The sequence below is a fragment of the Microtus oregoni genome, unplaced genomic scaffold (assembly GCF_018167655.1).
Source record: "Microtus oregoni isolate MIOR12 unplaced genomic scaffold, Mior012 000032F_ref0000030, whole genome shotgun sequence".
NCBI lineage: Eukaryota > Metazoa > Chordata > Mammalia > Rodentia > Cricetidae > Microtus > Microtus oregoni.
Genome location: NW_024543091.1, coordinates 7157700 through 7289282, shown reverse-complemented (window position 1 = coordinate 7289282; position 131583 = coordinate 7157700). Strand labels below are relative to the sequence as shown.

General features: G+C 39.3%; 1 protein-coding gene across 5 annotated transcripts; it reads left to right on the top strand.

The window, feature by feature from the left end:
- The first annotated feature begins 39974 nt into the window (after positions 1-39974).
- Senp6 (SUMO specific peptidase 6) lies at positions 39975-127011 on the top strand. Of its 5 annotated transcripts, XM_041679437.1 has the most exons (24): positions 39975-40661; positions 56134-56227; positions 58583-58640; positions 64893-65038; positions 66570-66674; positions 71322-71342; positions 76435-76505; positions 85356-85498; positions 90288-90675; positions 92200-92426; positions 99223-99390; positions 100504-100537; positions 101085-101279; positions 103029-103255; positions 104604-104713; positions 104796-104912; positions 107642-107761; positions 109724-109816; positions 114062-114486; positions 119075-119178; positions 122091-122179; positions 123629-123697; positions 123779-123929; positions 125186-127011. In XM_041679437.1, the coding sequence occupies exons 1-24, from the start codon at positions 40610-40612 to the stop codon at positions 125393-125395; spliced, it is 3417 nt and encodes a 1138-aa protein (XP_041535371.1). In that variant the 5' UTR covers positions 39975-40609; the 3' UTR covers positions 125396-127011. The 5 variants fall into 5 exon arrangements, with proteins under 5 accessions (XP_041535371.1, XP_041535372.1, XP_041535374.1 ...); XM_041679438.1 differs by lacking the exon at positions 71322-71342; XM_041679440.1 differs by lacking the exon at positions 56134-56227 and having other exon boundaries at positions 39977-40661.
- The last annotated feature ends 4572 nt before the right edge of the window (positions 127012-131583 follow it).

The following is a 131583-nucleotide window of genomic DNA, read 5'->3' as shown; positions in this document are numbered from 1 at the left end:
GTTTCTATTAATGAAAACATAAAAGAATCTTAGTAAAATATAGATATCATAAAATCAAATCAAAAGGATGTTTTGTGACTTTTTTTCATCAAGGTCTCACCTAGTAACCAGGTATTTTGAAATTTACTCTTTAGACCAGGCTGCCTCCAACACACACCACTTCTGCCATAACTGCCTAAGTGCTAGGGCTACAGGTATGAACTGCCATGCTTAGTTCAAAAACAAATTTCTGGAAAAAATTTTAAAAAGCAAATTTGAGCCAGGCATGCACTCCTTTAATGCCAGTATTTGGGAGGCAGAGGCAGGCGGATCTCTGGGAGTTCGAAGACAGCCTGGTCTACAGAGTAAGTTCTAGGACAGGCTCCAAAGTTCCAGAGAAACCCTGTCTCAAAATAAAAAAATAAATAAATAATAAAAATTTTAAAAAGCAAATTGAAAATAAAAAAACTTGAGACTTAACAGCAAATTAGCATGATTTAAAAGAACTTACACTTTAAATAGCAATCAAAACAAAATGAGAAGACAAACAGGAGGAATCACTAGAAATTATATGATCTAGTAAACAAGGTTTGTTTAGGATTTCAAAGCATCATTAAAGTGATAATAACAGAAGGTGTGAACGTAAATGCAGTTAGAGAGAAAGGAGAAAAAATATTTAAGATATGATAACAAAAAAAGTTTGAAATTTATTGGGATGTAATTATAGACATATACAGGATGTTTGACGATATATAAAAAGGAAGCTACCCTTGGATACAAAACACTTCAGCTGCTAAAAATAAGCTCTGGAAAACGGTCTGAGAAACAGGATTTATTGTATGTGTATTCAAATATAAACAGATTTCTCCCCTAACACTATGGTCATCACATGACACTGTGGCCTTCAGAAGCTTATGAACCATCTAAGACAGGCTGGAGAGATGGCTCAGCACTTAAGAACACTGGTTTTACAGAGGACCTGGATTTGGTTCCCAGCACCCACATGGGGTTCACAACCACCTGTAACTTCTGATACCCTCTTCTGGCCTCTTCAGGCTCCCGCACACATATGGATACATAGCAACCACTCTAGCATATACTCACAGACACATAAAACGTTAAAATGAATAAATACATAAGTATTATAAAGAAAAAGAAATTTACCTTTATTGTTCCTGGGAGAAAAAAAATGTCCACTCAGAATTTTACATTCAGTGAAAAGATTCTCTCATGAGCAGCGTGTTGATGGACGTTCCTGAATCCCAGCACTGGGAAGGGGGAGGAGGAGGAGAAGGATCAGGAGTTCAAGGTCATCTTTGACTATGTATTAAGTATTAAGTCCAAGGCCATTCTGGGCTGCATGAAATCACATCTCAAAACAAACAACAAAAAATTGAGTTTGTGACAAGGATGTGGAAAACAAAACCTAAGTGACAATCAAATGGTCTGAATCTATCTGCAGGTGGACAAGAATAGACTCTGCAACTCAGCAGTCCGCTGGCTCTTTCGTTAGTTGCCAGAAGCAAAGGCCTGTATTTTGAGATCTGCAGTTTGGTTACAGCCATCTTAAGCTCACAAGTTAAGAAAATATTTACCTCTCTATCCCCTCTGCAGGGTCTAGGAAATCAACCTGGTATCTTATCTCCTAGCAGAGACCTGCAGGCACCAGGCTCCGGAACCTATTGGCATTTTCCTTGGTTAGTCAACAATTACAGACCCTCAGTATTTACTTATCAGCTAGGGATATCTCCAGACGTGAGTTCCAGCAGATCTGAGCTTCCTGACACCCTTCCCTTCCCCCTGACACCTTTCCCTTCCCCCCCTTCTTTGCCCCTTTGCTAAATAACAGCTTCTGAGGAAATAATAAACGGAACGGCTTGATCAGAAATCCTGTCTTGCCATCATTTCTCGTGGCTCTTGTCTCCTTTCATTCCTCTCCACTATGTTTATCAGGGACCTCCGTTGGTATCTCGTGGGTCGGGAGAGAGTTAGTTATAAAGGAGTTCTGATCCCATAACTGTACATCTGAAGAGAAAGAGAGTCTTGCTTCCTATTTACCATCCAAATTCCTGTTCATTGGAAAGAGATTCCATGTCCTAATGGTTTTTTCTGTTGTTTTGTTGTAACAATAGAAAGATGAATTTCTGGTAAGAGAGGGTGGATGTTCAGCATGTTGGCTGGTGTACATAAATGAATCTTGGCTGGGTTTGTGCTAATATGACCTCTTCTCTCTCCATCTTTCAGCTCTTTTCTATTGGCTTTCGTCAAGAAGATCTGTTCCACAGGATAGCAAGGCAAAGCAAATATCAGTTTATATATTTAATTGCTTCTTTCCAGAAAATAGGAAAGCTTTCCTTTCTTTTTTCTCTTTCTTTCTTTCTCTCTTCCTTCCTTCTTTTCTTTCTTTCTTTATCCCTTCCTTCCTTTCTTTTTCTTTTTACACTTGAACAGAAGTACTGGTCATGATTCTAATCAGGGCCAATGAGATTATGTGGCTACTAAGTCAATTCCCTAGGAAATCTAATAGTCTGATTTTCCAGTGAAATCATAATCTCATCCTGGAGCAGAAAGTGAAATCAATACCATTTAGCTACAGAAACAGACTCTGGTCCCCTGTACTGCGTGCCCCCATGCCACCTCTGCCCAGTTGCTGCCATATGAGCCCATCCCACTCACCCACTCTGGGAATTTCAGAGTATTCGGCAACGTTCCAAACTGGTATCTCCAAAGTTTCATGCTCTTTCCATTTAGGTAGCCTCCTCTGCGAGGAAATACTTGCATTTAAGAAGGACTAGTCCCGGCCCTGAGGACTTGAAAGCAAGAGAACTGGCCCCACCCCTCGCTCATCACTGTAAGGGGTAAATTAGCCAAGGCAATGCAGGAGAGCTCACCCCAGCAGTGAGGACATGGGGGAGCTGGCAGACTGACCAACTCTGCAGCTACCAAGGCCCAGAACCAAGGTTATGAGTTGGCTCACCCCAACATCCACTCCATCTGTGATCTGCTGGAGCATGTAAAAAAACCGGTCCTGCAGACCCAAAGCTGCAGGATCTCCATGACACAGGGTAACAGCAGGATGACCAGGAGGAGTTCCAGGGAAGGCCCAGCATCGATAGTGTAGCAGAAACCAGAGGCCTCGAACCAGACTCTTTGCAATGAACACTTTGTAATAAACTTTTTGCAAGTAAAGATATATGGTTAAAAGAATTTACTGCATGACTCACTGTTCCATGACAAGATTAACTTTTCCTTCCCTTTTTTTTCCCCCTTCTTTTAAAATTTATTTTATTTTGAGGGAGAGGTTGCAAGGGCAGAAGGCAGATAAGAGGGGACAGGGAAATGAATGGGATGGAGATGCATGATGTGAAAGACACAAAGAATAAATAAAAGTTAAAATAAAAAATGAAAAGTTAGTCTTTCTTTTTAACAGCAACACCAAAGCAACCATTTCTGCTTCTTGTTTACACAGTTTTACATGTTATCTATATAATCTGGATCACAGCTAGTCCATCATATACATATGTAAATGCATAGAATGATATGCCCATGCTGGCCAGATACTAAATCAGCTCAAACTGTCCCCTCAAAAATACTTGAACTGCTGGTTTAAGAAGGCATCCAAAAGCCAGGTGGTGATGCTGCATGCCTTTAATTCCAGCACTCAGGAGGCAGAAACAGGCTGATCTTTGTGAGTTCCAAATATACCAATTCAATGCCAGTGTGATTATATCTTATGCCTCAAAACTTGTCATGGACCCAAGTCTCATGGCAGGTATAGAAGACACTAGTCTCTGGCAGCAGTGGGAGGTAATCCCCACTGAAGTCATTCTTTGAGCTGAATATCTACCAGCAAAGCATACAACTCCCAAATAAGCTTTCCCTGATAAAAGCATTACTCAATACAAAAACAAACAAACTGTCTTAGATAAGGTTTCTACTGCTATAAAGAGACACCACGACCACGGCAACTCTTATAAAGGAAAACTTTTCATGGGATGGCTTACTTACAGTTCAAAGGTTTAGTTCATTAATGTCATGGAAGGAAGCAAGACAGTATGCAGGTAGACACAGTGCTGGAGCTGAAAGAGCCCTTACATCTTGATCCAAAAGCAACAGGAAGTGAACTGAGCCACTGGGGGTGGCTTGAGCATACACAAGACCTCAAAGCCCACCCACACAGCAATGCATTTCCTCCAACAAGGCCACACCCACTCCAACAAAAGTTTTGTGTGTTAACTTGACACAAGCTAGAGTCCTCAAAGAGGAAGAAATGCCTCCATAAGATCTGACTGTAAGGCATTTTCTCAATTAGTGATTAATGGGGATGGGCCCAGCCTATGGTGAGTGATGCCATCCATGGGCTGGTGGTCCTGGGTTCTATAAGAAAGCAGACTGAGCAAGCCAGTAAACAGTACTCCTCCATGGCCTCTGCATCAGCTACTGCCTCTAGGATCCTACTCTGTTTGTGTCCCTGTCCTGACTTCCTTCAGTGATGAACAGTAATGTAGAAGTATAAGCCAAATGAATCCTTCTTCTCCCCAGTTGGCTTTTTAGTCATTGTGTTTTGTCACAGCAATAGAAATCTTAACTTAAAAAAATCTGATTTAGTGGGATACACTGGGTCAAAAAATAAATAAAAGAAAGAAAACCGTGACAACCAGTTTAGAAGAAAAGGAAAAACACAGGCACATATAATCAAACATAGAATACAATCAATCAACATAAAAGCAATGCTGGACAAGTTTACCAAGAGGTGCAAAGCTGGCTTCTAGTAGAGAGAGCTTATTAGAATTATTATGTTTTCTATCATTTCATAATTAAGAAGTAGCTCAATTACAGAAAAGGAAGGGCTGAAAGTGTACCTCAACAGCAGAGTTCTTGCTTACCATTGCAAGACACATGCACACTTAAATCTCTAAAAAGAGATAAAAAAGAAAGGAAAGAAAAATAAAGATCTTTTTGCCCATTTCCAAAGCTTTCACAGTTTTGTTTTATTTTTATAATCTCCCCACATGTTTTATGGGAACAATCCTCTCACAAATAATTTTAGTAGACATGAAAACAGGAATGTTCTTCCTTAGTTTGACCTGACTTTCTGCTTTGATGCAGCACATGTGAATTAACAAATTCATGTTCTAGAGAACTGTCTGCAAATCTAGAATTCTAGTTGTTAAGCAAATCCTAAGGTGAGGCACCATATTAACTTTTGTCTGGAAGTCATCCTAAGGAATCTTGGTCTGGACCTCTCAGATCTCATAGCTAACCCAGGATATGAACCAGGACGATAAATTATTTTCACAATGTGTCTGTAAAGTTGGGTGTCCCCCCCGCAAAAAAAAACTGAGTCTAGCCATATAGATAAGCTGGTGATCCTGCTATATCAGCTTTCCATTCAAATTTTCAATCATGTTCTAGTAAAGATAAAAAAGGAAAGGAAAAAAAGGAAAAGAAAATATAAGAAAGAGAGAGAAAGAGGGGGAAGGAAGGAAGGGAGGGAGGGAGGGAGGAAGGAAGGAAGGAAGGAAGGGCATATTTTCTAACTGAACATGTGCAAAAACTATGATGCCAGGAAGCATAAGGAGATTTCGTCCAGTACGGGTCTGTCACTCTCTGCTTTCTGTCTGTGGACAGGCATGCATCTGTTCCGACATGCCCTTCCACCAAGATGCTCTGCTTCACATAGACCCACAACGGAACCAGCAACTGCTGGCTGATACTGGAAGTCAAAAATAAATATTTTCTCCTGCAAACAGCACCTGAAGTATACTGTCCGAGGGAAGGCATTGACTAGAACACCAGGTAAGACTGAGTACCTCTTCTGGTTGAAAACATCTCCCACGGAATTACCATGCTCATAAAACATATACTATGCAGTGCTCTTCTATACACTAATTTAAAAAGCAGAAGCATCAGGCTGGAGAGGTGGTTTGGTGGCTAAGAGTGCATGCAGCTCTTGCAAAATGACCAGGGTTTGGTTCCCAGCAGGTGTTTGCTCACAATTGCCTATAACATCAGTGGCAGGGGATCCACCATCCTCTTCAGAACTCCACAGGCACTGCATTCATGTTCACAAACCCATCACAGACACACATATACACACACAATTACATAGACACACAATTGCAAATAAAAATCTTTTGAAAACAGTGTGGCACATGCCTTTAATCCTAGCATTTGGGAGGCAGATGCCAGTGGATTTTTTTGTTTGTTTGTTGTTTGTTTTGGGTCAGCTAGGTCATAATGAGATCCTGCCTCCAAAGGGGAAAAAAACACAAAAGAATAAAATCAATTAGTGATGTTTATCTTATTCGTCGATACTAAGAAATACTATATTGATGGAGGAAGATCATTGGTTAAATAAAAAGAAACCAGCCTGGTCTACAAGAGCTAGTTCCAGGACAGGCTCCAAAACCACAGAGAAACCCTGTCTCGAAAAACCAAAAAAAAAAAAAAAAAAAAGAAAAAGAAAAAAAAAAGAAAATAAAAAGAAACTGCTTGGCCCTCATTGCTTAGAAGATAGGTGGGAGGAGTAAACAGAATAGAACGCTGGGAGGAAGAGGAAGTGAGCTCAGACTCCACAGCTCTCCTCTCAGGAGCAGACGCCTCAGAGAGACGCCATGCTCCCAGCTCCCAGGCGATGAAGCTCCGACCCAGGATGGACATAGGCTAGAATCTTCCCGGTAAGCGCACCTAGGGGCGCTACACAGATGATTAGAAATGGGCTAAATTAATATGTGAGAATTAGCCTAGAAGAGGCTAGATAGAAATGGGCCAAGCAGTGATTAAATGAATACAGTTTGTGTGTTGTTATTTCGGGCATAAGCCAGCCAGGCAGCTGGGGTGCTGGGGATGCAGCCCCGCCGCTCCTATTACTACACTATATGAGAAAAATTAGCAGTTACACTAATTTTATTGATTTTACCAAGTTATCCCATCTTCTTCACACTTGGCACAAACAAAACATAACTCAAATAATAATAAAAAAAAAACCAATGTGTCTTTGGCATTGTTCACACTACAAAAAGCTTTGCTGTGCTTCCACAGGCCTGGGAGTGCTGTATAGTAGGCAGGACCATCATGGCCCAAGTGGGTCGGTCAATATGGACTCTGATCCATTCATACCTGGCAACCGCGCTAGCTCCATGGAAGCTGCAGTACCCCAAATCAGTCTGTGCTACGTCCAGATCTCTCTAAATAAGAAAAGACCATGAACAAATGTATAGCACATTTGATGAACCTACACACTGTATTTGTGAGATCAAAGGGGGCTCTTTCTTGAGTCTATAGATAAAGTGTTACAGTGGCAACAGCAACTGCCGGGTTTATACTGTGTTGGTAAAATAAAGACAAAGAATATATCAAAACCAGCATCAGATTAACAAGACTCCATGACTTGTGTCAGTTCTTCAAATTACAGAGCAAGCTGCTTTTTTAGGTTTGCCATTGGCTCCGTGTTGGCATTGCTGCTGTCTATGAAGCTTGCCACTGGTAGACATGATTTGACTGAGCCACTGGTAGAGGTTGCATTAACAGAGGCTTTTCCTATTTGTTAATTATTACATATGTAGCCTGAGATGTCCTTTAACTGTTTTTGCTATGATGCTAAAAACAGATTCAAACTTTGTTTTTCTTGTTTTTGACACAGGGTTTCTCTGTAGCTTTGGAGCCTGTCCTGGAACTAGCTCTTGTAGACCAGGCTGGCCTTGAACTCACAGAGATCCACCTGCCTCTGTCTCTGCTGGGATTAAAGGTGTGGACCATCACCGCCCGGCCAGATTTGAATTTCTAATCCTTCTGCCTTCACCCCGCCAAGTGCTGGAATTAGAACGATGAATCCCTGACCATACCTGATGCTTTTAATTTTGATAATCGAAGTTGGTGCCTGTCTTGGTTGGGTTTCTATTGCTGTGAAGAGACATCATAACCACAACTCCTACAAAGAAAACTTTTAACTAGGGTGGCTTGCATAAAGTTTCAGAGGTTTAGTCCATTATCATCATGGTGTGGAGCATGGCAGTGTCTAGGCACACATGGTGCTGGCTACGTCTTGATCAGAAATCAACAGGAAGTGGACTGAGACTCTGGGCAGCATCCTGAGCAAAGGAAAACTCGAAGCCCACCCTTACAATGACACACTTCCTCTAACAAGGTCACACCCACTCCAACAAAGCCACACCTCTTAATGGTGCCACTCCCTATAAGCTTATGGGGGCCATTACATTCAGACTACCATGACTCTCTTGATCTTCTATGAGGGCAAGAGATAGGAGACCAGGTATCACTGGCCACATTAACAAGGGCCCATCTCCGTCTCACATAGCAACAGCGTGCAGCCCTTCGACACTCAGATCAGATTGAGCTCACCCACTGCCATGAGCTCCTTTCTCTCACAGTGGCGGTCTCCATACCTGGGTTTCTTAACTGCCCAATATCTCCACCATACTTCACTAACAGCTTCCATGCCTACTCCTCTTCAAGAATGATTCCCCAATTCCCAACAGTCTCCATTCCAGGAAGCACTTGTCATAGCTTCTACCACTGGTGATTCAGAGCTTCTGGAGAGGCAGTGTCCAAATCTAATTCTCCCTGAAACCTTGAATTACTATGGGTGAAAGAAGAAACTTCACAACTTTTTCTGGTAACCTATTCTTTTTCAAGAATATTTTATAGCATCAAAGAGACCTTGACAATTTGTTTTATCTTTCTGTGTGATACATGTGTCCATGGACATTCACGCCTGTGACTGCAGGCACGTGAGGGCCACGGTGCGCATGGGGAGTTCAGAGGATAGGGTTTCCTTGTTCTTCTGCAGCAGCTCATTCTTAGCTAGCTGGCCTGTGAGCTTCCAGGGAGATCCATCTCTATCTCCCATCTTGTCATACAAGCACAGAGATTACAGAGGCATGCCATTACAGCTGGCTTTACATGGTTCTGGGGATTGGAACTCCTGTCTTAACGCTTGCTCATCAAGCACTTTACCAACTATGTTCTCTCCTTAGCCTGATAATCTTATTTGCTTTTCTTTTATTTAGGACAAAAATTTATGAAGGCAAAAATCAATAGATGTCAGAAGCAATTTGAGCCCTTGATTAAGACTGAATCACAACAGAGGGGGTGCTCAGAAAGCTGCAAATCAATGCTTAGTGAGATATTTAATCAATGACAATGAAGTATTTTAAAATAGATACAAAATAACATGACTGCGCAGAAACTTTGCCCTTTAGTAAATGAGGAATGTGGTTTTCTATTTTTAAAAGGACATATAAAATCAATATAAATTACATAAAAATTGAAAAAGATTCTGTAAAAACTTAGAAGCTGGGCATGGCGGCAGTCACATTTCTACAGTCCCAGCACTTGGAAGGAAGGTCAGTTCAAGGTCACCCTCTAATACGTAGTGAGTCTTCTCCAGGACAGGCCATGTCACCAGGACAGGCCACACGGCCCATCTGGGAGAGCTGACTTTTTTTAATTTTATTGCTTTTTATTGAGCTCTACATTTTTCTCTGCTCTCCTACCTACCTCTCCCCTCCACTACAACCCTCTCCCAAGGTCTCCATGCTCCCAGTTTACTCAGGAGATCTTGTCTTTTTCTACTTTCCATGTAGATTAGATCTATGTATATCTCTCTTAGTGTCCGCATTGTTGTCTAGGTTCTCTGGGATTGAGGTTTGTACATTGGTTTTCCTTGCTTTATGTTTAAAAACCTATGAGTGAGTACATGTGATAACTGTCTTTCTGGGTCTGGGTTACCTCACTCAAAATGTTCTCTAGCTCCATCCATTTGGCTGCAAAATCCAAGATGTCGTTATTTTTTTTCTGCTATGTAGTATTCCACTGTGTAAATGTACCATATTTTCCTTATCCATTCTTTAGTCAAGTTAGCTGGGCGAAGTAACATTTTTAGGGTATTCACGGCGACCTTTCAGGAGGCCTTCGTCCATGAAACCATGGAACTCCTACACCAGGAGTCATCCCTCCAGGAGCACTTTCAAAGTTCTCTACTGGGGAAAGATAGTACTCACCTGTACTCTGAACACATTGGGCATGTTTCTACCCCAGGCCCTTTGCACTGGTCATTTCCTCCTTTCTGAATGCCCTTACTCCCCCCCCCCCCCCGAAACTCATGGCTCACTTTCTTATCCCACCAATCGGTCCAGCCTTTGTTTTAATTTTAATACAAGGTCTCCCTAAATTATCCAAGCTACTCTTAAATTCATGGTATAGTACAAGCTGGCCCTGATCTCATGATCCTGCTCTCGGTCTCCCTAGTAGCTGGGTTATTGGTGTATACCACTAGGCTTTGCTCTGCTTGTTGCACACCACCAAAGAAACTGACAGCACCTACAGTCTTCAGTCAACTGTGTTAGTCACATTGGCCTCATGATGGTCTCTCTGCCCTGCTCTTACCTCCCTGTAGAAACCACCGTGATAATAAACACAGCTGGATAGCATTGCTGCTGTGTTCACACCCTCATGGCCCTCCATGGCTTCCTATGGAGATTTCTAAGGCATGTATAACAAGCAAGGAATGAGATAGCCCATATTCCTGTATTATGTCCACTCAGCTTCCTCCCTCACTTCCATCTTCCTCTTTATTGCTTCTGCTTCTGTCTTTGTGTGTGCTATTTCTATAGCTTAGAATGTTCTTTTCCAGGATGAGGGCTTGGCTCACTCCTCTTCCTCCTTAGCTCTTTCCCCAAGGATTCCTGTCTTCCCAAGACTTTCTCTGACCAGCAATGTAGAACTGCAGCCCTCACTACTTCCTCCATATAGCCATCTCCTGTAACAATGTTCCCTCTGTAACATTGTTGCATCTGGCATATTGGATAACCTGTTGCGTTCCAGTCCATCTCCTTCATTTGTATCCTGGAGGAAAAACTATTTATCTTTAATGGTCACTGTTGAGCCCTCAAGTCAGGAGTGGGTCTGATACATATTAGGCAATCATGAAATATTTCTACAAGGAATTAAGAATAATTCTAATAGTTAGGTGTTAACAATGATTTACAACTCTCAGAGTATACTTAGCACTGATCACATGCCCCAGGAGCTCAGTGAGGTAGATCTTACTTCTGCACTTTGTAGACAAGGAAGTTAAAGTGTGATATTGTGGTAGGTCTCAATGAAAGAAACATGTTTTAAATTAGCCTGACATCAGCCTTTTCTGTGTTCTGGGGTGGGTGGTGGAGTAGTAACTTCTGTCTGTTTTTATGAAGCCTGTGGCCTCTGGACCCCTTCAAACCCACTCTAAACAGATACACGAGTCCCCTTTTGTCTCCCTTCATCACCCAATCCCATACCAAATCTCATTCCACTCGCTGCCCTTGGAGCATGGTTGAGTGTCCATTAACTGTCTGCACATGAATGCCTGTGAATGAAGTCCATCAAGTAGTCTTACATTTTCTGGAGGTGAGCTTTATTATTGTTGACTTTTGAGAGCTTGCTGGTGGTGGGTGGAGGGTGTTGTGCCTCCTAAATTGCCACATTAGAGCCACACACAGGTATAACAAGCAAGTTAGCCACAGTTGCATGGAAGGTGGACAGAGATTGTCTCCAAGCCCTCATGCTTATGAGTGGAGAGGAAACAAACTATTGCTTTTCTCTCTTCTAGAACCCTCCAGTCTCCTTACTGTACACCAAAGACTCTTTTTCTTATCAAAGCAAGTATCTATGACTTAAACTACAGCTTCATCCCAATCGAAGAGAATACACCTTACTGTCACAGTAATCCATCAGATCTCAACCAGATTGAACCAGTCTCTACCAAAGCAGACCGGACCAGATCCATCTCAACTGGACCCGACCAGACCAGACCAGTCTCGACCAGATCAGACTAGTCCTGAGCAGAACAAGCCAGACCAGACCAGTCTCAACTAGACACGACCAGACCAAACTGGTCTCTACCAGAGCAAACCAAACCAAACTGAACCCCACTGGTCGAGATGGGACCAGACTAGACCAGACTGGTCTTGACCAGAGAAGACCGGACCAGACTAGTCTCACTAGACCAGACTGGACCAGACATGTCTTTACAGAACCAGACTGGTCTTGATCAGATTGGTATCAACCAGACCAGTCCAGACCAGACCAGTCTAGACCAAACCAGACTGGACCAGGTTGGTCTCAACCGGACCAGATTGGTCTCAATCAGACCAGACCAAACCAGACTGGTCTTGACTGGACCAGAGCTGTCACGACAAGATCAGACTGGACTAGACCCATCCCTTGAGACCCCAGTGTGGAATCATTTCCTTTTAGTTACCCAGATCCAGTGGTAGCCAGATTGGCTGGTCTACCTTGTTGGTATAAAAAGATAGCCCTCCCCTCAAAGAAAATATGATAGTTTATCCTGGAGCCAAATATGAGTAATCACAGCCCAAGAACATGGATTCAAATTGCCATAAAAACCACATTCTGACATGGAAACAGTTTCACAAGATTTTTATAGTTACAGAATCAAAGAAAGTCATAAATCAAGACATTTCTCAAATATATTTTTAGGGGGGTTGGGAGATAACTCAGTTGGTAAAAGTACTTGCCATGCAAGCATGAGGACCAGAGTTCGAGTCTCAGCATCCACGTAAAATACCAGTTGTGGTAACGCACACTTCTAGTCCCAGTGCTGGGAGGCAGAGATAGGTAGATTCCTGGAGCTCACTGGCCAGCTAGTCCAACCTAATTGGCCAGTTCCAGTGAAAGAGCCTGTGGACAGCTCCTGAGGAACAACACCTGAGACTGACCTCTGGCCTCCATAGGCTTGCACACACAAATGCACACATACCTGAATAGACACAAGTTCTCTCTCTCTCTCTCTCTCTCTCTCTCTCTCTCTCTCTTTCACACACACACACACACACACACACACACACACACATACACACATGGGCAGACTATATAAGACAAGGAACTCTCTGTTCTATGTTCCTGACAACATTCTTAGTTATGTGGGGGAAACCAAGCAGTCTATTCATACATTCCAAAAAGGAACATGGGTGAGTAATAAATGGCTACATCATCACCATCATTATTAATTATTTTATAATAATTAATAACAATAATAATAATAAATAAATAATACTTAGTATTTTGCTTTTCAAGACATGGTTTCTTTGTTTAGCCCTGGCTCTCCTGGAACTAGCTCTATAGACCAGGCTGGCCTCAAACTCATAGAGTTCCATCTGCCTCTCCCTCCAGAGTGTTGGGATTAAAGATGTGCACCACCACCACCGAACTCTCAAGGGGGCTAAAGATGACCCAAATAATTTGAATCCAGATCTGCAATATTCCAGCTCTCTGCAATCACTAAAGTTGAAATCAGGTAATTAGACTTGTAAAATCTTTCACTTGGATGCAGCTTTTTCTTTTTCTGAGACATTCAGTTCAGCCTTTACACAAAAGGGAATAAATATAAATGTTTTCATTAAAGGAACAAAGACATTTAATCTTAATGAGGGTGTAGGGCAAAGGGAACACTCATCCATTGCTGGTGGGAGTGCAAATTTGTACAAGCACTTTGGAAACCAGTATGGCAGTTTCTCAGAAAATTGGGAATCAACCTCCCTCAGGATCCAGCAATACCACTCTTGGGCATATGGTGTGGGAGGTCTTCTGTCTGTGTGTTGCTTTTATTGGTTAATGCTTTGAGCCTATGGCAGAGAAGAACAGAACGAGGCTAGGAAAGCTAAACTGTATGTTGGGAAAAGAAGGGTGGAGTTAGGGAGAAGCGATGGAGTCTCTGGAGACAGACGCTGGGAACTTTAACCAGTAAGCTATTGTCACGTGGTGATACACAGATTAATAGAAATGGGTTAAATTAATATGTAAGAGATTAGCTAATAAGAAGCTAGAGCTAATGGGCCAAGCAGTGATTTAATCAATACAGTTTCTGTGTGATTATTTTAGGTCTAAGCTAGCCGGGTGGCCTGGAACCAACAAGCAGCCTCCCTTCTCCAACAGGCATATACCCAAAAGATGTTCAATCATGCTACAAAAGCATTTGTTCAACTATGTTCATAGCAGCTTTAATTGTAATAGCCAAAACATGGAAACAACTTAGATGCCCCTCAATTGAAGAATGGATAAAGAAAATGTGGCACATTTACACATTAGAATACTACTCAATGGTAAAAAAAAAAATGACATCTTGAAATTTGCATGCTAATGGATGGAACTAGAAAACACCATCCTGAGTGAGGTAACCCAGACCCAAAATGATGAATATGGTATGTACTCACCCATATATATGTAAAGGATAGTGAACCTATAGTTTGTGACCCTAGAGAAGCTAAGTAACAAGGTGAACCCTAAGTAAAACATATATAGGTCCACCTGGAAATTTGAAATAGACAAGATTGCCTGACAAAATTGGGAACATAGGGGTGGGGGAAAAGGGGAGGGTGGAAGGGGAAGAGGAGGGGAGAAGGGGGTGAGGAGAAGTTGAAGGAACGGTATAGTTGAGAAGGAGGAAGGACAGAGAAGAGAGCAAGGAAAGAGATATCTTGATTGAAGGAGCCATTATGGGGCTAGCAAGAAACCTGGCTCTAGAGAAATTACCAGGAATCTGTGAGCATGATCCCAGCTAAGACCCTAAGCAATAGAGGAGAGGGTGTCCAAACTGGTCTTGCCCTGTAATCATACTGATGGATATCTTAAATATCACCAATGATGGAAACAGAGGCAGAGACTTGCATGGAAGCACTGGGCTGAGCTCCCAAAGTCCAGTTGAAGAGTGGAAGGAATGAAAATATGAGCAAAGAGGTCCAGACCGTGATAGGTACACCCACTGAAACCAGTCTACATGAGCTAATGGGAGCTCACCATTACATGTTCAGCCAGATTGGGAAGGAACAAGCATAGGACAAACTAGTCCCTCTGAATGTGGTTGACAGATGCATGGCTGGGGCAGAGTGGGAGGCCACTGATAGTGGCACCAGGATTTATCCCTACTGCTTTTACTGGCTTTTGGGGAACCTATTCTTTTTGGATGGATACCTTGCTCAGCCTAGATATAGTAGAGAGGGACTTGGACTTTCCCCAAAGCCTTACCCTCTCTGAGGAGTAGATGGAAGATGGGAAGGGGAGGGGGGTAAGTGGAAGGAATGGGAGGAGTGGAGGGAGTGGGAACTTGGATTGGTATGTGTAATGAAAAAAGATGTTTGTTTTCTTTTTTAAAAAAAATTTTTTAATTAAAAAAATAAAATATCCATGAGGGGGCAGCTTTGCTCTGCTATGTCCAGCAGACAAGTGTTGTTCTACACCCATTGTAAGAACATTCAGAGTGAATATAAAGCATAGAAAATTATTCTGGTGAGCTGAGAAAGTCTCAGATAAAGATAAAGTGGAAAAGGCTGTCCAGGCAGATTTCACAGAAGATAAGGATCAAAGGTTTTATTTATTTTTCAGTCCTGGGGTTGTGGCCGACGTGCCACACAAGCTAAACAAGCACATTATATCCCTTTCTTATTTGTTGTTGCTGCAGATAGGGTCTTGCTCAAGCTAGCCTTGAACTCAAAGTACAGCTCAGGTTTGTCTTACTTACGAATCTCTTGCCTCAGGCTCCTAAATTAAAGTTACAGGCGCATGCCTGGATATGAAACTTTGTATTGTATAGGTAAAGGCATCCATTTGCAAGTCAAAAAAATCAAGACCATGAAAATTGAGCAGTCTGCCAAAATGTTAAACTGTTGCATGCATTCTTTCCAGATTGATGTGTCAGAACCAAAATTCATTTCCAAAGTTTCACATCTTAGAATAAACACTTCAGAACTGACTGCCTTTTTGACTCTTGCCCTTTATAAGTGTGTAACAAAATTTTCAAGACCTATGTGGTATGTAATGTTACATATTAAATTCAGACAGTAATTTGATACTAAAGTTCTAGTTTTTTTAACCAAAATATGAGAAATTTATAAAACTTTAAAGTAATGCATAATGAGTCCCTGCCTCAAAATAAAAACTTTTAGGTGACAAAAAATGCTAAGTCTAAAAGTCTTGAGAATACCTCCAGTGCTAAAATTATTCTCTATCCTCAACAGATAATAGATAAATGATAGATAGATAGATAGATAGATAGATAGATAGATATCGATAGATAGAGAGAGATAGATGGATGGATAGATAGATGATAGAGAGATAGAAGATAGATAGATAGTTAGATGATAGATAGATAGATAGATAGATAGATAGATAGATAGATAGATAATAAATAGACAGGTAGGTAGATAGATAATAAATAGACAGGTAGGTAGATAGATGATAAATAGACAGGTAGATAGATGATAGATAGATAGATGATAAATAGACAGAGAGACAGACAGACAGATAGATAGATAGATGATAGACTGATAGGTAGATGGATGATAGATAGATAGATAGATAGATAGATAGATAGATAGATAATAGATGGATAGATAGAACACAATTCTATTTCATTCTATTTCTCTACCACCTATGCTCACAGTATAGTCTCAACCATCCATATTACTTTAGTCAAAGTAGTCAACATCTGCTTCCCATAAAAAAATGGTAGAGAAGAGAAAACTTGTTAATACAAAGCAGACTAGCTCAAGGATACATGTTTCATGATCTCTTACAGCTGTGCACACGCCTTTTACACCATGGCACAGCATAAGTGTAAGTATGCTAAAAAGAATCAAAACTACAGCCTTTCCATGGCACACACTAAAAATTAGAAAATCGCAGAAATAAAATACAATATTTAATTATCTAAATCTCAGAATTGTATCAGAATGTATTACTCATAAACTAAGTATTAGTTCAAGATCTTCATGTTATGGTTAATATTGTCAACTTAATAGGATGCTGGGAATTGAACCTTGGTCTTCTACAAGATCAGCAAGAGCTCTTAACCACTGAACCAGCAAGGTATGGAAACTTTTGCTAAAGGAAGTAGGTCACAATGGGCAGGGCTTTGGGATGGCATTATCCCGAGCCACTTCCTGTCTTGCGTTCTGGCTGCTGGCTGGCCGTGGAGTGAACAGCTCTCCAAGGCATGGCGTTCTGTCCAGGCACCTGGGACCAAGCACTTGTGGACAGAGTTTTCTGAGGCCAGGAAAAAACGATTCCCTCCTTTGATAGTTCTTGTTGATATTTATTTGGTCACAGTAAAAAGCTGATTCATCTTCCAGTCTGGTGGCAAATGCAGTCAACTTAGACACACCAGAGAAAAGAGAAACACTTCTTCGCATTGATTTCACCAAGACCTCAGTCATCTTCTTAAAGAGTCTTTAAATCAGGAACAGAATCCTTAAGACCCACAAATAAACTGTCCAAGCGTTTCTAAGTTAACTAAGGTACCAAAACAGCACAACCCTGACACCAAGTGGTAAAAAGCAGACCTGAGAATCACTGCCAACAGTTGTGGGGCCGGGATTGTTAGAGGACATCTGACAGACACTCAGAGCCTCAGTCCTGTGGTCTTAGCCTTAAGATTCATTGCCAAGGTCATTTCTCACATAATACTTTTTTTTTAAAGTACTTTAGATGAGGTGGTGGAATTTGCCTTTAAACCCAGCCTTCAGGAGGCAGAGAGGTGGATATTTGAGAGTTCAGGGGTAGCCTGGATTACAAAGCAAGTACCAGAGCCACATAGCGAAACCCTGTCTACAAGGCTACATAGTGAAACCCAGTAATCAAAATAAATAAGTGACTTTTTAAAAATCAAAGTAAATCACACTAGCAATGCTCTATACAGAGAACTGTTGTTTTTTGATTTTGGTTTGGTTTGGTTTGGCTTGGTTTTTCGAGACAGGGTTTCTTGGTGTAGCCTTGGCTGTCCTGGACCTCTACATAGACCAGGCTGGCCTTGAACTCACAGAGATCCACCTGCCTCTGCCTCCTGAGTACTGGGATTAAAGGTGTGTGCTACCAACGCCCAGTCAGAGAGCTGTTTTAATAATTAAATTAATGCCTTTTATGTGTTAAATAAATATTAGCTCTTAATAGCTCCTATTGCTAAAGACACCATGCACTTCATTGGCCTTGAGCATGAACCAACCTGACTGCCTCCTCCTGAGGACTAGCTTTCAAGGTACCAGAAGGTGTCATGCAACCTTCCAAAGGAGGGAATCAACCAATTGTCTCAGCCAGCTATGACACCTATAAGTCACATCAACAACCAGCATGGTGGGGATAATCCTAAGGATACAGTAGTGAGACACATACATTGTTGATAACATGGTAACAAGAGCTCTCTAATTAGACTTAAGTCTTGTTCAACAAGTAGGAACTCATACCAGAAAAAGGAACACACGCACACACAAACAAAACAAAAAACACAAAGTTTTTAAGGACGTTTTTGCTTGTTTTTAAGAGAAAGGACATGGTAAAACTGTGTGGGCAGAGAGATGGAGAGATTCTGGGAGATGTGAGGAAATGGGAAGAATATGATCAAAATATAGTGTGTAATTTTTTTTTTTTTTAGTTTTAAAAAAGAAAGAAATCATGCCTACTACTGAAAGCCTCACCAACTACCTAGGGCTAGTAAACTCATGGATCTTGAAGGAGAACAATTCCTAAAGCAGTAGAATCCCCAACTACATTCTAGACATTTGTCCTTACCCACAAATAAGTGTAGTCCTCAGTGCTCATCAAGGAAATTCCTCCTGCAGCAGGCAGAGAACATTTCAGAAAACCACAGCCAATCAGAACACATAGTTTTGGAGCCCAGTCCCAAATGATACACCTACAACACAACTCCCACACCTAAGGCTCAGGGATCACTGCGGAAGAGGGAGCAGAAAGGTTGCAAAATCATAGAGGGGGGTTTGTTGTGAGAGTGTGTCTTTTCCCAATGTCAGAAGCTACAGCATGAGAAATAATCTTACCTGGGGAAGAGCACAGCAGCTGGCTCTCCAATAGCAAATGGCCAGCCATGGCAACATACATACAGGTAACATTATACAGACTGAACGGGTTGTACTATTCACTAAATGGACACATAGAGATACACACATATATGTATGTAACAGTAATGAATAAGAGGTCATGGGTTTGAAGAAAAGCAAGAATGGGTTTACAGGAAGGCTTGGAGGGGGGAAATGTGCCTTAGTTACCTTTCCACTGCCATAATCAAGACAATTTATAAAAGAAAATCTTTAATTTGGGGCTAACAGTTATCGAAGGTTAGTGTCCAGAAAAACCTGGATCTAGAAACTTTTACTTGCTCCCACAGATGAAAAAGAAAAACAAAATAAATAAATGAATAAATAAAATAAAAACAAAAGAACAACAGCAAAAAGAAACCAGCCTTGAATTCATGCATGTGAAAGTACATTTCAAAAAAGGATGAAAAAGAAACGAATATTTAAAATAGGGCAAATCAGGGGCCTTTGATCTGGGAAAAGTGGAGTCTCTGAGAGTGATAGAGGCTTTCTCCCTCACCTCCAGGCCTAGAACCCCAGGCTAGTGGCTTCCAAACCCAGGAGAGTCTGTTTCAAAATCAGTTTTATCGTAAGATTGTAGGTAGGAGCTTAAGAAGAAAGGGGGGTGGTGGCAGAGCTCCTATAGAGGAGAAATAGGTCCCCAAACCGAAGTGCTGCCAAGCTCAGCCCAGAGACTTTTTATAGGACTTGTGGCAGAAGAATTAGGTAAGGAATAGGGGTGGGGCACGGTATTGGGCATAGAGACAGTTCTCTAAAGTAAGTACAGAGGGTTACTGTAAAGCTTCTCTGCCACCCTCATGCTCAGAACTCATGTGAAACAACTGAGCTCAGTACTCACTTGCAGTTGGCACAAGCAGAAAACTGATAAACTCTGCCTAGCAATCAGGGCGCATCACTTCTGGGGTGCAGTGTGATATGACCTCATGGAAGACACCTCAGCAGCTCACTGAGAATCTTCCGGCAATTTCACTGGTGCAATTTATTTTTCAGTAGGATTCACTGACTTTCAAAGTCACAGCGAGACAAGATTAATTCCAGTAGTATCTCTATAATATCAATAGCTTTGTTGTTTTTTGTTTACTTTTTTGAGACAGGATCTGATACACCTAAGACTGAATTCAAAATCTATGTAGTGGAAGATGACCTTGAAACCCTAATCCTCTTGCCTCTAGCTTCTAAATGGTGCGCTTACAGGTGAATAACACCCTACCTCGCTTACTATCAAGTTTTTGAAAATAATGCGAATGCCTCCCAGTAAGAGTGGTTAATAAACTATGGTGCATTCACATACTGTAAGGTGCAGCATCTGGAAAAGGGCAAGTTCCACCCCATGCATAGCAGAACATCTCACTTATATGTTCTAAATGAATACATTTCTAAGAGGAAAGAAGGAAAAGAAGGAGGGAGGAAAGGGGAAAGGGAAGGGATTAGTTCTGTGTACTCTATAAGATAAACATTGTTAAATGGAGAAAATACAGAGCCCTAGACCAGTATGCTGCTTAAACAGGAGTACGGCATAATTCTTTGTTCTGCATGCGACCTCTACAAAGTCACATACAAACTGACAGAAGTGCGTGCCTGGAGGAGAGAATTTAGGGACCCAGGAGTAGAAGAAAAACTGTTCACATTTTGAATGTTTAATCCATAGACATGTATATCATCAGAATAGCAAAATCAAAATTGTGAGACCTAAAAATTATTTTTAGCGTCAGTGAGATGACTCACTGGGTAAAGACTTAAAACCATGCCAGGCATGATGATCCATGCCTATAATCCGAACACTCGGGAGGTTGAGGGAAGTGGACTGCCCTAAGCTCAGGGTCAGTATGGTCTACCAAGAGAGTTTCAAGCTTGTATGGACTGACTACAGACTGAGATGCTCTGTCTAAAAAAAGTAAAGATGAAACCTGAGAGAACTGTAAATGTCCTAAACTGTCCTTGTCAAGTTCAAGATTCTTATCTTGGTATTCCAGATGCTGAAATTACAAGATGATTCTTCAGGATGAGAAAAACCTATCAAATGGAAACTGTGTGTGTGTGTGTGTGTGTGTGTGTGTGTGTGTGTGTGTTACGAACAAACCCATAGATGATGGCAATCTTTAGTTCAAATATGAATTACAATAGCATGTGAAAGATGTGCACTGCACATCCAGTGATCGCTATGAAGTCTGTGCGGCCTCTGAGCAGTCCTAGCTTTACAGTTACCACCCTGAGCAATGTTTAGAAGAGAAGAACTACACAGGAGTGACACCTTATACCCACAGTCAAAGAATAATGTTCCTACACTAAACTTTAAAAGTTGCTGTGAGTCGCAACATTATGCAGTAACTACTCAGTCATCTTTTCACAAGAGGCTCATCAGAGCCAGGGCCTATGGATGAAGGTTTTAAACTAAAAGGCAAGGCTTTCTGACATTATTGTTTTGTAAATATTTTTTTTTTTTTGCTGTAAATTTTTGCTGTAGCCGAGTCCCCTTTTGTTACATATTTGGGAATTAATTCCCACAGTTCAGAACTATTTCCTAGCGTGGTGGTGGCGCACTCCTTTAATCCCAGCACTTGGGAGGCAGAGGCACGCGGATCTCTGAGAGTTCAAGACCAGCCTGGTCTACTAGAACTAGTTCCAGGACAGGCTCCAAAGCTACATAGAAATCCTGTCTTGTAAAACAAACAAACAAAAACAGAACAAAACTATTTCCTATGCCTTTGAGGCTTGCTATCACATTCGCCTAGCTATGTGTGGAAACAGTTTCCCACTGCCAGGCCTTCTTTTCTCTCTCCTAGGTAAATGCAGAGACATGCCTTCCTGTAGTTATCCTTATTGACAGGCATTTGGTCAGTTTACAGGATCCAGGCAAACATTCCATTTAAGACATTCACAGATATCCAAGGACACAGAGTTACTACTTGCCCAAAGCTGTTGATTCATAGCTGCTCAGATAGAAGAATAAGCAAGCCCTGGTTTTACCCAACTTAAAAGATTCCTAACTCCTTACGCTCACCTTCACCTCAGTTTACTGAAAATTATAGTTCAGGAAACTTACTGCTTGTGTTTTACTCCCAAGGACAGCAGAGGAGATAATTAACCACAACCCAGAGAAAAGACTTCCTGTTGGCACCACAGACCCACAATGCCCATGATCAGAATGACTGATAACAGCATATCCCGGAACTGATCATTTGTCTTTGTTTCTCCTGCTTAGAGTAATCCGTGTAAACTCCAGACATAGAGCCATTGCAGCATCTGGTGAATATGCTATCAGATATAGGAACCATAAGCTCCCCCCGACTGTGTACATAGGTTGTCTGGTTACCCGATATTGTCAATACATGCTGAGAGAAAAAAAGTGGTGCACTGATTTAAAAAACAATCCGTGCCCTACTCATAATTTTACTGAAAATAAAACTTTTAGCTCTTTATCTAACAACCTAAAAATGTAGCATAGCAAACTAGCCTTCCCCTCTAGAATTCCCTGATGATTTATTTCCTTTCTTAACTAACTTTCTCCATTAAGGAGTTCACTGGACATGAACTAAGCCACTCCCACCTTTGAACTGACAGTCATGGATCTGCTGTGCATATGTGTGTGTGTGTGTGTGTGTGTATGTGTGTGCACGCATGCATGTGGGAGTACATGTGTGAAAATTCTTATCTGACTTTTTTTTTAATATTTATTTATTATGTATACAATATTCTGTCTGTATGCCTGAAGGCCAGAAGAGGGCACCAGACCTCTTTACAGATGGTTGTGAGCCACCATGTGGTTGCTGGGAATTGAACTCAGGACCTTTGGTAGAGCAGGCAATGCTCTTAACCACTGAGCCATCTCTCCAGCCCCCTCTTATCTGACTTTTTATGGGGCAAAAGAATTGCAGCCTAGGACTAGGGCTGGGGAAAATTTGTAGTCTGAGGTTTCTGTCCTGCCCAGTTCCCACAGTCATTAAGTCCCAAAGAAATCTCACAGAGTCCTACATTAGTTATAAACGGATTGGCCCATTAGCTCAGGCTTCTTATTAACTCTTATAACTTATATTAGCCCATTATTCTTGTCTATGTTAGCCACATGGCTCGGAACCTTTTTCAGCGAGGCAGTCACATCTAGTTTCTTCTGTGACTAGGCCACAACTGCAGAAAGAGCTTCCTTCTTCCCGAAGAATACTCCTGTTCTCATTGACCAGCCTCTACTTCCTGTCTGGTTGTCCCGCCTCTACTTCCTGTCTGGTTGTCCTGCCTATACTTCCTGCCTGGCTACTGGCCAATCAGTGTTTATTTAAAATATAATTGACAGAATATAGACATTTGTTCCACACCAAGGTATATATTACTGGAAACGTTTATAACAGGAGAAAGGAGGAATAATAATAAGAAGAAAGACACATGGATAGAAATATCTTGTTGTGAGTAGTTTTCTTAGCCTTCAGCTTTTAGCTCCCTTTGCTTATTGTGGTGTCATTAATTGTACCCTGAGAGGAAATCTTAAGAGCCTGACTCTTGAGGGTCCTATTAAAAGTTCAATAAAGCCGGGCGGTGGTGGTGCACGCCTTTAATCCCAGCACTTGGGAAACAGAGGCAAGCAGACCTCTGTGAGTTCGAGGCCAGCCTGGGCTACAAGAGCTAGTTCCAGGACAGGCTCCAAAACCACAGAGAAACCCTGTCTCGAAAAACCAAAAAAAAAAAAAAAAAAAAATCAATAAATAACTTAGAAGGTGCAGGAAATTATTCATAGTGTGGAAATAAAAAGAAAAAAACTATAGAATGTAGAAGAAAAGAATAAAATTAAAAGAACAGTGTAGAAGATTCAATTGTTTAGTAGAAATTGTTTCAGAAACAAAGGAGACAAAATTTCAAGGAACGCTGTCTCAGTCACCGTTCTATTGCTGTGAATAGACACCACAACCATAGACATTCTTCTAAAAGAAGGCATTTAACTAGGGTTTGCTGACAATATCAAAGGCTACGTCTGCTGTGGGAACTCCTTCAGCAAATAGCCTTTAAGATACTGGCCCACTTTGGGCATGCTCTCATGTACTATAAATCCAGACCATAAAAGCATGCATGGGCCCCTTGGCTGCTGGATTTGGTTCCAATTCCCAGAGCATGCAGAGGACTGTGGATCACTGCTCTTTCTGTGAGTTTACCCCCTAGTAAGTTAACTTATATTATACTCCATTCTTGGCTAGTGTGGAAATCTTTCATCCTGCAACATTAGTCCATTATCATCATGGCAGGGAGAATGGTGTCAGGAAGCATGGCAGCAGGCAGTGCAATGCTGGAGAAGTCACTGGGGACTACATCCTGACCTACAAGAAAAGGGAGGGGGAGAGAGAGAGGAGAGGGAGGGGGAGAGAGAGAGAGAGAGAGAGAGAGAGAGAGAGCACCTGGGTCTGGCATGGGCTTTTGAAACCTCAAAGCCATCCTAGTTACATGCTTCCTCCAACTAGGCCACACCTCCTAATCTTTGTAATCCTTCCAAAGAGTTTCACTCCTTAGTGACTAAGCATCCAAATTTATGAGCCTGTGGAGCCCATTTTTATTCGCACCACCACAGAAAGAATTAAATAAAATACTTAAGATTCTAAATTGAAAGAAACTGGCATAGCTCTAGTATAATGAGATAGGATGTTATCCTTCCCACACACACTTATTTTCAAATATCCCCCTTTGCTGTGTAGTGGAGAATGATCTTGAACTGATATTCCTGTTTCCACTTCTGGAGGGATGGATTTAGAGGCATGCAACAGCATACAAGGGCCTTGTACATATTAGATAAACACTCTACAAATTGAACTGTACCCCTAGTCACAGAGAAAATGATTTTGTTGTACTGTGCAGCTTATAGATTCTTTCTTTCCTTCTCTCCCTCCCTTCCTCCCTTCTTCCTTTCTTCCTTTCCTGAAATAGTCTCATGCATCCCAAGCTGGTCTCAAACTTACCATATAGTCTTAAAAGACCTTTAATTAAATGTAAAAAAACAAACAAACATAGTAACACATGGAAAAGTAACTTTTCCTAACCCTCTCCATTTTTTAATAGGGTCTTATTATGTAGTCCTGGCTGGCCTAGTACCTGCTATGTAGACCAGGCTGGCATCATACTTACTAAGATCTGACTGTCTTTGACTCCCAGGTGGTAGAATTTACCAGAGCTGGGAACATTATCTTAAGCTAAATTATATTGTTTGAAGTAAATTCCAAACACAGCATGATCGAAAGGTTTCTGGTTTGGAGTTCAAGGAGGATAATGAGGCCAATTATCCCTTAGAGGAGGAGATTTATTAGAAGAGTTGTTAATTCTGTCATGACTCAACCAAAATGGAGGAGCGTCACAAAACTCTACAGTCTTGACCCACATTCCTGACTTGTGTCTATTAGATGGTAGAGAAGGAGATGTGGTTATTAGTCTTACAGCTCTTTCCTATTGCACAAGGGTAACATCATTAAGAGAGGCTTGAGACAGTCTCTGGCAGAAATGTTGGAGGAGATATATCTTTTGGATATCCTGCTATGTAGACCAGGTTGGCAATTTTCCCTTTCAGAAATCTAGTTTATTTTTGTTGTTGTTTTATTTCATCATCAATTGTTTTAATCTTTGCTTGTGTGTTTAACACCATGTGATCAAATGGAAGAACTTTACAAAACCGTAGCATATACTCTTTAAAAGTGATTATTTTGATCGACTGGAGAGATGGCTCAGAGGACAAGAGTACTGCCAGCTCTTCAGATGACATGAATTCAGTTCCCAGCATACAAATCAGGCAGCTCACAATTCCATGTAACTCTAGCTTTAAGGGAACTGATATCCTTTTCTGGTCTTTGGGGGCACCTGCATCCCTCTTCTCTTCTCTTCTCTTCTCTTCTCTTCTCTTCTCTTCTCTTCTCTTCTCTTCCCTTCCCTTCCCTTCCCTTCCCCTCCCCTCCCCTCCCCTTCCCTCCCCTTCCCCTCCCCTCCACTCCTCTTCTCTTTCACACACATAGACACTTTATTATTTTTGTTTTAAATCTTTAAAAATATTTAATAATATGAACTCAGAAGATTCACTGAGTAGAATACAAAACAAGCTTTAAACTCTTTCCTAAGTAAATGCTCACTGAGGTAAAAAAAAAAATCCTCAAATATGTCTTCTCTCTGGTGTTTATCTGTTTTGTGGTGTTCAGTGCATCTGTTTTTTCTCAGATCTTGGCTGTCAAAGCTGGGGGGAAAGCCTACCTCTGCTTCTCTGCCAGTGTCATGACCAATGTATAAAAGGATCCGCTTCAGGGAGCTTTGACTACCACAGGCTTTCCTTTTCCCTGATCGTGTGTTCGACATCCTTTCACCTGTTTGTGAACAGAAGATCCCCACTCTACTGTTTCCAGGTCTGATGACAACATGCGCACCCTGGGCACTGCCCAGAACTTCCAGAGCCAGTGGTCAGAGCTGAGAACAGAAATAACTTTTTCCTTTTGTGAGTGACCAGGTTCTCAGTAGTCCTGGACTGCAGTGACACGCTTGAACACCAGTCTTCTTCCTTTTGAGTTGGGGGGGGGGCGTTGTTTGTTCGTTTTTTCAAGACAGGGTTTCTTTGTGTAGCAGCTCTGACTGTCCTGGAACTCACTTTGTAGACCAGGCTGGATCACTGAGATTTGCCTCCCGCTGCCACCACACCCAGTCCCTTGTTATAAAAGCTCAAATTTTATTGCTGATACTTTGACATAGCCACATTTTTAGCTCATCTACTTGGATGCAGTATGTAGGGGGACCTGATTAGAGTCAATGCATTGACCACTAGGGTTTTTTTTTTTATTTTTATTTTTTTTTTGGTTTTTCGAGACAGGGTTTCTCTGTGGTTTTTTTGGAGCCTGTCCTGGAACTAGCTCTTGTAGACCAGGCTGGTCTCGAACTCACAGAGATCCACCTACCTCTGCCTCCCAAGTGCTGGGATTAAAGGCATGCGCCACCACCGCCCGGCAACCACTAGGTTTATTTAGATGTTCTAGCTGGCTAAGCAAGTGACCCCTTCCTCCCTCACCTGCCCTTGATCAAAGAGGATGACCTTCCCATACAGATGGTGTGGGACAATTCTGTATTCTGTCAATTATGTTTTAAATAAATGCTCATTGGCCAGGCCAGGCAGGAAGTATAGGTGGGACAATCAGACAGGAAGTAGAGGCGGCTCAAGGAGAACAGGTAAATTCTGGGAAGCTCATTCCTCCCCAGTCCTCTCCAGACACCAAAGAAGCAGGATATGACCTGCCCCACTGAAAAAGGTACTGTATTGAGCCACGTGGCTAACATAGATAAGAATAATGGGTTAATATAAGTTATAAGAGTTAATAAGAAGCCTGCGCTAATGGGCCAATCAGTTTATAACTTATGGAGACCTCTGTGTGATTTTCTTTGGGACTTACCAGCTGTGGGAACTGGGCAGGACAAAAACCCCAACAAGCAGGCCCTCATGTTACATACAGAGGAAGGTCTCCAGGCTTGGTATACAAGTAGCCGTGTTTCCTATTGGAACTTCCAAACATGCTGTCATCTTCTCGGAGGTAACAGAATTTTCCGTTTATTTTATGTAAGAGTTTGAATAAGAAATGTCCCCTTAGGGAGCTCACACATTTGAAAACTTGCTGTCTTGTAGTTCGTAGCACTGTTTGAAAAAGGTTGTGGGACCTGAATATACTGAAGAAAGCATATTGGGGGGGAGGGATGCTGAGAGTCCATAACCTGGCAGGCAGCCAGGTACAGTGCTTGAACAATAGCTGTGAGCTCACTTCTGATTCACAAGTTCTAAGAAGCGGTAGAGCAAAGGTCTTGAGGTGGAGGGGCTGGGGAAGAGAGAAGGAGAAGGAAGGAGGCCACAGGCAGACAGACAGACAGACTGAATGGTTTGGCAAGGGCTTTTGAAACCTCAAAGCCCACCCCCAGTGACACACCTCCTCCAACAAGGTCATGTCTATTCCAAGGAGACCATACTACCTAATTCTTCCCAAACAGTTCCACTAACTGGGGACCAAGCATTCAAGCATATGACCAATGGGGGCCATTCTCATTCAAAACACTACAGACATATAGACTTTTCTCAAATAAAGTCTATATTGAGAGATGGGGGGAGGAAGAGGGAGGAAAAAAGAAGGAAAGAGGGACAGAGAGAGAGTGAGCCTGGTATAGGGGGATAGAGACACAAAAGAGAGGAAGAAGTGGGAAGAGAGTAAGGAGGGGTATATTTCAGAGACTAGACATGCAGGAGTGTAGGCCAGTTCGCTCCCAGACATAGCTGACCAGGCCTCTCTCCCAGTCTGCTTTAGCCTCACTCAGTAAATCAGAACTTGAGTAAAAACCACTAAGTAAGCACAAAAAGTCTGTATATTGCCCACACGTCTCACTGGGACAGTAGAGCACAGTCCCAGAAGCCACCAAATTTGAGGTTAAACTGCTAGGGAGTTTGAAGTCCTTGGGGCCTTGTTTAATAATCAAATTGTTCTGCCTATTGTTCAGCTGAAGACCTTGAGTACTTCTGTCTTCCTCCCCTTGTCCTTCCTTCCTGGCTCTCAGGTCATTGAGGGTGTGGAAGGAATGTAGGCCAGGGTACTGAAGAGCAGGCCAGCTCAGGAGAGGGAGTCTAGGAAGGAAGGGCCAGCACAGGTCTATCCGCCCTTTCACGGGAGGGGTACTGACGCGTGAGGTGATGAGAGTCAGGTTGCTGAGGTGGGAAAATAAGCCAGATGGCTGAAAGAAGGAGTAGTTCAATCGGAACTAGTGAGAAGCAGAGGTCTCCTTGTGGGAGAAGGCATTCCCGCATACAGAATGGGAAAGCCTTGATTGAAGTGCTGAATCCGTCGTCAGCGTCAGCGCAGAGACACTGTGTCATGATGTCCATCGAAAGGGCTGTCCTCGCGCTGCTCCCAGGGAGCAGTTGGTATTCAGGGCAATGTCAACAAATATCCTACAGCACAGGGGGGTAGCCCCCTTCCCTTTTCCTCTTAAAGATCACGAAGAGAATAAAAATTTTAAAGAAGGGGGATTTTAAGAAAAAAAAACACCTTAAAAAGAAACAAAAATCCAGAAATAGTACAATTTATTCAGTGCACATGTATTCACATGTAGTAATTTTGTGTCTGTGCAGTATGTAATCGTGTCTCAGTATTCCTCTCGGGCGATGGCAAATGCCATCCAAAATAGCCTAATTAATGCAGGAAAAAAAAACCACTCAGTGGAAGCCGAAAGCAATATTCTGGCTGGAAGCAAAATTGCGCAGCTGGTACCATTTGGGGAATAAAAAGGGAAAATATTTTTAAAGCCTAGTGATATTTTTAGAAGGCTTTAAAAATTCTTAAAAATATTTTTTGTTAACCTGAAGCTTTCCCCCACAGGTTGAATAATTTCAATTTTCTAAGGGGACTTTTACTTTAAACTTCAAAAAGTCAAATGCTGAAATTCTGTAGCACATGCAAATAAGAACAAATAGCAGGGGGTGGAAGAACAGCCCACAGCCAAATGTATTATTAAAAAACTATAATCTGGGGCTGGAGAGATGGTTCAGCAGCTAAGAGACTGGCTGCTGTTGCAGAGGACCTAGATTCGGGTTCTATTCTAAAACCCACAAGACAGCTGACACCCGTCTGTTATTGCAGTTCCTAAATAAAAAGAAATGAGTCTTTAAAAAGGAAAACCACAATAATCTTAACAGTATACTGGTAAGTTGAAATAAAAAGTCATTAATGGAATAAAATGTGGAGTATAAAAATCTTATAGTAGGATTAATGTAAGATAAAGAAAGAGTCAAAAGTCAGTGAGAACCTAGGTGGTGGTGGCACACGTCTTTAATCCCAGCACTAGGGAGGCAGAGACAGGTGGAGTTCTGCCAGCCTGGTCTAGAGAATGAGTTCCAGGACAGGCTCCAAAGCTACAGAGAAACCCTGTCTCAAAAAAAAAAAAAAAAAAAAAAAAAAAAAAGGAAGGAAGAAGAAGAAGGAAAAGAAGGAAAGAAAAGAGTTAATCCCAACTGCAAGAATAAGACCGTTACCACAATTGAAGCCAATTTTGAAGCAAGCTTGATTTTTATTGGGGTGTACCCAAGGCTGGTCAGCAACTGCCTCCTAGTTGGGTAAAAGAGAACAGCCCTCAATCCATCTCTTGGGCCCCCTTTTAAGGAATAAAATCATGAGTAGTTTTACAGAAGAGAGACATGGGACAACAAGGAAATAAAAAGAAAAGAATAATCATGTGATCACCCACCCTGTGATTAGGAGGAGTCAGGGAGGGTCAGGGTATTCTCAAAAATAAATCAAGGTCATGGGTTGGAGCAATTCGACTCTCACAGTAAATAGAAATTTATTTTTAATCATATCATATAATGGCTCCTGCCTTTAAAATGGAGTCAGGCAGGTTCCTCAAAAGAAATAATGACAATGAGCCAGGTATGTAACTCAGTGGGTAGAGTGCTGGCCCAGTATGCAAAACGTTAGCATCCAGGTATTACACTCCTCACCTGGCGGAAGCGCTTGTCAGTCCTCAGGCAAATACTTAGTCCAGGGTATTCACGTGCAAAAGTCCCCTTTTAGAGGCTAGCTCCACCCATTCTTTTTCTCTTTCCTGTTGCGGAAGAGGGAGGCAGGCCTTTTTACCGTCCCCCCCCCCCCTCTCTCTCTCTCTGTCTCTCTGTCTCTCTCTCTCTCTCTCTCTCTCCTCTCTCCTCTCTCTCTCTCTCTCTCTCTGCTTCTGGATCAGGACATAGCTCTCAGCTACATCTCCAGTATCACACTGCCTGCTGCTGCCACACTCTCTGCTACCATGCTCCCTGCCACGATGATAATGGACTAAGCCTCTGGAACAGTAAACAAGTGCCCATTTAATGCTTTTTTTAAAAAATAATTTATCTATTTTTATTTTATGTGTGTCAGCATTTTGCCTGCATCTATGTCTGTGTGACGGTGTCAGATCTTAGAGTTACAGACAGTTGTGAGCTGCCAGATGGGTGCTGGGAATTGAACCATGGTCCTCTGGAAGAGTAGTCAGTGCTCTTAACCACTGAGCCATCTCTCCAGCCCATAAATGCTTTCTTTTATAAGAGTTGCTTTGGTCATGGTGTCTCTTCGCAACAATAGAACAGTGACTATGACAATGACTTAAACCTGGGATGGTGGCTCATGCCTATAATACCAGCCTAAAAGACAGAGACAGGGGGAATCAGGAATTAAAGGTCATCTTCAACTACACAGTGAATCTGAGGTTAGCCTGGGAGACAAAAATAAAGGAAGAAAGGAAGGAAGGCAGCAATTGGGCTGCGGAAATACCTCAACTGATAAAATATTTGTTACATAATCCTGAGGACCTAACAAAATTTATGTGAAAATCTGGGTGTGGCAATGTGAGCCTGATGCTTGAAAGAGAGGCTGACGGATCCTTGAGGCTCACTCACCAGCCAGCTGCAGAGAGAATGCAGCACCCCCCCCACCCCAAAGTGGAAGAAAACACTCAAGATTGTTCTTTCGTGTGTGCGTGCACACTTGTCCAGTGGCAGTTCAGGAACTTTGAAAACAAGTCAATTTAAATGTTTAGCTCCCTCAAGAATATGGCTATTCTTGGTTGTCAACTTGACTACATTTGGAATTAACTAAAATCAGAAAATGAAGGGCACACCTGAGAGGGACTTTTGCATAATTTGATCTACTTCTAATCTGGACCTTTGAGGTAAAAAGACACCTTTAATCTGGGCTACACCTTCTGCTGGAAGCCTAAGAACAGGGAAGAAGAAGGAGGTTTTGCTCTTTGCCTGCTTGCCTTCAATTTGTTAGCACATCCTTTCCTTCACTGGCATCGGAGCCTGCTTCTTCAGAATTCTGGTATATACTGAAGACCGCTTGAGACACCCAGCCTTTGGACTGAGCAACCATTAGATTCTTGGAGTTTCTGTTCCCAGCCAGCCATTGTTGGATTAGCTGGACTGCAGCCTGTAAGTGATTCTAACAAATCCTTTTCTACATATATATAGAGATTCATTCTATAAATTCTGCTACTCTAGAGAACTCTAATATAAAAATAAAAATCAGACATCAAAGATTAAGGACCTTAAGGTATCGAAACCTAAGAAGAAATGAAAAGTGAGTGTCAAATGTGATGAAACTTATTGATTTATAGTATTGATGATAGAAAAATGTTATACATATACACCAGAAAGATCATGACACAGAGAAAAAGGAAAGGCAGAATTCTAAAGTAATACTATAGGTCACAGGAATGGAGCAAGTAGGGTATCTTTTTTTTTTTTTTTTTTTTTTTTTTTTTTTTTTTTTTAGTTTTTCCGAGACAGGGTTTCTCTGTAGCTTTGGAGCCTGTCCTGGCACTAGCTCTTGTAGACCAGGCTAGCCTCGAACTCACAGAGATCCACCTGCCTCTGCCTCCCGAGTGCTGGGATTAAAGGCGTGCGCCACCACCGCCCGGCGCAAGTAGGGTATCTTTAGTGTAAAATCAAGAGAACAATCTTGTTTGTGAGATTCCTCCAGAATACCAGAGAGAAAGGAGGTCCCATCCGAGGTCATATACAGACTTTATGACTGACATTTTCAGGCCTTATGACTAATTTAATGTTCTTTAACATTTTAACATTTTCATTTGAAAATACTTTTTTATAAAAGAAATGTCTCTGGTGCAATGGTGGTGCACACCTTTAATCCCAGTAGAGATAGGTGAATCTCTGTGAGTTCAAGGCCAGCCTGGTGTACAGAACGAGTTCCAGAACGAGCACCAAAGATACAGAGAAACCCTGTCTTAAAACAAAACAAAAATAAAAAAATAAATAAAGAGAGAGAGAGAGAGGAGAGAGAGAGAGGGGGGAGAGAGAGAGAGAGGAGAGAGAGAGGGAGGGAGAGAGAGAGGGAGAGAGAGAGGAGAGAGGGAGAGAGAGAGGGAGAGAGAGAGAGAGAGAGAGAGGAGAGAGATAGAGAGAGAGGGAGAGAGAGGAGAGAGAGAGAGAGAGAGAGAGAGAGAGGAGAGGGAGAGAGAGAGAGGGAGAGAGATGCTGTCTCTAGGTTGACAACCTTTGCAGTGATTTTAGTGGAATTCTTGACTCTCCAGTTGTTTCCCACGTCCCCATAAATTGTAATATCTTTCTAGTTTCCCTCAAATCCACTAACACAAGTCCTGATGCTTTTTATTATCATGAAGAAACAACTGAGGGCCGGGCGGTGGTGGCACACACCTTAAATTTCAGCACTCAGGAGGCAGAGGCAAGTGGATCTCTGTGAGTTTGAGGCCAGCCTGGTCTACAGAGTCAGTTCCAGGACAGACCCCAAAGCTACAAAGAAATCCTGTCTCAAAAAACAAACAAACAAAACAATTAACAAAAAAAATACAGTTTTTCATGTTGTGGTGACCATAAAATTATTCCATTGCTACTACGCAACTACAATTTTTCTATGTGATATAATTGTCTGATATGCAGGATATCTCATATGACCTTTGGGGGTTGAAATCCGCAGACTGTTAGTTCTATACGAACTAATGAGTGATTCCTGTAATAATAATGTGGCCAGTGGATACCTCTCTTGGGAATAGTAATGGCAGGTTTTCTAACCAGCAAAAGCTTCTCACAATTAGATTTTCTTTTTTTTTTTTTTAAAGATTTTATTTATTTATTATGTATACAACATTCTGCCTGCATGAAGAGGGCGCCAGATCTCATTACAGATGGTTGTGAGCCACCATGTGGTTGCTGGGAATTGAACTCAGGACCTCCGGAAGAGCAGCCAGTGCTCTTAACCACTGAGCCATTTCTCCAGCCCACAATTAGGTTTTCTTTTTTGAAATAAGCCATAAAAGGTTAGAAACCACGCAGCTGATGTCATGTGCCTTGGAGAGTTGTATCCTACCTCCGATAGCTCCAGTCTTCCTTCAGGAACTTAGCAGGAGCACAAACACCCTGGCTGGCCACTCCATATCACTTGCTCCTGCTGAGCTAATGAACAGAGGACTAGGAGCTTGTGCTGGCCCACATTGGGGTGCCTTCCCCATGTGGAGAGTCACAGAGGGTGCTCTGGTTGCGACAGAGGCAGCAACAATGGTGGTACCAGCTGGGGCCAGTTCTCTCCTGTTCCCTTTCTAATCATGACACATGGTGGTTCTCTATCAAGCTCCCAAGCCCTCCTCCCTTTAACCTCCTGAGGTCTAGGATTATAGGCTTCATTCACCAGTCCCATTTCTGGCTGCCCTTTCATTCAGTTTGTTTTCGTTGGTCTGTTTTGTTTGACTGACCTTTTGAAATAGGCCTTTAGCTGCACATGATGATTTAAGCCTGTAATCCTAGCTACTCTGGAGTTTGCGACTGGAAGATTCCAAATTCAATATCTGCTTGGGTTACAAGTGAGTTCAAGGCCAGTATGGGCAACTTAGTGAGATCCTAAATGTCAAAATAAAAGTCAAAGCCAGACCTGATGTGCAGAAGGATCAGGAGTTTGTGGGCAAACTAGGCTATATGAGACCTTGTCTCTGAACAAAAGAAAAGAGGAGATGACTAAAGAGATGGGTCAGTTGGTAAAGCACTTGCTTTACATGTGTGAAGACTTGTGAAGACCTTGCTAAGTCCCTGTTGTGTTGTTGTAGAGAGACTCCATGACCACTACACCTCTTGTAAAAGAAGGCATTAATTGCGGGCTTACTTATACTTCCAGAGGGTTAATGCCCCATCATCATGGCAGGAAGCAGACAGGAACAGCACTGAAACAGTGGCTGAGAGCTTTACAACCTATTCCCACAGGTGGTAGGCAGAGAACGTGAGAATGGACCTGGCTCAAAGCCCATTCCAGTGACATACCTCCAACAAGGCCACACCTCCTAACCCTTCCCAAACAGTTCCACTACCTGGGAACCAGATATTCAAACATCTGATTCTATGGGGGCCATTCTCATTAAAACTACCACAGATTCTCAGAATCAATGTTGAAAAAAAAAACCAAAACAACAAAAAACTCAAGCCTGGTGGCACGTGCCTTTAATACTAGGGATGGCAAATTGGGAAGCAGAAAGGCAATATGAGAGGCAGAGACAGGCAGATTCCTGGAAAGTCACTGGTAAAGCTCCAGGTCGATTATAGACCCTGTTTCAAATGGTAGAATGCACTTGATGGCCAAAATCTAGGTCCTCTGACCTCTACAGTGTGGAGACCAGGAACCACATATGCATTCTCCCACCCCAGACAGAAAAACTAAAAATACCTCAGAGTATTTGTCTGGCATACAGGAGGCACTGATTCCATCTCCAGAACTGGTGAGACTATCTCCCCAAATCTGGGCAGGAGGGAGCACAGGAGAAACTGCTAGAAATGATTAGGACAAACTGGTCCACATTAATAATAAAATAGCATCCTAGTTTCAGTACACTCTTTTTGAGAACACAATTATCAGTCTTGGCTTTTGGGCGCTTTTGTCTCTTTGGGACAGGCTTTCGCTGTTCGGTTAGCCTGGAATTCACCACGGAGACTAGGTTGGCCTGGAGCTCCTGGGTGGTTCTCCTGCCTCTATCTCCTAAGTGCTGGCACTATAGGAATGCAACACCAAACCCAACTTTTATCTGTGTGCTTAAACAACTTAAGTAGGCTTCAGCCCTGCTAGCCAATTGTCTGCCAAGCTCTGAAGTACCCGTGGTGACAAAGCATCCTAGGGTTACAAACAGTGGGGCCAAGGCTTTCTGATACATGGAAGATAAAACCTAATGGACTGTGAACAGGGAGTAGTCTCTGCTATAAATCAGAATATTAAAACTAGAACAGATATGTATACAGGCAAACGATTCTGGTAAACTAAAGGAATTTTCAGCTTGAGCAATGAGCAGTAAGGACCTCAGGTGGGAATGGTGGGAAAGGCTGAAGTGAGCATAGACGTTTCCTGTGGAAGGACTACAGCCAGGCAGGGCCTTACATGTACTAAACAAACAAATGCCAAGTGGGCTCCAGCCCTAACCCCCAAATTTCTTCAGTGAAATAATTAGAATAAGACATTATATTACTTATAATATATGTCAATTATATTATATTATATATGTCAATTGCCCACGCATATAAACCTAAAGTAACCTAACTTTTCTCCTTTATATTTTATGCCAAAATTAAAATTTCCTAAAGTAGGCTGATAGTTCAATGGCATTTGCTAAATTTAAGTGATAAAGACATAGTTATAAAAGGGTTAAAATAAATTTATTTTTATTCTAAACTTTATTATTATTGTGTGTGTATGTGAGTGTGTAGGGGCCAGTGGGGATGGTCCCCTCCTCCCCCCTTACCTGGGGACAATTCTTGTCTCACTGTATCTCATTTTGTAGCAGGAGTGATGGGATTGCAGATGTATACTACCAATTTTGGCTTTTAAAATATTTTATTTGCTATTATTTTCTCTCTGTGTATGTGTATATGAGTGTACATGTTGAGGTCAGTGAACAAACTTGTAGAGTCAGTCTCTCCTTCCACGTGGGATTTTAGGTTCGAACTCAGGTCATCAGGCTTGCAGAGCAAGTGTCTAACCATATTCTATCTTTGAGTCATATCAACAACCCTGCACTGGCTTTTTTTTTTTTTTTTTTTTTTGTTTTTTCGAGACAGGGTTTCTCTGTGGCTTTGGAGCCTGTCCTGGAACTAGCTCTGTAGACCAGGCTGGTCTCGAACTCACAGAGATCCGCCTGCCTCTGCCTCCCGAGTGCTGGGATTAAAGGCGTGCGCCACCACCGCCCGGCTTTTTTTTTTTTTTTTTTTTTTTTTTTTAATGAGATCTTCAGGGGCTGAAGGCTTGCTGAGCAAGTACCTTTTCCTGTTGAGCCAACTTGCTAGCCCGTGGCTGACTTTTAATCAAAACTGAATAACTACAATAACTGCTTTTGAATTAGTCATCAGTAATTGATTGTGGCAATGTCCATGGGCTTCAAAAAATGTATGCAACAAGAAGGGCTAATGTAGGCATAGTGGTACACACCCATATGCCATCCACCACTGAGGAGGCTGAGACAATAGGGGCTTGGGCTATCTAGGGAAACCCTTCTTCAGAAAAAGTGGGAGAAGCAGCAGGAGAAAGAAGGGGAGGGGAAGAAGGTCTACTAACTCAGTATTTTTGAGAATGTACTGAATATATAGTTACAGAGCATCTTCTAAATACAAAATTTCCTAGGCCCTGAATGTGGCATAAACACGAGACTACTGATGCTCAGGTGATCATACTCATTAGGAGTCATGGTGATTTTAAGGAATCTCCTTACAATATGCCTGAGTATGGAAAAGCTTTCTAGTTGTAGGTTCAGTATGAGAATGCCTGAACTAGAAAGGAATTTAAAAAACGGTTGAAATCTCATTCTAAAAGTATAGCCCCCAGTGGGCTGTAACTGTCTTGGGAACCTGTTAGGAATGCAGTTTCTCTAGTCTCACTCTCGATGGCTAAACTCTGGGGTTGGGGTAAAATGTGTTGTAACAAGCCTTCAGGTAGCGGGCATAACCCAAACTTCTGCTTTATGACTGGAAGGATGGGGCTCCACAAACACTAGCTAAAATGCTATCACCTAAAAGTAAAGCAGGGTGTGGTGGCGCATGCCTTTAATCCTAGGATTTGGGGGGTAGAGACAAGTGGATCTCTGTCTATTTGAGGCCAGCCTGGTCTACATTAGGGAGTTCTAGAATACACAGAGCTACATAGAGAAACTATATCTCAAAAGATCAAAATAAAGAAATGAAAAAAAAACAGTAGCCTTTGTCTGAAAAAGCCCAATTCAGTCATCTACCTATCTATCTATAGACAGCAGCTCACAACCTAGGCGAGGCTAGCCTTGAATTCAGAGACACGCCTGTAGGCAGATCCTCCCAAGTGCTAGGTAGGACTAAAGGCGTATACTACCACACCTAACTTACTTAAATTCTCTTAAAATGACGACGCTTCCTAGTTTTCCACTCTGTGTATTTTCTCTTTCTTTCTTCCTTCCTTTCTTTCTTTTCTTTCTTTCTTTCTTTCTTTCTTTCGTTTTTGTTGTTGTTTACTGTGTAGTCCTGGTTGGCCTGGAACTCCTGATATATATGAGGCTGGCCTCGACGTCACTGGGATCTGCCTTCTGCATACTAGGATTACAGGTATGAGCTACCATAGAAGAATAAATTAGTTTACCACTAAGTTGGCAACTTGCCACAAATCTATCATAGCACAGTTCTGTAGGTCAGAAGTGAACAATCTGTCTCACCGGGCAAAAATCAAGGCTCTTAGTTCTTCTCTGTCTGGGCTTCAGATCAATTTCTCCACCTTTGCCATCCCTGAGGGACTACCCATATCCCTTGATTCCTGGTACCTTCCTCTACAGAATACAGTATGCTTGTATTTTTAAAAAATTTAAAATGAGAGGCTTACTTTCTTCCTACTTTTAGGTAAGACTAGTCACCCCTCATCTTCCTGTTCATCTACATGTCTCAGTATTACACTGAAGCAATAGCACAGACTATCTCTTTCAAAGATTCCAATAGCATCATGTATTTCCTCAGACAATGAAAATACAAATTATACCATAGTACATTCCTTATGGTACTTTTATAAATCAGCATGGATTATTGGTGCCACTATAATAAAAGATGCTAAGTTATTGTGTTTTGTTTTTGTTTTGAGGCAAAGTTTCACTGTATACCCCTGGCTGGCCTACTCCCTACACTTACCAGGTTGGCCTTGAATTCACAAGAGATCTGCCTTCCTAGTACTAGGATTACAGGTATGAACCACCCTGTAGGGATAAGATAAAAAGTTATCAAAAAAGGTCTCCTCTGTGAGCCTTGGTTAATAAACAACCCAGGTAGAAGGTAAGTGCTCAAAGATTTCCTCAACAAATGTTTTTGAATCATTTCAACTGCTGTTGAGCTTTCACTGATATATATCATAGATTTTTGTGTTTTGAAGATGGTTACTGAGTTAAGGAACGTGGGGTGTGATGGCGCATGCCTGGAACCCTAGCACTTGGTATGTTGAGTCGGGAGGATCAGGTGTCACGACCCCTTTTAGCTCCAATTCAAATTCAGGGCCAGCCTGGGATACTCCAGACCTTGTCTCAGAAGCCCAAGGAGCTGGATATGCTGCCTCATTACTTTGGGAGGCAGAGGCAGGGGGTGGCAGATCTCTGTGAGTTTGAAGCCAGCCCGGTCTACACAGCGAGTTCCTTGCCAGCCAGGGCTATACAGTGAGACCCTACCTCTAAATTAGGGTGTAGAGGGCTGGAGAAAAGGACTCAGCAGTTTGGTACCTAGGGCCCACATGACAGTCACAACTGCCTACACTTGAAGGTCTGAGGTCCCCTCTTCTGGTCTCTGAAGGAACTGCAGACAGCAGGGTACAGACACTAAACACAGGCAAACACTCACCCATCAAATATCTTTTTTTTTTAAAGGAAAATTGCTTATTAGCCGACCACACACCTAAGGGACTTGTGACTTGTGTTTCAGTTGTGATACAACAGGGTAACATGTATCTCTTTCTGTCTCTTTTGAGAAAGGATCCATTGAGATCCACCAGCCTCTCACCAGGTGCTGGGATTAAAAACCACCACACCCAGCTTGCAAGAAAAGATAATGCAATTCCAAATTCTATCATTGTCTGAGCCATAGCCTGGTAAGGAGTTTGGTGTTTTCGGCACCGCACACATAAATGACAAAGGTCTTCTCTTTTTCACCCATCCAAGTGTACTGGCTCAATCTTATCCATTGTTTTGAAGATGGATGTGAAGACAGATTATTTCCCACAGCGATTGCATTATCTCGCTACTTTTTTTTCCCCCTTCACATGTTTTAAATTCGAAGGTCTCCTCAAAAAGACCAGAACTCGGAGCGTTTCTTTAACATGTGTGGTGCCACGGGGATCAAACAGAATCCCTCACCAGCAGGCTGGGACGCGCTCGCAGGCCGGGTCTGCCATGGGGCCTTCTGAGGAAGGGGTTTTGTTCGTGCCCTGCCTAGGCCGGTGGGACGCCACGCAGGGCCCGCGGGCTGAAATCTCCCGCCACCCTCCCGGGGTGTGTTCGGCCGGTGCCGTGGGGGGAGCCCGGGCCCCAAGGGAGAGGGGCTGGGGCGGCGGCGGGGCGGGCCCGGAGGCCCGTGGGGGAGGAGCGGCGGCGGGGCTGCTGTGGCGACCGACGCTCGGCGGTGGCGGAGACCCACCCCCGTCCACATGGACAGTCGCCGAGGCCTGGGCTGATGCTCTGACGCCTGGGCGGGGTGGGCGGGCAGGCGGCGGCGGCGGCGGCGGCGGCCACTGCGGGAGCAGCGAGGGGTCGCGGGCGCCTGACGGTCGCGGAGCCCTCGCTCGGCGCGCCGCTGCGGCCATTTTACGGCCCGGGACGCAGGCGGCGTGTGCGCGTTCGCTTCGTTCTCCGTCCCCGGCGCCAGCGGCGGAGAGCAGCTTCACGGAGATCGGCGCGGCCGGTGGATGGGGAGTCGTGTGCCGAGGGAAGCCGGACCCGGGAAGCGCCGCCGCCGCCGTCGCCGCCGCTCACGGACCCCGGTAGGAGCCTGAGGAGAAGCAGCCCAGGCCGCGGGCCTCAGCGCCTCCCGTCCGCCCGAGACAGGCCGGGCCGCGTCGGCCAGCTTTTGTGTGGGGACCCGGCCCGGCGGGGACAGCGTCGCTCGCGGACGGCCGAGCCCGAGGCCCGCCAACCTGCGGCTGCTACCCTCCCGCCGCGCGGCCCCTGTTCCCCGCGAGCACGGCCGCGGTGCCGGCCATGGAGTAAGGAGGAGGCGGCGTGAGAAGAGGAAGATGGCGGCGGGCAAGAGCGGCGGCGGCGCTGGGCAGGCTGCTTTTCTGGAAGGTGCGTTCGCGGTCGGCGAACTCAGGGGAGGGTGGGGGTGGGGGGAAACTCGTGACACCGGGGTCCCCCGGGCCGTGGTACTCAGCTGTGTGCTCCAGGAGGGCCTGGCTCCGTCAGGAGGGGCCGGGTGGTCGATGGCGGGCGTTCGGGTCCTCCCGGCAAGGGCTCGGGCAGGCCGGCGCGAGACGGCGCGGTGGCCGCACTGGGAGCCGAGGCCTCGGGCGGCCTGGCGAGGGCCACGCCGAAGGCTCGGACTAGTCTCCCTTCTCCCTATTTTCCATGCTTGCCTAGGGGGTGAGAGGCGACTGCTTTCAGGTCTTGCTCAGCGTTCGTGCAAAGTTTCAGACTGCTGAGCTTTGGGGGGAATTGGCCGCTCCAAGTCGGCAGGGGAGAGGTAGTTGTCGTTCCCTGGCCTGCTGGTTAAAAAGCTGGTTAAAAGGCTGCTGGCCGCTGCCGTTGGGGTGCAGGTTAGACCCGGTGGTGTCCGATGATACTCTGATGAGATGTGTTTTGGTCATACTTCGTAAACCAGTTTAAATGAAAAAAAAAAAAAAGAAGAGAAGGAGCCTCACAGTGTCAGTTTGGGGACAGGCAGGGAAGCTGAAAGAGTTAGGGTGTTTCCATTTTTAGTCGCTTAAGAGGCAGAGTTAACTATTTTCAGTTGGACTAAGCCGGTTAAAAGGTGTGTTTTGGTTTGGGGTAGTGGTAAATGGGTAACGATACTGGCTTTTGCCTTCCCAGCACCGGGAACATGACGTTCACACGACTTTATTTAATTTTTCTGGTAATTGAGTTTATGAGTATGTTTAGGAAAATGAGTCTGCATTCCGTGCTTGTTAAGAATAAATACTTTTGCCGGGCAGTGATGGCACAGGCCTTTGATCCCAGCACTAGAGAGGCCGAGGCAGGTGGATCTCTGTGAGTTCTAGGCCAGCCTGGATTACAGAGCGAGTTCCAGGACAGCCGTGGCTACACAGAGAAATCCTGTCTCGAAAAACCAAACCAAAAACAACAAAAGAATAATTACTCTGAGTAATTTGAAAGTATTTTTCCCCCTGGGTGAAATATATCCAGGTCATGCTTTAAGAAATGATTTAGAAGCATTACTGGATTAAGAAGATATAAATTAAAGTTAAGAAAGAACCTTAATTTTCTGTAGGAGGGTGGCATAATGCCCTGCTCACTGCCTCTGGAGGAAGTACTCGGCTAATGAATGGAGGCTAAGAGAAGAGCGAAAATAATTTTCTTTATTCTTCATACTTGAGAATAGGCAAGTGGGAAAAAAAAGCTTACTTTGCCTTGCAAGCCAGACTTTATATAAAAAGTGATGAGACCTTTCTATTATTTTCCTCACAAGATAAGGAAAGCGTGTGTGTTTTCCTGAGTTCATTTCCTGTTACCTCCATACTGGTTTGACCATGTTAGGTAACCTACCAACAGATGGAGAGAGTAGTTTGTATTGCAGGTTGTGCTATGCCTTCTATTTTTTTGTTTGGAAATTGGAAACTCAAGCGGTGGCTTTCTGATGTTCATATTCACCAGGAAGAGGATTAGACTTGTGGGATTTTGTGAATTTTGGGCTTCTGTAGGCTGCTAACTCAGTTTAAATATGAGTGGATAAACACAGGGAGGGTAAAACAGGCACAAAGCCATCACTAGCAGGCTGATGTGACTGGCAGTGGCTTTAATTTATCCTAACTTCAGTGTCCAGAAATGCACAGATGTGGAAGTGTGAGTTCCACCTTGTCTCATTCAGTAGTGAAAAAAGTTTAGACCAGGCCAGCCTTGAACTTCTGGAATCCTCTTGCCTCAGCTTCTCAAGCACTAGGATTACAGATACGTGGTTTTTTAGGATTAATTATTTTTAAAACCTGTTTTTAAACTTCTATTTTCTGTGTATGATTTTTTTTGCCTGTATGTATGTGCAACCTGTACAAGCCTGGTGCCACAGTTAAAAAAAGAAGGCATGTGGAACTGGAAGCATGGATGGTTGTGAGCCACTGTATAGGCACAGTGGACTGGCCTGGGGTCTCTGCAAGTGCAGCAAGAGGTCCTGACCCATGAACCATCTCCCCAGCCCTTAGGTTTGATATTTTAAAGATCCCTATATTATGCTTTGGTTTCCTTTGACAATATTTTTCTTAACTCATCAAACATTTTTAGTAGCCTAGTCTACTTGGTTGGAATAAAACAGTGAATGAAGTACTCGAAGTCACTGCCTTCATAGAATGTGTATATTTTAATGGAAGAGACTGCCAACCAGTGGGAAAGAAACAAAGCAAAACAAAAACAAACAAAAACCAATGCATTTAAAACATTTTTCAAAACTTCTATCAGCTTTTTGAGGTCTGCTCAAACTTGACATGTGTCTGTAATGTCCTGATGCCACCTGTGCTCTACAAATCTGCATATGCATACATGTTTTAACAATTTATCAAATGATTTCTTTCTACTTTTCAGCCAGATAGAAATAAAAGCTCTATTGAAGCAATTAGCTTGTAGTTTTCCTGTCATATTCTTATATCTAGAATACATTTGCTGTTAATGAATAAACTAGATCATTATGATGTGATAAAGACTATGGAAGAGCCGGGCGGTGGTGGCGCACGCCTTTAATCCCAGCACTTGGGAGGCAGAGGCAGGCGGATCTCTGTGAGTTCGAGACCAGCCTGGTCTACAAGAGCTAGTTCCAGGACAGGCTCCAAAACCACAGAGAAACCCTGCCTCGAAAAACCAAAGGAAAAAAAAAAAGACTATGGAAGAAACATGGAGAGCAATGCAGGCGAATCTGAGTTCGAGGCCAACCCGGTATACAGAGCAAGTTCCAGGACAGCCAGGGCTACACATAGAAACCCTGTTTCAAAAAAACGAGAAAAAAAAAAAAAGGAAGGAAGGTGTCTTTAAAGAGGGGCTGCCGAGTGAACCCTTTAATCACAAGATACTCAAAGGGGTGATGCATATAAAGGTTCAGAGGCCATTTGTGGTTTCACTACTTGAAATTAAGGGAGAGAGGGGTAGAAGCTCTGTGGTACAGGATTGTGATTATGTCTTTTTCCAAGTAGTAGGAAGCCATTGGAGAACTGGGAGCAAAAAAAGTGTCCTAATATAATTTATATGTACATATATATTTGTCTGTGATGCTGCTTAGTAGTAGAGTGCTTGCCTAGCATCTGCAAAATCTTGGGTTTGATCTCCAGCAAGGAATATAACAGGGTGGTGGCTACCTGTAATCCCAGTGCTTGGGAGGTGGAAGCTGGAGACTCAGAAGTTTAAGGTTATCCCTGTGGGATACACAAGACTTTTTTTTTTTTTTTTTGTCACTTTGGCTGCCTTATCTGCAATAAATTACAAAAGTTCAAGAATAAAAGGGAAATGAATTACAAACAAAACAGTGCAGCAGTTTTGGTAGAAGTGAGCCTGACTTGAAAATTGGAAAAGGAGAGTCAGGGGGTTGAATAAAGAGCAGAATAGAGTAAGATTTATTCATGCAGTATCCACTTAAGATGAAAATAAGAAAGACTCCAAGATCCTTTTTTGAGGGTTGGTATGAGGTTCTGGGATGAGTGACGCACTGCTGGATTCTAGGTCTCAGGTGATGTCTGATATCTTTGCTCTAGGATACGTTCTAACTGTTAAGGAGACCCCAATTCTGTGTTGTTCTCGTGTTGAAGTGTCACGGATGCTCATCTACTGATGTACCTTTTCACCTGTCGCAGTGTCGCCAGTCTCTGTTCATTCAACATGCTGTTTAGTCGCTGCTTAGAGAAGAGGCACATGGTGGTTTCCCGAGTCTCCTGAATCATAATCATAAAATTACAACTGTCATGTATAACAAATGAGTTATTTATAATAAGCATTTTTATCATAGTCCCTTAAAGGGTGAATAGGAGGAGTGGTGGCGAGACAGAGCTTTCCAGGAAGAGACAGTAAAAATAAAAGGAACAAGGCACATTTGAGGGGGATGAAAACAGTGTCAAAAGGATGGTTCAAGGTGAGGCTGACATTAGCAAGTATACTTCACAAAAAAACAAAAAATACTTGAATCCTATGTGGAGACAGCTGTAGAGGGGTGGCAGCTTAGGAAAACCAGCTTGCTTATTCCGCTTCCCTTCTGGTGGTGTCTTCTCATCTGCTCTGTGGGACTCCGCTCTCACATTTATTTATGTAGTGCACTTACTTAGAGCTAGTTTGCTTTCTCTTTACCTTCTTTTCTGCAATCTGAAGTACATTTGCCATTCCATTCTCTCTCTCTGTGTGTGTGTGTGTGTGTGTGAGAGAGAGAGAGAGAGAGAGAGAGAGAGAGCGAGAGAGAGCAAGAGAGCTCACAAGTGCATGCATGGGCTCCTGCCTATGTTTGTTGAGGCCAGAGATCAAATTGCCTTCCATCACTCTACACCTTTTTTTTTTTGAAATCTTTAAAAAGGTTTATCTTCATTTATGTGTATGTACATGAGTTGTACGTGCACTACATGAATGCAGGAGCCGGCAAAAGTCAGAAGCAATGTTGGATCCCCTGGAATTGGAGTCAGAGATGCTGTCCTATGGGTCTGGGAACTGAACCCTGGTTCTCTGCAGGAACAAGTGTTCTTAACTCCTAAGACATCTCTCCAGCCCTTCTAAATGTTCTACTTTCTTTTGTTTTTAATGATGCATGTATGTATGTGCTCCTCTTTATGTATACAGATGTGAGCACATACTTGCCACAATGTACATGTACAGGTCAGAGGACAGCTTCAAGCCTCAGTCTTTGCCTTCTACCTTGTTTGAGATGGAGTCCCTTTTGTTGTTGTCCTAAACTCGGAACTTTCCTGACTGCCTATAGAAGAGCTGTGATTTTTGTGGGGTTTTTTTTTTAGCACTGGCTTTCGGTGATTTTGGAAATTGGAGCAGTTTCTCATGCTGGCTTATGAAGTGCTTTGCCCATTGAGCCATCTCCCCAGCCCTCAGCCTTATTTATTTACTTATTTATTTATTTAAACGAGCCAAGTATTTTATTTTTTCATTTCTTACATTTAAAGTACTCTTTGATAATATCATTAGCTTGAGATTCTTGCCTTAACCGTTATACAACTGCATCCAACCATTTCCCATTTCTTGTCATCAACCTTAATCAGGTTGATTTTTATTCTTGGCACAAAGTGCTTCCACCGACGTGACATACATAGGCTCATCATAGTTGTGTGCCAGCACACAAAGATAGGCTTGGGGCTTGCCCAAGGCTTTGGAAGCTTCACAGAGTCTTTATGCAAAACCATCATGGATGAGAAGTCTTTATCATTTCTTGTAGAATGTCCATGAAGCCTCCAGCAACAATGCCTTCCCGGACCATGGTTACTTGGAAAGTTGACTGTTGGGTGCACCTGTGCCTCAGTGCCAAGGAAAAACTCGACCTTCGTTTTTAATACAGAATCTCTCACTGAACCTGGAGCTTGTGATTCAGCTAGTCTGGCCAGGTTGGCAAATCCCCTTTAGAATCCTGTTTCTTCCTTCCAATGATGAGCATACAGGCATGTGCTGGTATATACAGCATTGCTCATTTTTAATAATTGATATGTAGCTACAGAACGTCCTTTACATAATTTTAATTAAAAAATTCTTGAGACTTATTTTATTCCCCGTAATGTATTCTTTCTTGGAGAATGTAGTTGAAAAAAATGCATGTTCTGTAACAGCTGAGTATTCAGGTCCTCTAGATGTCAGGTACATTAGCAAGTAGATAGTGTTTAAGTCTTCGCTTTTTGTGCTGCCCTTAGACTCTGTGGTAGATGACCTTGAAATTTTGAGCTATCCTCCCTCCCCCTCTTGTCTCTAAATCAGCAAAATGTTTCTGTCTCCAATAAGAAGTGTTTTCCATTATACTTAGCTATACTTTTATATGTAAAACTAGTTTAGAACTCAGTCAGCCTGCCAGTTTCACAGGACAGCAATTCTTAATAACTTCTGTTGAACTCAAACACAGTTTGTCCTTCCATGGAGTGTGGGCCAGGCCTTTAGGTTTACTCAGAAACAGTTCCAGGTTCTTTATTTAGTATTGCTTTTCTTCGGTGTTTGTTTGCTTTGGATGCGTTGGGGGAGGGGAGTTGTGAGTATGTAGCCCAGGATGAATGACTTTGTGTAGCTTAGCCTGTCTTCTACTGATGGACATTTTATGTCGCCCTGCCGCAGCTTCCATTGCTGGGATGTAGGCTGTATACTTGGTTAAACTGGTATTGATTTCTTTGTAGGAAGAGGGCAAGTGGCACGAATATCAGGATGCTGTAGCTCTTTGAACTCTACACAACTTTCTCTTTATCCCCTAATTGTTTTCCCAGCTCTCCAACAAAGTCATAGTGCAGTGGTCTCCTCCTATCCAGTTTCTCTTTGCTTGGTTTTGTTTGCCCATGATCACACGTAGTCTGAAAAGATCAAATGGAAATTCCAACAATAAACAAGTCATGCTTTTAAATTGCACTTCTGAGTAACAAGGTGAAAAATCTTGGCAACCATCCTCTCTATCCAGCCTTCGATGCTCCCTTCCCCCAAAGTTATTCCATGTAAGTCCTGGCGGACCTGGAACTCATAGAGATCCACCTCCCCTTGTGCTTCAGTATTGGAATTAAAGGCATATGTCCCCAAGCCCAGTTGTTCCTGTCTTCTATGTAATTTTTATATCAGTCACTTAATAGCTGCCTTGGTGATAAGATTGAATGTTGTACTATAACATTTCTTATGTTCAGTTTTATTTAAGGTTCAAGAGTGTGCTAGAATAGAGAAAAGGTCAGAGTTCTTTAGTTACTAAGAGAAAAACAACAGTAAGAATAAAAAATTTAAAGGCAGATTTGTTGGCAATTCAGACTAAGAGTTAGAGCCAGAGTGCAAGAGACATTGTTGTAGGGTTTGTGTCCACTGTGGTCGAACATGGTAGATAAGTGAAAGACTACTACTTTTCTCAAATTACAAGGGACAGGTTTTATGAAATTCAATTTTGCAGATTCAGAACAGTTCATGAATTATACAGAAAAACAAAACAGGGCTAGGGATGTAGCTTAGTGATAGAATGTTTGCCTAGCATGTGAGAGCCTGTATTCCCATCCTAGCACTGGTGTGGGGTGGAATAGATGAGGACATAAAACAAAGTGACATATCAAGTCGTTAGGCCTATGTTGATCAAACACTAATAGAGGATTTTCTGAAACTAGGCAAAGAAAATTAATGGAATTAACAATAGCTGGGTTATCATGAGGGAGAGAATCTTATGCATTTTGTGGCTATAGAAAAGTCTAATTTTATGTTATTCTCATGGTTATGTTCAGAGGAGTGATCCAGGAAGATAGTTCTTCTGCCAGGCTGGTATCCATGCGTGTGGAATCTGCAGTCACAATCGTCACTCGCAGCTTTTCCAGTTGTTGTTCGAATTCACCAGACCAATTACCTAAAAGACATCTAGACAATTCTTTAAATTTTTCATATCACACACAGCCCCAGATACTTCCATTCACAGCTAAGCTGAGCCAATTGCCACAGCCGCGGCTGTGCTTGCGGCAGCAGCAAGGGCAGTCAGAACTGGTAGCAGAGGGGCCAGCACAGAGGAGAGGAAGGGGAGGCAATCTTGCTTTCCCCTCCCTGGCTTTCCTCTGCCTGCTCCTGTCATTAGGAGTGGCTTTGCCATGACCCCAGAAGCAGTAAGAAACCACTGTTCCTTCAGCAGTCTCCCTAAATAACATACCCCAGCTGCCATACCCCCATGGCTCATTTATTCCTGTCAGCTGAGTGCATGGAAGACACTTTCTCCCTCATGCACCTCTTTGGCTTCCCTAGCAGCTCAGCTGATCCTGCTTCTGCTCTGAAAGGGCCCCGCTTAAACCAAGTTTTAGGGAATTTGGGCATTGTCAATCTGTCTGGCTACTTCCTGCTGAGCGGGGACGTTGCATTCTTACGGGTTTTTATTGCAATCTACTGCCATTTTCTAGTAGAGCTTGGACTCCGGGTGTAGAGTCAGAGGCTCCTCCCCACCGAACTGTAAGGTGGAGGCATGGTGCTGCTGCGTGCCACCCCACGTGATCCAGGCAGGTTGCCCCAGGCAGGGACAGAGGTTCAGGCCTACAGACCTCACCTCGTGCTGCACTTCTATGCCCTGAGGCAGGTCCCGGTGTTTGCAGCTTCAGTGCTGCTTGGCCTTGGAGCCACAGCTGCTCACACTCCACTGCTAACTCTGGAGGTCTCGGTAATTCAAACCACACCTGTTCAGTGGCAAAATCCAGATCTCTACCAGGCTTATCCCAGGATGACACATTAAGATTGCCAGAGACGGCAAACCAAGGGGCAATTGTGTCACCTTCAGTCAAAAACCTCTCCAATGCGCTCCGGAACAGCTCGTTAAGAGCTAGAAAAATCAGGTGTGATGTTGAAGCGCCCATTCTAAACTCCTATTCTTTTATTTTCATTTTAAACTGTCCACTTTGGTCGTGGCCCTCACTTTAAACCGTCCACTTTGATCGTGGCTCTGACTTTAAACCGTCTGCTTTGGTCGCGGCCCTATTACCCCCACTCTCCCTTCTTCTACCAGCGAGAGCGGAAAACCCGCTTTTTGTCGCGGATCCCCAATCTTTACCTTGAGGATTATTTGGTGCACCCCCTGACTGCAGCAAGTTCTGGGCTTTACGGAGAGAGGTTTGGAGGTTCCCCTACGGGCCACCAACTGTCACATTCAGCCCTCGTCCCGCAAGGATGACGTGACCACCGGAGCTCTTCTCACTGCAGTTTATTCCAGGACTTTATTCACAGCAATCTATCTCCTTCTCCTTTTCTTTCTCTCCTCTCTCCTTTTTTCCTCTCTCTCCTTCCCTCTCCTCTCTCAGGGCAAAACCTCTCCCAGCCCTTAAGTAGGCATGGGCTGCCAACCCGGAACTGCCAGGTGGGCACCGCCCGTAGGTTCACGCATATGCAGGCAGCTGATAATCATTGTGTGATCGTAGCATAGGTCAGGCCTTAGCCATCTCAGGAGTTGATTATACATCTCCATCAGGTGTGACACCACGCAGCTCACTACAGTAGGGCCTGACTTGGATGCTCTGATTCCAGATTGGCTTCATGCTGGAGTCCGCCTGGCAGGCCTGCTCCCTCTCCATGTAGTCTTGAGGTATCTTTGGGTGATTAGCATGGTAACAGTGGGCTTAGACTTGAATTGGGGAGCCAGGGACTCCACAGAAACTGCCTTTGGAGAATTTGAGAGTGACCCAGAACCATCTCAGACTGCTATTTTTTAAGGTTTCTGTTACTTTTTTTATTATCCCCCCCCCCACACACACACATATACCAGGATCTTGCTATGTATATAACCCTGCTGGCCAGATATTTACTGCATAGCCTAGAATGGTTTGAACTCAGGACAATCCTTTTGCCTCAACTCATCCTGACTTCTGGATTATAGTTTTGTGTCATTGTACCTAGACCACCTTTACTTTGGGGTTTTGAGGTTTTGTTTTGTTGTTTTTGTTTTTTTCGGGGGATGGGTTTCAAGACAGGTTTCTCTCTGTTTCTTGCCTGTCCTGAAACTTGCTCTGTAGGGCAGTAGGCTGGCCTCAAACTCACAGAGATATTCCTGCCTCTGCTTCCTGAATGCTAGGATTAAAGGTGTGCACCACCACCACCCAGCCATTTCTTTTTTTTTTTAAATATTTATTTATTATGTATACAATATTCTGTCCGTGTGTATGCCTGCAGGCCAGAAGAGGGCACCAGATCTCATTACAGATGGTTGTGAGCCACCATGTGGTTGCCGGGAATTGAACTCAGGACCTTTGGAAGAGCAGGCAATGCTCTTAACCACTGAGCCATCTCTCACTGAGTTACAGATATACACCTATATATACATAGGTATATATGCATTCTTATATAAATAATATTCACACTTATGTAATTGTTGTGCCTTTTTTTACGTAATTGTTGTGCCCCCCACTTTTTTTTTGAGATGGGGTCTTGCTACATAGCTGTGACCAGCCTGAAACTTAGAGATCCACCTGTCTTCACTTCCTGCATTAAGGAATATAGCTGGGATTGAAGGTGTGTGCTACCATACGTAGTGTTTATAATAAACAGCAAGCCAGATCAAACTGCATCATAGTTTCCCACACCTGGCCTGTTGTGTGCTTGGTGGAATGTCTAGATCTTGTGTGAGCAGATTCAGCTTCACTGTCCAAATTGATATCTGAAAACATTTCATCAGATTTTACGTTTTCCTTTTTTTAGATATCATCATCCTCTTACAATTATTTGATTTAATTTTGTCCTCTGATTGTCACATGGGACTTGCAGTTACAGTACTTCATACCAAGGCTGAATATTTCTTTGGTTGTATAAAAATTGTTTATTCAAGGTTCAAAATTACCGATTGTGTTCAGACCTGGCGCTAGATAGTTATAGTTAGCTTTAGTTGTAAACTTAACTTGGTCTATCTGGGAAGAGGGAACCTCAACTGAAGGATTGTCTCCATCAGATTAGCTTGTGAGCATGTTTTTGGGACATTTTCTTAATTGCTAATTGATGGAGGAGAGGTCAACCCACTGTGGGCGGTACCATCAGGATGCAGGTGGGCCTGTATTGAATCAGAGAGCAAGCCGAGCAAGCCATAAAAAGTACTCTAGTAAGCAGTATTCCTCCTTGGTCTCTGCTTCAGTTCTTGCCTTCAGAGTTCTGTCTTGAATTTCTATCTTGCCTTCCCTCAATGGTGAACTATAACTTATAAGCCAAATAAATCATTTTCTTTCTCGAGTTGCTTTTTGTTGATGTTTATCAAAGCAACAGAAAGCTAATTACAAACTTTTAAATTTAATTTTATTTGTGTGTGTGTGTGTGTCAGTATGTCTATGTCTGACTGCCTGTGGTAGAGGGGTCTTGTCTGCCTGTGGTGGCGATGTATGTGCACATGAGTTCAGGTGCCTGTGAAGGCCGGAAGCATTGTGTTCTTTATGGTTCCAGTTTCAGGTGCTTTTGAACGGCCACATGTAGGTGTTGGGAACCATACCTGCATTGATCGCCAAGCCATTTCTTCAGCCCCCAGCATCTGTATTCTATGATGGATTCTCTCTATTCTGGAGAATAATCTTTGGTTGAATTCTTTAGATTGAACATGTCCTACTAAAATAATTTATTTTAATCTTTTTATTTTTTGAGATTATAGTATAATCACAACATTTCTCCTTCTGTTTCCTCCCTCCAAACCATCCCCTGTACTGACTGCCCTTACCCTCTTTCAGGTTCAACTAAAATAGTTCCTACCTACGATTAAAATTATATATGTGTGTTAACATAAATGTGATGGGGGGTGCTCAGAGACCAGAAGAGGATGTTGGATCCTCTTGAGTAACATGTGGTTATGAGCTAGCAGATGTGTGCGCTGGGAACCAATCTCTTTAGCCCCTTTTTGCTATTTTTGTTGCATCTTTCATTTACTATTATCGCCTCTGTTTTTCTTCTTACATCACTGTTATTTTGGTGGAGAATATAGAAGAAAAAAATGTATTGAGCTAAAGAGATGGCTTTAGTGTTAAGAGTGCTTTCCTGTTATGAACAGGGTCCTGGGTTTGATTCCTACCAATGGAAGAAACTTTGTTTATAATTTAAGATAGTAACAAAACAACCAGTGTTACTCATAACAGTGTGGTGGCATGTAAATACCCAAGGATCTTTGAGGATTTGAACTTTCTGCCTGCTATGCATGACACGCAGTTTATATCCCCAGCACCACTTAGACAGGGCACGTTGCACTGTGCAGGTGGAGATGGCAGCTTTTCTCTCCTACTGTATTAAAGGTTGTGATGCTGTGAATATAACATCACAGTTGATGGAACCTTCGACACTTGAATGTAGAAGTGTTGGTTGGATTTCTCCACTTTCCATTTTGTTTGTTTTTTTTTTTGTTTGTTTGGTTCCCCCCCCCCCCCCCCACACACACACAGTCAGGGCTTCTCTGTATAGCGGGGACTGTCCTGGAACTTGCTCTGTAGACCAGACTGGCCTCAAACTCACAGACCTACCTGCCTCTGCCTCCTGAGTACTGGGATTGAAGATGTGTGCCACCACCGCCTGGCTCTCTGCTTTTCTAAATCCTCTTTTTTGTTTTCATGTGTTTGTTTGTTGAAATGAGCTAAGTCTGGCCTATTCTGAAGAAATTCCCTCAGGGGATATACATAAAATTATTTAAAATTTTTTCTAAGGAGAATGTGTCCTTTATTTGAGAGGTTAATATCTAACCAGTTCTGTAGTTTGTTTTTTTCTTATTTGTATATTTGTCTATGTGTATTGTGCCTGCATGTGGCTATATGCTCCTGTGTGTGCATGAGGAGATCTGAAAAGGGTATTGGGAGTCTCCCTATCACTATTTACCTAATCCTTTTGAGGGCAGGTCTCGGCCTGAACTTGGGGTTTGCATTTTCTCAGCTGTTTTTGAACAACAAGCCCCAACAATACTCCAGTGTCTGTCCACATTGTTACATGGATGCGGAGGTCAAAATCTGGTCTTCACAATTGTTCAGCCAGTACAATTTTACCCACAGGGCCTTCCCTCCCTCTAACCTCTGGTTTTTTAAACATGGAGCATTTATTGTTTGAGTCTTGACTAACATTCTCAATAGTGACTGACTGCTGCCATGTTATCCTCTTAGTTTGGGTAGTTCATTCACAAAACAGTATGGAACAAGAGTTTGTGATGTCCAGTATATAATTTTGGGTCTCATTTGACTGGCACTCTAGGTTAGTTTGGCTTTTCACTTTGGTGCCCCAGTTACACTTTTCTTTGTACTTGCTAAGTGTCCCGGTTTAGTTTTTGTTGCTGTTATAAAATACCATGATAAAAGTGGCTTAGGAGAAGAAAGGTTTAATTTAGCTCACAAAATTAGTTTACCATTGCTTGAATGAAGTCAGGAAAGCAGGAGATCGAAACACCTGGTCATATCTAGATAAGGGCAGAGAGAAAAATCATGCATATGCTCAGTTCCTTTTTTTTTCTTCAGAGACGGGTTTGGAGCCTGTCCTGGAACTAGCTCTTTAGACCAGGCTGGCCTTGAACTCACAGCCGCCTGCTGGGATTAAAGGCATGAGCCACCACCACTCGGCAGGTTTTTTTCTACAGGATCCCAAAACACAGGGATCTAGAGTGGATGAGTCCTCCCCAGCTCAGTTAGTACAATCAAGACAATTCTCCACAGATATGTCCATGGGCCAGTTAATCTAGGCAACCCCACAAGAAACTGCATCCCCACAAGATTCTAGAGTCTATTAGCTTAGGAACTAAAACTAGCCTTCACAGTAAAGTAGTAAATTTGCCACAGGCCAACTTCTAAAGAAGGCATCGTACTGTGAATGTCTAGTTGCAGCGCTTCCAAATTCTGATGCCCTTTGTTGACCAAAAAGGAAGCTGTTTTAATTATAGACTTCTATATCACATAGATTGTAAAAATTCTGGTCTCTTAGTAATTGAGGGTTTGTGTTTGAGAATGCTCTACCTAGTGTCTTTGTAGTGATGTTAAAGGTTTCACAGACTTCATCATTTGTCTTTGTTGACTTTTTGGGAGTGGGATGGGGTCTTTACTATGTATCTAAGGCTGTTTTCAAATTCTGTGTAGCCCAGGCTGGCCATGAACTTGTGATCTTACTTCAACCTCCGAAGTACTGGGTTGACTGATATTCACCACCATGACAAGCTCTAGATGAATTTCTCAGTGCTGGAGGCTAGACAGTGAAGTCAGGGTATCCAGATTCTTACCTCACACATGGCAACTTGTAACTATATCTTCCCATGGAGGAAGGGTAAACCAACTTCCATGGGTCTCTTTTTTTAGGATTTATCCCATCGCTGTGGATTCTGCCCCATATCTCCCAAATTTCCTACTCTTAGCACTATTATCTTTGGGGTGTTTTTTTTTTTTTTAAATCTGAATTCGGAACAGTCCTCACAATAATCAATCCTTCAAGAGGTCCTGTCTTTCTAAGGCTTGACTTAAGAAAATATAACTTTTCCTTTTTCTTTTTTGTCTCTTTCTTTTGCGTGCTGGCCAGAGAGTAAGCATGCTTTTTCTAGAACTTTATACTACTTTCTTATTCTTTCTCCAAAGCCCACCTCCCACTATTTGACTGCTTTTTTGCCATGTGGCTGTCTTACCTGCTGACTTAACTCAACCAACTTTTTCCCTTCCTGTCTCCATTTTTCTTCACTGGGAAGATGCCAAGATTTTCAGGTTGTCTGCCTTAAAAAAAAAAAAAAAACTAATGAATTTATCCTTAACTTTAAGAAAAAAAAATCTGAATTTTTGAGAGATGGATGTTTAGCCTTTTGGCATTGTAACCTACAGAGGTAATGAATGAGAATCATGAAATTAAGTAGAAAATAATCTCATAATATTTTTAGTAAGTTTGCAATTTCGTGTTGGGCTGCATTCATGGTTGCAGCCAATGGTTAGATACACTTTATATTTTCACTTTATTTATTTATGTTTTATGGTGCTGGGTTTGAAGCCAGTGTCTGTAGCATGGTGGACAAGTACTCTATCACTGAGCTTTTGCTTCCCCACCAGACCTTGTAGATGGATAGGATATATGTTGTCCTCGGTAATTCAAGGGGCAAGTCCAGATCAAAGGGTAGGTCATCACTAGTTACATTTTTCTTTTTCCTACCCTTTGGGTCAGTCTGACTTCTTGTAACATTAAGACCCTGAACTTAATCTTAAAGCTTAAACTCTAGAAAGTTAGACTTTTGTCTTGTGGCTCCAGGACAGATCTTAGCTTTTAAACGGCATTTATTTCACCCTTCCCACTTGTTGTGTGTTTTCTAATAATATCTCTGGTGATCTGGAGGATTCTGCTTATCAGATTGACTACCTTGCCAACACAGAAGGCCATGCTTTGTTTCTCTTCTGTGAGAAGGCAGAGGTGATTGAGTCTATTGAAAATGTTAGTGGCCGGATGTAGTTCTCATGAATAAATCAAGAGGACTAAATCAGGGGACTAATTTCTGGGATCAGTGATCAAAGATTGAGAGTAAGACTGATTTTATATATTTTAAATAAACATGCGTGCCCTTCCCCATTTTATTGTTTTAGTAATTTGTTTCTGTAGTAGACACAGACATATCTCATTAGAAAACCAACTTTTAATATGTTTTTTTTCCCCTCTTGGAGTTGTAAGTTGCTTACAAAAATAATTTTAAAAAAGCATTAAGATTAAAAAAATTTGCTGGGCGGTGGTGGCGCACACCTTTAATCCCAGCTCTCGGGAGGCAGAGACAGGCAGCGGATCTCTGTGAGTTCGAGGCCAACCTGGTCTGCAAGAGCTAGTTCCGGGACAGGAACCAAAAAGCTACGGAGAAACCCTGTCTTGAAAAAATCAAAAAATAAATAAATAAATAAATTAGAACAATCAGAGTTTGGGAAAAGCTCAAATTCTTTTTATATTCAGTAGTTACATTAATGAATACTTATTTCAGTTTGTTTTATTTCAGCTTTGGCTAGATCAGAATCTAAGAGAGATGGAGGTTTTAAAAATAATTGGAGCTTTGATCATGAAGAAGAAAGTGAAGGAGATGCAGATAAAGAGTAAGGATATTTCCCTCTGATACTTTATAAAAATGAAACTTTTCAGTAGAAAATCAATTAATACTTTGTGGAAAGTTTTAATATGGTATCTTTTTGCGGTAAGAAGAGATAAATCAGTATTTTGTTGGTAAATAATTTTGCTTATATTTCTTTATATTTATATTCAAAATGTATGTGTATGTGATACATGTTTTCTAATGACTGAAGAATGACTAGACAACACTTTTCAAACTCAAGTAGTCTTGGCTCCTCTTTAAAAGACAGCCTTTCTGGAATCAATCCGAAAACTTCTAAATTGTATATGAAAGATTAAGTCTTCTGTTTTCAGCTTGTGAACCTGTGACCACCACATCCACCTTTACTCACATTTCCACCAGGGAAAACACAGCAGTTTGGATGCTGTGTATAGGCATTGTCTAGATAGAAGTGAAAGCAGTGTTAATGTGCTTGAAGTCAGTGCTGTGTGAAATTTTACAAAAGAGGTGTGGGTTTTGTTGTTGCTTTTGATAGTGCCCTGTAGATCAAGTCAGGGCCTTACCTTGGAGAGTGCTCGTCCACAGTGTGCTTCCACTGCCTTTAGTAAGAGTTACAGTAGTACTTTTTGCATACTATGATAATCGTGTTGCAAATTCAATACTATTTTTAAGTTATTGGTTTACTGACTTCCTTTTTCACTGGCAAAAAAAAAGTTCAGAGACGTATAAATACACAAAATTTAGGCAGAGCTCTAAATATAATTTTATTTATTTATTTATTTATTTACTTTTTTGGTTTGTTTTCCAAACAGGGTTTCTCTGTCTAACAGTCCTGACTGTCCTGGAACTTATTCTATAGACCAGGCTGGCCTGGAACCTGTAGTATCCACCTGCTCTTGACTTCCAAGTGCTAAAAATTTAAGTTGTGTGCCACTGCATTTTTACAAATTTTATTTTCCTAATTTTTGGGGAGAGGGCCTCATTTTATAGCCCAGGCCAGGCTGTAGGTCCCTGTCTAGCTCAGAGTGGCCTTACCCTTGTAGCTGTCCTCCCTTGGCCTCTTAGTGCTGGAACTGCAGATGTGCTTCACCACACCAGCTCTTAAAGCATTATCACTCAAGTATGGTGGCTGAATACTTGGGGTTATTTCATGTCCTTTATTTTAGGTAATTTTATTTGAAAGAGAACTTTGAACTGATATATTTATTTCAATAAAGTCCCTTTTTTTTAATCATCCTACCCTTTTTTCTGGTTATTTTTAATTTTTTCCCATTAAATAGATATTTAATATTTACATAGTTTTTAAAAATGGGAACTAAATATGAAATTACTGCAGAAATACTTTACCTTTCAAACATTTTAAGACAATTTTTAGAAGAGAATTTTTTTTAAAATATTTATTTATTTATTTATTATGTATACAGCACTCCTTCCATGCATGTCTGCAGGCCAGAAGAGGGCACCAGACCCCACTACAGATGGCTGTGAGCCACCATATGGTTGCTAGGAATTGAACTCAGGACCTTTGGAAGAACAGTCAGTGCTCTCAACCTCTGAGCCATCTCTCCAGCCCCCTAGAAGAGAATTTTTGTATTAACATAATTATAAATGTTGATCTATAACAATGAAGCAAAACATGTTTTTATTAAAAATAGCTTGGAGTTTACTATATATACCAGAATTATCAAAAAGATATATTTGATTTTTGTTCTGGAAGATTTCCCACAGTTATCTTTTAAAAACGATCTATTAGGTGCCATTGTATGCATCTCGTGTATGGATTCCACTCTGCAGTTTATTGTGTTCCTTAGGGATTTCATTTTTTTGGTGATGTTGAGGTTGCTGGTGAGCTGTTAATGTAGTAGCATGATGGCCATTAGTTCTAGCAAAAGGTTGCTGTCTCCAAGGGTGATGTGATGTCATTGTGCCGGTACCTTTAGGATTCCTCTTTTTAGCTCATTTTCCTTCCCTTAGTAGTACTTTGCTTTTATTACTTTTCTGTTCTCTAGATGTCAATTCAAGACAGAAAAGGAAATAGTGCACATAACTAATTATAAAATATATAGCCTGACAAAGAAGATCATATGTTCATTTAGGGAGGGGTCAGCGGATTATCTTTTTTGCTCAGTGCCTAGATGTTCATAATTGTGTTGAAAAGCAGCCAGCTGTATAATGTTATGGTAATTTTATGCTGCCATGGTAAAGATGTAACAGGGAATGTATATATAGTTACAATATGGGAAGCCTAAAATGTTTGCCTGCCTGAGGCTTTGCAGAAAAGTTTGCTGACTCCAGTTGGATGAGCAGTGAAGTAAAACAGATGCATTAATGTGTGGACTGTAACTGTTGCTTAAGGTTTCTTCCTTTATTTTCTGTATAGTGGGGCAAATCTACTCAGTGTAGAAGATGAGGATTCTGAAACCTCAAAAGGAAAAAAGGCAAGTGTTGCTCAAAATATTTTTTTTCTTTTGTGTTATATACCCATAAAAGTTATTTAAAAGATTGGCTGAAAGTGGTAATCTGTACCTTGTAATCCTGGCACTTAGGAGTTAAAGAAATGAGGCTTGCCTCAAGTTCAAGGCCAGCTTGTCTATATAGTGAGTTCAGGCCAGCAGGGTTACAGAGTGAAGCTGTGTCATTTTTAAGGAGATAGATTTATAAGTAAGTCACCGTGCTCCTGTTCTCAACTCCAGACACAAATAGTTTTAATTTTTTATTTATCTCTATAGAAATGTCTTAGTTGAGCTTTCCATGGGTATTAAAAAATAGCTAGTCAACTTAATAGAGGAGGAAAATTGACTCTGCCTCAAGTTTGTTTTTGTCCACTGTTGCTTGGGCCTGTAGCAACATGGTGGAAGCACACAGCTTATGAGGCTCCTCATCCCTTGGCTACTGGGAACCAGAAAAGGAGCTGGAGCAGACATCTCTGTAGCACCTCAGGCCTTACTCCCTTGTATGGTTGGTAGTGTACTTACTGTACAAGTTTTCTAGTCTTGCTTTCACTTGGAGTTCTGGAGGCCATCTGTGAAGGTCCATAGAAAATAGCTCTGGGACTGGAGAGATGGTTGTTCCACGAACATGAGGTTTGGAATTGAGATCTCTAGGACTTCGCTCATGCCAAGCAAACGTTCTACAAATTGAGCCTCATCTTCTCCATTTCTTAGTAGTATTTGGCTTGTATTATTTGGAAAACTGAGTTGGGCCAAAACTATCATGTTGATTTTTATTAATAGGATTTTTTTTTTTTTTTTTTTTTTGGTTTTTCGAGACAAGGTTTCTCTGTGTAGCTCTGGCTGTCCTGGAACTCACTCTGTAGACCATGCTGACCTCGAACTCACAGAGATCCACCTGCCTTCCTCAATGCTAGGATTAAAGATGTCCTCCCAGCTGAACAGTAATATTCTGACCTATGAGATAATCATTCATAACTGGCTCAATTTATATTATATTTGTTACGACTATATTTCCCACTCCTCAATAATTTGGTGTATTAGTGACTAAGACCATAATTATTAAAAATTACTAGGAGAAAAAAGTAGATATGCTAGATATCTAAAATAGTAAAATAGTATTTGTGTTTTTTTAAAAAGAAAAGTGTGTGTGTTGAGTGTGGGTGCTTATGTGCTTGTGCTCCATAGTTGAGGTCTCTTTAGCTGATCTTTGCTTTATTTATTATTGAGGCAGAATTTCTTGCCTAGCCCAGAGTTTGCTGACTTGGCTCTATAGGTAGCCCCACTTTCCTGGTATCCTGTCTGCTTTCCAATGCTGGGATATCAAGTGGACACCATGCCTGCCTGGCTTTATGAGGGTTTGAGAATCCAGACTCAACTCCTCATCTTGTATAGCACGTGTCTTACAATTCTGTACTTATGGAATAAATATGTTTATGGGCCTGGGTGTGGTAGAGTGCTTGCCTAGCATACGTGAAACCATATAAACCAGCTATGGTGGTGCATGTGTAATGGAGATATCAGGATCAGAGGTTCAAGTTCATCTTCAGTTACATGGAAGTTATGCCGCGCGGTGGCATAACTTTAATTCCAGCACTCGGGAGGCAGAGGTAGGCGGATCTCTGAGTTCGAGACCAGCCTGGTCTACAAGAGCTAGTTCCAGGACAGGCTCCAAAACCACAGAGAAACCCTGTCTCGGGAAAAAAAAAACAAACAGTTACATGGAAGTTAAGACCAGTCTGGGATGCATGTGACCCTGCTTCAAGAAAACATTAAAAAGCCAGGCATGCTGGTCTTTACCTTTAAAACCATAACTGTGGAGGCAGAGGCAGGCAGATCTCTCTTAAACCAGCTAGGACTATACTAAATGCATATCTCCAAAATAAGCAACCAAAAAAACAAACCAAGATAATAAGTAAATTTTTTTTAAGAAAGAAAACAAAAGAATTGATAAATTGATTTTCCTGGAGCCAAATACTAAGTGTAATCAATAGTAAAGGATTCCTTTTTAAAGGGAAATGACAATATAATAAATGATAGTTTCCATGAGATTCATAGTTTCTAACTAAAGTAGTTAATATTCTGACAAAAGGTAAATTGGGAAGAAAGGGTTTAAGTTACCGAGAGTTGAGAGGAAGTGTAGTCATCAAGATGGGGAAGGCATGGCAGCAGGAGTGGGAGGCCAGGAAGTGGGGCGGATTATAAAACCTCCAAACCTGCCCTTGGTGGCATATTTTCTTTGGCAAGCCTATTCCATTTAGAAGTCCCACAACTTTCCATATTCAAACCACGACATAATGAAACTAAAATTACTGGTTATTTTGTTGCTGAGTGAAATGATCTATTCTTTAGAAATTGTAGGCATCAGAAATAAGAAATTTAAGAATTTTTCTTATATATACACTCTTGCTTTGATGTGACATTGGTAGATGTTCCCTTAATGTGTTTTCAAAAAAGATAACTCATTCATTTGAGACAGTATTGCTATGTAGCCTATGCTGACCTTAAACGCTCCATCCTCCTGCCTCATCCTTTCTAGTTCTAGTTTTACACTTGTACCACCATATCTGCCTTCAAAAAGGACTTTTTGAAAGTATACAGTTCTTTAATCAGAAACATGGTTGAGGGGCTGGAGAGACAGCTCATTAGTGAAGTGCTTGAGGACTTCAAATTCAAACTCTCCATCCTGCCTCTAGCTTCCAGGTGTTCAAGGACAAGAATGTATTTCTAAGCATGTGCCACTATTCTTTTATAGGTTTTTAATGTAAGTCTTTTGCTTATAGCATTTTTTGTTTGTTTGTTTGTTTTCAAAACAGGGTTTTGCTGTAGTTTTAGAGCCTGTCCTGGAACTAGCTCTTGTAGACCAGGCTGGCCTCAAACTCAGAGATCCGTCTGCCTCTGCCTCCTAAGTGCTGGGATTAAAGGTGTGCACCACCATCACCTGGAAAGCAAACTGAAGTTCTTGACTTTTCCCAAAGGTTGAATATATTTCATTTATTCTATATATTAAGAATAGCTTGCTTTGGGACTGGTGAAAATGACCCAATGCCTAAAGTCTCTTGCAACCAAGACTTATGACCTGAGTTTGTTATCTGGACCCACATGGTAAAAGGTTATGCCAGGAATCGAACCCTTATCTTTGAACATAGCAGGCAAGCATCTACTTCAAGAAAAATAGAAGAATGTCATTAACTTTATCCCAGTTATCTCTGTTCCTTTTGTCAGTTTATTTGTGCCTAAGAGAATTTCTTCTGTAGAGCCAATAAATGGTGCAATTTACTTTGGGCTAATGATTAAGACCATTACTTTATCCTGGTCTAGATTTCATAGACATTGGTGTTTTGTTTTATTTTATTTTTTAAAGAAATTAAGCTAGATGTGGCGGCACATGCCTGTTATCCCAGCAGGATTCTGAGGTTTGTTTTGAGTGTTAATCCTGTAAGGGCTATATACCAAGACTATATATGTCTGTGTGGGTATGAAATCCCAGTGCTGGGAGGAGTTGAGGAAAGGGAGTAAATATGATCAAAATAGATTGTATGATATTCTCAGTTTATATGCATTTTTTTAAGGAGGGAGAAGGAAGAAGATATTAAAATAGATAGGAAGGCCAAAGTGAGATGGCACTCTGGGTAAAATTTGCTTGCTACACATGGAGGAAAAAGAGAACTGCATACGGGAAATAAATAAATAAATAATGTAAAAAATAGTAAAATAGATATGTGGTTTTCTTTTATATTGGGGCTTGAGAGATGGCACAGGTTCAGACCCCTTACTGTTCTTAAAGAGGGACCTGGGTTCAGTTTCCAGCAGCACCCGCACCCACATAGTAGATCACAGCTCCAGTTCCAGGGGATCCAACACCCTCTTCTAGTCTAAGACCCCATATCCCTACACAGTACACATACATACATTTGGACAAAACACTCATACCCACTAAAAAAAAAAAAAAAAAGAAAAAGGAAACAAAAACTGAGGACCTGTTGGAAAGCAGCTTTTGCCTTATTCAGTGAATCGTACCAAAGATAGGTTGATTAAATATTGGGCATCTCCCCAGGCTCTTGTCAGTATGTTTATGTTAACATTTATAACTTGGTTTGTATTTATGTAGAAACTTTTTGATGCTGAGGAAGGCACATATTTTGCAGTACTGTCCTACTGATGGCAGCAGGTTTGTTAAGCAGTGGAAAAGTTAGTTCTTGTAACTTTTTGGGGGGAGGAGTTGTTTTTGTTTTCTAGAGAGGAAAGTAGCCCAAGATTTTTCTAATTTTACTAAGTGTTTTCGAGAGTTTTATATGGAAAGAAAAATAATATATTCCCTATTCCTACAAATTCACATTATCTTTGGGGAAAGAATTGAACCGTTTTCACTCAGGTCTGTCTTCTTCCCACTGTACCCCGTCCCCCTCTGTCTCCAATAGCTGTGCATATTTTTATCTTGTTCGCCTCTCCCTTCCCCTGCACAGCCTGGCCCACTCTTCCTTTTCCTCTTTTTCCAAAGCATGATATCCTTAGATCCAAATTCTGATGTCAAGATATCTTTAGCAGCCCATTAATGAAATGTTTTTTTGTACTTAGCTCCTTCACAGTCAAAAATTTCAAAGAAAACACAATAAAATACATAATCCAGACCCTCTGTGAATTTTCCATTTTTATGTGGCTTACTTTTCTTTATTTACTCTCTCTTTAAATACTTTACCCTTTTTTTAAAAGCATTAACTTTATTGTCTTTATTTTTTTTCTCTCTTCCAAGCCTACGTATAGCCATCCAACACTGTGACCCATTTAGAGGTCCTCTATGTCTGAATCTGTCCTATTGTGAATCTGTAATTCTTTATTATCCAGAAGCATTTCTTAAAATGTTAAGCACGTCTTAAAAACTTAAGTTGCGCCATGTAGAGGTAAATACAGTACATCCTGTTTCCTGCACAGTCTAAACCTTAACTGTGCTGTTATTATGATAATTACAATAGTTCCTGCCTGAGATCAGCACAGTTCAGCATGGCAGAGCCAAGCCGCTTCTGCATCAGAGCCATTTGGTGCCCCTGAGCTGCGCACAGTTCCAGGCACACAGCAGTCCACATTGCCATCAAGCAAGCCGTAGCACTTTACTCCAAATGCTCCGTTCTAAAGCTCTGACTCCTGCAGGAGCCAGACAGAGATTGTGATGGTGGCACAGCCCAGGAAGTGGCGTTTTAAAACCACAGCTTTTTTCCTGTTGCGGCTGCTGAGTCAGGGAAATTTATCTACAGCACGCCCTAGCAAACAGCAAAAAGCCGTGTTAAACTCTGTTTTTTCTGCATTTAAAATTAAGCTCACTCAGGTTTTTAAGTGGATTTAATTGGCCACGTTGGGCGCCGATTTGTAGTGATGGAGGCAAGCAGGCCTGCTTTTCGTCCTGCCCAGCTCCCGCACGGCTAGCTTAGCCCCAGAATAATTACACGGAAACTGTATTCATTTAAACATTGCCTGGCCCATTAGTTCTAGCCTCTTATTGGCTAACTCTCACATCTTGATTAACCCATTTCTAATAATCTATGTACCATCATAAAGTGGTGGCTTACTGGGAAGATTCTAACCACCATCCGTCTTGGTTAGGAGAAGCATGGTGACTGCCTCACTTCCCTTCTTCCCAGCATTCTGTTCTGTCTACTCCACCCACCTATGTTCTGACCTATCAAGCCAAGCAGTTTTTTTTTTTTAATTAACCAATGAAAGCAACAGATAGATAGAAAACACTCCTACATCATCCCTTTCTTTGAGACAGTATCACTTTAATAGCCTCAGCTGGCCTGGAACTCGCTGTATAGACCAGGCTAGCCTCAAATTTATGGCAATCCTCTTGGCTTTGCCTCCCAGTCTCCAGAGTGCTGAAATTAGAGCCCATTATGTCCTATTCACATTTAAATTTCTAAATTACATTTGTGTGAGTGTGTATGTGCACATGGCTCTTGTGGAAGTTGGAGAACTTGACACAGTCAGTTCTCCACTTTGACCATGTGAGTCCTGGGGGTCAAACTTCCAGTTGCCAGGCTTGGTGGTGAGTGCCTTTGCGTACCTAACCATCTCTCTGGTTTATTAAATGTGTAGCTCAGGCTGACCTTAAAATTGTGATCCTCCTGCTTCCACCTTGTGTGCCATCATAATTGGCTTTTTTTAAAATGAGTTTTTAGGTATTGTTTATAAATTACCATGTGATGTTGTTTATTGACTCTTTAACATCTATTGATCTTTTTGCAGTTACATCGGAGGTCTGAGATTGTTGCTACTAGTTCTGGTGATTTCATCTTGAAGACCTATGTAAGACGAAACAAGACTGACAGTTTTAAAACTTTGAAAGGCAACCCAATTGGACTTAACATGTTAAGCAACAATAAAAAACTGAGGTACATTTAAAAGTTGAAACAGTTCTTTAAAAATAGAAAGATTGATGTGTAGGTATTATAGAGAAGGTAAAGAAAAGTTTCTACTTTGTGACTAGAGGCCTTCCCTACCCCATTTCTTTTGAATTTGTCAGTAAAGCCAGGACATTCCTTAGATTCTTTGAATCTTAAAAAAGATTTTTTAGACATTCATGCATTCATTTCTTTATTGTGTGTGTGTACATGTGTACATATGTACATACATGTGCCATGATGTTGTTCCCTCCCCCATGTGGGTTCTGTGATTGAACTCAGCTTTGTTGGTTTGGTGGCACTTGCCTTTACCTACTGAGTTACTTTGCTAGATCCAGTCCTTTAAGGTTGTATTTTACACATTTATTTGTGTGTATGTGATGCATGCATGTGCGCTTTATGTGTGGAAGCTAGACAGAATACTTTTTTGAGACCTGGTCACTGTATAGCCCTTGGCCAGCCTGGAACTTACTATGTAGATCAGACTATTCTCAAATTCAGAGATCCAAATGTACTGCCTCTGCCCCTAATTGCTGCTGGTTAAAGGTATGGACTAGTATACTTGACCAATACTTTTTTTGTTGTTGGTTTTTTGTTTTGTTTTTTTGAGACATGGTCTCTCACTGAACCTTTAGCTTGCTGTTTCAGGTGCAGGTGGACTGTTTTACCAGAGAGTCCTGAGGTTTGCATGGCCTCCCCTTGGCAGTGTTGTGTTGGGGCCCACACGAGGCTTGCACAAGGATGGATCTGAACCCACGTTCTCATGCTTACACAACAAACACTTCACTCCCTGAGCCATCTCTCCAGTGCCCTTGGAGGCTTGATTTCAGGCTTAATTGTAATGATTTCTGAATAAAGCCTATTGTAAGAAACATTTTAGTATTGTGACATCTCATGCATTTTCTTTTATGTTGGTATAGAGAAAAATCAGCAACAGCATTAGAAGTTTAAGGCAGTGTAGTAGATGCAGGAACTCACACTCACATACCTCCTAGTTCAGGTCATTTCAGCTCACACTCACTAACATATGTCCTAGTTCAGGTCATCTCAACATCTTGTTTTTCTCTTAAAAGATTTTATTCCACTTCTTCAGATAAAACACTCCTTTCCTATTGGCTATGGTAGTAAACTGTCGTTATCCTAAGACTGTGCTATTAGTATCAGTAACATCCTATAAATGGAGTTGAAAAAAATCACTCTTTTTAGAAAAGCTACTCTATTGTAGCTAGCCCAATAAAATCTGTAAACACCAGGTAACTTTCAAGTTAGGAGAATTAAAGTTTTAGGCTTTGGACTTCTGCTTGAGTATCTTAGTTATTCTTTTCCCTTGGTTTTGGAAATATTTGAAAAGATATTAGGAAGTATCCTAGTAGCCTATTTTAGAAGTTTAATTAGATTTATCTTAGTAATATTATTTTAGTGCACACAGCTTTTGTGTGTATGCTCAGATTTTAAAGGGTTATTTTGTCAGTGTGTATGTGACTTTGTCTGTACAAACTTTTGTTTGCTTTTGAATGTGCAGTGAAAATACACCAGCTGCAGCATTATGCTCTGGAACTGTAGTTCATGGCAGACGCTTCCATCATGCTCATGCACAAATACCAGGCGTCAAAACAGCAGCTCAGAGGTAAGGACCTCATTACCTTGGACTATAGCATTCCCTCTTTTTAAGCATTTTTTTAATTTTAAAAATGTTTTTCACCCCTTTCATGTGTAGAACTTGGCAGTTTTCACTGTCTGAAGAGTTATATCTCTGACAAAATTCATGACTTGTTATACTTTAGTTTATGTTTGAAAGTCACATTTTTGTGGAGAATTTAAAATAAGAACCATTTGCTGTATTACTTTCTAGGTCTAAGAAGATACTTAATGAAACTGATAAATAATAATGATCTAGCTTGACCTATCCTACTGGTAGTTGACCTAAGGAGCAAAACTAATTTTTATTAGTTTACTTATTTTTAAGATTTCAGAATTTCAAGCAAACCCCTTAGTTTAAAGTGTTTGGTCATATTATAATAAATTTAGGAGTTTTCACTAATGTTGAAAGTAGTGTTTCATCCTTAAAGCAATGAAAATAATGGTTGGGAAAAGATTGGTCTTTTAAACAATTTTTAGCTTTTTCAGAATCAATTTTAGAATGTTAATATTTCTTTTCAATTGATTCAAGATTCTTAGGCCCTTAGGCCCTTATCACTGTTAACATTTATTTTGTATACAATGTACACAGCGTTATTTATTCGTTTGTTAATTTATGTGTTTATTTGGTTTTTCGGGACAGAGTTTTCTTTGTAGCCTTGGAGTCTGTCCCGGAACTTGCTCTATAGACCAGGCTGCTTGAACTCTGCCTTCCGAGTGCTGAAACTAAAGGCGTGTGCCTCCATTGCCTGATATATTCTTTATTTTTAAGCTTGTTAGTAATTTTTTTTTTAAAAAGGATGTTTCAAACCTTAGAAAGTTGCTACATCTGATGCTTATGTAGATTTACTACAATAAATCTTTGACAAAAATCTTTAAATTTTTCTCATAATTTAAGATGACTAAATGAAAGCTTGCTTTTCTTAAATATGTTATTGGAGTTTTCACATAAAATTCTTAAGAAATTCAGTTCAATAGACAGAAGTTACTGCTCACACCAAAAATTTACTTTGTTATAATGCAGGGTACACTAACAAATCAGGCTCTCAGGCCAACATGGGGCACTAACATAAGGATAAAGGATAAAAAATAAGATGTGTGGTTACACAAAAAGATTAAAGTCAGAAAATTGTGTTGTTTTATACTAGGTCTTTGCCGTATTGTGTCTTTTAATGTGTATTGCTGCCCATCTCTGAAAATGATAAGATTTAGTTGGTAAGAGCTAGTGTTAATGGGAAAAAAATATTGTTTTCTAAAAATGCTGCCAGAATTAATTCCTATCCCAAGACAATCCTGAGTCAGAATATCTGTCCAGAATGCTATGTGCAGTAAGGGAAACACATTCAAGATTCTGGTGGCAGCACGGAGTCCGCTCATGTTTGTCTCAAATCTGTGTAAGAGAAAATATGACTTGTCTTTTAAAGAATTTTGAACTCCAAAATCAAGTCATTGAAAGTTCTTCTCAGTTTTATTGCTTCAAAAACAAAGGGGTTTGTATGTTGCAAAACAGGTATGGAAGAAAACCGTGTATTGGATGATTAATATGCTAAATCCCGTCCTCTCAGATTGAACCTAAGAATAATGGTTAAGGACAGGAAGGCGAATAAATGAGTCCAGATATGTTGGCACACGCCTGTAATCCCAGCACTTAGTCAAGCTGAGGCAGCAAGAATGCCTTGGATTTGAAGACATCTCCAACTAGAGAGTTTAGTGAGGGCTACTGCAGGGGGAGGCCCTGGGCCCTAACCACTACCGCACTGCTCCAACGCTAGAGACAGGGACTTAGGTGTAAGTTCAGTATTTCGGATATGCAAACTGCCTGTGAGAACAGCATGGCATAGAGTGATCCTGCAGGAGGATGTCATACAGCAAACAGCCTTTGAGAGCACTTCAGAGGCCTAAACTGAAAAGAACTTTTTTTTCTTTTTTATGATTTTTCCTAAATCTTAATTTGAAATTAAGAACTGTTACCAGTTTGGTAGTTTACAGAACATTTTTTTGGAGAGAGAGATAGGGCTTGTTTTTTATGTCAGACACTGTATTCTAGTAGCTTGTATGTAGTTTTTAAGGAAGATTGATAGTTTAGGGGGGATGATAGTTGTCAAATATTATATCAGATTTGTATCATTTGGTGGAGACAATTTACTTTCTAATCTGTTTTCTTACTACTGTTCCAAAAGTTGTTTTATATATAAAAGATAGGCACATGCACTGACAATGCTAAAGGAAATTATGGAGAAAAATGAGCTGCAAGTATTAAAAAATCTGTCTACATTTCTGCTCCACTCCACTTTTAAGCAGCTTTAAAAACTAACACTTTTTATAGTTGTATGTTTTTTTTTTAATTTCACTTTTAAATCATTATTTTTCTTTTTAAACTTTGGTTAGAAACTTTTAAAGGGGAAAATAAATAAATGCCTTTAAAAACATGTGTGATCCAGTGGGATGTAGCACATGTCTTAAAGTCACCACTTAGGAGCCTAAAGTACAGGGTCATTGGTTTGAGGCTAGCCTTCATTGAGACCTATTCTCAGATACTATATATATATATATATATATATATAGTGTTTCATATATATATATATATATGAACCATACTCAGAAACTGGGTCCCAGAATAAGCAAGATTGGATTATTAATGGATGGCTCTACCTTGGATGTTTCGAAATCCTAAATCAAGACATGAATATCAGAATTAAATCAGTGTCTATTTTTATCTTTTTATTTTCATGGTTTTGTGTGAAGTTTTTTTTTGTTGTTGTTTTTAATCATGCGTGCGTGTGTAGCTATGTGCACGTGAGTCTAAAAGTACTCAGAGACCAGAAGAATGTGTTGGATCCTCTGCAGCTGGAGTTGTAGGCAGTTGTGTGTCCTTGATACAGGAGCCAGAAATTAAATTTGCGTCCTGTGTATGAGCTGTATCTGCTCTTAACCACGGAGCCATTTTTCTAACCCCTCCTTTTCTTTTTAAGACCACTAGCACAGCTTTTATTAAAGCTTTTTTTTGCCGTTTTGTATGAAATGGTTCAAAAAAAGAGTATAAGTTGGCACTTTCAAAGTCCTGCTTTATTAAAAACTTCCACATGTTTAATCTATTTTTATATATGCATGTACATCCATCTGGTGTGAGCTTTGATAGTATATACATTGAAGCTTCTTGTGGAATGTTGTCATTTGTAAAGTAGACATCATGTGTATGTGTAGACATGTGTGTGTGTATGTATGTGTGTGTGTGTCGCTGAGGATGGAATCCAGGGCTTCCACTTCCACCAAGACATCCTGTCTTTAAAATGTATTTTTTTCAAGGATAAGGTGGTAATAATTTCTCTTCCTGCCTCTCAGTTTAGTGGAAAGAACCAAACCTATTTGCTCTATATTCTATACTTTTTGTTTTTTGTTTGTTTGTTTGCTTGCTTTTTTACAGGTGAGTTTTAAAATTCTTTTTCGAGTTCTTGTTTGCCTCTTGGGATTAGCAGTACGACGTTAGAAGTATCTCACTTTTAGGTGTTTTAATGTTTCCTGGGTTTGTAGCTTCCTAAGGGAGATAGAAAGCCAGCCTGTGTTTGAACCTGGGTATTTATATTTCCTTGACTTCAACAGAAATGCCATGTTATCATTTTTCTGTCATCTGACAGATAAGTTTTCTATGAGTCTTGGGTAGCAAAGGTACACTTTCAGATCTGTTAGTGTAGATATATTGTTTCTTCACTGTTGAAAACTGTTTTAATGTGTCATTTATTTATTTACTTATTTGGTTTTTGTCAAGACAGGGTTTCCCTGTAGCTTTGGAGCCTGTCCTGGAACTTGCTCTGAAGACCAGGCTGGCTTTTAACTCACAGAGATCCACCTGTCTCTACCTCCCAAGTGCTGGTATTAAAGGCATGCGCCACCGCCAGCCAGCCTTTTAATGTGTCTTTTGCTCATTGGTTACTTTTTACTTAATTTGTTAGATTGTACTGTTGTTGTGTACTTTAGTGGAAGGAATGTACTACTGTAGTTTTAAAATTTTGTTACTTGTTTTACTTACAATTTTGAACATTAATCTTTTATATGATGGAGAGCAATAATTTCAGAATGTGAGTTTTATTTTATTCTAAATTGAAGACTATAGTTTTACTTTTCTGGAGGTGCCATGAATTGTGGAAAAATGTAGAAATAACTTTTACACATTGGACTTATGATAAGAGGCCATGGTTATAAACCTAGGCTTTGTCTTGTGTCCTAAATAACATACAGTATTTATTCTAAGACTGCTGTGTAGTTAGAAACTTTGTTTTTAATATAATAAAACTGAAATTATTAGAGTTTTTTGTAATTTCCAAGAAATATCATTTCTTGAAAATGATATTTATGACTGTCATAAAATAATATGTCATCAAATACTTTAGGTAAACCTCTTCTGAGAATTTTTAGTTTTATGCATCCATATCTTCCTATTAAATATTTGACAACTTATTTTATGTTGACCAAAATTGAAAAAAATTAATAGTTAACATATAGTGTATGCAAAATATCATTAAAACCAATTGCTCCTATTAATAGTTTGCCTTGTTGACTGCATTATGACAACTGCAATGATATACATACCAACAGTGAAGTCTCCCGCTTACATGTTTTTTCTTTTTCATGTTTTAAGCAATCAGGACCGCAAAGAAAGGTAAGCTTAATGTTGATGAAATTAGAACATGGGTGTAGCAATAAATTATCAGCTTATATGCTTTGAACAATACCCTAAAGTGGAGTTCATCACAAAGCTTACTATTTTAATTGGAGGAAACCTATTCATAGAACATTGTGATATTTGATGTGTGGGTAATGTTTCAGTCTAATTTTCAGTGCATGTCTATTGCATGGATGGTTATTATTTATTTATGCTGATGTCTGACTAATTTTCTTTAAAAATAAAATAAAAATTAAAATAACTATAAAGTTATTTGCAGTTAAATCACCCAATTCTTTGTAGCAGGATGACTTGAGTAGCCTGAGTTACGAAGAGCACAGGATAAGCGAAACAGCAAGACCTGTCCATAGCCTGGAACTCACTGTGTAGATCAGGCTAGCCTTGCTCATAGAATTTTACATGCTTTGTAAAAATGGACTGGGAGACAACTTTTTCTTACAGAAATATTCTAATGAAATATGTAGATATTGCTGCTTTTTAGTGTGAACTGAATTTGTTGCCAAGTAGAGTGGGGGGGGGGGGAAATGGTAGTTGAAAACTGGTAAAGGTTACCTTAAACAAGAGGCTAAGGTTGGCCAGGTGTGGTGGCTCACAACTGCAGTCTCAGTATTTGAGAAGCTGAGGTAGTAGAATCCAAGTTGTACAAGCCCAGTATGAGCCACGAGAGACTTTTACAAAGGGAAAGGCAGTCAGTGCTATACAGAGAAACCAACTGGGCGTCGTAGTGCACTCCTTGCTCCCGCAGTCAGGAGTGGTTAGTGGTACTACCCCAGATATCTGGGATACATATGGAAACATTTTTTTATTAAGCTTAAGGTTTTTTTTTTTTTTTGAAAGGATTTCTTTGTGGGCCCCTGGCTGTCTTGTGCACCCCTGCCTCCTGAGTGCTGAGATTAAAGGTGTGTGCCACCACCACAGAGTTAAGGGATATTTTTATGTTTGCATTTTATTTTAATATAATTAAGAATAGCTGACTTTTCTTATTTGTGTAGGAAAACATTCAAGAAAACAGTATCTATGAAGTCTGAAATACAAGCAAATGCATGTAATATTACAATACATTTTAGCATTGTGGGTATTACATGATATATATGTATTCATCCTTATTAGAAATTTATGGTAGTACAAAGAATCAGATTGCAAAAAGCATAGTTCACTAAAACAGTATATATCATTTATTTTTCAGTATGTTTATTTGTAACTGGTAAATAATTGTGGGGTTTTTGTTAAAAATATTCAACATTTCAAAGTACTTAATGTTTTTGTTGCCTGTAATTTAAAAAATAGGTGACAGAAGTACAGTGGAAGTATTACTATATTCACGTCAGTCTTTATTATAGCTGTGTAACTGTATGAAACATGAATATTTTAAGTTTAATGTAGTATAGTTAGGAGCCCAAAATGTTTTTTGAGATGGAGTCTCTTGCAGTCCATGCTGGCCTTTAACTCTCTATGAAACCGAGGCCGACCTTGAACTCCTGATCATTCTGCCTTTCCAGCTGCTGGGATTACAGGCATGTGCACCATCTAGGCTAGAAGCTGAAAACATGCCCTTCAAAAAAATTAATTTTGAGCATTTAAAATTTATTCTTTAACAATTTCATAAAATGTAGTATGTACTGATCCACCCAATATCTTGCCATCCATCTCTTTCTCCCTCTGAAGCCCTTCCTCTCCTTAACAAGTATTTACTTCTTCCTTTTGTCCATTCCCCCATCCCTGTGTCCCCCATGTCCCGTGCGCCCCCACCCCCCTTGCGAGCATTTAGTTAGAGTTCCTTGCATGAGCACAGGTGAGGGGTTTTCGTTTTTTTTTTTTTTAACTTAAGCACAGAAAACTTACCACTGGCTATACCACTATGAAATAATTACTGGTTCTTCTGTCAACCGTTAACTGCCTGTGGCTCCTTAAGGAGAGATGGGACACCATGAGCTTCTTCCCCATTCATGATGGCATTGAGGCTCTTACAGGTCTTGTGTAGGTAAATTTCACTGCTCAGAGTTTATGAGTGCAGCTACCATCTTACATCTAGAAAATACATTTCATACCGCTAGTCCCCATTCCTCAGCTCTTTCATTCTTCTGACACTTCCCACTGAGCCTTTGTGTTAGGGGGTGGGGGGGAAGAAGGAGCGTGTACAGATGTCATGTTCAGCTCTAAATACTCAACAGGAAACTTCTTAACACTGATCACTTCTGAGTCTCTGCATCAAACTGGCATTTATTTCAGACAGAAACTTCTCTGAACAGGGCAGAAGTTAGCTCTGTCCTTTGGGTATAAACATAAATATTTAGTTAGAAAGCAATTTGATACTATGTTTATTTGGCAAACCAGCAGCAGTAGGTCACTACTATGACCTATGACCTCCCCAATCAAGGTCTTTTGACTAGGTCTTTAGTATTAGGCATGAATTCCCTCCTGTGCAGAGGACCTCAGATCTAAACAGCAAAGAGCTGACTACCCCAGTAAGCTTCATTCGCTATTAGACCAGTGGGCCTGTCCTGCCTGACTGACTGGCATTGTAACTAAAAGGTTCATAATAAGGTGTGGTCATTTATACATCATTCAAGGAAGAGATTACTTTCCTGTACTATGAAAACTAGCTAGCAGGGCTTCTAGGCCTTCTTTCTTTGGTTCAGTGTCTTCAAATATCCCAGATTGGTTTAGAACTCTGTATAGTGAAATGACCTTGAACTTTTTTTGGGGGGTGATTTATTCTGTGTCTATGTATCTTCCTGTGGATTTGGGCACATGAGTGCAGGTGTCTTTGGAGGTCAGAAGCATTGTCTCAACTCTTCCAGGAGCTGGAGTTATAGGTGACTGTGTGTGGGGAGGGTTTGGGAGTTGGGGGTAAGTGTGTATGTGCCCCCTGGGAACAGAATTTAGGTCCTCTGAAAGGGAAGTTAAGATTGCTTTTAACTGCTTTGCCATCTCCAGCCCTAACCTTGAACTTCTGACCCTCCTCTACCTCCTGAGTGATAAAATTACATACATACATACATACACACACACACACACACACATACATACATACATACATACATACAAACAATATACAGCCTCATGCAGGCTAAGCAAACACATTCCACCACTGAGTTAAATCCCCAGTTTTCCCTTTTCAATGGTACCATTGCTACCACTGTGTGAAAGGAAAGTCCTTTTCCCTACCCTCACAATTTATATCATCACAAAATTAAAAATCTCGGCAGAGTAGAAATTGTTCACATGTTTGTGCTGTTGCTCTAGTTATTGTTGCTGGGATTCAGTTCTAAAGTTGTCATTTAATAATTGTGTGGCTACAGACCAGTTAATCTGAACTCAACAGAAATCTGCCTCTGTCTCCTCTTTTAATAGTCTTTTCTTTGTCATTTTTATTTAACTGCTTTGACTTTTATGTGTAAATATTAAATCCTTGAAAGAATATTCACTTGTGTTCTATTTAATCAAATGAATTGCACTGCTCTCTACTAAATAAACTATACTAAACAATAGTGTGAGAATTTGTGAGAATAGCTTCTTTGATTTCCTGCTTATATAAAACAAGAGTATTTTTAGACACTTTTACATAATGTTTAAAAATATCTCTTAGACCTCCTGAGTTAGTGCTTTTTTTTTCCTTACGTAGTGATTTCTCTCAATACTAGCTACGGAAAAATTTTATTCTTTCTCAGACTTAGTATACTTATATATACTACTTAGGACACTTAGTTATTGAAGTTATATTTAGATTGTATGTCATAGAAAGTGTGGTAGTTTATGATTATACTCCCAGCACCAAGGCAGGAAGATTGCAAATTCTAAGGCAGCCTGTGATACATAATGAAACCCCTTCTGAAATAATGATATTTGTATATTAAGTTTGACAGAGTAGTTTAATATTTTAAGAAAATGTCTTGGGCTGGAGAGATGGTTCAGTGGTTAAGAGCATTGCCTGCTCTTCCAAAGGTTCTGAGTTCAATTCCCAGCAACCACATAGTGGCTCACAACCATCTGGAATGAGGTCTGGTGCCCTCTTCTGGCCTGCAGGCATACACACAGACAGAATATTGTATACATAATAAATAAATAAATATTAAAAAAATTAAAAAAAAAAGAAAATGTCTTAAATATGCCATAATGTCCTATGCAAGATAAGAAAGACCAAGACATTGCTTGTTCTATAATTGATTTATGTGAAACATTTTTTGTTCTGATTTAACATTGCCAAGATCAAACTTAGCATTCATTTTTTGGGGGGGGGTTCATTATTCATTTTACTCATTCATTACCTTTTAAATAATGAAAAACATGCAAAAATAATTTGAATTGTATTCATTTGCATAATTTTTTCAAGCTGATATGTGACTTTTTTAAATTTTTTTTAATATTTATTTATTTATTATGTATACAATATTCTGTCTGTGTGTATGTATGCAGGCCAGAAGAGGGCACCAGACCTCATTACAGATGGTTGTGAGCCACCATGTGGTTGCTGGGAACTGAACTCAGGACCTTTGGAAGAGCAGGCAATGCTCTTAACCACTGAACCATCTCTCCAGCCCCTGTGACAACATTTTTAATGTGAATTTTTTAAACTGGTTAAATTTCAAGAGAGAAAGGTCTAGATTTTGTATTTGAGGCCTAAATATATAGTGTCCAAACTCATTGCTTTAGAAGCCAGCAAAGGTAGTGCTTGAAATACCAGCTACTTGAGGCTAAGACAGAGGGTCCTTTGCACCTGCATGTTTAAGACTATTAATGAGGCATTTCTTTCCAAAAAAATAGAAAAATTCAATTAAACAAATGATTGCCTTGAAAAACCCAGTAATTTGAATTTGTTTGTTGAATGTGTGTCCTAGCAGTCAGTCCACTGTTGCGACTCTGGTGGACGGACAGTTTAAATGAGATAGCACCACTGCTGTCTGGCTCTAGTTGTATTTTCCCAGTGCAGTTTATTTTATAGCTCCACTTTTTAACATGACAAGTTATAGTTTCTCTGAATAAATGTAATGTAAGTAGTCCTTTGACCTTGTCGTTTTGAAAACTCCATTTCCTATTTGAATGAAATCATACAAATTTCCTTTTGTAGGAAAGAATATCCACCTCATGTCCAAAAAGCTGAAAACAACCCTGTAATGTTAAGTCATGTCCAAGGTGTAGGTAAGTGTACAATTTTGTTTGCTACTCTGAATGAGGAATGCAAATTGAGAGACTATAGATAGTAACTTTAGAATAGTCTCCAACATAATAGAAATAATATTGAAAACCATACTTTATGGCAGACTTGAGATTTTTTTATTTTAAACTGTCTTATATTGTCAGGATTGTTGCACAATCAGGTGAGTACAGTTTGAAATCTTTTTGTTAAAGGTCCAAGTATTAATTATAGATTATCTATAACTTAAAATAGTTTTATATTTGATTCTATCAGTTTTGTATTAGTGCAAAAAAATTATTTCACCATCAAATTGATTTTCCTTATATAAAACAGTGTTTTTTTTTTTTTTGATTGGTTTTTGTTTTGTTTTTTTTTGAGGCAGGGTTTCTCTGTAGCTTTGCAGTCTGTCTTGAACTCACTTTGTAGACCAGGTTGGACTCAAACTCACAGAGGTCTATCTGTCTTTGCCTCCTGAGTGCTGGGATTAAAGGCACATGCCACTACCGCCTGCTATTTTAATTATTTTTAAGGGGTATATGGGGATATGTGTCATTGGGCGTGTGTGCAGGTCAGAAGACAGTGTTGGGAGTCTTCCCTCCCTTCACCTTGTTGAAGCAATCTGTTTTGTTGTTTTTGCCACACTGTGTACTCCAGGATAGCTGGCCCCTGAGTTCTCAGGCAACTCTCCTTCCCACTGTATCCTACCATAAGGAGTGCTGGGATTATAGATGCAGACCCCAGGATATAACTCTAGTGGTTGAGCATGCACTGCAAATGCTTTTACTCTCTGAGCCATTCTGCCAGCTCAGCATTCTTCTTTCTGTTTTAGAATAGATTCTTCTTTTTTCTTTTTCTTTCTCCCTCCCTCTTTCTTTCTTTCTTTCTTTCTTTCTTTCTTTCTTTCTGTTTGTTTAGAGAGAGTTTCTTTGTGTAATAGTCCTGGGTATCCTGGAACTCACTTTGTAGTCAGGCTGAGCTTGATTGAACTCACTGTGATCTGAGATCCACCTGCCTCTGCTTCCCAGGTGCTGGGATTATTAAAAGTGTACACTACCACTGCCCAGCCTCTCTCTCTTTTTTTTTTTAAAGATTTATTTTGATTAATTTTAACTTTGTGTGTGTCTGGGGTGGGGAGGGGCACATGCATATGTATGGATGTCCATAGAGGCCGGAGGCTCAGATCCTAGAACTTGAGTTACAGAAGTTGTGAGCTTCCTAATGTGGGTGCTGGAGCTTAGCTCTGGTCCTCCTTAAGAGCCATTTCCATAGCCCCTCTAAAGGATTTCTTAACATGTGTCCTCCTTGTTTATAGACAAGGTTTTGCCTGTTTTTAAACATGATAATTCCTATTGCCAAACTTTTGTACATGCATTGAGTATACCTCTGTTGTGTAAGTAAAACACTTTGATGCTCAGCTGCATCATTTTTTATTATCATGTATTATTAATTCATTTGGAATTTGAATTATTATACTTTACAGTGCATAATTACGTTAATAAATTGAGTTTAGCAATAATGATCATCTTCAATGTCCATTCTGTTACACACACACACCCTTTTTTCCAAGATAGGGTTTTTCTGTGGCTTTGGAGCCTGTCCTAGAACTAGCTCTTGTAGACCAGGCTGGCCTCGAATTTACAGAGATCCGCCTGCCCCTGCCTCCTGAGTGCTGGGATTAAAGGTGTGCGCCACCACTGCCCAGTTACACTTCCATTCTTTATTGAACTCTGACTCCATTCTACTTGCTAAGTCAAATGCATTATATTTATTAGGTACTCATATCCTCTTTCTTGTGAAAGACCCCTCTAAATTCAGATTTTATACCTTTACTTTATAGAGAAGAGCAAATGGTGCCATAGAAGCATTGACTTATTTGTCCAGGCTCACAGAGATAACTATGGCAGCTGGTCTGAAACCCAGGTCTGTTTAATGTCGAATCTCTTACTCAGTACAAAGTTACTTTGATCTTGGGAGAAGAACAATACAAATACTATCTTTATTTGACAGACATGTTACAGAGCAACAAAGTGATTAGACCCACTAGTAATATTTTAGGTGTCATTTAGCCAGTATGTTAGAATACTTAGTTTACCCAACAACACTCATTAATGTTCGGCAATATTCACTCAGCTGGGCCCTGTAGCACACACCTTATATCCTAGTTCTCTGGGTAGAGGCAGATGGACTTTTGTGAGTTCAAGACCAGTCTGGTCCACATAGGAAGTTCAGGCTATCCAAGGCTAATAATAAGACCGTGGTGTCTCAAACATACAAACAAAAACTACCTAACAATATTCATTAAAGAATTTGAATCTTTGGATTTCTTTGTGATTCACTTTAAAATAACTGTAGATCTAATTATCTACTATTATTACAGAAAAATTGCAAAGCCTTTATAAAATAGTTTCTATTCATAATTGTCATACCTTTTAAATCAATACTTTTGTTAAAAGTAAAGATTAGTACAAGCTATTTACTTGTTTTTTTATTGGGATTCTGTTTGCTTTTTGACACAGGACCTCATTACATAAGTCAAGCCTCCATAGTACTCTATATAATCTGCATTAGCTCAAACTAGTGATCTCCTTCCTGCCTTAGCCTTCTGAATGATGGGATTCATGGCATATGCCACTATAGGTCTGTCTTGTTATAAGACTATTTGCTAAGCTTGTTGAACTTGTTCAGAACTAACCTGTTTTTCTTTGATGCCTTTCCCACATTGCAATTAGTTGTTTTTTTAGTTCTGGATAATTTTGATGACTTCAGGGGAGTTGCTTTTGTAGTGCCTCTTGGTTTGTGTTTGATGATGATGATAAGACTATCTCTGCTGTTTTTTCACAGCACAGAAATGATGTGCATTTTTAGTGCATTATATCAGGGATTGCATGATTTTAATGTGTTTGGTTACTGGTGATGTTAGCTTTGATCACTTTGTTATATAGTAGTTTCTCCATGGTTTCTTCACTGCAAAGTTACTGTTTTCCCTTTGGTACTTAGTAAAGTTCTCTGGTAATGCTGAGGAACTGCAGATTCTGACTTTATCATTCATTGGTGATTGTTGTGGGGGATGGTGTTGAACTTTTCAGAAAGCCTCATATGACTCAACCTCAAACTGGCTATGTCAAATTCTGGCTTTAAGTTCCAAATCCTTCTGTCTATGCCTCTGGAGTTCTGGTATTATAGAATTGCACTGCATCCATAGCTTCATTAGTGGGTCCTAATGTAGTTGTTATTCATTCATACAACGGTTGTTACTTGATTTTTGTTTAATAATTTTCTGTTTTCTTCATTTATTTTTTATTTATTCTTTTTCATATAACAGTTATTACTTGATTCTTGTCTAATAATTTTCTCTTTTCTTCGTTTATTTTCAGGAAAGTTATACTCTTTGTTATTTGTAAGTCCTTATGGGCAGTATTTAAATTTCAGGATAATATTTGCATATTTAAATTATAAACTTTGTCAAGGGGAAGGTATTTTTAAGAGAGTCTTGTATCCCAGATACAGACTCTTGGTTTCTATAGTGCTAGACATTGAACCCAGGGTTTTGTACATGCCAAGTAAGCACTTGACTTACCAATTGAACAAATTCCAGCCAAGGCTGTACTCATCTTGAGAGTAAGGAAAAATTATATTGAGATGCTACCTCTTATTTTTAATTATATTAAGGTAATGGAGCCTTCCATTTTCAGCCACTTTTCTGTTAGGCAGGTAGATATATGCTTGGTTATAGGATAAACTATGGAACTAGCATATATTGCCTATAGTGCTGCATGGAGATCACGTGCAATTTTAGTGTTTTCTTTGGAGATTGTGTGTCATTAGTTTCTAGCATAGTTCCTGTAATATTTTTGTCTTTAAAAGCAATCACTGTGGTACTGACCAGATGGCACAGTGAATAAAAATGCTTGAGCACTTCTATCTGAGAACCTGAGTTTGGTCCCTCACTCAAAGGTGGAAGGAGAGACTTGACTCCTAAACTACCACCCAACACCTGCGCTCAAACACATTACAAGTTACCGCCAGCAGCATCAAATGAATTTTACAATTTAAATAGAATTTGGGTTCTTGATATCAAGATGATTTTTTTACATTTATTTATTTAGTTCATTGGTATGTGTGTGTATGCACATGACTGCATGTGTGTGTGTGCGTGGAGTACAAGTGCTACATCCCATGTGTGGATTTCAGAAGGCAGCCCTGCTCGCCTGTGTATTCTTCTACCTTGTGGGCTCAGGGGATTGAATTTAGCAGCACACACCTTTACCTCTAAGCTGTCTTTCTTGCTTTAAGTTTTTATTATTCTACTTGCTCCCATTTTTTGAGTTTAGGATATATTTAATAGTGAGTTTTAGTATACCCTTTGGTAGCATTTATAATAAAAATTAAAGCTTATTAACTATTTTTTTTTCTTTTTTGGTTTTTCGAGACAGGGTTTCTCTGGTTTTGGCGCCTATCCTGGAACTAGCTCTTTTAGACCAGGCTGGTCTCGAACTCACAGAGATCCGCCTGCCTCTGCCTCCCGAGTGCTGGGATTAAAGGCGTGCGCCACCACTGCCCGGCAGTTTATTAACTATTAACTAATTTTTTAGGTTTTGTTAAAGCACATTGTTGTTTGTTTTGTTTGATAGTACTAATTTTTCCAAGCATATAAGATCACATTTATATGATACATTAAAAACACTCATTTTCCTTCTGCTTTTCATTTTGTTTATTAAGCTTCCTTTTCATTTTGCAACTGTTTTTAGTATTCCTCTTAAAAGTTTAGAAATATTGACATTATATGCTATCTTTTAATATGTACATTTTAACTACATTTTCATGCAGTTATACTTTAGGATTACAACAGTCAGCTGATAAATCACTCCTTAATTCACATGTACAGAATGTGTCCTCTCATATTCAACCAGTCCATCTTAAAACTTAATCTTGCCTTTCTGTCCCTGTGCAGTGAGCCTCCATAGCTTTGGAGTGTATGCCTGCAGATTCAGCAACTATGATCATTGTATTTGAAAAAAGAATTGGAAGGCTAGAGCCAGCCTATCAGAAAAGGGCAGATCCTGCAAATAACGCCCTCTTTTTTTGATACATGTTCGGGCTTGCCCTGATATGTCCAAAGGTGTGACAACCAATCAAATTTAAACTAGTGTATTCATTGCTTGCTTAGCCAATCATGTTTGCTGGAGATGACCTAATTGTCCATGTAATTGCTCTCACAGTGTATAAAAGGAGCCTGTGAGCTTCTCTCAGGGTTGCTGCCATATTGTTGTGTGACTGACCCCTAGATACAGCAATGTAATCATTTTGTTTCATTTATTACTTATATTTTGACCAGTTGTATTTGATTCTACCCTAGGTTTCTGGGCTATACAGCCTTATGTTCCTGGTCATCTGGGCAGTGTCAGGCATGGGTTCCCTCTCATAGTTTGGGTCTCAATCTAGACCAGTCATTGGTTGGATCCTCAACACAAGTTATAGGTCACCATTTTCTCAACACACCTTGCAGTCAGGACAGAATGTATATCAAAGTTTTGTGGCCGGGTTGATGTCCCAGTCCTCCCGCTGGAAACCCTGCATGATTATAGAAGATGTCCACTTCAAGTTTTGTATCCTCCATTGCTAGGAGTCCCCACTAGGTTCACCCTCAGAATGAATAGAGTAATCCCCATCTAAAAAGAGGAGTTGTTGTTCTCACCCTTTAAGAATACTGATCTCCATGAACGTTCGTTTTTTTTTCTGTTATTAGAATATTATAATCACTTCTTTAGTCATAGCTTTGTTGATTTTTAAGAGCACAGGTATTTGAATTTTGCCCTACAGCAGTTCACAGTTCTAAATAACTTTAGTTAAGAAACAGAATTCTGCTTTAGTTGTGGTATCTGGGTCTTGTTTCTTTTTAGTGATGCTAATGAACACAGTATCATCTGCTTTAAACACACTGTATGGTAGTCATGATCTTAATACTTAATTTTGGTTCTGCAAAAGCATACATTTAACAGTATAAGTTATTATGGAAAATTAAAGTGAAAAATAATACCTTGGTTTAATAAAAAATTGCATCTGTATTGAACATATACCCCTTTGTTTTGTTTTTATTCATTAAACAGCATAGTAAGATAACCTCTTACATAGCTTATAGAGTATGTTAGGTAACATAGATAATCTAGATGTGATGTAGAGACAGATATGTATAGATTATGTAAGTATACTACACTATTTCTTTCAGGTAACAAGCATTTATTTACAAATTGTAGTCTTAAGGAATCCTGTTATTAGGCCCCTCTCATATACAAAGAGAAGGCCATATACTTATTTTAAATAGAATGCATACTGTTATACTGTACTTAATTAAATATTATTTGTATTTATGAAACATTTGCCAGAAAACCAATACATAACTTGAACTGAATAATGTGCACAGATCTTGTGTTCAGTTTATAAATTCTAATGAAGCTTTTATATTTTATTGTGGATTTTCCTTTATGTTCATAATTGAGTTTAATAAAAAGAAATCTCAGTGGGGCCTGGTGTCCTAGCCTTTAACCCCAATATTCTTCAAGGTCATGGTCAACCAGGGCTGCATAGTGAGACCTGTCTCAAAATAAAATAAAACAAATCTGAAGCAGATTTGTTGTTTAAAGGAGTTGAGGAATCCTTTGAGGCATGCCCTGTGTTTCTCAGTCTGGTCTGTTTACTCCTGGGCTCCATTTCCCTGCCTTGGCCTTTCAGGTACTCATAACCCATATCCTGTTGAGGGCCATGTTTTCAGACTTACTTTGCTGTAATTAATTTTTACAAGGAATTCATTATATTCTGGACACCTATTTATGTACTTTCTGATTTAAAAAAAAGTCTGTGTTCTTTTTTACTCAGAGTGGAATAGTATAGCTATTCCACTATAATAAAATTTCCACAAAGTGAAAATCTGTTTAGAAATAGCAAAGTAAGCCGGGTGGTGGCAGTGCACGCCTTTAATCCCAGCATTTGGGAGACAGAGGCCTGAGGATCTCTGTGAGTTCAAGGCCAGCCTGGTCTACAAAGAGCTAGTAGTTCCAGGACAGACAACAGGTTCCAAAGACACAGGAAACCCTGTCTTGAAAAAAACAAAAACAAAAGAAATAGCAAATAAACTATCCCTTATTAAAGCCACTAACATCTAGACTAGCTTGTTTCTGTGTGTAACATAAGGGTAAAACTTTGATAAGTTTTTTGTTTTGTTTTCTGTCTTTTTGTCTTTTATGTCCTTTGGCTGTAGGCTAAGGCTTCAGGTTCTAAGTTTATGTATGCATGGCTCATTATCTGTATAGTAACGGGTAATTCATTTTCAAAGGTCACATAGAAACAGCATCTCTTCCCCTAAGTTCCTCTGCTTCCGCCTCCCAAGTACTGGAATTAAACGCATGCACCACCACACCTCACTAATTTCATACTTAAATGCATCATATAGTTTTGTCTTCATGCAATTCATCAATATGCAAAAATACTTGTCTAGTTTTTGTCTTTCGTAGTTTCTGGGTGTTAAAAAAATATATGACAGCCAGGTGGTGGTGACACAGCCAGGTGGTGGGATATATCCCAGCTCTTGGGAGGCAAAGGTAGGCCGCTTTCTGTTAGTTCGAGGCCAACCTGGTCTACAAAAGTGAGTTCCAGGACAGCCAGGGCTGTTACACAAAGAAACTCCATCTAGAAAAACCTTATTTTTCATAGGCATATTGAAAACAATAGACTAGTACAAGCAAGTGTTTTATTATTTAATGAGTGCTACTATAAATACAAATTGGGTACCATGGCAACTATGGATTGATTAATTGGCCAGGGTGGGATAAAGGCAGTTTCTTAGCAAAAAAGAATGTGGATTCATCAGGTAAATTGAGTAGATGTTGCTTCATGGAGAGAAACGTAAGAGAGAGAATAAAACTGCACTGGAGAAATGAACCTCTGTGAGAAGAAACAGAGAAACAAGGCTGGCTTGTTCATGAAGTTTTGAAAACTTCAGAACAGAAAAGGAAGCTGGATATGGTGGTATATGGCTGCTGTAACATTTGGGACCCAGAAGCAGAAGAAAGCACACAAATTTAAGGCTAGTCTGGATTACATAGTGAATTCATGCTAGCCAGGTTAACATAGCTGGACCTCATCTCAAAAGGGGGTAGATTAAAAAAGAAATATTAGAATTATTTAGCAAAGTCGAGGGTGTGCCAATAGAGCAATTACATTGAAACATAATGAAGACAATTCTCATATTTCTAGGGGAATAATACATATCCAAATAACCACTACCACAAAAACATCTACACATAGCTTAAGGGTCAGTTCTTTATCTAAATCTTTATAGCAAATATTTTGAATTTCTGTTTTCTTATTAGTAATCTAAGAACAAAGCTAAGTTGGGGGAAAGGACATCTGTGGTTTAGTATAGTATGTTTGTTGCCTTATTTCAACTGAATAAAACGTTGCCATACTAAGGAAGTAGTCTGCAGCATAGAAATCTTGAGAAGGGAAAACCAGGTAAGTAACAGTAGCATGGACATTACTGCCTTAGTCTTAAAGGTCTTGATTTTTGTTTTTCACATTTATGTGTGTGACTGTGTATGTGCATGTTGGTGTGTTAGTAAACAAGTCATTAGTGAACAATTTTCAGGAGTTCTCTTCTTCCATCATGTGGGTCCTGAGAATCAAATTCATGTCCACTAGCCTCTGATCATTCTTTATCATACATGTTTACACACTATCCCATTTTAACTAAAAAATTAATGTTTGAAAATATGTACTTTAACTCTTTCTTCTGTAACAAAGATCATGAAGAATTTAATAAATTTAAGTTGAGTGCTTTTCACTCCTGTTTCCTTTAGATCGTATAATGAAGAAAACAGAAGAGTCGGAATCATATATAGAGCCTGAAATTAAGAGGAAAGTACAGCAGAAACGGCACTGTAGTACCTATCAGCTATCTCCACTTTCCCCTGCTTCAAAGAAGTGTTTGACCCATTTAGAGGTAGGTAGAGAACTTTATTACTATCTTAAAATCTAATTTTATGACTGTGTATGTGTACAAATGGCACTCACTGTCTGGCATGGATCCATATCAAACTTCGAAAAACTTAAAAAAGGAAAAAATAAGAGGGCTTCCAGACCCATCTCCCCCCCAAAAATGGAAGCCAAATGTAGCTTCTTGGTAGCTCCAGTTTTTTTTTTTTTTTTTTTTTCAGATAGGCTCTGTTTGCTGGTGGTGAGTAGATGCGCAACTCCTTTAAGAAACTTCCTGGTTCATGCTGGTAGAATGGAGGGATCTTTTTAGAGGTCCTTCTGTGGAGCACTTGAATGGGGTTTGCGGGCAACGTGGGCCAACTGCTTTTCAGAGTTGGGGTGATAAACATGGCTCCCAGAGCTGGTGGGTGGTAAATGGAGCTCTGCCATGTTGGAAAGCTAAACAGGGTGGAACTGGCAGCCAAAGTGGCTGCTCTGGTCCTAGCCATGCCTGCTTAACAGTTCACAACAGTGATCAAAAAAGGATTATACATACGCAATAAAGACAAATTCAGATAAAAATAAACCTCTCAATGGGTCACAGTGTGTTTAAAAAAAACATTGATAGGCTTTAGAAACAAAAAGAAAATGGGTATAGACAATTATAGAAACAGTTTTATAAAACAAAGTATTTAAAGAGATAGTAAAAGTTATATTAAAAAGCCATATATAAAGATGGAAAATACATAGAGAATCTGAATTTTGTATATTATTGTGACATTCCCACATCACTATTGTGTTTTCTTTTAAATTTTTGGCTGTTAATGAGCTAACTACAGAGAGACATTTGATTTTGGGGACTTCTAAACCAACATATATTTTAAGGGTATCTTGACTTCAAAATTTGAGTCTAAGGGTATATGACTTTGGAAAAGAGATTTAATGTTGGTTTTCACAGAGGATGGGAACCTGTGGATTCTTTCCAGGCTAGTGTGATTTGATGGGCCAAGACCCCTGTCTCCATGACCCCCTAAAAAACTTCACCCAACAAATATTAGGGCCAGGCGGTGGTGGCCCTAGCACTCGGGAGGCAGAGGCAGGAGGATCTCTGTTAGTTCGAGGCCTGCCTGGTCTAGAAGAGCTAGTTCCAGGACAGGAACCAAAAGCCACGGAGAAACCCTGTCTCGAAAAATCAAAAAAAAAAAAAAAAAAAAGCCCCACAAATATTAGGAAGCAGTTTGGAGAAAACAATGCTCAAATTCCTAAAATGATTGTCTATAATGCTTGTTTTTATTTAAAAAGAATTGATTTTAAGTGGTCAATGGTCACAGTCAATCAGTTTCTTAAAAAAGGATATGAGATGTGATATAGAAATGAATGCTTTACATTGATATGGACTTCAGTTTATTGATAAAATTTAAGGTCAATTTTGTTGTATGTATATTTCTACTCCTTTATGGTATTATGTTTATACAGCTCATTTAAAATGTGATGTATGATTAAAAATTATAGATTAATAGTCATTCATAATAGTCAGTCTTGTCATGATAGATTTTCTAGATATACAGAGATATATTTCAGTTAGATAATCTTCAATACATCAAAGACCTACAGAATTTAAAAGTTTTTAAGAATTTAAGACTTATCTTGATAGTGAGACACATCTGCTTCTGGCAGCACCAGTTAAGAGGTTGATGGCCATAGAAGAAACTTGTTATGGAATTTATGGAACTTGTTATAGAAAAGTCAGTTCTAGAGTTTTGGAACTTGCTTACAATGCACTTCCTGAATACTTAGGTAATATTATATCCTTCTGGGGTCTTTCATGGGCTTGAAGACAAATAGTTTTCCTTAGTTATGATAAAAGATAAATTAGATGTTGAACTTTAGACTCACAAAGATAAAATAGATGATAGAATATTTTCTTTAATTTTGCCAGATATAAATAGATTAAATATTGTAATTGTAATTCTTGCTTGATACCTATTTTGTTATATGTAATTTTACCATGTTAAAGTTAAAACTTTGCTTCTAATTTAGACAGAAAAGGGGAGATGATGTGGGATTCCTCTCTATATGCTATGAATATGTTTTATTATCATTGGATGATAATAAGTTTCTTTGGCTTATGACAGAATATAGCTAGGTGGGAAAACTAAACTGAATGCAGGGAGAAGGAAGGCAGAATCAGGCAGACACAATGTAGCCACCGAAGAAGCAAAATGTGAGGTAGCAAATATGAGCTTCGTCATAAAATATAAAATAATAGAAATTAATTTAAAATGTAAGAGCTAGCTAGGAATATACCTGAGCCATTGACTAAACAGTGTTCTAATTAATGTAGTTTTCATGTGATTATTTGGGTCTGGGTGTCTGGATACAGAAGCACAGTTTATTTCATTGTTTATCTTTTGCCCTTTGTAGGATTGTCATTCATTTTGGCCAACTCTCATCCCTACTGAATTTTTTAAGTATTTACTCAGTTTTCCTGTTGATCAGTCTCCTTGCTTGCCAGCTAAAGTTGGCTGAGACCATGCTAGTGTCTTTTAAAAGGAGAAAGGGGGAAGGGGGGTGCTCCTTCTCTCACCACATCCTTCCTCCCCGGGCTGCCAGTTCAGAGCTTAAACTGCTTCAGAACTGCTTTATCAAACCTAAAGACCTTTTTGACTCTACTTCTGTGCCTGTTGATCCCATTTCCCCTTAGAGAGTGGAAAAATTGGAGACGGTCTCTTTGTAATCTTAATTAAACAAACAAGATTAGTGGTTTATCTTTCTATTTAAGACTGTAAGACTCAACACTGCTTGCTTTTAAGAAAACAGGAAGGAAGGAGGGAGGAAGGGAAGGATCTTTGAATTTAATGTAATTGAACATGTTTTGGATACATAGTAAGAATGTCATTGTTTGAGACAGGCTTGTTTTAATTAAGGTTTTTTTTTTCATGTATAGAGTCTGGGACATAGTATGCAATATTAGATTTGTAGTGTTGTTGGAGTTTTGAGGATTAAACTTCATGCTGAAAGAATCTTAGTATCAATTTACTCCACTAACTCTGTAATTTGAACTTATTTAACTTTGCAAGGTTTTTTAATGACGAGTTAAATGAAACAAAATTAGGTTTTAATCAAGTTTTGTTTTCATAAAGAATTGTCATGAAAATTTTTACTTTATGTAAACAAGTAAAACTTTAAGCTGTACAAGTCTATAATCCCATCACTCATCAGTCAGAGAGAGGCAGGAGGATTGCTCCAAGTACAAGATAATGTGATCTAGGGGGCTGGAGAGATGGCTCAGAGGTTAAGAGCATTGCCTGCTCTTCCAAAGGTCCTGAGTTCAATTCCCAGCAACCACATGGTGGCTCACAACCATCTATAATGGGGTCTGGTGCCCTCTGCTGGCCTGCAGGCATGCACACAGACAGAATATTGTATACATAATAAATAAATAAATATTAAAAAAAAAGATAATGTGATCTACACAGTGACTTCCAAGGCAGCTGGTGCTTCTTGATGAAACCTTTTCTCAGAAAATCAAAAATAATGAAGTGAAGAAAGGGAGTGTTATATATACCTTACCTTAGGAAAACTAGATAGTGTTTCATTTCGCAATTCATTTTTAATAGTTTCATTTGGATTTGGGTTTCCATGATGCAGTAGATACAAACTAGGGGTAAGCTTTATCCTCAGCTGCATTTGCCGGTGGTGCATGTGTATGTGCATGCTTGTCTGTTGTCTCACTGTGCAACTCAGGCTGCCCTTCACTCTTCCTCAGCCTTGCAAGTGCTGTGCTTACAGGTGTATGTCACCATTCTCCGCTTGCAATTATTTTTAATTTTGCATATGTGTCTGTGTCTGTACTTGTGGGTACAGTGCCCTCAGAAGCCAGAGGTGTCCGATCTCCATGGAGCTAGACTTTATAGTCTATTTTGAGCCACATGGGAACTGAGCTCAGATTCTCTATAAGAGAATATAAGTTTGTTATCTTAACCATTGAATCCCTGAACTCTTAACCTCTAGTTTTTATCATTAAAACTTTAGTGTCTAATTCGGTTCATTGATTGCGTTTTGTTTCTGATTGCTGCAGTTAATTTGATGTGTGTGTGTGTCTTAGCTCATGAAAGGTATGGATCTCCTTACTATGTTTTAGTATCATATTTCTAGAAAGAATACCTGGAACTGCTGTCTTTCCAAGTACTTTCCTTCTAAGTATGTTTTATATACCTTTATTGTAGAAAGTAAAATTGAAATCAAGCACTTGGGGTGTTTCTTTTTTGTTTGTGGGACTGAAAATCAAACCTAGGCTCCATTGCATGCAAATCAGTGTCCTTTCCTATCCTAGCTCTTTTCATTCTGATTCTTTTTTTAAAAAAATATTTATTTATTTATTTATTTATTTATTATGTATACAATATTCTGTCTGTGTGTATGTCTGCAGGCCAGAAGAGGACACCAGACCTCATTACAGATGGTTGTGAGCCACCATGTGGTTGCTGGGAATTGAACTCAGGACTTTTGGAAGAGCAGGCAGTGCTCTTAACCACTGAGCCATCTCTCCAGCCCCTCATTCTGATTCTTAAGGATGAAAATTACCTTATCATAGCTAACTGTTGGACAGAATGACCCTGAAATTTTTTCTAGCTTTCTGTTGCTAACCCCCAAATAGCATGACTCATTCAGAATCTTAGGGAGGCCATGGTAGTGATGATGGCAAAACAAAACATCATTTGGAAAGTTTTTAAAGGAGCTTTTTGATGCTAACTTAAAATACCAAAGTCAGTCTTTCTTTCTTTTCTTTTGTTTTCTTTTCTTTTCAATATAAGGTATCTGAACAGCGTGAATGTTGCCCAAAATGTGGAAAAGAAAAAGAAAATCAGACCAAATGCCAAAGTTGTGGTATTGTTTTTCATAATGATTTGCAAAGAAATTGCAGACAAGCTATAACTTTGCATGAATCCACTGGACCTTTACTAAGAACGTCAATTCATCAGAATTCTGGAGGACAGAAGTCACAAACCACAGGATTAACAGCCAAGAAGTTTTATGGTAACAGTGTGGAGAAGATTCCAATAGATATTTTGGTGACTTGTGATGCTAGTAGACATAATTACATCCAGACTAATGGAAAAGTCATTCTACCTGGAGGAAAAATACCTAAACTCACAAACCCGAAAGAACAAAAGACAAGCTTGTCAGATCTGAATGATCCAAGTAAGTACCCTCTTCCTGTCCTCTATCCCTTCCTGAGACTTAGAAACCCATGGGCCTGCTCCATTGGGTTCCAGTGAGCTGCCAACCTTTGCTCCTATGCTTCTGGGGCCCACGTGTGCGCCACCACACTGTATTAACTGTATTCTTCAGTAACAATTCAATATTTTAATTGTCTGTGTTTTAATATGTGCGTATTTGAGAAATACAGTTTCCAGAGGTGTCTTTGTGGCAGATATTTAGCATTTGGGGCTCATGTGATTCAAACTTGTCTATGTAGTTGTGAGAGTAGTAACTTACTTTGTTCCCGTTCCCCTCATGTTAAAATAGTCAATAAAAAAAACAGTAGTATCTTTGCTTGTTCTAGTTATTGATCTTTTTGACATAGCCTGTATCTACTGTCTAGACTTTTTGTGTATGTACTTGGTGCATAAATAGGCTAGCCTGACTGGCCAGTGAACCTTAGGGGTCAGCCTGTTTCTTCTTTCCCAATGCTGGATCTAAAAATTACCATGCTTAGCTTTCTTACATAGGGTTCTGGGATCAAACTCAGGTATTGGATGCTTGCAAGGGTTTGCCAACCAAACTGTTTCCCCAGCTCCTTTGTTAGTATTCTGAAGAAATAAAATAGCATATAAATGACAGGTAACCATAGTTCAATTTATTTGACACATAGAAAGGACTCAGTGGAAATTAGTTTTCTTACCACAAGGCAAGATAATTTGCAAGCATTTTAAAGCCATGTTAAAGAAAGTACATACACAACTTAAAAGTTTATAGGTACCAATCTCTATAATAGGATTTTATATATCTATGCAGTAATCCTGTGAAATAGATAACCTTGTTGTCTCTGATTTCATAGAGGAGAGAAATTAAATCAAATAACCAACCTTGAAAATAATAAAAGGCCAGTATTTGTTATGAAACTAGATAGCAAAATCAAAGGGTAAGTGGATGTTATTGGAGTGATGACCATCTGGAGCATTGCACATTACTTAGTATTAACTACGCATGTATATGTGTGGTGCTATAATGAACTTACTGCTGTGTAAGTTCATACATCATGCCTTTTTTAAAACCCCACTCCCTTTATTAAAGGAGTAAGTAGTTCATAGGCAACTGTATCACCAGAGTGTCTTTAGCCAACTTTTTACCCTTAACATTGGAAAGTTTTAAAGATATTATGTAGTTGTGAGTTTTTTTTGTTTTGTTTTGTTTTGTTTTTCTTCTCCGTAGCTTTTGGTTCCTGTCCTGGAACTAGCTCTTGTAGACCAGGCTGGCCTCGAACATTATGTAGTATTTTTAATGCCCCCATCCCCCCTTTTTAGGTCCTAGAATATAGCAGTGAGCGAGACATTGTCTCTGTTCTTACAGTTGCAAGTAAATTTCTACAACAAAAATCAATATTGAAATCAAAGGGTAATACAATATTGAAATCAGTTTCCAGTTAAGTTTTTAGCTGACAAAAATGAAATATAAATGTAAAATTTCTTTAATGTAAATTTTGGATTTTCTTTATGATTGTAGTCATTTTGTCCAGTGATGACGATGAGGATGAGAGGACTAGCAGAAGAGAGAGCATATCCCCACAGCCTGCAGACTCCGCGTGTTCTTCCCCAGCGCCATCGACTGGAAAAGTAGAAGCTGCACTAAATGCAAATATTTGCAGAACAGAGCAAGAATCTAGAAGCAACCCAGCAGATTCAGAGTTAAACACAGTTGTCATACCAAGAAAAGCAAGAATGAAGGACCAGGTACATTCAGGTCTTCCGTTTGGGGTGTACCCTCTGGTTTTCAGGAGTCATTTGTTAATGACAGCAGGAGAAGATGGCTTAGTCACAAATCTGTGTTCAAATACTGTTAAAAGATTCCTTTAGGGGGCTGGAGAGATGGCTCAGCGGTTAAGAGCATTGCCTGCTCTTCCAAAGGTCCTGAGTTCAATTCCCGGCAATCACATGGTGGCTCACAACCATCTGTAATGAGGTCTGGTGCCCTCTTCTGGCCTGCAGGCATACATGTAGAAAGAATATTGTATACATAATAAATAAATGAATATTTAAAAAAAAAAGATTCCTTTAGGGGGCTGGAGAGATGGCTCAGAGGTTAAGAGCACTGATTGCTCTTCCAGAGGTCCTGAGTTCAATTCCCAGCAACCACATGGTGGCTCACAACCATCTATAATGAGATCTGGTGCCCTCTTCTGGCATACAAACATGCATGGAAGGAATGTTGAAGGAATGTTGTATACATAATAAATAAATAAATCTTTAAAAAAAAAAGATTCCTTTAGAAGACCATTAAACTACATACAAAGTGAGTTGCAATTTAACCAAAAACTTAAGTTAAAAATCCAAGGAAAAAAGTGTGCATGTGTGTGGGTGGGGGTGGGGGGTATGAGTATGGTGGTGGTTGTGTACACCTTTAACCCCAGCACTTGGGAGACAGAGGCTGGAAGATCAAGACCAGCCTGGTCTACAAAGCAAGTTCTAAGACAGGCAGGGCTACACAGAAAAACCCTGTCTCAGAGAGAGAGAGGAGAGAGAGACTAGTATTATTTTTAACAAGATGTCAGTACGGGTTTCCTTTCCATTATGTCTGTGACTAAGAAATGTTTTTAAGTTTCAGCTTTTTAAAAATTGGAATATTTGCATACATATAATTAGATATTTGGATGTAGGACCTAAGCCTAAAGGGGAATTATTTGTATTTGTCATGTAACAGTGTACAGATAATCTTGAGTTTTATACAGTATTTCAGTTTTATTCTTGTAAAATTTCTTGTTTTTATTTATTTATATATGTGTGTGTATGTGCACGTGAGTGCAGGCACCAGCAGAGGCCACAGATCTCATATCCTTTGGAGCTGGAATTACAAGCAGTTGTAAGTAACCTGATATGGGTGCTGAGACCTGACTTTGGGTCTTCTGGAAGAGCAGTATGTGCTCTTAACCACAAAGCCATCTTCACTTGCATTTTTTACTGCAATGCATCACTTTAGTTCAGGTGTGCAATGTTGGAGCTTAGGAAGGTTCAGGGTTTGGGGTAGTTTAGACTTTAGGGATGAAGTGCTTGCATACATGCATGTGGCTATGTGTGTATTTCTTAGAAAACGTAATAGTCTGGATGTTATTTTAATTTCAGTGTATGTCTCCATAGTATATAGTTACATCTTACCATAGTTTATAATTTGCTTTAAAATTTTAAAACATTCATATGAAAAAAGGTAAAGTGAGGTAAATAAAAAGATTCATAGAATATTTTTAATCCAAGTGATATACTATATTGAAATAGATCGAGTGTTATTAAATGTGAGAGAACAGGGCTGGCGAGATGGCTCTACAAGTAATGGTGCTTGCTAACAAGCCTGATAATCTGATTTCAGTTCCCAGGACCTACATGATAGAAGATTAAACTTGTTCCTACAAATTGTTCTCTGACTTCCATGTGCATGACTACCATAGCATAGCACTGTCCCTCCCTATTAAATAGATAAATGTTAAGTAACTAAAACTGAGGAGAGAAAAAGAATAATAAGGACCAGATATGCCCAACCTTTTGACAATGTAAGGTGATGGTCACTATAAAGTGACAGTCTCTGAGATAAACTACAAAGTTCATGCTGGAGATGTGAACAGTTGAGTTGCTATTGTTTGTTTAAGTCTCATAATGTTTAAGATTGTGCTCATAACTGTTGTTGGTTGCATGCGGCCATCAGAGCATAAGTTGGACATGCTGTCAGATGTAAGCCACCAAATAAAAAGTGTAAGTTACCAAGGAAGAGCTGCTTAAAGAAGATGAAATTTTAATTATTTACTAGGTGTAGTAAGGAGGCCACTAGTTTGTTCCCAGCTACTTAGCTCCTGAATAATCACACAGAAACTATATTACTTAAACCACTGTTTGGCCCATTAGCTCTAGCTTCTTATTGTCTAACTCTTACATATTAATTTAACACATCTCCATTAATCTGTCTATCACCATGAGGTCGTGGCCTACCAGCAAAGTCTCCAGAAACTCCATGGCTTCTCTTTGACTCCGACTCCTTTCTCCCAGCATTTCGTTTAGTTTTTCCTGCCTAGCTCTGTTCCTCTCTAGGCCCAAAGCAGTTCCTTTATTAACCAATGATATTCACAGCATACAGAGAGGAATCCCACATCACCTCCCCCCGCTTTTCTGTTTAAATGAAAAGGAAGGCTTTATCTTCAACATAGTAAATTTACATATAATAAAACAGGTACCAAGTAATAATTACAGTTACAATATTTATATCTACTTTATCTTTTATCATTACTAAGGAAAACTATAACTATAAATTCTTCAACTCCATCAAAGACTCTAGAAGAATATAATATTACCTAAGTAAACAGGAAGTATTATAAGCAACTTCCAAAACTCTAGAATTGACAGAGACATCCTACTGCCTGGACAGTCACCCAAAGTTCTTCTTTTTTACTGTTAGGGCATCCATCTTCACCCTATAGGCCCATAGTATCCAGCAATCTTTTCCATGAAGCAGGAAATTTCAAACACAGTTCCTCCTATATTGGCAGTTTATCAGTCACATTTTTCTGTGTCCTGCAGAATGTCTCGCAGACTGTTTCATGAAGCAGGAACCCTGAAGAACATTCTCACCTTCAGGCAGTCATCTCTCTGTGGGTCCTGCATGTCAAGTTCACATAGCATGCCATCAAACAGTACAGGCAAGAACAGTTTCTTGCTCAAATGGCTAATCAACTCCATAAGGAGTCTCTTCAGTGCCCATCTTCCTCTTGAAGTAATCGATGCTGCCAGGAGCTGATGTGTCTCATTGTCATTAAAAGTCCTAAATTTTAAATGCCATATTCTATAGTCTTTGAAAGGTTTGAAGAATACCTATCCATCTGAAATACATATATCTATCTAGAAAATCTAACATGACTACCAACTTGACTATTATTGATGATTATTTATTAACCTATGTTTCTTAATTATACATTACATTTTTAAATGACTGCACAAACACAACACCTTAATCAAGAGCAGAAGTACACATAACAGAATTGACCTTAAATTTGTATCAATAAACCAAGATCCATGTCCTTTGCTTTTCAGAAACTTTTCAGTTTTAGGAGGTCCCATTATTAATTGTTTCTCTTTGTGTCTGTGATGCTGGGGTTATATTTAGGAAGTGGTCTCCTGTGCCAATGCATTCATGTGAAGGCGTAAGTCACAAACAATCCCACACCAGTTTGGAATTATGATTAATAGAATGGTTATTTATTTAAACGGGAAAAACTTACAGATCACCGTCCTAGACAACAGCCCTCCAAGCAATCAGGAAGGGAGCCTAGTCGGCTCGGCTTCCGGCCAGAGAGCGAGCGGAGTGCAGTGGCAGCTTTTTTAAAGAGAGACCACGCTCTAATGGGCTGGTATCTCAGCAGCTATTGGCTGAAGGAGCGGAAGGAGCTCCTGCAACATTCCTGTGTATTTCCCACTTTCTCTTCTGTAAGGTTCAGGGTGGCTGGCTTTATGCTGAGGCTTTAATCAATTTAGAGTTGGTTTGTTTTGCTTTGTTTTAAAGATCTCTTTGTGTCAATTTCAGTATTTGGGAGGCAGAGGCAGGCGAATCCCCGTGAGTTTGAGGCCATCCTGGTCTACAGAGTGAGTTCAAGGACTGGCTCCATAGCTACTGAGAAATTCTATCTTCAAATACAGAAACAAAAACAAACAAACAAAAGAAGATTCTTTATTATGTATACACACACCAGAAGAGGGCAGTTATGAGCCACCTAGTGGTTGCTGGGAATTGAACTCAGGTCTTCTGGAAGAGCAGCTTGTGCTCTTATCCTGATTTATCTCTCTAGCCCCTGGGGGGGGAGGGGGGGTCTTTTTCATTATTAATTTTAAAATATATTTTAATTTTTTTTGTTTGTATGGGGGTTTTGCTTGTATGTATTCTGTGTATCACTGGCTGCCTGATACCCACTGAAACTGGAGTTGTATGGTTGTGAGACACCATGTGCTCAGGTTCTCTGGAAGAGTAGCAAATTCTCTTAATCTATGAACCATTTCTCCAGCTCTGTTTCATTCTTGTGCCTCCTGATACCACATTATTTCTGCATCATTTCTTGACAAAGATTGTCCTTCTTCTAGTGTATATCCTTAGCACCTCTGTCAAAAATATGTTATCTGTAGCAGGGCACTTGGGATGTTGAGGCAAGAGGTTCCTGAGTATGAGGACATCAAAGACTATACAAAGGTCCAGTCTCAAAAAAAAAACAAACCAAAACAAGGGCTGAAATGATAGCTCCTTTGTTAAAGACTAAGATAAGTCGTCAAGAAATCAGTTCCCAGTGTACAGTAATCAAAACCATCTCTCAAGCTATCCCCTTTCCCCCTCCAGTAGTGTGCATACATAGACATACTCATTAACTAAAATGGAGAAGCAAAAAAAATTTATTTGCCTGTAAAAACATGAATTTAATTACTTCCAGGTTTTTTATTCTACTCCATTGGTCTATTGGTTGACCTGTTGGTATGTGTTAATTTCACTACCATGCCATTTTTATCACTATGGTTTTGAAATATATTTTGAAGTCAGATAATAGCTTTCTTTTTCCTCAAGGTGACTGTAGTATTCAGGGATTTCTCTCTATCTCCTCCTCCCCCCCTTTTTTTTATTGCATAGTTACATATAAAGTGTTAAAATTTGCAGCAGGATGGTGGTGGCTCACTCCTTTAATCCTAGCCTTCGGGAGGCAGAGGCAGGTGAATCTCTGAGTCTGAGTATGAGGGCATCAAAGACTACACAAAGATCTGGTCTACAGAGTGAGTTCCAGGACATCAAAGGCTATACAGAGAAACCCTGTGTCAAAAGCCAAAAAATTAAAATAAAAAAGCATTAAGATTTGTTTTATTTTTTTTAATTCTTATTATTTATTTATTTGATTTTTTTTTTTGAGGCAGAGTTTTTCTGTAATTTTGGAACCTTTCCTGGAACTAGCTCTTGTAGACCAGGTTGGCCTCGAACTCAGAGATCCACCTGCGGCTGCCTCCCAAGTGCCAGGGTTAAAGGCATGTGCCACCACTGCCCTGCAAGATTTGTTTTAGATTTTTGTTTTTTTCTTTGTTTTTCCTCCCAGATCTTCGAAAAATCTTATTGGTACTTAGAGTTTGCATTAACTCTGAAACTATCTTTTGGTTGGTGTGTATATTATAATGATACTGATTCTTCTTCCTGAACCTACCATGCCTTTTCCTCTGTTTGTATGTCTTCAGTTTCTTTTTCATAGATATATTAACATCCTTGCCTAATTTTATGTCTAGATGTTTTATTTTCTTGTAGCTGCTGTTACGTCTTTTATTTTTATTTCAGATAATTGGCTATAGGTATATGGCAACACTGTTGATTTTATTGATTTATTTTATATCCTGAAACTCTGACTTTGCTTGCACTGATAACTTGGGGTGGTGTTTGAGGGACTTTGTATACTTACTGCTTTATGTGAATTTTGTTCTTTGACAGACCCTAGAAGTATCTCAGAATGATAATGGGACTGTTGTCTGTCCATATAGGGTACATGGCTTTTGTTGTTTGGTTTAGTTTGGAATTTTAAAAAATTTTTTGTTCATATCATGTTTATTCTTTGGTAATATGGTTATTGCAGGTTATGAAAAATTTGAGTCTGAAGTGCTCCAAAGAGCGAAACTTAGTTAGGTGGGTTTTGATTTGGGACTTTGAGATTATGAATGTTTAACTAGTAAAACGTATGCAAAAATATTCCTAAATCTGAAACACTTCTGATATCACACATTCAGATAATGTATATGTGATTTATGTAAACACAATTAATTTTAATTGAAATTGTAAATGTAAAATATTGTTCATATTGTGATTTGTTTGCATTTGTGAGTATGAAATAATTCTGGTTTTTATTAAACATTTATTTATTTAATATGTTTGGGTATTCACTTGCCACAATACAAATGTGAACTTAGAGGACAGCTAGCAGAATTGGTTCTTTCTTCTGTGTAGGTTGTGTGGGTTTGAACTCAGGTGAGCAGAATTGCCTTTACCTACTACGTGGTTTCATACCATACCAGTGGTTCCAGTGAATATATAAGATATCCTTTTTAAACTATTAATATTCTCTTACTTGCTAAGTAATGATGCTTTGTCTTCAGTTCCAGCACTATTACTCATCACTGGCACTCATCCAACAGCTTGTCTATTACCTGCCTTGGGGACTTTACTCTTCTGAATAGAGGCAACCTTAGCCCTCAGTGCTTTTCATTTTAGGAAACTGAAACTTAAGGAAGCTACTAATTTTTGCAAAATCATTAGTTGATATTTTGACTTGTTTTGAACATACCCAGTGTGATTTGTGAGTTTAATTCCTGACTATTGTGCTTGAATTACAACTCATAACCTGCAAATTTATATTATAGCCATAATTTCTATTTCCTCTCACACTGAGGAAGGACAGTCAGTCCATGTAGTGTTGTGCATGTGTGTTCAGTTTGCAGCCTTCTTACAGTACCTTACTGTGTCAAATTTTCTTTCCCTTTTCAGCTTGGTAATCCCATCAGCACACCTCTAAAACGTCGCAAAATAAACACTCACGGAACTTTAATTCACTCTGTGTCACTGTCACCTCCCCTAAACTTTGGAAGTGTCATTTTAAACTGCCGAAGTATACGAGTTGGAACGCTCTTCCGACTATTGGTAGAGCCTGTAATTGTAAGTACTTTTGCAAACTGTGGCTCTACTAGTACCAAGACTCAGATGCCACTGACAAGGTTAATCAATAATATTTAAAGTTTGTTAAATTATTGAAGTTAATCAAATATCAAAACTACTTAGAGATTTTGGATTGCTTTAAGATTATATAAATAGTAACCCAGTAAAGACTAGTGGTTATGCAGATACAATGTAAATTGGTGTTAAATTTACTGTAGGAGAGGCAAGTCTTGGAACTCACTCTCTAGACCAGGCCGGCCTGCCTTTTCCTCCTGAATGCTGGGCTTAAAGGTGTGTGCCATCACCACCTGGCTAAAATTAAGCCATTTTATAACCATTAAAATGATTCAAGGATGGAATGTTAATGGGTAAAAGATAATCCACACACTAAGTATCTTGTTCAGATTTAGTTACAAGGGGACAATTATGGAAACAATGCTGAGGCCAAGTGAATATGCTTACCATCACGGTGGGACAGCCTGACGCTTGCAGTATGATAGTGTGGGTTCTTAGCACATTACCCATTGTTACTTATACTGGAAATGTATGACCTGGATATGGAGATTGCATTTTTGTATAACTTAGTTCACATAACAACCATGTATGTCATAAAGACTGGAGAGGCAAGTTTCTAGTGTAAAGTAGACACAGTGTATGTGCTGTATAGTAGTGACAGAGTAACAAGGATCAGTGAATAATTGTGAACATTTATGGAAATTTAAGGATAAACTATGTTGAAGATGTTAGTCTTGATTTCTTAGATGTGCTGGTGATGTTTTAGTTGGTAGGAAAATGTTTTTGTTTTGAGAAAATTTATGCTGAAGGATTTGAGGATGAAGTAATGACTGCTGCCCTTTTAAAAGTAAAAATATAATGTATAAAGAATAATGTAGATGTGTAGAAATAGTAACTTAATGAACATTGTAATATTCTGTCACCTTCTCTAATAAAAGTTCAGAGTGTCTTAGATTTTTTTCTTTTTGAGGGGAGGCTGTTTCATCTTAGATTTAAGCACATGGTGTCTGGCTCAGCTTCTCTGCCGTTTGTACACATATGGACTGCATACTCTTAAGTCTAACATCACCACTAATTTGTCTTTTTTTTTCTTTTAAGTTTTCTTTAGAGGCAATCAAGATACATCTAGATGGTAAGTTATTTTTTATCTGTACGTGCACTAAAGTTTATGTCTCCACTGATCCATTTTTTATAGTAATACATATTTTTAGAACTCAAAAATTAATACATCTTATAAAGGGCTTAGGTCTTTATGTAGTATCATTCTGCAGTGTAACAAAGTCTAATACTTTAGAGTCCCCTTTTTATTTGAAGAAAAAAAATGTTTTTTAAATGAAGGGTTTTTTTGCTTTTGCTTTTTTTTTTTTGTTTGGTGAGGTTTGTTTTTGTTGTTGTCATTATTTATTTGTTTATTTTGTTTCTCAAGACAGGATTTTTTTGTGTAGCCCTAGCTGTCTTTGAAACTCACTTTGTAGACCAGTTTGGCCTCAAATTCACAGAGATCCACCTGACTCTGCCTCCCAAGTGCTGGGGATTAAAGGTACCATGCCCAGCTTGAAGTTCTTAAGCATAGTTTATAGAGTATGGTAAATGATGAATTTTAAGCTTGTAGTTCCTCCATTTATGATGTACCAGCTTAAAAATTTACTCTTTTTTCATTTTTCATTCTTTCCCTGTAGCACCAGATAGTGATCCTGTAGAGATTATTTTAAATACCTCTGATCTAACTAAATGTGAATGGTGTAATGTCCGGAAATTACCAGTAGTGTTCCTCCAGGCAATACCATCAGTTTATCAAAAGCTGAGCATGCAGCTGCAAATGAATAAAGAAGATAAAGCTTGGAATGATTGTAAAGGAATGAACAGGTTAACAAGTAAGTGTTGTAGACAAATTACAACTAAGATAGAAGGTCTGCTGAGTTGCAGAATAGGAGTGTTTTGGGGAGTGGAAGGTTTTATCAGTCCATCCTGAGAAGTTGAAGCAGTGGTTTTCAGGTCAGCCATCACTTATTTCATTTGGTATCATATAGTGTATGATACCACAGAAAAGCCCACAGAAAGTAGAAGGGTCAAAGATAAAAATCGAGATTTAGCTAAACCATTTAGCAAATTGGGTTAAAACTCAAAAGATCTGAAGTCTGTGTTCATCTACAAAGCTGGAACTAGGAAAGTTTTGAAGTGCATGGAAGAGGTCTTTATCCTTTAAATAGATGCAGTTCTTTACAGATAGGCACATTTTGGGCTGGAGAGATGGTTCAGTGATCAGGAGCACTTAGTGCTTTTGCAGAGTATGGATTTTCCCCCCAGCACTGACATGACAGCCCACAACTATCTGTAACTCCAGTTCTAAGAGGTGCGATGTCCTCTTCTGGCCTCTGTCGGCACCTGGAACATAAGTCCTCTATGACATACATGAAGGCAAACAACACATATATACACACAATAAAAATCACTTACAAAAAAGTCAATACATTTTAGCATTAATTGCAGCTTCAGCTTAGCAGTGAGTAAATGCTAATATAACTGTAGAAATCGACACATTAGTGACCACCAGCTTTGCAGGTCTCTTCTGGAGATAATACTGCACGGTTGGCATTTTCCTCATTATTCTTGGTAGAAATGCTAATTGATATTTATTTATTATTATGAATTTGTTTTAATCCTTTTAGAACTGTGTGTTCTCAACCTTCCTAATGCTGCCACCCTTTAATATAGTTCTTCGTGTTGTGACCCGCAAACAAAAAATTATTTCATTACTACTTCATGACTAATTTTGCTAGTTATGAATTATAGTGTAAATATCTGATATGTGACCCTGTGTGGACCATAACCTCCTGGTTGAGAACTGCTGTTTTAGAGGAAGCAGATTGCTTATATTTATTAATAGCCTTGTTCATGTGCTAGTGCTAGATCTGGCTTTTTTGTTTTGATAACTTGGTTAACATTTCTAAATAACACTGCTCATTTTTCTAGTATTTATTGTGTGTCCCCTGTGTGTTAAACACTTGTTTTGAATTATATTCCTGAACTTGTAATCACCTAGGAAATAATTAGTTGGTATTTATCTTATTTGTGTGTGCAAATGCACATGTGTGTGCATGCACAGATGTAAAAGTCTGAGGTCAACCTCAGGTATTGTGAAACTTTTGAAACAGTGTCTTTCACTGCTCTGAGACTTACCATGTAGGCTAGACACGTGGGTGTGCAAACCACAGATCTGCCTGCTTCAATCTCCCCACACTGGGATCACAAGCCTTTCTCACCACACCCAACTTTTTCTGTGGGTCTGGAAATCAACCAAGGTTCTTTCTCATGCTTGGGTGACAAGCACTTTAAAGACTGAATTAACCCCCTACTCTCGTTGACTTTTTTTTTCTTTTGTCTGAGAGAGAGAGAGACAGAGAGAGAGAGAGAGAGAGAGAGAGAGAGAGAGAGAGAATTGATTCACTATTCACTGTGTAGCCCAGGCTTTCCACAAACTCTTGGCAGTCCTCCTGCCTTCACTTTACAAGTGCTGGAATTAAAGGCACAAGTCACCATATCCATCACTTGTTGATATGCTCTAAAATTGTTTATTACTTATTTTTTCTTTCAGCCTTATAGTTATATTTATTTCTTTACAGGTTTAGAAGAACAGTACATTATTTTAATTTTTCAAACTGGCCTTGATCCTCAGGCAAATGTGGTCTTTGAAAGTATCATTACTGACATTGGTATAAAGAATAATGTTTGCAACTTTTTTGCGAAAATTCCTTTTGAAGAAGCCAATAGCAGACTTGTTGCCTGTACAAGAAGCTATGAAGAAAGCATCAAAGGAAATTGTGTGCAAAAAGAGAACAAAGTGAAAACTGTAATTATATTTAAAAATTTTACAGTAATTTAAATGATGGGTAATTCTGTTTGTTTTTTGTGATGCTGGGGATCAAACCCAGGGCTTCTATATGCTACGCAGATACCTTGCCATTGAGCCACACCCTCAATAATAATGAGTAATTTTAAAATGAAATGTTTTAATATTGCTCATTTTAATGTTAAACTTTAAAAGTTCCAGGTACAAGTTTTGGAATCTTTTAGTTCCTTTCCACACTCTTTTCCTTTTCTCCCATTTTTTCCTCTGTACTGCACTCTGAGCATATGTATACAGATACTGCTCATCCAAAAAAGAGTGTTAACCCTGTGTCTGGAGCTGAGGTTTAGTTCCCTGTGCGTAGTCACATTGTTTTAACAGAATGAAGTAAAGGATATAGTCTGACTTTGTCAGACAGTGCATGCACTCATCTAGAGATGCCTCAGTGTTAAACTCTCAAGCTTCATGAACCATAGGCCATGGTAGAACTGTATCATTTCTATAGCTGTTGGATTTTGCTAGTTTTGAGTTGTGAAGTTTGCTTAGTTTATTGGGAATAAATCTCTCAACCTGGCTACCACCACGCCTGACAAACTTTTCTTTTTATTGCTATCTTGGGAATTCCTTATCTCCAATGAACTGTATATCCATCCCTAAGACACAGTCTTGAATTAGACCTCATACATGGAGTGGGAGGCAGGGAAGGGGAGAAGGGCAAATCATTTGCAGTTGATAAAACCACTAAGCAGGTGACGTGGACTCAGGGTTTCCTTGAGTAACTCTTAAGCTCACTAAACTGTATGTTCTCAGTGCCTGTGCCCCCACTTCCTGCAGACTGTCTAGCCTTTGAACTAAGGTAGGTTTCCACTGCTATCAGGAAAAAACAACTTTGGGATTTGTTTTACTTCAGAGGTTCTTCAAATCTTACCAGACTGATTGGATATAAATAGAAATATGAAATTGGAAAGCTATTATTATATATTGTCTGGAAGCTGAAAGTGAAAGTAGTCCTATTACTGACTTTTTATCGTTTCTCAGTCCTGAGCCATCATACACACACACACACACACACACACACACACACACACGTGTGTGTGTGTGTGTGTGTGTGTATATATATAATATATAAAATATTTATATATATTATATAATATATAAAATATTTTGGGGCAAGATCTTGCTGTATAGTTCTGCCTGCTCTCAAGACCAGGCTGTTTAAAGCCTGCAAGTGAGCCTACCCACATCTCCTGAGTACTGTTTATTTTCCATTGAAGCATCTTTTCTGCCTTGCTCTTTTTATTTAAAAAAAAAATCCCAATTAACTTCATAAATTGGTATTTTTCTCTGCCAGGTGTCCTTTGAATCTAAAATACAGCTCAGAAGCAAACAAGAATTGCAGTTTTTTGATGATGAGGAAGAAACCGGAGAGAGCCACACTATCTTCATTGGCCCTGTAGAAAAGTGAGAGAATTCTTTTATGTTTGCAGTACTTAAAAATATCTGTTTCTGTGTTTAGTAATGCCTTCTTCTTCCTTTATTATAGATTGATAGTGTATCCACCACCTCCGGCTAAGGGAGGCATCTCTGTTACTAATGAGGACCTGCACTGTCTAAGTGAAGGAGAGTTTTTAAATGATGTTATTATCGACTTTTATTTGAAGTAAGTTAGCTAACTTAATAGAACCTTTAAACATATTCTGCCATTGCGTGTGTTTTAAATCTTTCTTTTTGAAAGTCATACTATTTTGATTGGAATTTTTATTACTGTAATATGCTTTGATACTTGAGTATATCCTCTACTCAACATAATATAATATAATTTATATTATATATTATATATCCTCTACTCAATATAATATAATCTTCTACTCAAGTACTTTATTGTACCTTTGTTTCCACATTCTAAAAATGAGAATAAAGGGTTGTAAGACTTGAATGAAGTAGCAGTGTATGTGAAACAGTAAAGATGGTGTTCAGCACAGTTTTCATAAATACTAACTTATCGTGTGTATTTTCTGGTATGTGTAATGAAAAGGCCCACATACATGAAACAAAGCAATACTTATCCTTATTATGTCTGGGCTATTGTTTTCTAGTTTATTTTCAGTATATCTCTTAACTCAAAATGTGTTTTGAAACCTGCAAAATTGATTTAATAACCTAGTAGTAGAATTCACCTAATACTTCGGGAGAGAAAAGACAGGTAACTCCAGCTCCAAGAGATCTGTCTTCTGGCCTCCAGCACTCATGTGCACACAAAACATAAAGCATGAATAACATATTTTTAATGTTTTGGATGGGGTTATAGCTCAACTTGGCTTGGATAAAACTGCTTGGCTAGCATGAGAAATCCTTACAGGTTTTATGTCTAATTGTTCTATAAAATTATTATAAAGGATTGTTGAAATTTCCAGCTGTCTTGTCTTTAAAGCCATCTGTAGTTTGAAGCTCTATTGGTAGGAAAATGTGCTTTTATATCTTGTAGAATTAACCTTTATCATGATGTGATACTCTTTCTTTCTTTCTTTCTTTCTTTTTTTTTTTTTTTTTGGTTTTCGAGACAGGGTTTCTCTGTGGCTTTGGAGCCTGTCCTGGAACTAGCTCTGTAGACCAGGCTGGTCTTGAACTCACAGAGATCCGCCTGCCTCTGCCTCCTGAGTGCTGGGATTAAAGGCATGCGCCACCATCGCCCGGCGTGATACTCTTTCTTATTCATGATCTCCTGTTCTTGAGTCTGCTTTGTTGACAGAGATATTTCTTTCAATTTTCTTGGCAAGCATTTCATCCTTTTACTTTTAATCCTTTAAGTCTGTATTTAATATTGTGGGTTTTTTAGTATTAATAATATTATTACTTTGCAACAGAGTCCTATGTATCCCAGGCTGACCTCAAACTCACTGTGTAGCCAAGGATGACCTTGTGCTTCTGATCTTGCTGGGATTACAGGACTACCGCCATGACCCAGCAAGGAGCTAAAACCTTGCTTGTGTGCTGTTTGGAGAATAAATTTAGGGCTTCATACATGCTAAGCAAGCACTCTGCCAACTGACTCCTGATAATCTTCGTTATTGTTTGTGATTCATGCTGAAATAGGATAATCTTGTTTTTATATTATACTAAAATTTTAGTTTGTAATCCTGACTTTATTCAGGACTCATGTTTATAGTTAAGTTTCCAATTAAATTTTATAGAGTAATTAAGATTATCCCACTGGGGCTGGAGAGATGGCTCAGCGGTTAAGAGCATTGCCTGCTCTTCCAAAGGTCCTGAGTTCAATTCCCAGCAACCACATGGTGGCTCACAACCATCTGTAATGAGGTCTGGTGCCCTCTTCTGGCCTGCAGGCATACACACGGACAGAATATTGTATACATAATAAATAAATAAAAATATTTAAAAAAAAATATAGATGATCCCTTTAAAAAAAAAGATTATCCCACTGCAATTAAATCTGATGTAAAACTTATGCAGTTAATACTGGAAATCTAGGAAAATACATACATACTTTAAACATCATTAGTTTTTAGAAGCGAAATAAAAGGACAGTTTTTCTCCTTCTATGGGGTCTTGTTACAGTTTTTTTTTTTAAAGGTGTGTGTGTGGACCTGTGTGTGTTTGTGTGTGTAGGTGTGTGCACAGGCACCCACCAAAGCCTGAAGAGTGTCAGATCTTCAGGACCTGGAGTTATGGAGAGTTGTAAGCTGCCCAAGTAGATGCCAGGAACTTAACTGGCGTCCTCAGGAAGAGCAGGAAACACCTTTAACTGCTGGTGTTTCTCCAACTTCTTATTTTAATTATTTGAGAAAGGGTCTTGCGACTGGGGCTCTGGTTCAGTGGGTAAGAGTGCTCTGTAAGAGGGAGCCCTCAGCTTGAATCCTCAGCTCTTGTGCACATAGTCCAGCTGCCTGCACTTGCCTGTGATCTCAGCACCAGGGGAGGGAGAGCAGAGACAAGCAGATCCACAGAACTTGCTGGCTAGCTAGTCAAAGCTATAATAGAGTGATACAGAATAATTAATGTATTTTAAAGGCATGGATTTAGAGGCTGAAAAGATGCCCTAGCAGTTCAGAGCACTGGGCTGTTTTTGCAGATGACCCAGGTTCAGTCTCTAGCACCCATGTGGCAGCTTACAGCTATCTTTGACTCCATTTCCAGGGAATCCAGTAGCCTCTTCTGACCTTCCTGGGCCCCAAGCGCACACAAAAACACGAAAACATATGAAATGCTTTCCATTATCTAAAGGTGTTTTGGTGACTATTGCATCTGGTTTGTGAAGTAAACTTCATTTCTTAGAAATAGTGATTATGGTGGCCAAATAAATGCTTGACTGTTGTCTGTTGAGTGAGCCTGTGATCCATTATATATGATAACTGTTTTTGCTTAAAATAGATACTTGGTGCTTGAAAAACTGAAGAAAGAAGATGCTGACCGAATTCATATATTCAGTTCTTTTTTCTATAAACGCCTTAATCAGAGAGAGAGAAGAAATGCTGAGACAACTAACCTATCGTAAGTCAAATCTTAACAATTCATTCAGTAATTATTCCATAGTATCACAGTTATTAGTGCCCCATATCTCACATGCGATCTCAAATTTACAGGCATTTGTGTCCTGTAGATGAAATGCTGCATTATTTACATTTGACGTAAATATATTGTTTCAGATACTTTCTAGCGTATTCATACTGTAGTGTAGCACATTAAATATTAGGCTGTGTTCTTTAGTGTGTAATGACAAGGAAAGGGGTCTGTATGTGTCTTATGGGTATACTTTCCCTCAAACATATTTTCTACCGTCAATTTGTTGAATTCATGGATACAAAATGAAGGGCCCATGATATTTGAAAAATTAGCCCAGCAAAAGCCCCACAGATCTCTGTAGTCACGTGCTTGTTTCTAGAGGATGCCACTAGGAAAATCATGCCAGCTCAGTTATGTCGTTTTTCTCATGAATTTATGCTCAGCTGCCTTAGTAATACTGCACTAGTTCTAAAGGATAACTTTTAAAAATACTTTTACTTCTGTTGAGCAATACCATTCATTTCTGTTTCATTCTCTTAAAACATTAACCTCGATTATTTTCTGATGGTTACAGAATACCTAGAGTTCAGAGGTTGTGGGTCTAGTGTCTAGAATGGTTGATCCCAAATAGTACTTATTTGTGTTTCTTAGATGGTTATCTAAGAGTTCCCTCGGTGATGCTGAGTGGAAACTGTTTTGTTTTCTCTTGTTCTTCTTGTGGGCTAGTCACTGAGCCAGAGCCTTGCTTGTGCTAGGCAAATAGATGTTCTTTACCACTGGGATGCATCCTCACCCCTTAATCTGACTTTTAATAAGCTCTTAAAATGATTTTTCTCAAAATAGTTACAGAGATTCTGTTCTGCTATGACTACTAAGTTCTTTACATTTCTTTTCTATATTGTTATGGTATTCAGGTCTTATGCTTAGCTTTAATTGGTCAAAAGATTCAAGAGTTGGCACATCTTCTTGTAACTACACTGAAGTGTCTTCATTTGGGGCTGCTATGCCAGATATAAATTCTATTTTCTACTGTTTACAAAGTTCCTAATTTTATATCATAGACTTGAGATGGATTTTGACATTGTTCATAGCTTATGGTGCTGCTTTGTTTGTTGATAAACGGTGCGTGTTTTACATGCTCCCTTTCATTTACCATTAAGTTATGCTCTTTTCAGTTTCTCAGTATAGTTTCTAATAGCAATACTGCACCAGTAAAATAGTAGAGACAAAAGAAATTCATCCAGGAGAAGCACTGAAATTCCCCAGAATATTGTAAAATGAACTCAATACCCTTCCGTGCAGATTCAGTCAGGAGGTTTCATGTCTTCCCTTTCTGGTTTCATCTAAGATAGTCTGTTCATGGGACTGGATGATGGCTCAGTAATTAAGGGCACTTACTGCCCTTGCAGAGGACTAGGATTTGGTTCCTAGCACCAAGTTGCCCCTAATGGCCATTTCTTACTCCAGTTCTGGGGATTCCAATGCCTGCCACTGACTTGAGTTCATCAGGCACTCATGTGATACCTCTGCATATGGGCAAAAACATTCATACACATAAAAGAAAAATAACTGTATCTTTTCAATTTTAAGATACTGTGTTTTGAGGGCTGGAGAGATGGCTCAGTGATTAAGAGCATTGCCTGCTCTTCCAAAGGTCCTGAGTTCAATTCCTGGCAACCACATGGTGGCTCACAACCATCTGGAATAAGGTCTGGTGCCCTCTTCTGGCCTGCAGACATGCACACAGACAGAATATTGTATACATAATAAATAAATAAATAAATAAATAGATAAATAAATTTAAAAAAAGGTACTGTGTTTTTTTTCCTCAACTTGTTAAAACATCAAGTGAAACTGAGGTGTTCCAGCTGAGTGTCGTAGTTTATAGGTCACTGCACAGAAGCTGTAGCTGCAATGACACTTTAGAAGGTGATTGTCTCTTTCTTACAGAATACAACAAAAACGTCATGGGAGAGTAAAAACATGGACCCGGCATGTAGATATTTTTGAGAAGGATTTTATTTTTGTACCCCTTAATGAAGCGTAAGTAAAATTCTATATGTATTTAAAATACTTATTTTATGAAAGTAAGCACAGTTCTCAGTTGGCTCATAAGATACAGAATTTTTTTGTTTTAGCTGTCCGCCTTTAATTCCAGCACTTGGGAGGCAGAGGCAGGTGGGTCTCTGAGTTTGAGGCCAGTCTGTTCTACAGAGCAAGTTCTTGGGCAGCCAGGGCTACAGAGTGAAACCCTGTCTTGGAGGAAAAATACCCAACAGAATTTTGTAGAATATATTGGACATCTTCTAATTTTATTTTATTGGATAAAGTATAAGAACGTCATTTTTAAAAATGATGCTTGTGTGGAGATTGCGTTGTTTGAAGAAGTGATTGGGTTACATAGAAAAATCTGAATCTTTCATTTGAGATTCACTTGTATTTAACAGTAAAGTAAAAGTGGATGAATTTATGCCATTTCCTCAAACTAAAGCCATTCTATTATAAGCAGTCTTGGAAGTACTTTGGTAAAGACGCTCAGATATGTCATTACTGTTCTCCTGTGGCTATGGCAGTATTGATATATCTATCGTACAGCTTTCTCATGTGATTAAGATTTGAGAGTTTGTGTTTCTTTCTTTGTTTGCTTTTACTTTCAAGAACCCATTTGAAAGTATTTGGCCATGTGATCTGGGGAGAGTGAGGTAGAAGTGGTGTGTGTGAACCAAGAAGTACCATTCTTATTCGGCAAAAGAGGTGTTTGTTTTATGGCATGGACTATGACTTACTCTTGTACTCTGCTTAGTCAAATCAAGAAATGCCTTTGCTTGCCCCTTTTATCTCTTTATAATTGGAGAAATGGTGACTGAAATTAGTATTGTGTAGGATTGTTTATATGTAATAAGCCTTGCTGTGTTACATTAGATTGTAAATTTCAAATGTGTATTAATTCACTTTGTAATAAGCAAACCCTTTCTTTAAAATGTTGTTGACATGTGTGACTGTGGTTACGGCGTCTTGGGAGGGTTAGGCACGAAGATCACATCAACACAAGAATTTGAAGTTAATTTAGATAACATATTAAGATCCTTCCCTCTTAAAACAGATGATAAGTACTATGTTTTGAGGCCTAGAAGTATAGCTTAGTAGCAAGCTCCTTGGCTAGTTTGTGGAAGATCCGCAGTTCTATTCCAAGCACTACTGTGCATGCCCACATGTGTAATGTTTTTATTAAAAGACCTCAGCCCTTTTTAAGTTAAAGCATCAGTTATAGCTGTAAAGCACAATTTATATAAGACTGCATGATTATGCATAGCATAATAAAATTCAAAATCAAATTTAAATTTATTCTGCATGAAATAAAGGTTTCTTAACCTTAAAAAGTAGCACAAGCTTCTTAGAAAAGAAGAAAGTTGTTCGTAAGAAATAACAAAAGTGAGCTGTGCAGTGGTGACACGTGCCTTTAATTCCAGCAAAATAAAGGGAGACGGAGGCAGGCGGCTGTGAGTTCAAGGCCAGCCTGGTCTACAAGAGCTAGTTCCAGGGCAGGATCCAAAGCTACAGAGCACCTTGTCTCGAAACCACCCCCCCCCCAAAAAAAGAAAAAAGAAAAGAAAAAAATAAGGAAGGAAAGAAATACCAAAAGTGTTCAACTGAAGTGCTATTAGAGTCATATTTAGCTTAGAGCCACTATAATCACTGTAGCTGTCAATAGAAGTTTCTGTTGATCTTCCAGTCATCTTATATGTGGCGGAGAACCAGCAGAGGCGCAGGCCAGTACAGGATTCTGCAAGAGGGCTACACCCACGGGAACAGTCTGCAGATGTCTAGATCTTACTTTCATTTCTTTAAGAGATGAAAGCCACAGATATTTTATGTGTGCCAGTTACTAGATAGGCCACCATTGGTTTGTCATCTTCTTCATTTTCGTAGTGTTGTTAATTTTTTGTTTTTTGAGATAGGGTCTCACTAAATATATAGCCCTGGCTCGCTTAGTTCTTTAGGCCAGGCTTCTTGGACTGAAAAAGATTTACTTACCTCCACCTCCTAAGTGCTGGGATTAAAAACATGCATCACCATGCCCAGCCTGATGTTTAGTTTTTAAAGATTTTTTTTTATTTAACATGTATAAGTGCTTGCCTGCATGTGTGTTCACCTAACTGGAGTTAAAAATGTTTGGAAGGTGCCAGCCATGTGGGTGCTGGGAACTAAATTCTGGGGTCTTTGTCAGAATAGTAAGTGCTCTAGTCAATGAGCCATTTCTGTAACTTCATGATGCTGGGGTTTTTTTGTTTTTGTTTTTTCTTTTTCTTTTCTTATTTTATTTTAGGTTGTTTGTTAGAAACTGTTACAGTATTTGGTAAAGAATACAAACCTAGAATTTAGATTTAATTCAGCCATAGTAAAATTACCTATTTTATATTTTAACCTCTTCTCATACCAATGATTTATATAGTTACTTGGCTAGAGGCGAGTGTCTGAGTTGTAGGCCAGAACCGGTCTACATAGATAGAGCCTGTTTTTTTTTTGTTTTGTTTTGTTTTTGTTGTTGTTGCTATTGTTTTATTTTTTTAAAGCTACAAACTTAAAACCCTTTAAGTCAGGAGAAGCATTTTGCCTAGTTTTTAGTGATGTAGCAAAAAATGTATGGCGTCATATATTATTATGATTTCAGATTTAGGTAAAGCTAGTCACAACAATGTAGGTTGGAAATTAACACATTACACCCTAAATACTGGTTTTCAAGATCTCCTGTAGTCTAGTGCTGTCCTCAGACTTGATGAGTAGCCAGAGATGGCCTTGAACCTTTGGTTCTTCTTCCTCAAGTGGGAGAGTGCAGTCTTTTGCCACCATGCGTTGCACTGGCTTTTGAAACACACTTTTCTACATTTTAACATTTCCAAAACTGAGGTGGAACTTAGGATGTTTTAATTGTTGAAATGAGGAAGATGAAATACTATTTCTGCTGCATTAACCTGACCTAAATTCATCGTATACACAGAATTAATTTTTAAGAATACGAAAGAAAAATCAGGCAGTGGTGGCACATGCCTTTAATTCCAGCACTCGGGAGGGAGCGGCAGGTGGTTTTCTGAGTTTGAGGCCAGCCTGGTCTACAAGAGCTAGTTCCCGGATAGGCTCCAAAGCTACAGAGAAACCCTGTCTCGACAAATTAAAATAAAAAAAAAAAGGAATTATTTGTCAATCTTGTCTTTTGGTGGGGAGAGAGGGGTTGTATTTGTGTGGTTGTGTGTGTCTATCTGTCTGTCTATAAGGTCTCACTATGTAGCTTGCCTAGAACTTGCTTCTTAGACCTGACTGGCCTCAAACTCATAAGAGACACTCTGCCTCCTTCGTGCTGGGATTACAGGCATGCACAACCACACCAGACTCAATTTTCCCTTTTAGCACTAACACCAAAACCAGTCTTTACCTTTGTACTGAATGTTGTCAGGTGAAGAGATAGCGCTGTTCCTAATACTGCCTTGGAGTCATATGGAAAAAGAAAGAGATGCCCAATGACGCTAAGGTATTCAGGTTAGAGATGTAGCTCAGTAGTAGGGTACTTGCCTAACTTGCCCTGGGTTTGATCCCTAGCCGTGGATGTAAAAGTGTTTTCTTCTGAGAAGGTATTTATTGGACATCCTACTACATGACAGGTATTGTACTCAGCTAATAAGTACTCTTTCATCTACAGCTTGTCCATTGGCTAGCAAATAAAAGTTGTTAATGACTTTTAGGCTATACTATATGTCTTTTTTTCTGGTGGACTATACAGTTGATAGCTGTGATAACTGAATACAGTGATATCATGAATTTGTGCTTGATAGCTAAAACTCCTTGCTAAATTGAGCTTTTATAACAATGCCTAGATTACATAATGCCATTTCCTTTTAAATTTTTAATGTATTTACATTTCAACATAGCACAAGCCTAAGGATTATTTAGATATATACTTTTTATAATAAGCCTTTCCAAACAATAGAAAGAGACATGATTTTAAAAAAATCTGAATGGATCTTTCTTTCCACAAAGATTCAGTAGATTGTTTGCAAGAATGAATGTAGGGTTCATAGTCCTAAAATCAGCAGCAAAAAAATTAGTGGTCATTATGGTATTTTAACCACTAATAAAATAAATAAGTGAGAACGGTTATAAACATTATAGGAATTTTAAAAAGATCAGTGCCTGTTCACAAATTTGTGAAATCAGCATTTTCAATTGATAGTTATGGACAACTGTGATGAGCTTTTCCAATGATATGTTTAGTAGTGTTGTTTGTTTTTACAGTGCACACTGGTTTTTGGCTGTTGTTTGTTTCCCTGGTTTGGAAAAACCAAAATATGAACCTAACCCCCATTACCATGAAAATGCAGTCGTGCAAAAAAGTTCAGCTGCAGAGGACAGTTGTGTTTCTTCTGCCAGTGAAATGGACAGTTGTTCACAGAACTCTTCTGCCAAGCCTGTGATTAAGAAGATGCTAAACAGAAAGCATTGCTTAACTGTAACTGAGTCCAGTGCTGGACAGGAAGAAAGTGAGCCTTGTTATCGGAGAAACACATACAGTGTGAAATGTAGTGTGAAAAAAAAAAACCATGCTATAAGTGAAAACGAAGAATCAAGTAATGGAAAATCTTCATGCCAGGAAGTTATTGATAGAGCTAAAAGTGAGAATGGCCTACAGGATGAATGTTTAAATTCTATACATCATCCAGGTATGTACTGATGTATTATAATAACAGAGTTCAAAGTAGAATTGTTAAAGTTACATCTTTTCTTTCGTCAGGCTTGCTGAGGTAGAATTTACTTAGGATAACATTAACTCATTTTATGTTGCTTAAGTTTTATTGATATACTCAGTCATGTAATCACTACGACAACCAACATTTAGAATCTTTTACTACTCAGAAGTCTCCTGGTGTCTCTTGTGCGGTCAGTCTTATCTCTTCACCCCCCAGTCTGAAATTTATGTCACCACTGAAAAATTCTTGTGTAGCTGGTTGTAGATACACTAAAATTATTATATAATACTGCCTGCCTGTGGTACATAGAAATGAAAAGTAATTTCATGCTTAGGCTTGAGTTCCATCTGCTTGATATTATATATATATATATATATATATATATATATATATATATATATTACAAATAACTCAAAATCCAAAGAAATAATAAACCTTGAAATTTATAATTCTGTTCCACATATTCCTGTAAGAGGTTTTCAATCTAGACATACAAACTTCACATTTTCCACTTACAAGAGCTTGGAATCATTTTTGTTTAATTAAAAATTCCTTATATTCAAAATACACAGTAGTTGTACAGGCTTAACTTATAAGACAAATCTGTTCAGTCTTCTCCATTTTTAGATTGGTGAATTGAGTTCAAATGGCCAAAGGCAGAAAGTAAAGCTTCCTCCTTCAGACAGAGTGGGGATCCCTGTCCCTCGCTCTCCTTTCACTTGGTTCAGCTCTCTTGAATTTGTTCTCACTTTCTTCCATTAAACTATTATTTCTAACCTTTTTAACAGAAATCTAAAAGTTGTGATCAAAATTCTTTGATATCAAATTGTTTTCCTCTCCCACCCACAAATACTTCATGTGTTGACTTCAGCCTCATCCTAGTTCGGCTCACTAATGCTGTGACAAAACACCATGACGAAAGGAACTTGAGAGGAAAGGGCTTATTTGGCTTCCGCATCCAGATCACTGTTCATCATTTGAGGAAGTTAGGACAAGAACTCAAGCAGGAAGGGGCTTGGAGGAAAATGTGAAGTTTGTATGTCTAGATTGAAAACCTCTTACAGGCAGGAGCTGATGCAGAAGCCTTGGAGAGGTGCTGCTTTCTGGCTTGCTCAGCTTGTTTTCTTGTAGAACTCAGGACAAGGAGCCACGATATGCTGGGCCCTCCCCCATCAGTTATTAAATTAAGAAAATGCTCTACACGCTTACCTACAGCCCAGTCTCAGGGAGGCATTTTTCATTCCAAGGTCCCTCTCAGATGACACCACCATAGTACACCACCATACTGTAACCTCTACCCTCCAATATTCTTTATCCATACTTGGTCGAATTCACAGATAGCTCTCTATCTAGAGAGGGCTGACTATACTAATAAAAACACTGATCGTCCACTTTAATATGAGATCAGATAAATGATGTGAGTGACTTTATGCATTGGAGCACAGTTTGGAGCTTTTTGTACACTGACTGCAGGATTTCCAAAAGTGCCCCCTGGAAGTTGTTGTTTGGTTGAGTAGACAGTTATGTTTGAAGATAGTCTCAAAACCCTAGTGGAGACTAAAGTACAAAATAATGTTTTATGTAGGTTTCATAATTAACATGTTTGTCTTTTTCTTGTAGCTTGTAATGTCAGTTCCTTTCATATGGATGTACCTATGTCAATTACATCTCTGTAATTAAAGGGAAGATCTGTTAAAACTAGTGTTTCACAAAACAGCTTGTTGTTTGTGTGAGTGCTAATACTAACTAACACTGTTTTTTTAAATCTTTAATTCAATGCTGGCAGCATCTTAAAGTTTGAAAAGTGGTGCTCTAGAGTGAGATGGTTGATTCCCACCACCCAAACACACACAGTGAGGTGCCTTAGCTTTTATCATATGCTTGAAGAGCTCATTGGCTCAAAAATACAGCAAGTAGGGGCTGGAGAGATGGCTCAGTGCTTAAGAGCATTGCCTGCTCTTCCAAAGATCCTGAGTTCAATTCCCAGCAACCATATGGTGGCTCACAACCATCTGTAATGGAGCCTGGTGTCCTCTTCTGGCCTGCAGGCATACACACAGACAGAATATTGTATGCATAATAAATAACTAACTAACTAAATAAATAAATAGACTATACTAAAAAAATTTCTTAAAAAAAAAGTACAGCAAGTAAGGGTGCTCTCTAAATGTGGTTAACTGGTCTTACAGTGATGGTGCTTGAAAAGTTAGTAGCTTATAAAAAGTTTGTGCTCTGATTACTGCCTAAGTAGCTAAATTCTATTTGGCCTGGCAATATTGTTCAAAAGATGTATTTTAAATAGTTCATATAATTTTAAGTCTTAGATCTATATAGTTAACAAGTGTTCACTAAGAGTGTCAGATAACATGCCACAGTAAATAATTGGGATTATATCTACAGTTTTAAGGCCAGCTGTTGGAAGCTAATGTATGAGACCACTACTTGCCATTTTTTTTTTCATCTGTACGTCATGTAAAATAATTGACCAGATCAAGGAAACGAGGAACATGTAGGCTTAAATTTTACAGTCACATTCACATAGGTAACTACTGGGCTGCTGATTTGACTACTATGTAAAAGTGTCTGCCACCAAGGCTCGTAACCTGGATTCAATCCCTGTCGCCCAGATGTTGGAAGGAAAGAACTGATTCCTGAAAATTATGCTTTGATCTACACACACACAGAAGTATGTATATGCGCGCGCGCGCACACACACACACACACACACACACACACACACACACAGAGAGAGAGAGAGAGAGAGAATATATAAATGTTTGCTTTTTTTTAAGGATACATATATTATCTGTTTTAAAATTATTTTTAAATACATATATGTGTGTTGTGTATGTGCAGGTGTCCCCCAGAGTTCAGAGGTAGAGGTGGAATCCTCCTAGAGCTGAAATTGCCTCCTGGTGTGGGTGCTGGGAATTGAACCTGGATTCTGTTGAAGAGCAGTAATAAACTCTTAATCTTCGCTGCCGAGCCCCCAGTACACGTGCACTTTTTTTTTTTAAGACAGGGCCTTGCTTTGTAGCCCTGACTAACTTAGAACTCACTGCACAGAGCAATCAGAGATCCCCTAACCTCTGCCTCCTGAGTGCAGCTATTAAAGGTGTGCACCACTATACCCAGCCTGAAAGAAAGATACTTTTTAAAAGCTAAACTATTTAAATTACTTTCTCCCATTCAAGTACTAACCAAAACTCACCCTGCTTAACTTCTACATTCTTATGAGAATCAGACACATGCAGAATGGAGAGGCCATAAAGACTTTATTGGGATGGTTTTTGGAATAATTTAGTTAATACAAAGTAAGTATTGATGTAACAGTACTTTATAAATACGAATGATTTGCTTCTAGAAATAATCTGTATTAATGTTACTTGCCTGGGGATTTGTACAGATTTTTATTTAAGCAAATTTAAAATAATTTCTGAAACAGACAAATTGAAGAGGTTATTGTGTTTAACAGAAGGTTTACCATTGTGCTTGGCTAGTTATTTTAAGTGTGTTCCTGATGACCACATTTTGATTCATATATCTTTTTTCAGTAATACATTTTACTTACCTTCTTCCTCAAGATACCTTGTTTTATGTTAAAAAAAATATCACTATATATGTAACCTAGATTGGAGTAAACTTTTCTACCTGAAATACCTAGAAGTTATTCTTAGGAAGTTTTAAGATGTTATACACTGTTTTAAACAATATTAACATATGTGGTATTAAATTCTAACTCAGTTTTTTGGTAAATTTTAAATTTCTGTTAAATAATTGATTTGACAAGCTTCTTTTGCCAAAATAATTGCTTTTTAACAATTTTGATTCTTAGAATAAACTTAAGAATATCAGTTTAGTTTTACCTTACAAATCATTTACTTTTATGGTACCAACACCTACAGTTGATTTGTGGGATTTTATTTTACTGAAAAATAGTAATTTAACCAAACTTAGAATATAAACAGTTAAGGTATCTTGTATATAACTAGTAAACTCACTTTGTAGACCAGGCTGGCCTCGAACTCACAGAGAATCGCCTGCCTCTGCCTCTGAGTGCTGAGATTAAAAGTGTGTGCCATCACCACCACCTGACATATTCTTTTTCTGATTTGTGCACATGCAAATCTATTTATTTGTACTGTTTTTAACCCTTTGTTTTTTCATGTTTTATAATTTTAATCTTAAAACTGTACGTTTTCAATCTTGTATTCTATTCTATGCTTTTATAATTTTATTTGGGAATTATTTTTTTTTAGACTCTTAAAACTTTCTCTTCACTTTCGGGCATACCCAAACATGCAAACAGACAGATTTATACACAGATTTATATAACCTTGTTTTTATTTTTTTTCATAAATTTTGAATAATAGAGTAATAGAACCATTTTGTAATTTGATAGCAATCCATGTTTTTATTTAAAAATAACCTACTTTATGTTTGTTGTACTTCATGCTGTAGCAGATTTTTGTGCCCTCAGCTGTCATTACTGGCATTCATTTCAGTCGTCTATCCTCTGGGTCATAGGCTTTTTATCATACAATGTTTCCTATTGATACAGATGCCTTAAGCAAAATCAGACTAAACTACGGTGATCAGTCAGCTGAAGGTGGCAAAATGCTGGAAGATGAACTCATTGACTTCTCAGAGGATCAGGATGAGCCGGTAAAATCAGATGCTTTGTCAGACTCTGTTAAAAAAATCTGAGAAGCTATTCCTTCAGCCACCAACAGACAACATGGGTTCTGTATTTGGGTTGTATTTCACAACAAACCCAGTTTTCTAGTTAACGGTTTCATGATGCATGTATTAGTGTTGTTGTTGGAAATATGATCTAGGGGTTGAATTCTAATACTGCCTGAGAAAGTTTTAATATAGTTAATTCTCTTGGATCAAAGACTGTACATGTACAGCTCAGTGGGAGAGGACTTATTTGTTATTTGTTAGGTGCCCAGTATTGGATAAAATAAAAAGTTAATCATATTTTCTTTGAAAACATTTATGGACTGTTCTTGACCTTTGATCTAACTATATCTGAAAGGCAAGTGGCAAGATTTTCAGTTATGATAGTATACATAATTGTAATATGCATAAGAATGGCAGAATCAGAATTTTTTTTTTTTTTTTTGATTTTTCAAGGCAGGGTTTCTCCATAGTTTTTGGTTCCTGTCCTGGAACTAGCTCTTGTAGACCAGGCTGGCCTCGAACTCCCAGAAATCCGCCTGCCCCTGCCTCCCGAGTGCTGGGATTAAAGGCGTGCGCCATCACCGCCCGGCTCAGAATTTTTTTTTTTTAATATTTATTTATTTATTATGTATACAATATTCTGTTTGTGTGTATGTCTGCAGGCCAGAAGAGGGCACCAGACCTCATTACAGATGGTTGTGAACCACCATGTGGTTGCTGGGAATTGAACTCAGGACCTTTGGAAGAGCAGGCTATGCTCTTAACCGCTGAGCCATCTCTCCAGCCCCGGCTCAGAATTTTTTTTACCACTTTCCCAGTACCTTTTTTGTTACTTATCTAGTGACTATTTTCTTTTTTTCCAATTTAATATGCATGTACTTTAAGAATAGGTAATATTGGGGGCTGGCGAGATGGCTCAGTGGTTAAGAGCATTGCCTGCTCTTCCAAAGGTCCTGAGTTCAATTCCCAGCAACCACATGGTGGCTCACAACCATCTGTAATGAGGTCTGGTGCCCTCTTCTGGCCTGCAGGCATACACACAGACAGAATATTGTATACATAATAAATAAATATTTAAAAAAAAAAAAAAGAATAGGTAATATTTAATTATCACCATAGGTGAGCTATACTATTTCCTAGATCTTATTTACACTAATAAGTATCATAAGGACTTAAAAATAAATTATAGTTTTTGAGATAATTTATTTAAATTCTGAGAAAAATTCAAGAGAAGTTGTAACATACTATTTCTTAAATTTTCTTTTTATTTATATTTACTTTATTTGCATTGGTGTTTTTGCCTCTATGTATATCCATGAGGGTATCAGATTTCCTGGAACTGGAGTCACAGACAGTTGTGGCTTCTGGGAATAGAATCTGGGTCCTCTGGAAGAACACTTAACCACTGAGCTGTTTCTCTAGCCCTTAAATCTCCCTTTCTAAAAATTATATTTGTTTGTTTTGTGTTGGACACACATGCAAGCACAGTGTGCGTGTGGGAGTCAGAGTACAACTGCAGGAGTCGTTTCTCTCCTCCTCCGTGTGGGTCCTGGAGATCAGACTTGGTTTCTGGGTTCAGTGCTAGGACGGACCTTCAGTTGTTGACCTAGTGTGAAGATACTTTATGCTGTACAGTTTTCCTTTTTGCTCAGTCTGGTAGAGGTTGGTGTTCTGTGTGTTATCCCTAGTTTAGAATGCATAGCTGTAAGGTACTCATTAATTAGTTTACTTAACAGGTACCTGCTCTATGTAAAGGAAGACTAGGTGCCCACTGTAAACCAAGTACTGTAAATGGTACAGACCTCAGTAGTCCTATTCAGAAATGTGGACTCAGATATGATTGAGATTTTAAAGTTGCTGTTGTTACTTGTTTTTCATTTGTTTGTTTTGGTTTTTCGAAATAGGGTTTCTCTGTGTAGTTTTAGAGCCTGTCCTGGAACTTGTTCTGTAGACAAGGCTGGCCTTGTACTCACAGAGGTCTGTCTGCCTCTGCCCCCCGAGTGCTGGCATTAAAAGCATGCACTACCACCACCTAGATTTTTGAGTTTTTTTACATTTAAACAATTTATGCCTAGATTTTTGAGTTTTTTACATTTAAACAATTTATGTAGGCTTTACATGATGAGAGACATATACAAATATTGGAAATTTGGAACCAATTTCTTAGCACTACTTTGCACTTCAGACTGGGGTGCTCATGTAGTGGAAAGGATATAACTTATATTTTCCAGCACTGTATTATTTGCCAATAGATAATTCAGACATGACCTTTTTCTTTCACAAAATTGAGTGGAAAGGAAAAACTAGCATAAATCCATCTTCACCATATGTAAACACCCGAAAGTTTGTCCTGGTGAGATTATTTATTGGGCAGAGGTCTTGTTGCACCTGCTGACAACCTAAGGCATATTCAGAACTCAAGTAAGTTTGGAAGAGAGAGAACACTGACGCCACAGAGTTGTCCTCTGACTCCCACCTGCATGTTCACATGCATATACACTTTACATGCACATAATAATAACAAAGAGAGCCGGGCGATGGTGGCGCACGCCTTTAATCCCAGCACTCGGGAGGCAGAGGCAGGCGGATCTCTGTGAGTTTGAGACCAGCCTGGTCTACCGAGCTAGCTCCAGGACAGGTTCCAAAGCCACAGAGAAACCCTGTCTCGAAAAACCAAAAAAAAATAATAATAATAATAAAGAGATCTTTAATGTTATTGCTTTAGCGTTGAATGAATTTGAATAACAGGCTGGATTTTCTAGGTCAGTTATCTCCCTGGGACTAGAAGTGTTGCCATTTTTTTGGAAAGAGTTTTGTGTGCAATGCTATTTTCTTAGATTATTAGTTATTTCGATAGCAGACTTTTATTAACCAAAGGCTGTCTTTTATAGGATGATAGCAGCGATGATGGACTCCTTGCTGATGAAAACTACAATTCAGAAATAGGACAGTGGCATTTAAAACCTATTGTCTGTAAACAGTAAGCATTGACTACATCCTGCAATCTGTGTGACTTTTTTTTTTTTTTGATTCATAGAATAAAACACAACAGAACAATTCTTACTTGAGAAGAATTCACAGGTATTCTCAGGGTCAAGGAGGAAAAGTTGATGTGCTGTCCAGAGATCCAACAGGGATGCTATTTCTGGTTTCCTCTTTGTAATTTTCTCAGCATCTGCTCCCGCAGATGCTTACACATCTTCATGATGAACCACTACAACTGTGTATATGATGTTTTTGAGAAAAAAAACCTCCAGTAACATGAAGTTGGCAGTTAATGTTAGTTCCATAGCTACTTTATGTGGGCAGAGAGTTACTGAAGGCCAGCCCATCCTGCAGACATGTTTCCTACTTAGAGCTCACTCAGATTGGACAAAATTCTAAGAGAGGAAATTCAGACTTGCACCCTGTCATGCTTCATGGCTTGGTGTATCTGAGACTGTGTGCATTACTAGAAGGATAGGGTGCAGGCGGAAGCCTGAGGATGGAACACGTCATTCTCAATCTCCAGAAATACATGTGTGCTGGAAAGTATCCCAGAGACTCCCAAACCATTAAGTGATACAGATTGCTCCTTTTACTTTGCTGTGGAAAATGTTAGCAAAAACTGCATAATGGACCTTGAAAAATTTATTTGTAAAAGAAAATACAGATATTTAGAGAAAATATAACTGATAGTTATTTACTATTCCTTTTTCACTCTTGGCCTGCAGTGTGGCTCTCCACACGCCTCTCTTAGAACTCTATGTTCCCTTGACTCCTTCTTAACCACTGTCCATTGAACAAACCACTGACTCTATATCAGGCCTGATCAATGTAGTTCAGAGTTAGATGTGTGCTTAGCATATCCAAGGCTCTGCATTTAAACCTTAGTGTAGAGAGAAAGATGGGGGAGGTAGAATGAAGAAGAGAAAAGATGAACATTTTAAACTCATTTTGGCACTTTAGATTTCCTCATTTATTTTGAGTTTACAGCATACTTCTACAGAATTAAAATTCTGAAGATTATATGTGAGTTGCATAGACTGTTCTAAAATAAAATCTTGCCTAAAAAACTATTGTGTCATAAACAAATTCTTCGGATTAGCTATTTGGTTTGTCATACAGCAGGTAAGGACATTTGCTGGCAAGAATGATGATATGAGTTTAATGACCCCTTCAGGTTGCCTTGGCATATGCATGTGCATATACACGTTCACACACAATACTTACTTTTATATGGTTCCTTTTTTATTATGCTGGAGTTACATTACTATTCTGTAACAATGTTTAATATTATCATAGATATCTAAATTTCCTATGTCTGAAGGTTTGTTTTCATTACTGAGACAAAAGAATATTTCAAGGTTTTTAATCATAAATTCACTGTTTTTTCTCATGCATATGTACATCATAATTTATACTTAACTTTTATTATTTATATCTGCAGACCTTGTATCCTCCTTATGGACTCACTTAGAGGCCCTTCTCGGTCAAATGTTGTCAAAATTCTAAGAGAGTAAGTTCAAAACTATAACCTACCTGTTTGATATACTATAGTGGGTGCAGTAAGTATTTACAAGTGTGTGTGTTCTTGTAGGTATTTAGAAGTGGAATGGGAGGTTAAAAAAGGAAGCAAAAGAAGTTTTTCCAAAGATGTTATGAGAGGTTCCAACCCCAAAGTTCCACAGCAGAACAACTTCAGCGACTGTGGCGTATACATTCTGCAGTATGTAGAGAGTTTTTTTGAGGTGAGTTTCAGGTCATTGTATCTGGTGAAATAGTGAAATATATATTTGACCTTTATGTAATGAACACAGTAAGAAACTAATTCATCTTAAAAACGATTCTAAGGAACAGAAACTCCCAAGTTAGAGGCCTTTTAAGATATAAAAATACTGTGAAAATTGATCTCAAGTCTCAGGCCTGTTGATCATCTCTGATCAACCTCTCCACCAGCTTATTTTCTATCTTAGCAAATCTCACCTGTGATTTATGCTGTCTCTCCATTCCCATCTCCACACACATGCTATTGCCTCTCAAGCGTTTTAAATCTGATATCTCCATACCCTTATTAAAAGTTCTTCTGACCTACAGCACCCTTTCGACTATTCCTTTTTCACTCTTGGCCTGCAGCGTGGCTCTCCACACGCCTCTCTTAGAACTCTATGTTCCCTTGACTCCTTCTTAACCACTGTCCATTGAACAAACCACTGACTCTCTTTTAAAGTCATGTGTGTACATGACTGTTCCTGCTGCCACTTTCTAAGTCCAGAATGCTAGTGAGATTCTCTTGTCTTCTCCCTTCATGGCCATATTCCGAAAACTCTTATCAGGTTATTCTCACCAGGTTTATATTTAGTGGCTCCCTGGTGCTAATGAGCTAAAGAATGAAACTCTTCTGGTGTCCTATATATAGCTGTGTATCAGCCAGTTAGAAGTCATTCTGTTTATTACTGTGCCATGTCTCCAGGCCTCAAAGCTCACTTGCCTGATGCTTCTGTCATTCTTTGCTGGCTACCATTTACTTGCTCTCCAGGTTTGGTGGTGTTTATTCTACTGCTCTTCATGCTTTCCTGTCCTAATGCTTGCCAAGGTCGGTTATCTTTGTATCTAGCACAGATACAAATGCTGGCATTCTTTTCTCAGGCAGGACTTGTGTTTTGCAGCTGTGGAGACTCTAGCAACTCTTGAGTTCTAATATTGTACAGACAACTACAAACTATTAGTGAATTTGTTTGCTTCTGCTTGAAAAAGAGAACTATATTGCAGAAATAAGGTATTGGCAGAACTCAGCCCAATAACTGTAGTCTGCCAGCCTTTAATCTAGATGGTAAGCTTCATAATCCATTAGTGCTTTTATCTCTAGTGCCTAACTCAGTACCCGACTTATGAAACATAACAAGTGGATACATGCTGATACTTAACTTTTAAGTGTTGCTGTAGTTAAAATTCAAATGTTACTCATTATAATTTTCTAATAGGCTTTTAATCTTCTTATTTTCAGAATCCAATACTAAATTTTGAGCTCCCTATGAATTTGGTGAACTGGTTTCCTCCCCCCAGAATGAAAACAAAAAGAGAAGAAATCCGAAACATAATTCTGAAATTGCAGGAAGAGCAGAGTAAAGAGAAGAAGCTGCTGAAGGACACTTTTTCAGCAGAAACGTCCATAGGAGAAGGAGCAGAGCAGTATGCCAGCAGTGTCTCAGAGTGACCAGGAAGCTGCGGCTCTAGCTGCAGAAATCACATGGCATTCAACTTTGGTTATAGACAGTAAAGAGCCAAAGTGCTCACTGCTCAGAGATTTGGGGAGGGTTAATGCTGTAAAAATGTCACATAAGTAATTTCCAAAGGATTATGTATTAAGTAAAAGTCTGTAAATATGTTTAATGAGGCCAATTTTTCCAACATTTATAATTATTTTTTTCACTTTTAGGAAACCTTTGTTATGTATTTTCTGTTAATAATACTAAAATTGCAACTTCTAAACACAAATAAACTATTTATAGGAGGAAACGATTAATTTGATATTCTTTAGTGAACTTGTATAATTCCTCAGAGTGTGATTTTATTTCATGGGAATATATATAAGTGTCTATGATTTTTTAAACTTCTGTTCTAAAATACTCAAAAATGTGAAAATATTACATCAGAAACATTTTAGACTAAAATCCATCTTTATATGCTTGCGTAGCAAGAAAAATTAACATCTTTTCAATTCATGCTTTTTCATGTGTTCAGAGAACCCCCAAAATGTAGTGAATATTTATACTTTTACACAGATACTTAAACAATATTAAGAGCAATCAAAGACAGTACGCCTTGACTTCTGCTCATAAAGCATAAATGCGCTGGCATACACTCTGTGACTCAGGTGAAAACTATCCTGGCAAGTGCAGCTTGAATCTCAAATAGCCAATATTACCTTTGTGTTTTTATCTTACAGTATGCTGCAACCTGTATGATAGAACTAGTTAAACATTTTTAATCTGTGTAAACACAGGAATTCAAATAGGAATTTATTTTTGGTAACTTCTGCTATTTTTTCATTATTTTGTTCACATTGTTTTGATAATGTATCAGACCTTGTGCTTGAGTTTTCCTCTGTAAATTATTTTAAAATGCAAGCATCCTCTAAGTGCATAATGCAGCAAAATCTCTTATTTTTAATTTTCCATTAGGTTGAGAAAATGTGGGTTTGGGCCTGTAGTTCAGTAGAGTGCATGCTTAACAAGGTGGAGACCTTGTTTCAGTCCCCAGTAGCAAATAATAATAATAATAATAATACACAAATATGAAGCTTTTGATGCCACATTAGTAATTCATAGAGTCCTCGCTTGTATATGTAGAAATTATTATTTTCACAAATGAATGGTATTTATTCCTTTCAAGTTTAGTGTAAGACTTAAAATATGTGTTTTAAGTCATTTTTGTTAGTGAATTTTTAAATGCCCATATAACAACAAAATTATAGTGAAGACCAAAAAATACAACAAAGGATTTTTTTTTTAAAAAAAGTTAATAGAAAGTATAAACAAAATTGACAAACTTTTGTTTTTTAAATAAACTATTTTGCCTCAGTTTGAGGGAACTGGAAAAGTTACTGCAAGGACCAGGTACACTGGCACATGCCAATTAAGGCCAACTGCTCAGGGGCTGAAGTACTTGAGCCTGAGTCTGGGAGGTTAAGATCAACCCACAATATGGTGAGACACTGTCTCAAACTAAACAAACTATCCTAAAATGCCTGTGGTTTTTGTCTGACACTTAATTGCTATATTTTATAGTGTTAGATAACTTGATAAAGTAAAATTACAGCTTGTCCCTCGGCTCTTTCTGTTCAGTATTTTTCATTTCAACATGAAAAAATAAAGATTGTATAAATAGTTTAAAGTGGAGATCTCCCTTTCAAATGTGTGAGTAGTCCAAGCCGTGAGACAGAACTTTGCAGTCGGAAGTCTTGTTATTTGACACCAGAACTGCATGAAGCTATCTGGTGACTTCACTAATTAGATAGAGCTGCTGGATTGGGTTTCTTGTTGGGTAGAGTAACAGTTAATCATTTTTAGAAGAGTTTTAGATTACTTGCCATAAAACTTGTATGTGTCTGAGCTGCTGGTAGTTTAGGAGGAAAGGTGTTTAACCACTCTCGTCCCTTTGGCTTCGCTGACGTGCTTTCTTTAGACAGCCACGAACATGATGGAGTTAACTTCAGTTCCACTCGAACCTGAATCAGTTAGTTTTTCTTTGCATGCAGCTTGTGCTGAACTGAGTCAATTAAATGTAGAAGGTTTTACTTGAAAGCATAAAATGTTTGCCTTGTGTTTTGTCTCTAAAAGGAATTGAGTATTTTCCTCCATAAAGCCTATTTGTAGACTCTGAAAACTGTGTCAAGATAGAAAGTAAATAGAGTAACAGTTCTCTTAAAATTATTCTTAAGATTAATTGAGTTCATTGAGTTTGTTTTAATCAAGAGTTTGTGAAATGATGTACCTGTAGGAGAGAAATGACCCTGTAATTGATGAGGCAGGTGGCATTTGTGTAGAGCAAGTTGTCATCAAAGCTGCTATATGGCGTGAGGGCACACTCTAGACTACCAATTCCATGTCCAGGATCAGCTGTGGAGAACAGCTTTAAGCAAGTTAAACAATTTCTCCACAGGCTCTCAAAGTCTTTAGTGTGGTAATTAGTGTGAGGATTATTAAGTGAAATTACAAACCACTGTATATATATATATAGTTTGGCCATATCTTTCATTCCCAGAACTCCTAGAGTGAACAACTTAAGATGTCTTGTGAACTTAACTTCAAAAGAAGATGGTTTTGAAACTGATCTGAAGGTTTAAAAAACATTTTTCAATAGTTGAATTTATTATTTAGAATTTTGGAAGTAACTGGGCACTGGTGAAATAGTTTTACGTGAAGCTTTTTTTTAAATCATGAAAATAACCTTTGTAAGGAAAAAGTTACAAATTAATTTTTTCACATTAGTGCATTCATTTAGGGAAGAAAGAATTGATGATAAGTAATCTTTTGTAAAGACATCAAATCCCAACAAATGTGGACATAGAAAATCTGTAAAAATACAGAAGTGAATTGGAAGGCTGTTTGGAGGCCTCTCCTCTTTCCATGAACCTTTTCCTACGAGATTGGACTCCCTCTGACTTCCATTCCATCCTTTACATTAGAACTAAATTGTTATTGGTGAACTTCATACCTAAAGACTTGTCTTTCGTCCATCAAAATTTGTGCAAAAAAGCATTCTTTTGTAAACTGAAATAGCTTTATTAATATATTTTGAATATTCTAAACTTGTCTTACTGAAAGTTGTTTAAATTTATAATAAAAGATGTTATCATAATTAGCTTTTTATACAGGTAACAGAAGAATTTAATTAGACTTTAATTAGATTTTAAAAGACTTTAAAGTTTCAGTGTTTTGAGCACCTAGTATTAAGTAGAGGACCAAATAGACACCATCTTCCTGCTTTCCCAGTGTGGTGGGAAACAGCATTAATTGCCTTCGCAAATGAGTGCCAGCCATAAAAAGCAGTGTGTATAAAGACAGGAATCTCCCCATCTCAGAAGGTTAGAGACTTCCTGAAGGGGTGACATTTAGGCCACTGATGGTAGTCTAGGAGAGGAAGAGTAAAGTCTGAAGTACAAAAAAAGTGCTTTGGCTTAAAATGATAATTACTTCATTAATAAAGCATTACTGAATGAATGATAGGCGTTGTGTAGAGCATTTTAGGTGAATGAATTCACTTCCTTAATCTTAGGAGATTCGTTTACTGATAGTACTTCCATTTTGTGAAACAAATAGGTCCCCAAGAAAGTTTGTTTAATTCATAGCGTTAAAGTTGCTAAGTTAACCTTCACTTGATAAATTAGGTACCAGTAAGATATTGGTGATTTTTCTAGAGGTGCACTGTGGTAGAGTCTTCATCTCTGCAGTGGGGTGTAAGCGGTTGCTCTGAATTATGCTATTTTTAAAGTGTTGTCTAGATATTTTCATAGTTTACTAGAATGCCTCGTGGGAAGTAGAGATGGGGGCTGGAAGTTAATCATGCAGGGCCTTGTAGCCACGTCAAAATCTTGATCATTACTGTGAAAAGTTACAGAAGCATTTTAGACAGGAATAACACAGTCAAATGTGCATGCAGAAAAGCTCGTTTATTGATGAAAATGGGACCGAAATGAAAGCAGTAATGAAACTGAGCTCCCAAGGTGTGGCCTGGAATAATACACCTGTGCGGTAGGAATACTGGGAAGACAGAGTGGTCCCATGTGAAATGTTCCTCTTAGAAACATGCAGCAAGAACATGAGACTGCTTTTTATCCCAATCAGAACTTTCATTGCTTGTTTCTTAAACAATTCAAAGCTAATGCAAGCACTTAAAAACGAGATTAATGTTAGATGTTACTAACATAAGTGTAAAAGCCAAATCATTTCTAAAACTCGTGACATTACCAAAGAGATAAAGAGCATTAATTTTTTTTTTTTTACACAAAGCTTTCTATTTTTAAATACAAGCCTCATGAAAGGGAGATGTAAATTAGAATTAAATACCAACGTTCCATCACAGAAAAAGACTAGATGGGTCTAAATTAAGAGCAACTCATTCTTGATGTCCAAACTAAGTTACTCCAGTTCTACACTGACTTGCCACTCCCTGTCTCCTCATGTCAGCTGATTGGACCCAAGGAAAGAAGAGGCACAGGGAACAAAACGGAATTAGTGGAGTGGACCTAGGTATTGGGAATTTAGGGAAAGTAGAGAATAATTTGCATATTAGAAGAAAAGTGTTAAATGGCAGTCTAATAAAGGACCTCATTTCTAAGGACTTTCTTATTTTAACCCCTGAAATAAGACTTTCCTATCAAATAAACTTGACTTTGTCTCAATGCAAAACAAAAAAATAAGTTGCCAAGTCTGGTCCCTGGTTACTGACTCGGGTGTGCAGTGTAGTCTACAAATTTACAGACCTAACAGATTACAGGCAAGAGCACACTTGAGAACCACTTATGTGCATGACTTCTTAGTAACATTGCAGTCAGCTGTGGAAGCCCGATGCATCAAGCATCCCTGCACTGGCTTGCTGAAGTATTGTATGAGCTTGTCTTCTGCTACCTGTGTTTTATACCTGAACTGAGATGTGTAATTAAAGTTTTGGTATTTTTTTTTATTATGCTCTGAACTTTTCTTTCCTACTTCTTTTTGTGGTTTCCCTTTCCCAATATTCATATTATTTTTCTATGCGTTTACATAATGTATTAAGATGCATTTTTCTTATGAAACTAGGATAACTTTTATAAACGCTTTGTAGAATCTTGTTTCAGCAGTGTCTCTTGGAAATTATTTAGCCTTGTCTCACTTTGTTTACCACTCTAGTCTTGCCTGTGCTATAGAAACACAGAATCTCAGGTCTTACCCTGTACAGATCATAATAGGTGTCCTGAGAAGTGAAGAGGAAGGAGGGGGTCTCTGCTCATTCGTTGTTGAGCTCTGCCTGATGCTTCTTTCCTTCTTCAAAGTGGAAAGAAAGAGAGTGGGCAACATATCAACTCGAAGCTTCCCAGTAGAAGCTGCGTTGCTGCCATTCAGTTTATACACCTAGCTTCCAGGTGGACAGCAAAACTTGCTTTTACCATTTCTTGAGGAGAAGAAGATTGTTTTGTGACTTCCGCAGTAGTGGACATTGTGTCTCTAGGTTTTTCTCTAAAGGTATTAACAATTCTTAATCTTGAATCCTTGTGTGCAGTGCTCCTGTTTATTGCTACTGTTACTTGTCTTGACCACTGGTTTGAATGGTTTTCCTGACAATGTCTGACTTTTACAGAGCACAGTACCATTTTGTTATAGACATATGGGAGGGGCTTGCTATGTAGTGCGGTGGGTCCTGCCCCCGCCTCGCAGGTCCTGGTAACATAAGCCTATATAACCCAAACCTGGCTGCAAATGTAGTTTTCATTCATTATCATTCATTTGTAGATTTCATGTTGTTTTCCATAACAGAATTTATTTCTATGCATTATTTGGTTTTTAAATCTTGGTTAAGGAGCTCCTTTTTGTCATGGGCAAATAATTTTTACAAGGTTTTTATTAAGTGATGAAACTGAGGTTTATTTATCTTTATGGCAGAAGATAATGTTTTGTTCATAAGGGTTTCTTCGAGACTTAGGTTTGTGCCAGCATGATTTATTTATTTACACTGGGCAGTGGTGGTGCACACCTTTAATCCCAGCTTTTAGGAGGCAGAGGCACGTGAATCTCTGAGTTCAAGGCCAACCTGGTCTACAGAGTGAGCTCCAGGACAGCCTCCGAAGCTACAGAGAAACTCTGTCTCAAAACAAAACAAAATCGCGCTTTACATTCAGCTGTCATATTTCTCATGCGAAATCAC

Excerpts from the sequence above, each read along its gene's own strand:
- Senp6 (XM_041679437.1), top strand. The coding sequence starts at position 40,610 with ATGGCGGCGGGCAAGAGCGGCGGCGGCGCTGGGCAGGCTGCTTTTCTG. Across the intron at positions 114,487-119,074 it reads AAATTCTATACATCATCCAG|ATGCCTTAAGCAAAATCAGA; the intron begins GTATGTACTGAT and ends CTATTGATACAG. Across the intron at positions 123,698-123,778 it reads GTTGTCAAAATTCTAAGAGA|GTATTTAGAAGTGGAATGGG; the intron begins GTAAGTTCAAAA and ends GTGTTCTTGTAG.